This window comes from Scyliorhinus canicula, chromosome 7, assembly GCF_902713615.1.
Source record: "Scyliorhinus canicula chromosome 7, sScyCan1.1, whole genome shotgun sequence".
Classification (NCBI taxonomy): Eukaryota; Metazoa; Chordata; class Chondrichthyes; order Carcharhiniformes; family Scyliorhinidae; genus Scyliorhinus; species Scyliorhinus canicula.
In genome coordinates, this window is record NC_052152.1 from 167,091,747 (window position 1) to 167,235,925 (window position 144,179).

General features: G+C 45.8%; 2 protein-coding genes across 2 annotated transcripts in view; one reads left to right on the forward strand and one right to left on the reverse strand.

Moving 5' to 3' along the window:
- Positions 1 to 4,628: 4,628 nt before the first annotated feature.
- On the reverse strand, positions 4,629 to 115,641 carry LOC119968661 (peptidase inhibitor 15-like). Its single transcript, XM_038801277.1, has 7 exons — positions 115,585 to 115,641; positions 37,836 to 38,105; positions 37,377 to 37,682; positions 26,893 to 27,011; positions 16,433 to 16,565; positions 6,807 to 6,922; positions 4,629 to 5,049 (listed from the first exon to the last, which is right to left on the reverse strand). The coding sequence occupies exons 3-7, from the start codon at positions 37,647 to 37,649 to the stop codon at positions 4,914 to 4,916; spliced, it is 777 nt and encodes a 258-aa protein (XP_038657205.1). The 5' UTR covers positions 37,650 to 37,682; positions 37,836 to 38,105; positions 115,585 to 115,641; the 3' UTR covers positions 4,629 to 4,913.
- A 25,634-nt stretch (positions 115,642 to 141,275) lies between these two features.
- The window catches only part of fitm2 (fat storage inducing transmembrane protein 2), a 9,418-nt gene continuing 6,514 nt past the window's right edge, over positions 141,276 to 144,179 (forward strand). The window contains exon 1 of the mRNA XM_038803215.1: positions 141,276 to 141,467. Within this exon, the coding sequence (XP_038659143.1) occupies positions 141,301 to 141,467 (167 nt within the window). The 5' untranslated portion in view covers positions 141,276 to 141,300. The remainder of the gene's footprint in view (positions 141,468 to 144,179) is intronic.

Here is a 144,179-nt window from a genome sequence, read left to right on the forward strand (position 1 = left end):
TGGATTGCTGTTTCCTGAACAGAACCTGTTGGGTATTTGGGATGGTTATCATACGACCTGAATAAACACAATCTGCAATTTTATTTTCCTGTCAACCCTGTTTATTCCTGCCCATTCCCGTTTGCTTTTAATTGTTTCCATTCATTCCAGTAGGATATAAGGCTGTCACTAGCTATCGCTGGTAACCTAACCTGCTGTCTTGTTATTTTCTCCCCATTTCCTTTCATTGAGGTGTATAATGCTACAAAAAAAAACAAGCTGAGAAGCTGACTACTCTCAGTCCTCTGCCAATTCTGCAGTAACCTTTCTCACTGAAGATCTGCAAGGACATGCCAGATATTATCACTTTTATTCAATGTTTCCTCACAGCGACCTGACCGAGATTGTTTTCATGGCAAAATTGGTTCATCTTAGTGATAAAAAACCCAGAGGTAAAAGGACAGATTTTCTTTTCCTTAATTTCCAACTCTTTCCTCTCCTCCTCTTCCTCCTTCTATCCTTCGTATGTGGCTACATGTCATGTGTTTAAAAGAAAGAAGACTTGCATTTATATAGCACCTTTCATGACCACTGGACCTCTCGCAGTTCTTTACAACCAATGAAGCACTCTGTGAAGTGTAGTCATTGTCACATTGTAAGCATGGGCAGTGAGCCATTCAGTAGGCCATAGTTCTCAACAAATGCTCCCAACTTTTTCACACTCAATTTGTAGTCAGGACCACAAGATAAGAAGCGGAAGTTTTGGCCTGTGGTTTCCAGCCTAATTTTACTGAAGTCACTTTTAGTGACACAATGTTGTTCCAACTGAAATTGGTCATTTGCATAAAAGAGACCGGGGATTGAACCATTGAACCATTATTGGTTCAGCATCACACCTTCGCGTGGATTCACTCGCTGGATTATCAAGGAAGCCCTGACAGATTGCCTTGCGATTGGTTGTGGTTCGCAAATTCTCAATGTCCTTCTGAGATTTTTTTATACATTTGTAATTTTACAGTGAGCCCCGCTACCACCATAAGGAGAATTGCTTGATGGAAATTGCTACGCACACACTGAGAGTAACGTTCTGCATTTGTGTAAACAGCTAAAATTATTTGTTTTCAAAAGGTCCCAAGAATCGGCTGCAAACTGCCCATCAGCTACACTATAACCACTAGGTGGCACACAAAACAAGCATTAAGTAAAATAGAAACAACTGGATACATGTTTGGAAAGAACAACAATATGTTATTAATATGGCTATGAACCCGTCACCACAAAGTAAATGAGCCTTATGATGGAATTAAACAGAACAGTAGATGCCAGTCATTGGTTGGAATATTCCGGGGGGGGGGGGGGGGGGGGAGGCAATAGGTGTGGAGTCAACCTGCTCCATGGCAGCCTGCCCCACAGCCATGGAGAGCTGCTGGTGGGCCTAACATGTCCACTGGTGCTGCCCTCGGTCCTGCTGGCCAATGTGATTGACCACCAATACCAAGAGTACATTAGTGGGCACTGCTGGGAGGCCAAGAGCTAGGAGGAAAAAGGCCAGTTGCATACAGGACCTCTTTTACATGCTTCTCTCCCCCCCCCCCCCCCCATCTCACCAGAAACATGCCCAACAGAGTGACATAAAATGCATCTGTTATCACTCTTCCTCCCATTGCCACTACACTTAGATTATGTCATCAGAAATAGGAGCAGGAGTTGGCCATTCAAGCCATCAAGCCTGTTCAACCATTTGACAAAATCTTATCTTCCAGCCTCCATTGCTGATGACAGGTCCAAAATGGAAATATTGGGCAAAATCTTATCAGAATTTGGCACAGACTGAAAACTGGCATGTGACTCACTCTATTGACCAGCTCTCTCTCCAGATCTTGAGCATCTTTGAAGAAAAAAAATAAGTGAGTATGGTTTACGCTGTCGAGCTGGTGGGGTCTGATTGAGCTGACACCCGGCTTCACAAACATCAGCACGTCATCTCTAAAAGGCGTCCCAATCAAAACTAAAACTGAGTGGCCCCAGGCCCCACCATGGAGGTATCTGGGGCTTCCCCAACCCCAGACAATCATCAGGAGCATCCCCCTCCCCCCCAGCCACAACTGCGGATGTATCACCGGTGTTTCCCCCCTCAGTTCCCGCTCCCCCCATGCCTGAAATTTCCCCCTTCACATCCCACTCCCCCACCACCCCCCCATGCACCAAATATTAATGGAACTCCCCCATGTGGCTCCCACAAGGGCCGGCCCCGGAACTGCCCCCTGCACAGGTTGGCACTGCCAGGTTAGCACTGTCCTTCTCCCCCCCATTGGATATACTTTGCAGCATCGGAGGGATCCCCTCGATTGATTCACATTTTTAAAAAGCTGGTGTAAACCTCACCGTCATGACATCACGTCAGCGAGGTTTCCATATTCAATGAGGATCATGTGGCAGAGAGGCACATTGGTAATTTAAAAATTTATTCAATTCCATTTAAATGAGGTTCCTGTCCCTTTGTGGGCGTGAACCTTGTGACATCACCGTTGAGGTGTGGGGAAAATCGTTTCCCCGATTCGTTCTGGATTTTACGCCCATGCGTCCGTTCTCTCTGTCGTTGGTCATGGGCTGAAAATTAACCTCACCATGGCAACTGGTTTCTTTACAGATGGAGGTAGACCTGTTGTCTTTTTTATATTTTTTGTTTTTATTTTATCTTTCCACTATTAGCAGTTTCTCTTTTCATTGCCAAGGGTTTTTGGCTGGCAAGCGAGGCATTCCTGTATGGTGGCATTTCAGGATATGATAGTGGCAACACATTCCACAGCGCAATGCGTATAAACACAAATACAGACATACAGGCATAAAAATCCTCTTTTGGCATTTGGAAATATCATTTTGCAGGATTTTCCATTGAATGGATGGGCTTCTTGTTGCCGGTGATATGTTTTGGTGACACAATTGACCAGATTTCGGTGACGAGATTGCAATCTGCAAAGATTTCCACAATCAAAAACCACCAAAAGCACAGGCAATTATTGGAGAAAAGGAGAGTCTAACCCATTAGGTTGAAGCAGAATAGAAACTTTCTGAGAACTTCTCAGGCGGACTTTAAACGCAACTGACCATAAGACTCTGAGGCAGGGTGTGTTCATAAAAAACGGAAACCTCATTTGCCAAATATGCATAAACGGCGGGTGAATGATTATTCGGTTTACCTATCAACAATTAATGTATTTCGTCCCAACTGACTTTGTTGAAAAATCATAACATGTACATCACTGGGAAAAATAAATTGTCTGACGGTCCTGATTGGACACTTTTAAAATCAGGTGGTCCACTTTCCATCCTTGGGAAAACCAGTCTTTTGAAAAATGTGGTGCCAGGCCATGAATAATATACATTTGGAGGCCAAACTTTCCCGAGAACAGTCAATTTTGAAATTAAATTATCGTGATTTAAGTGCTCTTTGTTCATTTGTAAAGGAGGGGGTCCAACTGACACATGCCGCAGCCGTGCTAAGGCCCAAACTGCAGGTTTTGATGGGCATTTAATGTTTACTCTTGGTACAGTTACAGTGCTCCTGATATAGCTGCATACAATAGCGATGGGCTGGATTCTCCATCCTCCAGCCCTGTTCCCGGCGGCGCGCTGTTCGGTGGCGACGAGATTCTCTTCTCCCGCTTCTTGCCAATGGGATTTCCCATTGAAGCCACCCCACGCCGCCAGGAATCCCGCAGGCAAGGGGCAATGCCAGCGGAAAGAGAGAATCCCAAGAATTCCGGCCGTGCATATTTTCATTTCCAATTCTGACGTATTTTGTTCAGTAATGTATTTTCGCTGTTGGTTCTTTTAATCAACTGGGGAGCTGAGGATGTTACTGATGTAAAATAATGGATAATAAAAATGCTTAGATAATGTTCAATTTGACCCCACAGAATCTTGTGACATTGCCAGTATTGGGATATGACCAGTAGAGGGTGATCTTGAATTGCATTTCTCTTAGTGATGTTCATTCCAAACTTATGTCTTTATAAATATATTATTTGGTGCTAATTGTTCATGGTGTCTGTAGCCACAGATGAATACAGATTTAATATATTGTAGCTGTATTAAGTGATACCTTTAAAATACTGACATTTTGAAGACTACAATACAATATTCTCAACCACTGGAAGCTCTTCCCTAAGAGATCCTCTCACGTGCGGTAGAATTGAACAAATTACCCATTCATACACAGGAAAGAGTTGAGTGATTACTTCAGCAATGAGGAGGTAAAAATCTCTACTCTTGTTCAAAACACATATTATCATAAATATACATAACAGTCTTCTGTAAATACCTTTGACCATGTCATCGGGCACGAGGGTGAAATCTACCCTATTGCTTTACTTTGGGTCAGAGTCAAATGCAGTAGCCATTGCCACTGCTGCCGGTTGCCTGTGATACCAGAAAATGGAAAACATTCAGATTTATGCAGAGATTTTAAAAAATATTTGGGCGGGATTCTCCGCCCCGCCGCGCCACATTTCTGCCCCAACTGGCCGGCGGGATTCTCCGTTATGCCAGCCGGTCAATGGGGTTTCCCACTGTGGGGCAGCCCCACACCGTCGGGAAACCCCCGGGTGCTGGCATAACGGAGAATCCCGCCAACGGAGAATCCCGGCCATAAAGTTTCATACAATCAGTACTGTCTTTCCGAGGGTCTGGAAATTATTCCTGATTTGTCAGCGGTAGTCATCTCATTCAAAACAAAAAATTTTGAATTACCTTTTTGAGGAAACATCACAGTGCTACTTTGCTGAGACAGCATTGAGAGTTAATTTTTCCTCCAGATTATTCCTGATTATTGTTTATGTCAAACTATTTGGTAACTAATTTCATTTGCAAGCAGGAAACCAGGCATTCATGTTAACTTCTCCCCACTTTCATCAAAATATACAGAACATAATTTACATGAATGGGAACAGCCTATTTGACTTGACCCCTGGAACACATAGATTGTTACTGCAGGAGCCTCCATAGCTTGGTGGGCAAGCTGAGCATGGTTTCCCCGATTTGTATGGAGCTTCTCCAATCCAGTTTCCCCTGGGTAGAAAAATATAATAACACGCGTCATTTTAATATGCTCCAGTTTATACAATACTATAAACAATGCAAAAATCACTGCTCACTCTCATGCATCATTCCTTCTGTCAGGACGACAGCTTAGATTTTGCGATGGTAATGCCGGTGGAACTGTCAGCATTTACCATCATTCCTCCTCTGAAACGGTCAGCATTCTGGGGTCCACAAATGTATAGTTAAACCCTGGAATCCAGGCGTTGCAGTCAGTAATTCTGTGCTTCTCCATTGGGTGCAATGTTGAAGGGCGGGATTCTCCGTCCAGCAGCACTGGAATCACAAAATGCATTCGGGCGGAGAGTCGCGCATCCCGCTGGGTGCCCAACAGAATCCGATGCCCAGGCAGCAGTGTGAATGCATTCCAGGCTGCACACCGGCGTGGGCATGCAAGTTATACAGTAAAAGCCACTGGCATATTATTAACGGTCCTTACCCGGCATTCTCCGGGCCTCCCACGATGCTCCACCTCTGCCAGGCGGAATTTCCAACATTGAGGTTCACCAAAAGTGTCCAACATCGCTATAGTGTGCTGACAGTTGTGTGCCGCTGGATGGGAGGGAGGACATCAATCAGGACCGGGGGGAGTGGTAGGGGGCGGTCAGGAGGTGGGACATGCGGTCGGGATGGCCGTGCATGAACCACTATTGCCGCAGCCTACAAGGCAGCCATGCAGCTGCCGCTGACTGCCCACTATGAACCTAGTGCCACAGGTCATATGGGAGGCTCCCCAGGTTACCCCCCAAGTACCCTCTGGCCCCAGCCGACCCATCAATGGATAGGCGTGCTCCAGCACAACCAGTGCACTCTTCTTGGCTGGAATGGGGGTATGTGGTGAGTGGAGTGCTTATATGCAGCTCCTGCTTGTCAGGCTCTCCAGTGCCGATCCCGACCCTGTTGTATCACATGTTGACATGCATTGGAATTACCCTAGTTCCACGTGGCATCTGTGCTAGCCCATAACGTGCCCTGAATTGCTCCAGGACTGGTGCTGCTTTCGGGGCCATAGAACACTCGTGATTCAGTCCCAGCGTCAGAATGTTGGGCAGTATTATCTGGCCACGCCCACCTGAAAACCAGAAATTCCTGCCCAACATTAATGGCCCTTTACATGGTTTGTGTCCCGCCTGTGGCAACCTTGCGGTGGGCGGGGCGGAAGAATCCAGCCCTCAAACTGAGAATTCCGTCTGAAGCCTCTCCAAGATGCTAGCTGGCTTCATGTAAGTGTGAGCTGTGAGTGTCCATGCTGTATTACTTTAACATGCTCAATTTTGAATAAAGATTTTTGGAGTATCTTTTCTCGATCAGTTGCCGATTGGAAGTAATTCAACAGTTTATTTCCAATAATTGACACTTACCTTTCTTTCCTTAGCATTTCATTTTAAATAGCACAAATGACAGGTCTCAGAAGATTGGTTAATGTAAAACAGTAAAACTCTACATTAATATAATTTAATTCAGTGACCTAGATTAAATTGTACATGTAGTACAGTATGTGGTATTAGTGTCATATAATGGCCTGAAGAAGATAATTTTAATTGATACATCTCTTGCTAGCCAAGACTGTGTTGTCATTAAAATCACATATTTTACATGGCACAAGTATTCATTTTCTTTTAATTTTGTTTTACACAAGGGATGCAGTTTAATTTACCCTGTTGTACTTTTGTTTACATGTGCTGAGAGGTGCCATATTCATAATGAATACTTTAATGAACACCTACTTTATCGAATAGTTGCAGACTAGGAATGTGGTGCGACGCCATACAGACCCCCAGACTTTCATGTTATTGCAGGTGTGGACAGCGCACCCAATTCTGTTTGATGCAGCCCAGACCATCTGAAAAGTAAAGAACAATCGTAATCCACATTAATTTTAAAAACATTGCACTTAACATGAGAACTGAGGCGCATCATTAACAATCAACTGTCATACATTCTGCTGAGAATATGCAAATATAAATGAACAAAATACATATATTTCATTAAGGAAATATATTTTTAAACAGCTGGTGTTGAAATATAAAGACATTGAATGCAATCTTACCAAAAATTTGGATCAAACCCAGGGCCTTGGCGCCATGAGGCAACAAACAACAAAGAACGAAGAAAAGTACAACACAGGAACAGGCCCTTCAGGCATCCAAGCCTGCGCCGACCATGCTGCCCGTCTAAACTAAAATCTTCAACACTTCCGGGGTCCATATCTCTCTATTCCCATCCTATTCATGTATTTGTCAAGATGCCCCTTAAACGTCACTATCGTACCTTCTTCCACCACCTCCTCTGGCAGCGTGTTCCAGGCACCCACTACTCTCTGTATAAAAAAAACTCCCTCACACATCTCTAAACTTTGTCCCTCGCACATTAAACCCACGTACCATAGTGATTGACTCTTCCAGTCCGGAGAAAAAAGCATCTGACTATCCACTGTCCATGCCCCTCATAATTTTGTAGACCTCTATCACGTCACCCCTCAACCTCCTTCATTCCAGTGAGAACTAATCAAGTTTATTCAACCTCTCCTCATAGCTAATGCCCTCCATACCAGGCAACATCCTGGTAAATTTCTTCTGCACCATCTCTAAAGCCTCCACATCCTTCTGGTAGTGTGGCGACCAGAATTGAACGCTATACTCCAAGTGTGGGCGAACTAAGGTTCTATACAGCTGCAACAAGACTTGCCAATTTTTATACTCAATGCCCCAGCCAATGAAGGCAAGCATGCCGTATGCCTTCTTGACTACCTTCTCCACCTGTGTTGCCCCTTTCTTGTGGACCTGTACACCAAGATCTCTCTGACTGTCTGATGCACTATCAATTACGACGAGAGTAGAGTGGAATCGAGGCTTTATTACGCAGAGATGTGTAGCCTCCCGCAGCTGCTGCCGAAATAGCTGCTGCTCGGAGAGCCCACACATTTGTAGCTGGTCGTCCTGCTCGAGGCAATGCCCTGCTGAGCAGGTACTGGAGCAGCTCATCGCTCATAAATGAGGATCCCCGGTCGCTGTGGACGTAGACGGGGAAACCGAACAGAGCGAAGATGGTGTTGAGGGCTTTGATGACGGTGGCGGACGTCATATCGGGGCATGGGGCGACGAAGGGGAACCTGGAGTATTCGTCGATCACGTTAAGAAAGTACGTGTTTCAGTCGGTGGAGGGGAGAGCCCTTTGAAATCCATGCTGAGGTGTTCAAAGGGGCCAGGTGCGCTCGGTCTGGCCAGTAGAAGTGCGGTTTACACTCCGCGCAGACCTGGCAGTCTCTGGTGATAGTCTTGACTTTCTCGACGGAGTAGGCGGATTGCGGGCCTTTATTAAGTTAAAAAATTGACAGAGCGTTGTGCAGGGTCCGTAGTGGGTCCACCTGTGCGCTGGCACATGTACCTCGGGATAGAACATCGGGGGGGCTCGTTCAGCTTCCAGGGGCGATACAAAACCTCGTAATTGTAGGTGGAGAGCTTGATACTCCACCTCAAGATCTTATTATTTTTGATCTTGCCCCGCTGTGTGTTGTTGAACATGAAGGCAACCGACCGTTGGTCAGTGAGGAGAGTGAATCTCCTGCCGGTCAGGTAATGCCTCCAATGCCACACAGCTTCAACGATGGCTTGGGCCTCCTTTTCGACGGAGGAGTGCCGAATATCAGAGGCATGGAGGGTGCGTGAAAAGAATGCCATGGGCCTGCCTGCCTGGTTGAGGGTGGCAGCCAGAACGACGTCTGATACATCGCTCTCGAATTAGAAGGGGAGTGTCTCATCGACCGTGTGCATCGCGGCCTTGGCGATGTTGGTCTTGATACGGTTGAAGGCCTGGTGAGCCTCAGCCATCAGTGGGAAAACGGTGGAGTGAATGAGTGGGCGGCCTTGTTCGCATAGTTAGGGACCCACTGGGCATAGTACGAGAAGAACCTCAGGCATCGTTTGACGGCCTTGGGGCAGTGGGGAAGGGGGAGTTCCAAGTGGGGGCGCATGCAATCGGGGTCGGGCCCCAGAACTCTATTATGAATCACAGAGCCGAGGATGGCTAATCGATTAGTGCTGAACACGCACTTCTCCTTGTTGTAGGTTAGGTTGTGGAGTTTGGTGGTGTGGAGGAATTTGGAAAGGTTAGTGTCGTGGTCCTGCTGGTCATGGCCACAGATGGTGACGTTATTCAGGTGTGGGAAGGTGGCTTGCAGTCCGTACGGGTCAACCATTCAGTCCATCTCCCATTGGAAGACCGCGACCCCGTTAGTGACGCCGAAGGGAACCCTAAGGAAGTGGTAAAGGCGGCCGTCCGCTTCAAATGCGGTGTACGGGCGGTCCGCCTTGCGAATGGGGAGCTGCTGGCAGACAGATTTCAGGTCCACCGTCGCGAAGACCCGGTACTGTGCAATCTGATTGACCATATCAGATATGCATTGGAGGGGGTACGCGCTGAGCTGCGTGTACCGATTGATGGTCTGAATGTAGTCAACGACCATCCTGTTTTTCTCCCCAATTTTCACAACTACCACTTGAGATCTCCAGGGGCTGTTGCTGGCCTCGATAATACCTTCCCATAGCAGCCGCTGGACCTCAGACCTGATGAAGGCCCTGTCCTAGGCGCTGTACCGTCTGCTCCTGGTGGTGACGGGTTTGCAATCCGGGGTGAGGTTCGGAAACAGAGAATGCTGGCTGATCTTAAGGGTCGTGAGACCGCAGACAGTGAGGGGTGGTAGGGGCCCACCAAATTTCAGGGTTAGGCTCTGGAAGTTGCACTGGAAGTCCAGGCCGAGTAGCAAGGCAGCGCAGAGATTGGGGAGGACGTAGAGCCGGAAGCCGCTGAACTCTGCGCCCTGGATGGTGAGGGTGGCGGTACAGTACCCCCGGATCGCCATGGAGTGGGTTCCGGAGGCCAGGGAGATTCTCTGGTTGGTGGGGTGTACCACGAGGGAGCAGTGCCTTACCGTATCGGGGTGGATGAAGCTGTCAGTGCTCCCGGAGTCCAGAAGGCAGGATGTCTCATGCCCATCGACCTTCACTCATGTCGACGCGGTCGCGAGGTTGAGCGGTCGGGACTGGTCGATCGCGATGGAGGCGAGACGCGGCTGGTTGGCGGCGGTTGCAGGCAATGAGCGACCCGATGCCCTACCTGCATCAATCATCTTTGTGACCTCTTCGAAAAACTCTTATCAAGTTAGTGAGACACGACCTCCCCTTCACAAAACCATGCTGCCTCTCACTAATACGTCCATTTGCTTCCAAATGGGAGTAGATCCTGTCTCGAAGAATTCTCTCTAATAATTTCCCTACCACTGACGTAAGGCTCACCGGCCTTTAGTTCCCTGGATTATCCTTGCTACCTTTCTTAAACAAAGGAACAACATTGGCTATTCTCCAGTCCTCCAGGACATCACCTGAAGATAGTGAGGATCCAAAGATTTTTGTCAAGGCCTCAGCAATTTCCTTTCCCGCCTCCTTCAGTATTCTGGGGTAGATCCCATCAGGCCCTGGGGACTTATCTACCTTAATATTTTTCAAGACACCCAACACCTCGTCTTTTTGGATCTCAATATGACCCAGGCTATCTACACACCCTTCTCCAGACTCAACATCCACCAATTGTTTCTCTTTGGTGAATACTGATGCAAAATATTCATTTAGTACCTCGCCCATTTCCTCTGGCTCCACACATAGATTCCCTTGCCTATCCTTCAGTGGGCCAACTCTTTCCCTGGCTACACTGTTGGTTTTTATGTACGTGTAAAAAGCCTTGGGATTTTCCTTAACCCTATTTGCCAATGACTTTTTGTGACCCCTTTTAGCCCTCCTGACTCCTTGTTTAAGTTCCTTCCTACTTTCCTGATATTGCACACAGGCTTCGTCTGTTCCCAAGCCTTCTAGCCCTGACAAATGCCTCATTTTTCTTTTTGACAAGGCCTACAATATCTCTCGTTATCCAAGGATCATGAAATTTGCCATATTTATCCTTCTTCCTCACAGGAACATACCGGTCTTGAATTCCTTTCAACTGACATTTGAAAGCCTCCCACATGTCAGATGTTGATTTACCCTCAAACATCCGCCCCCAATCTATGTTCTTCAGTTCCCACCTAATAGTGTTATAATTAGCCTTCCTCCAATTTAGCACATTCACCCTAGGACCACTCTTATCCTTGTCCACCAGCACTTTGAAACTTACTGAATTGTGGTCACTTTTCCCGAAATGCTCCCCTACTGAAACCTCTACCACCTGGCCGGGCTTATTACCCAATACCAGGTCCACTACAGCCCCTTCCCTCATTGGACTATCTATATATTGTTTTAAGAAGCCCTCCTGGATGCTCCTTACAAACTCTGCCCTGTCCAAGCCCCTAGCACTAAGTGAGTCCCAGTCAATATTGGGAAAGTTAAAGTCTCCCATCACAACAACCCTTTTGCTTTTACTCCTTTCCAAAATCTGTCTACCTATCTGCTCCTCTATCTCCCGCTGGCTGTTGGGAGGCCTGTAGTAAACCCCCAACATTGTGACTGCACCCTTCTTATTCCTGATCTCTACCCATACAGCCTCGCTGCCCTCTAAGGTGTCCTCCTGCAGTACAACTGTGATATGCTCCCTAACCAGTAGTGCAACTCCTCCACCCTGTTTACCTCCCCCTCTATCCCGCCTGAAACATCTAAATCCTGGAACGTTTAGCTGCCAATCCTGTCCTTCCCTCAACCAGGTCTCTGTAATGGCAACAGCATCATAGTTCCAGGTGCTAATTCAAGCTCTAAGTTCATCTGCCTTACATGTCATACTTCTTGCATTAAAACATATGCACTTCAGACCACCAGTCCCGCTGTTTACAGCAACATCTCCCTATCTGCTCTTCCTCAGAGCCATAGTGGCCCTATTTCCTAGTTCTCCCTCAATTTTTTCACCTTCTGACCTGGTACTCACCCCCCTGCCATACTAGTTTAAACCCTCCCGTGTGACACCAGCAAACCTTGCGGCCAGGATATTTGTGCCTCTCCAGTTTAGATGCAATCCGCCCTTCTTATACAGATCACACCTGCCCCGGAAGAGCTCCCAGTGGTCCAGATAACTGAAACCCTCCCTCCTACACCAGCTGTTTAGCCACTTGTTTAGCTGCTCTATCTTCCTATTTCCAGCCTCACTGGCACGTGGCACAAGGAGTAATCTTGAGATTACAACCCTTGAGGTCCTGTCTTTTAACTTTTTGCCTAGCTCCCTGAACTCCTGTTGCAGGACCTCATCTCCCTTTCTGCCTATGTCGTTAGTACCAATATGTACCACGACCTCTGCCTGTTTTCTCTCCCCCTTCAGGATGTCCGCTACCCGTTCTGAGACATCCTGGACCCCGGCACCAGAGAGGCAACATACCATCCTGGAGTCTCTTTTACGTCCAAAGAAGCGCCTATCTGTGCCCCTGACTATAGAGTCCCCTATGACTATTGCTCTTCTGTGCTTTGGCCCTCCCTACTGAACATCAGAGCCAGCCATGGTGCCACTGCTCTGGCAGTTGCTGGTATCCCCTGATAGGCTATTCCCCCCCAACAGTATCCAAAGCGCTATACCTGTTTGAGAGGGGACAAACACAGGGGATTCCTGCACTGACTGCCTGCCCCTTCTAGTGGTCACCCATTTCTCTGCCTGCACCTTGGGTGTGACCACATTTATATAACTGCTATCTATGACGCTTTTCGCCACCTGCTGAACACTGCTCCACCATGCCGCCCTTCTCACGGAATTTTGAGCCTCTTAAACAAAATAATTTTCTCTGCGTGAATTACACAATGCTTTTGGCGGCCTCCCACTGATTCACTCGCCCTCGGGACAATTAATCACTGCAATCACTAGGGAGCTTCATATAAATGCCTCCCCAGCACTGATTCCAGATGCATTGGAGATGACATGATAGCCAGGAAACCTGCTCCAAGATTCTCAGAGAGAGCCCTTGTCAGACGTTCGGATGGTGTCCGGCACAGGCAAGACGTGCTGTACACTCCAGAAAGCGTCCTACCAGCAAGGTGATAACCTCCACCTGGGAGGCTATTGTAGCATTAGTGAGTGCCAGCTCGCTCCAGAAGAGGACGGGGCAGCAATGACGAAAGAAAATGAATGACCTTCTTCACATGGCAAGGATAGGCCTGCCACCTCCAATCTCTCATTGCACCCTCTCATCCACTTCTTCCACCACCAAGCCACCTCGCACATTGCCCACCTGTAACGAGGCCCTCTTTACCCACTCTCCCCAACCCCATGGTGCCTCCCCAGTCTTAACTCAGCTCCTCACGTCCATTATCTGATTCTAACCCCACGTATGCCATTCCTCAACCATCTGAACTGGCAGGAATCCCACTTGTACTTTCCCAATCTGTATCCCCAAAGGACAAACTCGGGCACAACTGGCATGAGAGGGCACAGACACCTGGAGTCATGAGAGAGCTCCACATCCTTATCCCACATGAAGAAAAGCCCCTAAGCTGGCTGAGGAGGGCCTGTGTTGATGGCAAAGTGGGGGCAGTGAGCAAAAGTAAGAACATTAAGGACGCACAGTTATTCTTCAAACTTCACACGAGTGAACATCTCGCATTATTTATCCCCCACGTTGTACAAATGCCATCTCACATCCCTGCAGGGCAATCGGAAGACCAGCGGGGACCATCCGTGCGGTCCCTGGAAACCACAGATTCGAGCAACTCAGAGGGTGATTTCTCAAACATCACCAAAGAAGAGGTGTCACAGCTGCCATCCACCCTCCACCAGCACAGATATGCACACTTCGGTGGGATTAACTAGTAGGCAGTTTCTGGGTTACTGACTGGTGAGCACCTCAGAGCTGAAAATCCACAGCAGGTAGAGGAAGGAATGTCCCAAGGATCTGGCCCTCTGAGTGATGCTGGAGCTTAGGGTGTTGCTGAGCCCCTGGCGATTGAAGTGCCCCTGGATCCGGTTGTCTCACAGCTGATGGAACTGCAGAGGCACAGTCATAAGAATCAGGAAGTGATGGCAGCATCCATTCTCGGACTGCAAGGTCGACTGGAGGAGTTAATTTGCCTGACAGAGCCCTGACCCTCAGCCCTCTTCTCCTCTAGGACCTCCACCATGAGTTTCCCACTTAGTGGGTGCCTCTCCTCTAAGTCTCACACCCTCCCCTCTCAAACTGGTATATCCCCACATCTGTCCCTCTCAACTCCAACAGGATTAGGTGCCTGGAACCTCGCGAGTTTCACTGGCACATTTCTCCCAATATCTCCACCCCCACCGACAATCCTTCGCTGACAGGGCTATTGAATGGATTCATAGGACCTTGTCTGCATCCTCATGGGGCAACTCAAAGATGTCCCCATCATGACTGTTAACGGGATGAGTGATGATAGGCTTCACTGTGAAACCTTGCATTGCAGTTCACATCAGTGTATCCTGTGTGATATTAACGCTTTTATTTGGTTCAATGTTTGGGACTCCAATCAGTGACAACGAGGTTTAGCTCTTCCTATTTCACTGGCACACTTGACTTGTTAATGAAGGGTGAGGTAGCATATCCCGCAAATGATAGCCTGTTATGACAGATGAGGCACGGCTGATGAGAGTGAAGTCTGCAATTAGCATGACAAACTCATACCTGGAAGGGACATTCATTCTCCTATTTCACAGCCAAACATACTAATTCCTACTTCCCAGACAAGTGGAATTGAAACTCCATAGAATTAACCCTTTTGTCCTCACAGAGCTGCCTGAGTAATGGGTTCTATTCACACTGTAGTCATGCTTCTCAAAGTGAGAGGTCTTCATTCCTCATCAGGCAGGATGTAACCCATTCCTGAGCCCTCCACTCTGCCCTTGCAGTCTGGCCTCTCAAGGGACCCCACCCAGTTACCTCACAATGCTGACCCTCTGTATTCACCTAGTCCCACCCATTTTTCAGCTCCTCCTCAGGGCGGGCACTCCCTCAGTGGCGATTTGAATACAAGCCCAGCAAGGAAGACACAAGAAGCAATGCTTTTAAGCCAGCCTTCAGATCCTCTCAAAGCAAGAGGCGCACAAAATTAATGGAAGATAAGGCCTGCGGGATTCAAACCCAGGGCCCCAGAGCATGATTCTGGATTACTAGTACAGTGACGATACTACTACACCACTGTCCCCCCACGTCCTCTCTGGTGCACTCTGAGCAGCAAAGACCCTGGAGATTGATGGCGGTGTGGTAGTACTACGGTACTTGGGAGTGTGAGCTGCTATTGGTGGAGAAGGCTCGCTGCTCATTGGCCCAAGTGTTGCTTTCTCATTGATCAAGACAAAGGTAGCTCCGCCCAATGAGGCGAGGTGTAAGAACCCGTGTTTCCCAGCAGCCATCGTTCTTTCTGTACTCAAGCTGCTGGGGAAACATCTTGTCGATTAAAGCCTTCAATTCGGACTACTCCTTCGTTTCTGTGGTTATTGATCGCGCATCAGGCGGCCTGAGCGCTCAACTCCAATATCCCCCTCAGAGGTGAGGCCACCAGGTTCATGTTCATGTGGAGCTCTTATAAATGGTGCTGGCGTGACATCACTCCTGCACCGGTGAATATTCCAGGGGCAGGCCAAAGTCTGGAGTGAGTGCTCACTAATGACATGTAGCGTATTACAATCAGGTTCCTGGCTCCCACGGCATGATTTCCAGTACTCCACCGGAGCGAGGGCATGAAAATAGCAAAACCTAATCACGCGGGAGAGAATATCGTTTTTCGATTCGCTCTGGCTTCTGAGTCCACGCCGTGTTCCTTACAGATGGAGAATGTGGGCTCAAATTCACCCCCAATGTTTGTAATTATTGCCTTCTCAAAAATCTCATTAATTCTCTTTGAAAAGTTGACCCAACCAGACCAGACACCTCAATGCTTTCAGCACCATTTATATTTCATCGCCAAAGAGCTGGAGTGTTAGATTTCAGATATTAGCATCACACTTCCTAGAAAAATATTAAAGAGCTTTTCAAACATCAAGACTGACCCTGATTAACGTTTCAAACAAAGGCCTCTCATCAGAGCTGGAAACTGAAAGATACATTAGATCCCGAATAGGACTTGAAATCCGGTCTCTCATTAGTTCATGAACAGAAAATCGAGCAAAATTTATTTTTTAAACAGCTGGAAAGAACTGAAAACTAGTAAATATATTGCAAAGACGTACCTGCCAAATAATTCCAGCATTTGCTGCTTATGCTTCGGGTTCCCAATGTATAAGAAACAACTGCAGTTAAAGGATGCAGCACAGGTAAATATTCATGCTAATTTTGAGACTCACTGATGAATGTGCACTCCATGAATTGTTTGTAACAATATATGCTATAATTCACTGGGGAATAATCAGTGTCCTTTATATAAGTAAATTAGTTTTGAAGTACCTGCGTATAATGGGAGCAGACTGGCCCATTGCATTTATCGGGACACCTTGGGTTGCATTCTCTCGGATAAGGAAAGGAATAATAGCGCCTTTCTTCATACCAGGATCTCACGAGATCTAAAATAGACCGATAGCTGAGGAAAAAACAAATGCAATATTTTTGCAAGAATAACTTGCCCAAGATTCAACAATCCCTTTATGAAATAATTCAGCCTGAGGAACTGGAGTAGCCCATTTATCCCCACAAGCTTGTTCTGCTTTTCATTGGGGTTATGTACGAACACAACACCTCTGAAACATAAAGCAATAATTTCTGACATCTATCAAGAACATGTCTAGTGAATAAAGTAAAAACTTGAACATAATTGCTGCATTAATTTGAAAATAATAAAAGTAATCACGCTTCATAAAAAATACACCATTGGTGAAGGAAAATAACAGTGCTTTATTTACTTCAACTACGAAGGATTCTGTTCAAAATCTTTCAAACTCTGTGATGATAACCTGCCCTTATAGTTCTTCTTAATCTTACCGATCAGCCTAGTTACATTTACCTACTTCCGAACTGCACTGATGAAGTTCATCTCAATGATTTCCAATGTTACTTTTGTAATATTTACTTTTGAAAATATGACAGAGAAAAATGTAGCACGCTAAACAACATGTGCTTCATTTTCATTCAGCACTTTACACGAAGGAGGAAAGCACACCTTTCTAGTTATCAATTTATCGCAAGTGACAATATGTACAGGTCACAGTCAGATATCACTTATATTGTATGTGGTTGGTCTATAAATGATCCATTACTTCCAGTTTGAGGGTTTTAAAACTCGGTACAAGGGCACAATTATTGAAGCTTAGACAATTTTCCTTCTAACAGACTGAATATAAGCTGACAAGAAATCAGAGGAGCAAGATGGCACGGGGGTGGAATTCTCCCATTTGGCGGGAACAGGAACATGGCCTATTCCAGCTGTGGAGGTTAGCGGGATACCACCCCATATTTTCTGGCCCCAATATCATTAATCATGCACCCAAGGGTTCTACACCGTATTCCATGCAGGGCAGGAGGATTGGATTTTCATATCTTACATGCACACTCTCACCTCTCTCTCTGGGCGGGAATGCCGCCGCACCGCTCCGACGCAGGGACTGCGATGCTCCGAACCAGGAAAAAGCTCGCCAATGGGGATTGCACCAACGCAGCCCGCAGAATCGGCAGACCTGGCGCGACGAGCTGGTCCCTGGACCTGGTGCGAGTCTCCGGCCCGGATGGGCCGAAGTCCCGGCGACGTGACCACAGCTCACGCCGGCGTAAATCAAACATGGTATTTAATGGCGTCAACCAGTCGTGCTGGCTGACGCTGGCGAAGAAGGAGGGAGGGGTCGGCGTGGGGGGACCGCCACATGTCGAGTTGGCTGAGCTGTGGCTGGGGTGGGGGGGGGGGGTGTTGGTTGGCAGGGACGGAGGACGGCAGGGCCGGGGGTGCCGGGTGGTGTCACGGCTGGTGTCTGGGGAGGTTGGGGGTGGGGTGGGGAGGGTCGGGGCTGGTGTCTGTGGAGGGTGGGGGTGGGGTGGGGAGGGTCGGGGCTGGTGTCTGGGGAGGGTGGGGGTGTGGTGGGGAGGGTCGGGGCTGGTGTCTGCGGAGGGTGGAGGTGGGGCGGGGAGGGTCGGAGTTGGTGTCTGTGTAGGGTGAGGGTGTGGTGGGTGTGTCGGGGCTGGTGTCTGGGGAGGTTGGGGGTGGGGTGGGGAGGGTCGGGGCTGGTGTCTGTGGAGGGTGGAGGTGGGGTGGGGAGGGTCAGGGCTGGTGTCTGCAGAGGGTGGAGGTGGGGGCGGGGAGGGTCGGAGTTGGTGTCTGTGTAGGGTGGGGGTGTGGTGGGGAGGGTCGGGGCTGGTGTCTGGGGGGGGTGGGAGTGTGGTGGGGAGGGTCGGGGCTGGTGTCTGGGGAGGGTGGGGGTGTGGTGGGGAGGGTCGGGGCTGGTGTCTGCGGAGGGTGGGGATTGGGGGCGTTGTTTTGCATGGCCAAGTGCCACCTGTCAACAGTGCAGCCCATGGCACCAGGTTGCGGAAGTGGGTGTGTGCAATGATGATATGTCGTCTACACCAACCTGCAGACCGCTATGTTTCGCAATCATCCATCGATGTTGGCCGTCGTGGAGGGGGCCGCTGTCATGCATGTAGCCCTATGGCAGCTGGAGCAGGGGCGTGCCAGGGAGGCAGCGGTGTCTGCCGCAGAGGAGCATGCCGCAGCGAAGCAGGTGGCAGGCGCCCAGGCCGGGCACAGCTAGCACCACGTGGGATTATGGGTGGACACCCTCTGCTGTGTCCTGGGTGTCCTTAGTGTGTGTGTCCTGGGTGTGTGTGTCCTGGGTGTCGGTGTCATCAGTGTGGATGCCCTGTGTCATCGTATCTTGAGTCGATTGGGATGGGGGGCTATTGGCGTGGCTGCCCTCCCCATTGCTGAAGGAGTCCCTACATTGTGCTGCCCCGGCACTGTATGAGTGTGGCCTACGCCCGGGTTGATCACTGGCCTGTGGTCGCCCTGGCACGGCCTGGGGGCATTGGGGGGGGGGGGGGGGGGGGGGTGAGGAGAGAAAGGCGGTGGACATATACCTGCAGTCCAGCAGTTGGGTGTATGTTTGTATCGGCTCAGGCCATCCTGTCAATGGGGCCTGCATGGGTGGGTGCAGCTACTACGACTGTACCGCCTTTTCGGCTGTCGTTTCGGCGGGAATTCAGGTGTTGGAGTGGGCGGAGCTACAGAGTCGAACAGTGAGTATTTAAACTAGCTGCTTCGCGGATTCGAATCTTTTCGGACGGAATTCAGCTGTTTGAGTGGATGCAGCTAGAGTCGAGCGGGGAGTATTTAAACTAGCTGCTTCGCGGATTCAAGTTTTTTATGGCGGAATTCAGCTGTTGAAGTGGGCGGAGCTACAGAGTCGAGCGGTGAGCATTTAAACTAGCTGCTTCGCGGATATAGGTTAAAAACGGGATGTGGTCCTACGATTAGAATTTAGGGAGTTAGGAGATAAGTTAAAAAGTAGGACCTCAAAGGTAGTAATCTCAAGATTGCTACCAGTGCCACGAGACAGTCAGAGTAGAAATTCAAGAATAGTCAGAATGAATACGTGGCTTGAGGGATGGTGCAGGAGGGAGGGGCTCAGATTTTTGGGACATTGGAACCGGTTCTGGGGGCGATGGGACCATTACAAATCGGATGGTCTACACCTGGGCAGGACTGGAACCAATGTCCTAGGGGGTGCTTTTGCTAACACTGTTGGGGAGGTTTTAAACTAATGTGGCAGAAGGATGGGAACCAGATTAGGAAGATAGAGGTCAGTAAAGAGGCAGCAACTAAAGCCAGTAAGGTACTAGATAATAAACTCATTGTGACTAAGGGGAAGAGTAGACAGGGAAGAAATGATGAATGCAAAGGGACAGGTGGTCTGAGATGCATTTGTTTTAATGCGAGAAGTGTAGCAGGAAAGGCAGATGAATTTAGGGCTTGGATTGGTACCTGGGAATATGATGTTATTGGTATTACTGAGACTTGGTTGAGGGAAGGGCAAGATTGGCAACTAAATATCCCAGGGTATAGATGCTTCAGGAGGGATAGAGAGGGAGGTAAAAGGGGTGGAGGAGTTGCATTACTGGTCAGAGATGATATCACAACTGTGGTTAAGGAGGGCATTATGGAGGAATCGAGCACTGAGGCAATATGTGTAGAGCTAAAAATAGGAAGGGTGCAGTAACATTGTTGGGACTTTACTACAGGCCCCCCAAAAGCGAGCGTGAGGTAGAGGTACAAATATGTAGACAGGTTATAGAAAAATGTAGCAGTAATAGGGTGGTCGTGATGGGAGATTTTAAATTCCGCAACATGAATGGGACTCATGTAGTGTTGGAGGCGTAGATGGAGTAGAATTTGTAAGGAGCATCCAGGAGAGTTTTTTAGAGCAGTATGTAAGTAGTCCAACTCGGGAAGGGGCCATAGACCTGGTATTGGGGAATGATCCCGGCCAGGTGGCTGAAGTTTCAATCGGTGATTACTTTGCGAATAGCAATCACAATTCCGTAAATTTTAGAATACTCATGGACAAAGACGAGAATGGTCCTAAAGGAAGAGTGCTAAATTGGGGAAAGGCCAAGTATGACAAAATTCGCAGGAGATAGGGAATGTGGATTGGGAGCAGCTATTAAGGGTAAATCCACATTAAAATGTGGGAGTCTTTGAAGGAAAGGTTGATTAGAGTGCAGGACAGACATGTCCCTGTACAAATGAGGGATAGAAATGGCAAGATTAGGGAACCATGGATGACGGGTGGAATTGTGAGACAAGCTAAAATGAAAAAGGAAGCATACATAAGATCTAGGTGACTTAAAACTGATGAAGCTTTGGAGGAATATCGGAAAGTAGGACAAATCTCAAACGCGCAATAAAGAGGGCTAAAAGGGGTCATGAAATATCTTTGGCTAACAAGGTTAAGGAAAATCCCAAAGCCTTTTATTCGTATATAAGGAGCAAGAGGGTAACTAGAGAAAGGATTGGCCCACTCAAAGACAAAAGAGGGAATTTATGCATGGAGTCAGAGGAAATGGGTGAGATTCTTCATGAGTACTTTGCATCGGTATTCACCAAGGAGAGGGACATGACGGATGTTGAGGTTAGGGATGGATGTTTAAATACTCTAGGTCAAGTTGGCATAAGGAAGGGGGAAGTTTTGGGTATTCTAAAAGGCATTAAGGTGGACAAGTCCCCAGGTCCGGATGGGATCTATCCCAGGTTACTGAGGGAAGCGAGGGACGAAACAGCTGGGGCTTTAACAGATATCTTTGCAGCATCCTTGAGCATGGGTGAGGTCCCGGAGGACTGGAGAATTACTAATGTTGTCCCTTTGTTTAAGAAGGGTGGCAAGGATAATCCAGGGAATTATAGACCTGTGAGCTTGACGTCAGTGGTAGGCAAACTGTTGGAGAAGATACTGAGGGATAGGATCTATTCACATTTGGAAGAAAATAGACTTATCAGTGATAGGCAGCATGGTTTTGTGTAGGGAAGGTCATGTCTCACAAACCTAATAGAATTCTTTGAGGAAGTGACAAAGTTAATTGATGAGGGAAGGGCTGTAGATGCCATATACATGGATTTCTGTAAGGCGTTTGATAAAGTTTCTCATTGCTAGTTGATGGAAAAAGTGAAGTCGCATGGGGTTCAGGGTGTACTAGCTAAATGGATAAAGAACTGGCTGGGCAACAGGAGACAGAGAGTAGTGGTGGAAGGGAGTGTCTCAAAATGGAGAAGGGTGACTAGTGGTGTTCCACAGGGATCCGTGCTCAGACCACTGTTGTTTGTGATATACATAAATGATCTGGACGAAGGTATAGGTGGTCTGATTAGCAAGTTTGCAGATGATACTAAGATTGGTGAAGTTGCAGATAGCGAGGGGACTGTCAGAGAATACAGCAAAATATAGATAGATTGGAGAGTTGGGCAGAGAAATGGCAGATGGAGTTCAATCCAGGCAAATGAGAGGTGATGCATTTTGGAAGATCCAATTCAAGAGCGGACTATCCGGTCAATGGAAGAGTCCTGGGGAAAATTGATGTCCAGTGAGATCTGGGAGCTCAGGTCCATTGTACCCTGAAGGTGGCAATGCAGGTCAAGAAGGCATACAGCATGCGTGCCTTCATCGGACAGGGTATTGAGTACAAGAGTCGGCAGGTCATGTTACAGTTGTATGGGACTTTGGTTAGGCCACATTTGGAATACTGTGTGCAGTTCTGGTCGTCACATTACCAGAAGGATGTGGATGCTTTGGAGAGGGTGCAGAGGAGGTTCACCAGGATGTTGCCTGGTATGGAGGGTGCTAGCTATGAAGAAAGGTTGAGTAGATTAGAATTGTTTTCGTTGGAAAGACGGAGCTTGAGGGGGGACCTGATTGAGGTCTACAAAATTATGAGAGGTATGGACAGGGTGGATAGCAACAAGCTTTTTCCAATAGTGGGGGTGTCAATTACAAGGGGTCGCGATTTCAAGGTGAGAGGGGGAAAGTTTAAGTGAGATGTGCGTGGAAAGTTTTTTACGCAGAGGGTGGTGGCTGCCTGGAACGCTTTGCCAGCGGAGGTGGTAGAGGTGGGCACGATAGCGTCATTTAAGGTATATCTAGACAAATATATGAACGTGCAGAGAACAGAGGAAAGTAGACCCTTGGAAAATAGGCGACAGGTTTAGACAAAGGATCTGGATCGGCGCAGGCTGGGAGGGCCGAAGGGCCTGTTTCTGTGCTGTAAATTTCTTTGTTCTTTGTTATTTTGTTCTATCATGCAGAGGTGGGGTGGGGGGGGGGGGCGCAGTGCCACATATGTGGGGGGGCTGGGGGATTGGTGTCATGGGCACAGTGGGGGGTACTCACCTGGCTGCCCTGACTAAGTCATTGACCTACTTGTGGCACTGGCTGCCGGTCCTGGGGGTTATCCCCACGACGCTGACGGCTTCTCCCACCTCCCTCCACAGGCGCCGGCTGATGTTGGCAGCGACCCTGTGGCCATGTCCAGGGTACAGGGCCTCCCTCCTCCACTCCACGGCGTCCAGGAGCGCTTCGATGTCCCGGTCCTGGAACCTCGGCGCTGCACGGCGGGCGGCCATCTTCCGGCGTTGCCCTTTTTCTGCTGATGGCATCAATTTGTCTCCACAAATTTAACAGCGACGCCACACGGCTTCAATTACACCGCGTGCGCAGTGACGCAGTTCCGGGTCGTGCTGTCACTCTTCCCGTGACACGTGTGCTGGCCCCTTCCGTTGCGCAGAATTCACGCACTTTTGCTGGGTCGGCACCGGAGTCGTTCGCGCTGATTTTGACGCCGGCGTCGGAACTTGTACACGGTAAGGGAGAATCCCAGCCTCTCCCTCACACACAAACACTTGCCTCTCTCTCTCTCTCACACATTCAACCTCTCTCTCACACACAGAAACACTCACTTCACTCTTTCACGTACATTCAAACTCTCTATTTCTCACACACACCCACCTCTTTCTCTCTCACGCACGCACACACTCAGCTCATTCTCTCTCACGCATTCAACCTTTCTCTCTCACCCACACACTCACCTCTTCCTCACACACACACACGCTAACACACTCATCTCTGTTTCTCACACACACACTTACCTCTCCCTCACACACACACACGCTAACACACTCATCTCTCTGTTTCTCACACACACACTTACCTCTCCCTCACACACACACACGCTAACACACTCATCTCTGTTTCTCACACACACACTTACCTCTCTCTCATACATACACCCACTTCTTTTTCTCTCTCTTACGCATTCAGTCAGTTCATTCTCTCTCACGCATTCAACCTTTCTCACACACACTCACCTCTCTCTCACACACACAAGTCCACACACTCACCTTGCTCTCTCTCACACACACACACACACACTTACTTCTCTCTCTCTCACATGCACACACACTCACCTCTTTCTCTCTCACACACACATACACACACTCACCTCTCTCTCTCTCACACACACTCGTCTCATTAGCTTTCACACATTCCACTTGGAGGAAGCACTGAGGGTGGCAAGGGCGCAGAATATACTCTGGGTGGGGGACTTCAATGTCCATCACCAAGACCACCACAGACCGAGCTGGCCAGGTCCTAAAGGACATAGCTGCTAGACTGGGACTGCAGCAGGTGGTGAGGGAACCAACAATAGGGAAAAACGTATTTGACCTCACCTCACCAATCTGCTTGCTGCAGATGCATCTATCCATGACAGCATCGGTAGAAGTGACCACTGCACAGTCCTTGTGGAGACAATATCCCGTCTTCAGATTGAAGATACCCTCCATCATGTTGTGTGGGGCTACCACCGAACTAAATGGGGTAGGCTTCAAACAGATCTAACTCAAATCTGGGTATTCATGAGGTGCAGTGGATCATCAGCAGAAGCAGAACTGTATTCAACCACAATCTGTAACCCCATGGCCCAGTATATCCCCACTCTACCATTATCAGGGGATCAACCCTGGTTCAATGAAGAGTGCAGGAGAGCATGCAAGGGGCAACATCAGGCATACGAAAAATATGAGGTGGCAACCTGGTGAAGCTACAACTCAGGACAATATGAGTGCTGGCCTAACCAGCGACGCCCACATCCCGTAAATGAATATTAAAAAAGATTCTGCCACCGCACACCACAACCCGCATCCCACTTTTCCTCTGGGGTTCCACAATGGTCATTGATCTCTGGTTGGTGCATTGCTGCTAGCTGGTACCGCACCCACTCGGACATCCTTGTTAGGGACCTAAACCTTGGGAATGTTGCTTAAATGCTCGTCGACTCGCAGTTTCATCAAAGAACTGGAACAGACTGTTCCCCACCAGTACTCTAACTAGTGAGTGAGATACTGTCAGCCCAACAGATTCCTTGCCACTGGCAGAGATGTTCCCTCTCTCTAGCCCTGGAGCAGATTTGCATTGTGGCACTCCTGTCTGCATGCGTATTATGGTGAAGGATAAAGAGGGCACTGGAAGAATGGTACACATGTTTCAGTTCACATCCAGTGTGAATACAGTAGAGTCAGGGTAATGAAATTGATTCAAGCACAGAATTCATGTGTGCTCTCCTATTTACTTTACTCTACATTAGGGTTTCTTTAACTTGGTTCTGTGGAACCTTGGGTATCCATTGGATACATCCAAGTATTCTGTGGTAGGCTATGCTGATGTATGAGATTTGGAAAATGCTAAAAAAGATATTTCTTTTTTAGACGGAAATGACGGAAGAAGCCTATCCTGAAGACGTTGCCTTATGGCCAAAATCTGTTCCACTGGATATGATAGAATATTTCACACTTGATAAACCAGAAAATATAGAATAGAGTTTGAGCTTGGAGGCCAAAAGCAGTTTAGAAGTCTTCAGAAGTCTGATTGTCTGACGGTGAAGCTGTCCAATCAGAAGCTGACCTCTCCCTGCATTGGCTTCTGTGCAGTGAGAATCCAGCCTCTGATTGGACGAGCTGTAAACAGCAAGCTGTCAACTTCAAAGTTCCAGAGCGAGAGCGATGAGGAGAGTGGAATGGATGACACAGTGAGGTACAGCCGACAAAAAAATGACAGGGAGAGCGGGAGGGGAAGTGGCCATCGGGCAGGAGGGGAAGGGGCCTTGGCGGTGGCAAACGTACTTTGTGGGCCCCGTACTCAGCTTCATTTCTGGGCCCCGCCCCAATGATGTCACACCCCTCTCAACCCTGCTCACCCTTGCCCAACAGAACGCAAGCTGCAGAAATACACAAATCAGGGTCCAGAGGGGCAGTTTTTTCACACAGAGGGTGGTGAGTGTCTGGAACGAACCGCCGGACGCAGTAGTAGAGGCAGGTACAATTTTGTCTTTTAAAAAGTATTTAGACAGTTATATGGGAAAGCTGGGTATAGAATCATAGAATTTACAGTGCAAAAGGAGGCCATTCAGCCCATCGAACCTGCACTGGCCCTTGGAAAGAGCACCCAACTCAAGTCCACACCTCCACTCTAACCCTGTAATCTCACCTAACCTTTTTTGGACACTAAGGGCAATTTAGAACAGTCAATCCACCTAACCTGCACATCTTTGGACTGTGGGAGGAAACCGGAGCACTCGGAGGAAACCCACAGAAACACCGGGAGAACATGCAGACTCCGCACAGACCGTGATCCAAGCGGGAATCGAACCTGGGACCCTGGTGCTGTGAAGCAAGAGTGCTAACCACTATGTTACCGTGCTGCCCAGAGGGATATGGGCCAACTGTGGGCAATTGGAGCTAGCTTAGTGGTAAAAACTGGGCGGCATGGACAAGTTGGGCCGAATGGCCTGTTTTCATGCTGTAAACTTCGATGACTCTATGAACATTGGGTGAAGGCAGGGTTCATCTTAACTTTGCTGCTCTCATGGTGAATAGCCTCTTGGCACTCAGTGGCTATGTTCACAGAGAAATAATGGCCATTTGAGGAGGAAACTGAAGGAGACCATTGTAGGAAGAACTTCAGCTAGTTAACTTAAAAAAAGACTGACAGAAACATTTAATTATAAAAGACTGTTAACGTCACAGTACATTATGGAGCAGTCTTCTACAGGGAAGCCTGACAGCTGTGACCAAGACACACATTATATGGGAGATTCTCTGGCCTCCCCGTGGCATTTTTCTCAGCGGCTGTCAACGGTATTTCCCATTGAATCCACCCCATGCTGCATGGTAACAAGTGGCAGGGGTGCGTTATTGGCGGGACCGGAAAATCCCGCCAGCATGAACAGATGGAAGATCTTTGTATCCAATGTCACTGACAACTGAGGAAAGAAAAATCAGACAGAATGTTTCATAGACAGCCAATCAGTTTTCTGTCTGTCCCAAAGCTTCCATAAGCCCATTGGTTTTACATTGAATTAGGGAAGGAGCCTCCTTTACTTACCGGCCTGACTGAATAGACATATTTTGACCAACATATTTTAACACACTGGGTGGTCCATGATCCCATATACAATGAGCTGCCCATGATTCAGCGGATTTTGCTAGTCTGTCATCCCAGAGCTGTGAAAGAAGCAAAGTAAAATTATAAACTTCTTTTGATATATTGAACATGGAAATTATGCTCCCTGATCTCAGAAACCAACAGATTGGTGGAGTACATGTGCACCCGAGGTTCTGTATTGTTTTCAGGATTTATGATTGTAAAACAGCCATTGAAAAATGTGCACCAACATTTCCTTAATCTATCACCGCTTGATGGCTGGAGTCAATTTTACCTGAACCTTCTACATTGTAGAAATTCGAATGCAATAAAACTTGGCAGAAACGTGGAGGGATATATGTAAACAGTTCTATTTCATGTTTCTCTTATTTGAGAGATGTTCTTTGGATTATCTTGAAAATGCATGCATGGTGTAATGATGGATGTTTTGTTGCAATGTTTTGGGGAATTTTTTCCAACTCATTTTACGGGATGTTGGCGTTGATGGCTAGACCAGTGTTTATTGTCTATCCTCCCTTGAGATGATGGTGGTGATCTGCCTTCTTGGACTACAGCAGTCCCTGATGTGTAGGTACACACACAGTCCTGCTAGGGAGGGAGCTCCAGGATTTTGACCCAGCGACAGTGAAGGAACGGCAATATATTTCCAAGTCAGGATGGTGAGTGGGAGCATCTGCAAAGAGTGTTTGTCCATAGGGCAGCACGGTGGCACAGTGGTTAGCATTGCTGCCTACGGCGCTGAGGACCCGGGTTCAAATCCCGGCTCTGGGTCACTGTCCGTGAGGAGTTTGCACATTTTCCCCATGTCTGTGTGGGTTTCACCCCCACAACCCAAAAGATGTGCAGGATAGGTGGATTGGCCACGCTAAATTGCCCCTTAATTGGAAAAAGTAATTGGGTACTTTCAATTTATTTTTAAAAAAGAGTGTTTGTCCATGATTAACTAAACTGGTGGACAATGGAATCTGAGATGAAAGGGGAAAAGGATATTTAAGGTAAGATATTTAGCTGTGTTGAACTGGCTGTATGGGGGGAAATGTCCCGAGACCAAATCTGTGTTGGCAGAAATTATGAAAGTTTTGAATTTGATGCAACCATCCAGTCAAGCCAGAAAATGCTTTGTTTTCAGAAGACAGTCTGTTTCTGAACATTTCTTTTGAGTTTCCACAGCAGAGTGTTTGAGGAGTCATGTGATCTACCTTTATTAAAGTGACAGCAGTACTTTGCCTTGGACAATATTACTGGATTTTTATAGTTTGAAAAATCGATAGAGGAGTTGTTGCCAAGAAGATAGTTTAACTGTGTGTCCTGAAGAAGTGACATTTTTAGGGGGTATTCTGTAAGGTGGTTTTAACTGTGTAACTTTAATCTTATGTACTTAAGTTTTTTTTTTCTTGTTCATAAATTTTTTTTTTTAATCCTTAAAGTGTTCCTGACGTGCAATACTTCTGGCATCAGTAGTTTTCCTCTTCATTTTCAAAAAAGCAGTTGATGATAAGAAGACAGGATTCCCTCTGGGGTCTGGCTTGCTTTGCAATAACATCTGCTATGGTCATTACAATGGCCGTGGAAACATTTCTTGTAACAGGAACTTTGTGTAGTAAATTATTACTGCGAGGCACCACTGCAATAGCAGAATGTCTCAACACAGATCATTGTGGCTTTTATGATGCCTTTGGTTCCCCGTATCTCGAAGCTAATAAACATTGATAACTCATTGAGAAGATCCCACTGAAGTGGTTGATTAAGGTCATACTTATTCACACATGTGCAGTCTACTCTAAGATGTCTACATTGGTAACATTTCAAATCAAACCACATCCCAGTTAGTGCAAACATCTAGGTTTGTCACAAGAGACATGTGTCGTCAATACTCAGAAATCTAAAGTATTCCAGAATAGAGTGAAAATACTATGCTTCTCTTGACTAGTCAACTGAGATTAATCCAGCCATTATTATTGATAAATATTGAATAGGTATAAGACAGCCCTGTCTAACTTTCAAATGTGAGCCTCCAATTTTAAATTTGGGCAGATATATATGGGTGAGCAATGTTGTGTGTGCAAAACTCAGCCTTGCCCACTCTAATTCCCAAGTCTCATTTAAAACACACCAGACTTCCTCACCATTCTGAATGGAAGATCATTTGGGAGGAGAGGGAATCATTTGGATCGGAGACGCCTGATCAACTGATGAATATGGATCACAGTGCGTTCATGATTGAGAAGGAGGAAAGAGTTTGTCGCAGGGGATCCAAGCTTTCCTTACGGAGGTCTAAATGAATACTCTTTCTCCTCTTTGATTCCTCCTCCTGGCTGTCTTCACTTGTTGAGGTAACATTGCAGTTGGGCACTTATGGTGTTGATGCATATTGTCGCTCGGGGCTTTCAGGATCTGATAGCTATCGGCAAACCGTCCAGCCCTCTGATCAGATCTATGACTCAGTGAAATGATAATGGCTAGAATCGGCCTGCCTAATACCACCATCTCTCTGCATAGCAGCATATGTCATCCTCTCAGAATACCACATCAGTGAGCGGTGACACAAGGTTGTCCAAGACAAAGTTCTGGAAATGCAGCCAGCAATGACGCCCTGCCAGGAACAAACTGCCATGAGATCAGGGCTACCTCAGTCCCATTACCCTATTGCAGTGCACAACCAACCAATTACCTCTCATAATACTGACCCTCAGCTTGCAACCATGGAAACCATTGGACTGGGTAAAATAAGTTATCTCACATGACATTGAAGGAGTGTAAGCCCTTCTTGCTGAGAGTCTATTCTACTGGAGAACACAAGGCAATGCGGGTGCCATTGATTGTACCATGGACCATAGGGAAGCCAGCAACTCCATAAAGCTACATGACAATTTATTGCTGCTGCCTTGCGCTGGTGACATTGGGAAGGATTCCCGAGCTCTCATGTAAAGTACATCAGTGAACTGACAAATCAATGAGCATACATGGAGGCATACATGGGGTGGCAGGGCAGCACAGTGGTTAGCACTGTTACTTCACAGCGCCAGGGTCCCAGGTTCGATTCCCGGCTTGGGTCACTGTCTGTACGGAGCCTGCACGTTCTCCCTGTGTCTGCGTGGGTTTCCTCCGAGTGCTCTGGTTTCCTCCCACAAGTCTCGAAAGACGTGCTGTTAGGTGAGTTGGACAATCTGAATTCTCTGTGTACCCGAAGAGGCGCCGGAATGTGGCGACTAGGGGCTTTTCACAGTAACTTCATTGCAATGTTAATGAAAGCCTATTTGTGACAATAAAGATTATTACATTCATATATATATGTAGGTCTAGTTGATTTTGTGGAAATTGCCGATGGCTGCTTAAGATGAGCCACTGCCATAAAGATTGAATGAATCTCTCTGAGGTATCATAAAAACCCCCCACTATAAATGATTTTTAAGATGTAGCATACACCAGAAGTGTTGTCCAAAAATAATGGAAAAATACAGAAGAATTCATTAAAGTTGGACACATCTCATTTGGCCTTGTGTTTTTAAATGGAAATTCCTGTTCTCCTTCACAGAATATCAGATGGCAATGTAATTTTAAATCGCTAAACATCTCAAACAATTAAAAAGTAAATATTGTTTTAACAACGAATGCGGGATAAACACAATTTGCTAAAACATTTATTCAGAGCAGAAAACAGTCGCAATAATCACCAAATTCAGTATTAGCAAATTGATCAGATATTATTTCAATTTTAGTACTGCATGAAAAATAGTTCATACATTAGAAGATATTGATATCAATTCTCATAATAGGTACCATGAAGAGATCAATTTCTGTTTGTTGCTTTATCTTAAAGGATGGTTAATGGGCAGATAATTAACACATAATATTCATGTTCAATCAAAAAGGTGATCATGAATTTTGCTTAATAAAGTTTGTTTCACATTCTGAGGCACCAACTCTTCAGACAACATTTGAATCAAAATAATCGTGGTCAAGTTAAAGAGGTCAAAACTTTTGTCTCAAATTCTTGAATCAAGAGGTAGGAATGAAATTTGTGCAGTAAACATGGGGATATTCAGTGTTTTAATAATTAGAACATAGAACATAGAAAAGTACAGCACAGAACAGGCCCTTCAGCCCACGATGTTGTGACGAACATTTGTTCAGCCCACGATGTTGTGACGAACATTTGTCCAAGATTAAGAACAAATTAATCTACACCCCATCATTCTACCATATTCCATGTACCTATCCAATAGCTTGAAGGTCCCTAATGATTCTGACTCAACTACTTCCACAGGCAGTGCATTCCATGCCCCCACTACTCTCTGGGTAAAGAGCCTACCTCTGACATCCCCCTTATATCTTCCACCATTCAACTTAAATTTATGTCTCCTTGTAATGGTTTGTTCTACCCAGGGAAAAAGTCTCTGACTGTCTACTCTATCTATTCCCCTGATAATCTTATAAACCTCTATCAAGTCGCCCCTCATCCTTCTCCGTTCTAATGAGAAAAGTCCCAGCACCCTCAACCTTTCCTCGTAAGACCTACTCTCCATTCCCGGCAACATCCTGGTTAATCTCCTTTGCACATTTTCCAAAGCTTCCCCATCCTTCCTAAAACGAGGCGACCAGAACTGCACACAGTACTCCAAATGTGGCCTTACCAAGGTTTCGTACAGCTGCATCATCACCTCATGGCTCTTAAATTCAATCCCTCTGCTAATGAACGCTAGCACACCATAGGCCTTCTTCACAGCTTTATCCACTTGAGTGGCAACTTTCAAAGATCTATGAACATAGACCCCAAAATCTCTCTGCTCGTCCACATTGCCAAGAACCCTACCGTTAACCCTGTATTCCGCATTCATATTTGTCCTTCCGAAATGGACAACCTCACACTTTTCAGGGTTAATCTCCATCTGCCACTTCTCAGACCAGCTCTACATCCTATCTATGTCTCTTTGCAGCTGACAACAGCCCTCCGCACTATCCACAACTCCACCAATCATCGTATCGTCTGCAAATTTACTGACCCAGCCTTCAACCCCCTCATCCAAGTCATTAATGAAAATCACAAACAGCAGAGGACCCAGAACTGATCCCTGCGGTATGCCACTGGTAACTGGGCTCCAGGCTGAATATTTGCCATCCACCACTACTCTCTGACTTGTATCGGTTAGCCAGTTCGTTATCCAACTGGTCAAATTTCACACTATCCCATGCCTCCTTACTTTCTGCATAAGCCTACCATAGGGAACCTTATCAAATGCCTTACTAAAATCCATGTACACCACATCCACTGCTTTACCTTCATCCACGTGCTTGGTCACCTCCTCAAAGAATTCAATAAGACATGTGAAGCAAGACCTACCCCTCACAAATCCGTGCTGACTATCCCGAATCAAGCAGTGTCTTTCCAGATGCTCAGAAATCCTATCTCTCAGTACCCTTTCCATTACTTTGCCTACCACCGAAGTAAGACTAACTGAAAATGAAATGAAAATGAAATGAAATGAAAATCGCTTATTGTCACGAGTAGGCTTCAATGAATTACTGTGAAAAGCCCCTAGTCGCCACATTCCGGCGCCTGTCCGGGGAGGCTGGTATGGGCTGGTAACTGGCCTGTAATTCCCAGGGTTATCCCTATTCCCTTTTTTGAACAGGGGCACGACATTCACCACTCTCCAATCCCCTGGTACCACCCCTGTTGACAGTGAGGATGTAAATGATGGCCACCACATCGTAGTCCCAAGTACCGATCCATGCCTTAAGTTTACCCACCTTATTTCTGATGCTTCTTGCATTGAAGTATACACACTTCAACCCATCTCCGTGCCTGCAAGTACTCTCTTTGTCAGTATTACCTTCCCCACTGCCTCACTACACGCTTTGGCGTCCTGTCTATTCCCCTAACCATTGAATCTCCTATCACTATTGGTTTTCTATTCTCCCCCTTCCCTTATGAGCCCCAGAGCCAGACTTAGTGCCAGAGACCTGGCCACTAGGGTCTTCCCCCGGTAGGTCATCCCCACCAACAGCATCCAAAACGGTATACTTGTTTTGAAATGAAATGAAATGAAAATCGCTTATTGTCACAAGTAGGCTTCAAATGAAGTTACTGTGAAAAGCCCCTAGTCGCCACATTCCGGCGCCTATTCGGGGAGGCTGTTCTGAAGGGGAACGGCCACGAGAGACCCCTGAACTGTCTGCCTGTTTGTTTTCTTTCCCCTGACTACTCTTTCCCAGCTACTCTTGTCCTGTACCTTGGGTGTGGCTACCTCCCTGTAACTCTTCTCTATTACCCCCTCTGCCTCCCGGATGATCCGAAGTTCATCCAGCTCGAGCTCCAGTTCCCTAACACGGTCTCTGAGGAGCTGGAGTTAGGTGTACTTCCCGCAGGTATAGTACTTCCCGCAGGTATAGTCAGTGGGGACACCGGTGGTATCCCTCACCACCCACATCCTACAGGAGGAGCATGCAACTGCCCTAGCCGCCACCCCCTCTTACCTTACAGAATATAGCTGCACTGTGGACCAACTGGAACTCCGCCCTCCAACTCTGCTCCGAGTCAGCTGTACTCTGTAAACTCCGGGCTCCCTTCACGCTCTTTGAGGAAATGTAGGAAATGAAATGAAAAGAGCATCTTACTCCCTCCTCACCTAACTCCCTCAGTCACCATACTCACTATAGCACTCAAATGCACCCAAATTTAGCACTCCCTCAATCACCAAACTCTCACTATAGCACTCAAATGCACCCAAATTCAGCACTCCCTCAGTCACCAAACTCTCACTATAGCACTCAAATGCACCCAAATTCAGCACTCAGTGCAAACAAAGTCTGCACTGTAACTAGCTCTGATGTATACTGTGACTCTAGCCTCTGCAAACTGGCCTAATCCAATTAACTAATTAACAAGCTCCAGCTGCAAGTAGAACCTTTGTTTAAAGCTGATTGAAAGTTCACCTTCTTCTCAACCAAACAGCAACTTTTAAGTTAATTAACTAAATAACAGAAAGACTAGACATTAGATAAAAATAAAACATAAACCCTTAATATCCCTCAGTCACCAAACTCTCACTATAGCACTCAAATGCACCCAAATTCAGCACTCAGTGCAAACCCATTCCATATGCAACTTGCAATGGCTTTGAAGGCATTTCCTTGCATCACAAGGAAAACATAATTGGGCCAGAATTTACTCTCAAAATAATAGTGAGGCTAATGGTGCTCATTGTTACTCATGCATAAATCACCTGGTAACATCAGACAAGAGCAAATCTGTGGTTATAAATGAAAGTGTGGAGGGTTCTGTCTGCGATATTCCAATGTGCCATTCGCTTCCCAGAAATGGCACCTTGCTGGTCGACGAACCATTCAAATATATTGAATGACATGAAGTTTCTGTACTTGCACGTTAATTTACAACCACCACAGAAATTATGACTTGTCCATTTCAGTCTAAATTACTTTTTCAACAGTGTGATAAGGCTTAATTTCTGCGAAGCAATCTTTTTGATCCTGAAAATTAACTTTTATAAACGGGAAGCCCTATTCCTTCATTTTTTAATTGTTGGAGATTTAAATCAATTAACTATTTTCAAACATTTCTATTTTCTCTTAATTCAATCTTTCTTCCCCAATATGCTTCTTTCCCTGTCCGATTTGATTTTGGATACACCATTCTACCTTACACTTCCTGCTTCAGACTTTGTTCTGCTCATAGATAATCCTTCGGTCTGATTGGTTAAGGAGTTACAATTGCTTATTCTGTTCACACTGGTGGCACCATGAACAGCTCGGCTGTGCAGGAGAGGAGGAAGAAGAAAGGATGAGCAATAGTGATAGTGGATTTGTTAGCTCGGGAGACAGTCAGAGATTTCTGTGACCATAGAAGTGACTCCAGCATGGTATGTTGCCTCCCTGGTGTGAGGGTCAAGTATGTCAAGAGTGGCTGCAGGACATTCTTCTGTGGCAGGGTGAACAGTCAGAAGTTGTGGTACACACTGTTACCAATGACTTGGGCAGGAAACGGAATGTGGTCCTGAAGTCAAAATTTAGGGAGCTGGGTGGAAGATTAGCAAGTAGAACCACAAATCTATAATCTCCAGATTACTCCCAGTGCCACGTGCAAGTGAGTACAGAAATCGAAGGATAAGGCAGATGAATGCGTGGCTTGAAAGATGCTGCAGGAGGGAGAGCTTTAGAGTCTTAGATTGGCTCTGGGGGAGATGGCACCTGGACAAGCCAGACAGGACGCACCTGAACAGAGTTCCTTGCTGAGTGTTTTGCTGGGGCTATTGAGAGGGCTTTAAACATAGTACATAGAACATACCGTGCAGAAGGAGGCCATTTGGCCCATCGAGTCTGCACCGGCCCACTTAAGTCCTCACTTCCACTCTATCCCCCTAACCCAATAACCTTCCTAACCTTTTTGTCACGGAAGGCAATTTAGCATGGCTAATCCACCTAACCTGCACGTCTGTGGACTGTGGGAGGAAACCGGAGCACCCGGAGGAACCCATACAGACACGGGGAGAACATGCAGACTCTGCACAGACAGTGGCCCATCGATGAATCGAACCTGGGTCCCTGGCGCTGTGATGCAGACACGGGGAGAATGCGCAGACTCCGCACGGACAATGGCCAAGTGGGGAATTGAACCTGGGACCCTGGCGCTGTGAAGCCACAGTGCTAACCACTATCCTACCGCGCCGCCCCTACTTGGCAGGAGTGTGGAGCCAAGAGAGAAATATCAGGGTGCATAAAGCACTGGGAGAGACAGATAGCACTATTATAGAGATTAGTAATTTAATAGGTTAAGCCCAGAATAAGGGAGAATGTAATGACGTCTAAATCAGGGTTATTGTGTATTTGTGTGAAAGCACAGAGCATAGTAAATAAGATTGGGGAGTTAGAGGCACAGGTTATGATGTTGAAATATGATGTTGGGTCAATAACCTGGTTCAAGGTAAAGCCGGACTGGATGTTAAATGTTCCTGGGTACAAGGTATCCAGAAAGGATAGGAAAGGAAGGGAGGGTTGGCAGTATTCATTAAGGAGAGCAATGCACTGCTAGAGAAAGAGTACTTCCCGCCTCCATGTGTAAATCCCCTTTTTGGCTCCTAATCGGCCCTACTCCCCCTTTTACTATTTCCTTGATGTTAGAAGACTTTGAGATTCCCCTTCATGTTGGCTGTCAGTCTTTTCTCATAATCCCTCTTCACTTCTCTGTGATTTCCTTGCTTTCCCTGATATAAATTAATCAGCTAGATTTTGGTGTGCAGGGGACAATTTCAAAGTTTGCGGATGACACAAAACTTGGAAGTATTGTAAATTGTGAAGAGGACAGCGGAGACCTTCAAAACAACATAGACAAGTTGGTGGAGTGGGCAGACAGGTGGCAGATGAAGTTTGATGTGGAGAAATGTGAGGTGATGCATTTTGGTAGGAAGAATATAGGCAGACAATATAAAAGGGGTGCAATTCTGAAGGGGTGCAGGAGCAGAGGAACCTGGATATATATGTGCATAGATCATTGAAGTGGAGATGCTGGCGTTGGACTGGGGTGAGCACAGTAAGAAGTCTTACAACACCAGGTTAAAGTCCAACATGTTTGTTTTGTGAAATCACCTGAGGAAGGAGCAGCGCTCGGAAAGCTAGTGTTCAAAACAAACATGTTAGATCATTGACGGTGGCTGGACCGATGAACAGAACAGTTCACAAAGCAGATAATATTCAGGGCTTTATTAATAGGGACAGGAGAGGGCAATGATTTAAAGTGATTTGCAAAAGAAGCAAATGTGATCTGAAAAATAAACTTGTTCAGGTCTGGAATGCACTGCCTGAAAGTGTGGTGGAGGCAGGTTCAAGCGAGGCATTAGGGATGATTACTTGAGTAGAAACAAGGTGCAAGGGGTACGGGAAAAGCCAGGGAAATGGCACAAAGTCAAAAGTCAGTCCACTGTTTTTGAAGTGGTATCACAAAGGGAGATGTCAAACGAATAGTTCTTTTTTAATATCTAGACTATTCCTGCTCTATAAACATTTAAATTAATCGTATCCCGGGTTTACAGGCTTTGTAAACCGAGTTGACCCTGCGGTGGATTTAAAATTAATTCTGTCTCACATTAGAATGTGAGGAGACCTTCTCCCCACAGGAATCGCATTCCCTTTTTCTGGAAAGAAGGCAGTTTGAACACTGAATCCAGTCCAGTCCAGGGCTGGTGCAATGCACAAAACAGGGGAGTTGCAGGGCCGTGACAATACTGTGAGTGCACATGGCTCTGCTAGCCTGTGTTCCTCTCAGTGGGCACTGGGCAGATCCTGTTCTGTCACCCTTCCAAAATATAGAACACACAAGGCAGCAACCCCATTTAGCTTCATTTCTTTGCATGATCTCCGATTTATTGAAACAAGTTACAGATGGACTGAATCAGATTAATCCCACTCACCATATACTCCATGTTAGCGGCCGGCGGGAAAACCTGCGACCTGACCCTGTTGTGATAATCCAGGATCTCGTTTCGGCCTCTTGGGGAGATCTGCCGCCTGCGTCTGCTGCGGGGAATCCTACCGGAGTAGGGAAACTTGCTGAAGTCAGGTTCGGTCTCCGCAGTTGGGTTCACTGTCACTTCGGTAACATTAGCGAGCACAAACGCACCAGACTTCTGAATGACCCACAATAGCAAGGTTGTCAAGCACAAGCGGAGGTGTAAAAGAGCCATCCGGACACTCAAACCGTGTTTCCCAATTAATATCTACATCAAATATATACAGAAAAAAGAGGAAAGAACAGTGATATTAATAGTAGCAATTCAAAAATGTCACACATTGCTTGTCTTTTTTTTGCAAGATAAAAAAACTCAGGCATCTTAACTAAATCTAACCGACATGTAAACTCTGCCACATACCTGAGTCCTTTAGCCAAGATCAGCAAAGACCCAAACTGCAGCCTGGCGTTTACAAACACTTCAACATGTGGGAAGGAAATGAATCGAGTCAGTTTCAGCACGCTTCTGCTGCGATTTCACAGATGGACCTGTATAAAGTTCCCCGGGGAAACGTCAAACGTGTTTGAAGACCTGTGATAGGCTCTGGAGGTATTTAGAGTTTCCTGTGCAGAGCACATCATCGCCAGCTCATTGCAATTCCTCTGGACAGTTGGGTATTCAGTCTTCACGCTGCAGAACATCCAGGACATTAGAAGTTAATAACAAGCAACCTGCAATAGCATATATACTAAATTAACGCCTCCCTTGTTTAGCCTGCAGTTAATTTCATTGAGACATCAGGGCCTGAATTCGGAAATCTGGCTTACATGTTTAAAGTTTGTCATGATGTCGAAAGATAAGGCAAATTGGATGTAAAGCAATACCACTCAGTCTGGATTTAGTGATTTGATGTCTGCCACATTCCCTGAATTACCTGCTTGACTTTGACATCATCTAATAACCTTCATGCAAAGGAGACAGCGTTCATTCAGCACTGCTGGTCCTGAACATTGTATTGCCTGATGGCAGGGAAATTAAGCAAACTCCTCGCCATTTTCCTGTGTTTGGCGAACCAATATGTTCCAGTGCAGCACCGGGAAAATGGATCATGAACACTGGGGCACACTGATTACATGCGGGTGATGATGGGGCACTTTAGTTTGAATGCAGCCTCAATCAGAGGCATATGGTTGACAGCACCCCAAAAGACTGACCAGAGGAAGATGTTTCTCCCAGTGTCCAGTCAGTCCTGAACCAACCTATTTATTTATATTAATTACAATTGCCCTGAAATTAGCTCAGGATTGCCCGGATGACCTACCGTACCTTTGGTGGCAACTGTGAGTTCCACCATTTTCCTGTTACGGTGAGGGTTTCACAGGGAAACTATCACTTTGTCCAGGCAGTGCATACTGTCATCCACCAGCAGTCAGTGTCTATCGTCAGACAGTGTGATCTTTGCCATGAACTCTTTCATGAGTCAGGAGAGTATATGTGTGTGAACTCACATGGGCATTGCTCACCTGTCCAATGATTTTAATATCACAGGCCCTGATACGTGCCCTCAGGGCCAGGTAAACCAGGCAGCACAGTGGCACAATGGTTAGCTCTGCTGCCCAGGGTCCTGGGTAGGGTAGGTGGATTGTCCACGCTAAATTGCCCCTTAATTGGAAAAAATGAATTGTGTACTCTAAATTTATAAAAACTAAATAAATAAATAATTAAATGCTGGCCATGGGTCACTGTTTGTGTGGAGTGTGCACATTCTCACCATTTTGTGGGTGGACAGTGGGTTGGGAGGGTGAACTGGAATGGGGATGTAGTCAGGGATTGGGGGTTAGCCAGGAGAGCCTCTGAAGGGTGGGGATTATTCATAGGGCTGGGAGGGTAGTCTGGGTAGGGGTTAGGTGGGTGTTAGGGATTAGCCGAGGCATTGGCAAGGTAAACATAGAAACATAGAAAAGCGGAGCAGGAATAGGCCATTTGTCGAGTTTGCTCCACCATTCAATATGATCATAATTGATCATACAACTCAGTAACCTGTTCCCACTTTCCCTCCAAATACTTTGATCCCTTACGTCCCGAGAGATACATCTAACCCCTTTGGCCCGTAATTTCGGAGTATCAGTGGGAAGCCATGGCCTGCCAATACTGAAAGAAAAAAGTGCTCACTTACCTGCGCTCAGAAATCCCAGCGAACATTCCAGCTCCAGTGGCAGCCTCGGGTCCGCAGCGGGACGCTCTGCACAGTCTCCTGGACGGTGCAGTTTAATGTAGCCACGCCCCCCTGTGACGCAGCAGCTATGGGAACGCCCATTGAGTTCGAGCATTTAAATGGCAGGTTTGCATTGGAGGCAACAGGCAATAAGTTTTACAAGTGTTTTAAAGGTACGTTGAAGTTTTTCAACAGTGTTTCTTTGCTTTCTTTTGTACAGGCAATGAAATTAAATGAAAAAATGAAAATTGCTTTTTGTCACATGTATGCTTCAAATGAAGTTACTGTGAAAAGCCCCTAGTCGACTCATTCCGCCGCCTGTTCGGGGAGGCTGGTACGGGAATTGATCGGTGCTGCTGACCTGCCTTGGTCTGCTTTCAAAGCCAGCGATTTAGCCCTGTGCTAAAGAGCCCCTTATAACAATGCTATTGTCATTGGTTCTTTTAAAGTAATTTTTCATTTTTATGATCAAATCTCATTATTATTTAATATTTATATGAACATAGGTTTTGTTATTTGTTTTAAACCTGTGAAACTATTTAAATCTACACTATATTATTATATAACTTTATGTGTGGCATGCTTAAAAGCGTTTGTTTGATTTAATTTAGAATATGGCAACTGAAAATTTAGTTGGGAAGAAAAGAAGCCAGAACTTCTCGAGGTGATATCCACAAACATTGACTTGGGGTTCAGAGTGGAGAGTGTATTTACCCAGAGCAAACATGCCACCATTGAAAACCATTTCCTCACTGTAGATCCCACATCCCACCCACCCGTCCTCAACCTGCAACACCAACGTTGAGGACAATGAAGATTCTTGAAGCAGGACAAAATGTAAATGACATTGTCTCCTTACAGACCTGCCAAAGGGGTCACAAAATACTGTTACAACATGGTTCTGACCTGGTCATAGGATTTTAAAAGCTTCCCCAGGACTTTTTGCTTTTAGCTCTCACTGTCCTTGTAACATCTGATTTATTTTTTTGATTTATTGTAATCATTATTATTTTTTTGCCTTGTCTCCCTCAAATATGTTAATAAGTTTAAATTATCTGATACTTAAATGCTGCTCTTTGATATTTGAATAAAACATTTGTAGAAGTTTGTAAAGTTTAATGGAAAACACTTATTAACAAAAATAATTTTAGATATACCAAACTTTGAAATCAGTTAACATTTACATTAACATTTAACTTTAGCAGCTGCAGTTTGACATTTTGTTTAATAACTACCTTAATTTTTACAATTTTCTTGTGTTAAAATATAATTTCTCACTTAAACACAATGGTTAATAAAATATATTTTTCCACATAAACACAATGGTTCTGTCTATTTGTTGGGAAGTCAGGGGGACGGGATGAGGGAAGAGTGAGATAGAGCAGAGCAAGGGAGGGGAGAGAGGGGAGGAAGGGACTGAGATGAGGAGGGAAGGAGGGTTTTGACATATCAATTGTTAATTTTACAAGATCAATGTCTGAAAGCAGCAGCTGCCTGGCGATCTAGAACGGCCCTTGCATCACCGGGAGCCTGGGCTTGCACACCAGCACTAGGAGGTATGCCTGGATCATGCTCTACATTACCTTCCTCTAGCTCCTCCATTTCTGGTCGTAAGACATCTTCTGGGTGAATTGTCAGTCTATGCTGAATGACAAAGTTGTGCAATGCACAACACACGGCAACAATCTTTGTGATTATCTCTCATGCATACTGTAGTGTGCCCCCTGACCTGTACAGACATCAAAAAGTGATTTTGCACCGATTGTCCTCTCCACTACCTGTCGTGTTACATGCACACGGTTATATCATTCCTGTCCTCCAGAATAGTGCCATAAACCATGTTCTCAATGGGTATCCCTTATCACCCAGTAACCATCATAGAACATAGAACATAGAACAGTACAGCACAGAACAGGCCCTTCGGCCCTCAATGTTGTGCCGAGCCATGATCACCCTACTCAAACCCACGTATCCACCCTATACCCGTAACCCAACAACCTCCCCCTTAACCCTACTTTTATTAGGACACTACGGGCAATTTATCATGGCCAATCCACCTAACCCGCACATCTTTGGACTGTGGGAGGAAACCGGAGCACCCGGAGGAAACCCACGCACACAGGGGGAGGACGTGCAGACTCCACACAGACAGTGACCCAGCCGGGAATCGAACCTGGGACCCTGGAGCTGTGAAGCATTTATGCTAACCACCATGCTACCCTGCTGCCCCTCATCCTTTAATTCCAGGTGTTGTTGTCATGGATCGGTGTAACATTGGGCTTTCAAAGACAAATGAGTCATGGGCACTTCCCCGGTTGTTTGTATTTACAGTGAAGATCCTTATTTGTTCATCATTCTCTATCATTCCATCTAAAGACTGGAACCCTTTCCTGTTGATGAATTAAACAGTGTTATTCCTGGTGCCTTCAATGCAAAACATGTTCCATCAAAAGCCCCCATAACTTTTGCAAAACCAGCAATCCTGGAGAATGTGATGACCTCTCCTTCCCCTTCTCAGGGCATGTGTCAAAAATAATAAGCTCCGAAGCCCTATGATAAATTGCATTCAAATACCTGTTGAATGCAGGTTCTTGCAGTATTCTGTGAAACGTTACTTATGTCACTAATGACATATTGAAATGACTCAAACACAAAAAAATTCAGTGCTGTTGTGTGTTTCATTTCCACAGTTAAGGCAATAAGGTAGTCAAAGTTCAGCTTCAGATCTTCCTTGAACATTTCATAAAGACGTCCCATTGCTTCCTTGCTGAAGCGCAGTTTCCTAGCATACATCTCCTCTGACATCGTTGTGGGATGACCTTTGCCTATACACTCTTAGGGGTGTATAATTAATTGGCTTCATTACCAGATGGAGATTTAGCTTAATTCATCTCTCATGCTATCTACGCCTACGTCGAAGCCTCAAAAGAACTTCAAGGATTTTAAGAAGCCAAGCTGTAAGTGTGATGCCCCAGGGAAGATGGAGCATGACTACAGATTTTAAATCTGCATTGTAGTCTGCAATACCTGTCAGAGAGATAATTTACATTAGTTTACAGGCGGTTTGCATACGTAAACTAAAGCATTAGACTTTGCTAAAGCATGTGAAGTAAGCACTGAGGATTGAAAGGATTAGCATTACATCAGGAAGACTCTTAAAGAACACATCTCAAAATACATTGCAAGCTCCAAATGTACTTTAGCTCTGCATGGGAGGACAGGCGTGCTAAATTAGTGTCCATGTAGGAGTCAAGAGCACCACTATTGAGGCCATGATCATATGAAACAAACTCACTGGGCCGGCCAAGTTGCAAAATAGTCCACTGTGCTATGAAGATTTAGCTTTTGAACAGAATAACTCAGACTTTCTGGCACCCAAGAGAGCTGAGGGGTTTGGTTTGATCGGTTGGCTGGTGGCCAATAGATTGGCCAATGACTGTATTCTGCCCAGCGACAGCCAGTGATTGGGTCCTGCCAGGTAGGACATTTTCAGGAAAAGGAAAGAGCAGTCCTGGACACCGAGAGAACAAGCTCTCAGTTGCTCTCTCTCTCTCTCTCTCTTTATCCCAAAAAGGTTTCCTGCCTGCTGTTTTCTGCGACTGCAAAAATATCTTCCGATCCTGATGAATCTACGGTAAAAACTATTACAGACTGAAAGCAAAGACTTCATCCGACTGGAGGCCTAGACTGACGGAAAATCGAACTGAAGGACATCCATCTGACTTTTATTCTTTCACTTTTCATATTTTTTAACATCCCTCCTTTCCCTCCGTGTTTGTCTGTCTTGTATGTGTAGAGGGTTGGACGAGTGAGAGAGGAGAGGGTTAGGAGCTAGATAATGGGCGAGATCCAATGGCCATGCTGCAGTTGAAGTTGCCCATTTAAGACAGAAATGAGGAGGAATTTCTTCTTTCAGAGGGTAGTGAATCCATGGAATTCTTTACTGGGAGGCTTATAGAGGCTGGGCCGTGAAGTAATTCAAGGCTCAGATAGACAGATTTTTAATCAGTAATGTAAATAAGGTTTTGGGGATAAGGCAGAAAAGTAGAGTTGGGCATTATCACATCAGATCAGTCATGATCAATTGAATGGCGAAGCAGACTTGATGGGTCGAATGGTCTACTTCTGCTCCTACACCTTATGGTCTTCAGCTCGATTTAGTTTGGAGTATCAGATTGTTCCCAGTGCAGGAGGGTTGCTCGTCAGAAGTTTAAACTTCACAGGCAATTCCTCTGGGGTACGGCCCGTTGAGGAATGCAAGTTCTGGGCCACGTATGACTTACTTCAGGCAAATTAGGTCAAATACTCCAGTGCAATTGAACATTACTCTATCCAGAGATGCATAAATATCCTGGGTTTTAATATGAAATATCCAATAACTATCAGAGATTCAAATCTGTGGTTCATTTGTTGACAATACATGGATTAAAAAAGTGGAAGATCAGGAAGTAACAATTATATGATAGCAAATTTGGATAAGAATTAAAACAACCCCTTAAATGTAGCCGAGGTTAAGAAATTTCCCAACAGTATTGAACCTCAAAAATATATTTTTTTCTCTCAATAAGAAATTCAAGACGGATTGAGGATCAAGCCTGTGATCCTCCTGATCTGCATTGCCCCCAGCCACTAGATCATCTTTGAAGCAGGACTGAGCACTTCTCAAAGTTTGATGTCAACTATGATATCGTTAAATCCTGCTTTAGGGTTGCTGTTGTTGCAGTTTATAATATCCATTTCAATTAATTTAAACATCACTCTGATTTTATGCCAAATAATCAAGAAATGTTTCCTATGAAATGGAATTGATGTACTATGTTAGATATGGCAATCTATTGCACAAACCTGCAGGGTACCTTATCAAAAATATATTTTTATAAACGAAAATTTTAAAACAAGAATGTACATGAGTAGCTGAAATAAATGAAGCAACCTTCTTAATACACTGTCGGCAGTGAAATCCATGTAAGTTATACAGTGTACTTTACCCCCTAATCTGCTGAATAAACTGAAACTCAATTTAGAGCATCTAATGCTTGACAAATGTTGTAAGAGTTTAAATGCGTTCCACACTATGTCAGTAAATGTACATCATTTCTATATTCAACTGTAGTAAATATAAATTAGCATCTAAAATATTGCTTTAGACCTAGATAATATTGCAAAATATTTTACATTAACAATAGGTGTAGGCAATAAATCAATCCTTAAGGAGCACTCGTTGGATTTTAACATCAATCAGCTCTTTTCCTGCTTTCTTAATTTATGATGGAAACTGAGTTTAGATTGCCACCTTTGACAGGTAGCCCGTAATCTCAAGGGTGTTATGGATTAGATGACATCACCTTATTGCAATATCCACTGCATGGAGATGTTATGTGGCTCCTAGATTAATTCCAAGAAAGGGTCAGCAGAGTTGTCTGGGTTGGACCAGTGGTGTGATTGTATTCTGAGTTTTGTGCAGCTGGAAGTCCCCCGAAGGGTTGGTGGCCAGCCAATCAAAATCCATTCGAAGAAATGGGTCATTGTTTCAAAGTCGACAGCTGGAGTAGAGAGAAACAGGCGCGCAGCTTTAAAATTAAAAAGAGATTTTTTTTTTAAAATTACACAAATGTGGAAATATTGAACATTAGTTAAAATAAAACAAAATTAACCCGATCGTTAAAACTGAAAGAGAGAGGATACAGAAACAGGAAAGAAAGATATTTGTCTCATCATTAAGCCCTCTGCATTGGGAAGGAAACGGTTTTAAACCATCAAATATGATGCAAAATGCGACCTGAACCTGCTGTATACAGGTCTGTTACAGATTACACAGCAATAGATTAGGTGGTGTCCAAGTTCCTTTCAAATCAAGCACCCAATGTGCAATTGAGAGCCTGATTTCAAATTAACTGCTGCATGTGTTCCTCTGGACTTGGGAAGTTCAGCTATGAAAAGGGATGCCTGAATTCTGTCTCTCTAAGGTAATGCTTTCCTGACCTGGAATAACTTAGACCAGGCCTTTGAGATTGGCCAATTAGAATACAAGTTCCCTGATTAGTGGCTCAATCAGGGAACCCCTTTCTCTGTATATAACAGGGAGTGTCAGATCCTCTGCACTTGCAGTGCAGAAAGCAAGCTGAATGCATATGGTTGTTCTGCTGTTGGTTTTGTAAATAAAATAAATTCTGGTTAAGGGACTCCTGCCTCTGTGGACTTATTACACTATCACTCCTTGTTGGCTGCAGGCAGAGGAGCAATGCTCATCAAGCAAGCCTTTAGACTAAACATTTCCAATCATGGCCCCTCTCCATCCCTCCTGGTTGTGAATTATGTTTTTCTAATCTATGTCCTTGTGTGGCCTTCCATTGGCTGCAAAGTCTGACCTCTCCTCTGCCCCAACGATCAACTATGTCCCCTCAAAACTGCCACAGGCCATGTACCACTACGCCTTCCTGTCGCTGTCTTTACTCCTGACTGCTGGATGGGCTGCCAGATGGGAAATGGATCTAAAAAATGACAGTGAGTTCTTGCATTAGGTGCCACAGGACTTCCATGTTCCCTGCCATGCTGCTTCGATCTGGAGATTAGCTGTTCCATATGAGTTCTTTAGTAGAAGATTGGTGACCTCTTAGAGAAATGGCTAACAATGGACATTACAACAGGACATTGACAGATCCCTGGGCAAATTCAGAATTTAGAACAATGTACATTTTCCTGATCGATATAAATCTTATCAACTCTGTGGTCCAAGAGAGGCAAGAAGTATATAGTCTCTGTCTCTGTGAAGGAATTCACATTCTTCCATCACTGAACTGTTTTTATTTTCCAATAGTTTATAGATAAAAAGATAACAGTGATTCCCAGCATATATTCAAAATGTCAGATCAGTATGCAATAGAGGGACGCTTGTAAGCAAGATTTAGCTTGAAAAGTTCCGTGATTTTATGCCACAATTTGCATTTGTTTAATTGCATTTCCAAACGCACTAGCACAGAGCACTGAACAATTGCTTTGTCTTTGTGCCAGGTGTAATATACTGTACCCAGACTACAACATATGCCAAAGTATACTCTGTGTGTTGGCAAAGAATAGAATCGGAAATGTTTCAGCCAAAATGAAAACCGTAGACACTAAGAAATCAGCTGGACAAATGCACTATGCATTGAAAGACTAGAACAATGAACCATTTTTGTTGAAGTGAGATTCATATCATATCCATTTGTAAATTGGAAAGCTAGAGTTGGATTGCAAAGTGCCTTCTTTTTAATATAACATTCCTGACTCGACCTCTTGAGAGCATTATCCCCCAAAGTATTTTTATGTTGTTCTAATATCTGGGAAGGGTATCTGTTTCTTCCCAAAAAAATCCCATTCCTTATTTGGGTTTCAGTGATTTAAAGGGTTGCAACTTCATTAAAATGTTTTATCAAATGGTTTTCAAACACATTCCATAAAAATAGTCCCCTCCATGTGTGAAATAATTAGTGCCTTAAACAAATTTGTACTGAGATACAAACATTTTATTTTTTGCTGAGGGTATTTTATATTGTTTCAACCCTCTCAATACATAATGTTTGTTCACTATCGATTTGTTTTACACTCTTGAGTTTGTGTGAAATTTACTCAGATAGAAGGAAGATCTCTCATAAGCTATTTCTCTTGCTCTCCCACTCTCTTTTCTATCTGAATGAAGATACAAATGCAAGGGGAATGCAGTAAAAGTATTTCATATCAAAAGCAATAAATTCTCACCAGTTTTAAAATGCAAGTACTGTTCCATGGATGGACCTCTAGTTCATTGAACAAACATTTTGTCTAACGAGGACCTTTAAAACATAATGTAAATAGTTGGCAAAGGTGAGGTCAGCCTTGTATGACCTTCATGGTTCACATGTTAGCACAGAGTTTGAAGGTGGAATTTTGTGGCTGAGTAAGGTCATATACCATATGACATACTGCAAGGAGTTTTTGTTGGGATTAAATGGACATTCAGAGCATTTTGTCATTCGTAAATAAACAGTGGTCCGATACCTTTGTAGAATATACCTTTGAAGTCTGCCCAAAACATGTATATTTTTCTAAGCTAATGGAAAAGAAGCAGTGAACCTTGAGAGTGGAGCGAGAGGGGTGTGAGAGTGAAAGGCAGACGTCTAACCTCAGCTGGAAGAGATTCAGGATGACAAGGACCATGTTCGTAGTCTTGACTGCTTTCTGCAACAGAACAGTTTACTCACACTTGGGAAAGCAACCATGAGCAGCAGTAAACGCGGGCAGCTATAGCATCTTTATTTGTTGACCAGTTCATCAGAAGGGATGAGTGTGCATTGAATTTGAATGAGAGCTCAACTTGTAGAGTTAATACTGTACTATTCTAATAGATGGGAAGTGGCACCTGGCCAGTGACAGGAGTGGAATTCAGAGCGACAGGAGCTGGAACTAAACGAACAGACCCCTGCAGCAAGACATGGGCAAGGAGTTTTAGAAGTGTTTCAAGTCTGGAAAAGAGGGGAGCCCAGGATAGGAGAGGCATAGAAATTCTGGAGCCTGCTCCGCAAGGAATGTTTTTTTAAAGAAACATCAACTTCCCTACTGAGAACACCACAATGGCTTTCCCATTCTGGGAAGAGCAGATGAAAGTACATCAGGCAAATGTCCTGGCTGATTTTAACTTCCTGCCAATTCAGTTTCTACCAGGTATCTTGGATTAAAATAACCTCTAAAGGATTCGTAGTGGAGCATTATACATTCCTGACACTTTGCATCTGAAAATAGCGTGATAGTAAGACTAAAACTGAAAGTTTTGGATCTGGTCCAAAAGATATAGCTGATATGCAAATACAAAGAAGCATGCTTGAGGGAATCCTTACCCTCCTAACAAAATCCATTACCTATGACAAAATATACCAAAACAGTGTCTCAGAGACGCTGGGTGTGACCGAATGGCCTCGCTGCGCTCGACTCGGTGACACGATGAGGCTGTTAAATCTCACGAGATTTACAATGCTCGGGACGCCTCATGAGATCTAATGAGACATAGTGATCTGGAACTCCCCCTCAGTGAAAGGGATAAAGATTTGCCTATTTAAGTGAGCAGTTAGCTTCACTAAAATATGTCTGCGCCGGAGTATCCCAAGGCCCGGGATCGAGCACCCATGCTTGGGAGACGTTGTTGTGGCGTCGTTTAGCACTGCTCTCTACTAACGTGGACCAGGCGTAATGGCATTTGTGGGGGTCTCCCAGGCAATCAGTGGCCCTTGGGTGGGGGCTTTGAGCAAGGTGGTACTCTGGCACCCCCATGTCACCTGGGCACCCTGGCCATGCCATCCTTGCACCCTGGCAGTGCCAGGGTTCCCAGGTGGAACTGCCAGGCTGGAAGTGCCTGGGTGCCAAGTTGTCTGTGCTGGGGATATTGCCCCGGGGGTACCCTACTCTTATGAGGTGTGGTGATGGGAGACTTGTGGACCCCCTAATTGATAAATTGGGGCATTGGGGTGGGGAGCCCAGAGATTTGGGAGATCAGTGTGGCATTTAAAAGAGGCACCCCGCTCTCTTCCTGCACTGACAAGCTGAGCTCGTAAGTGCAGGAAGTGAGGTAAGTGCGGCCTCGGTGGGACGTACCCCACAGGGGCCTCCCAAAAAACAAGAGTCCAGTTTAAACAGCAGAGTCGTTCTCAACGCTGCGGGCTCCGAGAAACACCCCACTATTCGTACCCAAAATGTGGCTCTTTTTTTTCCTGTTAAATCGGGCCCTTTATTTTTCAGTTTTCCTACAGAGAGCAGCACATTGAGCATTGTCAGTTCACAAATTTAATTTGTCATACCCATCCATGAAAATAGCATGGGCACCACACTAGTTCTTTCCAGCATAAAGATCATGCAACACCAACTGTCTGCTCATAAATTGGTCAGATATAAATAAAAATAGCCTCTATACCGTATCTGAGATACACCTTTAATTTTCCAGTCTGGCATAGTCGATTCTAGTTGGGTCTATTGTTGGCTGATCTTGTCTGGGTGTGGCACTCTGTTGCCACCGCACCACCCCCCCAACACCCCACGCTCCCCCGCGCCCCCTACCCCCACCCCCCCCCCCCCATCCCGATCCATCCTCCTGCTGTTGCTACAACAGGTTCTGCTGACACCACACTGGTGAGTGATGTGCTCACCAGTGGATTGGAAGTTTGAAATTCTTTCAGTCATCTTTCCAAAGGCTGAAAACTGTTTCTTGACCAGTGAGAAAACTCTGCTCCCTTATTAGCATTCACCTTTTATATCTGTTAGACCTGATAAGTTTGAACTGCTGATGGAACTATTCATTGTGCATACGAGTGGGATTCAACATGGCTCAAAATAACTATTTGCAGCTGGAAAGAGTATTCAGTACTCAGAGGATTAAATTTGCCATGTGTTGTTTTATTTACCCCCTGAATAGATAGCAAAAATTAATGATCAGTAATGTGAGGTCTATATAGTTACACTGATGACCTCTATGCTTACGGATCCTTGTCGACAAGAGTTGGAAACTTAGTGTGAAAGTAAAGGTCAACAGCATAAGATACCAGTTCCAAACTAATAGCCTTGAACTGCAGAGGAAGAAAGTTAAATATTTTCTTTTCATAGTAGTTGCGATGAGAATAATATGTTGAGGGCAGGGGGGAGGCGGGCAGTGCAATTCTTGTGATTTTTAGTTAGGTGTAGATTGCTATATTTACTGCAAGTAGAAAATTCTAAGGATAATTTTACAAAATGACGTTCTGCACAGAATCGCCTCCATCCAAATGAAAAATCTGGGAGCACCACCAACGCATAAACCCTGCCTTACCTCCCAACTATGATATTCTGTCTCTTCATTTTAATGAATGCAAAATCGTTGGAATCGTTGCTCTGCTTCTGATAGGTGTTCCTGCTGGATGAGGTTGCAAGGAAGTTGTTTCTCAAAACATATTTAGTAAGATAACTAAAAGCAGAAATACTCGAGATCTGGAACCATTTATAGAGGAGAGACATAGTTAAAGGGCACAATCTTCCGGCCTCGTTACACTCGCGCTCAAACGTAACGAGGCCGGTGATTAGCGGGAGAGGCCGAAAACGAGATTTGCGCGGGCGCCAAACATTTACAATGCAACCGGCCAGCTCCCGTAGCTGAAATCAGGATGGCGAGAAACCAATTATCACCCCTTAAACCCCATTTCCATATAATCAACGAGAAAGACCCCATATCCAATAGCCTCCCGTCATTCAGCGGCCTCCCCAGCAAGTGCTCCTGCTGGCGCCGATTAGTACTCCTTTTGAAAAACATGAACCTGGCGGAAGGGCTTCTGTAGGGAGCCGAGGAGATGAGTTGCAATCTTTGCTCTCAGGCAAAGAGCCCGGGGGTACTGGACTTGCCGCCCAAGTGCTCGGCAGGGGGTGGGGAATCCTCCTTAGGGGTGGGGAAATCACTCATGGCACCACCTTAGCTCACTCAGCTAAATCACTGGCTTTTGAAGCAGACCAAGCAGGCCAGCAGCACGGTTAGATTCCCATACCAGCCTCCCCGGACAGGCGCTGGAATGTGGCGACTAGGGGCTTTTCACAGTAACTTCATTGAAGCCTACTCGTGACAATAAGTGATTTTCATTTTCAATTTTCATTCATGTCAACCCCTGGATCCCAACCCCATTCTGGGGGGCAACCCTTGTCCCTGCCCGTCTATCCCAACGATCACCCATAACCCCACCAACTGCTGAGGACTCTGGCTGCGCGGCTGAAGGCTATTGCTTATAGGGAATTGGCAATCTTTGGTACATGCCAAGTAGATTCCCATGGGTGGATAGACCAGGTAGCATGTGGGAGTCATTTCCTGGCATTCGAAACACACCTTGATGACTGGATAGTGTGCCTGAACACTGCGGGAGGCAACACCACACTCTCAACAGCCAACACCTGAACACCCAGCGGATTGGACACAGCTCCGGGGACATGTCCACGGTCGGAGGCTGGGTGAGTGCCAAGGGGTGGGGGAGAGGGGGGGGGGGGGTTGGCAGTTTGGGGGCTGCCTGGAGAGATGGGCAAAAGGTCCAGGGGTCAGCCCGCATTGCGGAAGAAAGTGACAGAGGCATCATAATGGTTGTGCCAAAAGTTGTTTAATGTGCTGTACAATACCCAATTCCCAATAGTGCCACCGCCCCAAACCCCCAGCCCCCAACTCCCCCCACACCCTAATCCAGTGTCCTCAGTGATCGTCAACGTGCCTGGCCCTCCTAGCTCTACCACTATGTCTTGGTGTTTCCCCAGGATTTACCTCAGAGGTGGAGGCACCCAGCTGCTTACCTCGACCCGCAACTCTCGGTGCCCCTGACGGGCGTCCTCTGGGGGATCACTTGTCGATAGAACATGCACAGCTTTGCCACACTGTCCCATATGCTGCCTGCGAAACGCAGCCTCATCAGAGGGGTGGAACTCGGGGGAGCTGGTGGCCACCATCGCCACTCCATGGGACGGGTACGGCCTGGCACCCAGCTCCACCCGATCGGTGCCCAGGGGGCCATGGGGTTCACCTTCGGATGGAGGGGCAGCTAGCTAGAGCCCAAATTGCCCGTGTATCGCCTGGATCTGCCAGCCCCGGCGGTTCCCCATGGTCTGCACCATGGTGTCGATGACCTCAGCGATGCTCCTCAGTGACTGGGACATGCTCTGCAGTGCCTCAGCCATGCCCACTTGCGACTGGGACAAGCTCCGCAGCCCCTCAGCCATTCCCATCTGAGAGCGGGACATGTCCCGCAGAACCTCATCAAGGTTAGCCTGGTGCAGGGTGACATCCCCCAGCGAGTAAGACATTCTGCTGAGACCCTCAGCCATGGCCGTCACCGACTGCATGATGCCTTGGACACCTTCGCTCATGGTGCCGACATCGTGCACCAGGCTCTCAGTGTTGGCCTCAGTGACACTCATTGCTGGCACCATCTCCTGCGCCCGTAGCCTCTGGGACTCCTCCAAGCGGCTATGGATCTGTTGGAGTGACGGTGACATCTCCCTCTGAATGTCCCGGCCACTTCCTACCATTTCCGGGTAACCCATTTCTAAAGGCTCAGCATCAGGCTGGGACCCAGCTGGGGCCTGGGATCCAGCAGCCCTCCGACTGCTGTCTTGCCTGGGGGTTCTTGCCTCCCACCTGATGTGCATCAACAGCTTGTGGTGCTCACCAGATTGTGCTCCTGGAGCCTGACCACTAACATGTCCAACCAAGATGTTTGTATCTGCGCTGGTGGAGGGTGGGGATTGGATTTGTTTATTGTCACGTGTACCGAGGTACAGTGAAAAGTATTTTTCTGCGAGCAGCTCAACAGACCATTAAGTACATGGGAAGAAAAGGGAATAAAAGAAAATACATAATAGGGCAACACAAGATATACAATGTAACTACATAAGCACTGGCATCGGATGAAGCATACAGGGGTGTAGTGTTAATGAGGCCAGTCCATAAGAGGTCATTTAGGAGTCTGATGACAGTGGGGAAGAAGCTGTTTTTGAGCCTGTTCATGTGTGTGCTCAGATTTCTGTATCTCCTGTCCGATGGAAGAAGTTGGAAGAGTGAGTATGCCGGGTGGGAGGGGTCTTTGATTATGCTGCCCGCTTTCCCCAGGATGATAGCTGTGACGCAACCACAGTGGCATCCTTGGAGCTCTCCTCCAAGGTGTTCTCCTCAGAGTCAGGAAAGGGTGCCGCCCAGGCTGGGCCGGCACTGTCGACAGGAGAATGGACATGTGGTCAGTGGGAGGGATGGGTCAGTCAGTAAGGCAACCAGTACTCACATTTAACAGGTCGTCCGGGTGGAGCCCGGTGGTTCCTCACCTCTGCAGTCTCTGCCAGTCTCTGTGTGGATAACCAATCTGTCCTCAGTCACCCCAGTCACCTCCAGGGCCCACTCCTCAAAGGAGGTGAGGAATCCAATGTCTGACACCCCTCTGCCAGTCTAGGCCCTCTCCCAACGATTGTGGGAGAGCTTTTTCTGAGGAGACACAGAGAGAGCATCATTAGCCACACACATTGTTCAGTGGTGGGAGAGGCGGTGTGAAGGCGAGGTTGGGGGGGAAGGGGGAGAGAAGGCTGGGGGTCACTTGGAGGGTTGGTGGATGGATGCTCCCTTGAAGGGAGGGTGGGTGGCATTGGTGTCTACTCACTTGTGCAGCACGGTGTACCTTCTCCCTGCACTGCTGGCCAGTCCTGTTGGTGATACTGTTGGATCTAATGGCTGCTGCCACCTCATCCCAGGCAGCACGAGCTGCCTTGTGGCTCATCCTCCAGGACTCCTGAGGGAACAGGACATCCCTCCTGGCCTCCACCTCATCCAGATGCCTCTCCAGATGAGCATCCCCAAATCTTGGGGCCGGTCTCTTTGGCGGGGGTTGGCTGAGCAAGTACAGTTTAAGTGCTGCTTGATCTTGTTAGGGGGGGGGGCACGGTCCCGGCGAATCGGCTGGCGAGGCATTATTTGCAGCGAGAAGCCCATGAGGACTCCTGAAGTGGACCAATTAACATTGAATTGCATTGTCGGTTTCGCTGGGCCGAGCGCCGGGAAACGTGCGGCAATTTCCGCTCACTGCAACACTTGGAAATGTGGTCAGTGGGAGGGATGACTTCTGCTAATATTGTGAATTGAGAATTTATTCATGCTGTATTTTAACTTGAAGGGCCAAGTTATCATTCAGGGGAACCTTTTCCTGATAAATATTGATTGCTATTTAACCACTAACAAAAGGAATTCAAAAGCAAGGAGGAGATATTTTATTTATACAAGACATTGAACAAAGAACAAAGAACATGTGAGTAGACACCAATGCCACCCACCCTCCCTTCAAGTGAGCATCCATCCACCAACCCTCCAAGTGACCCCCAGCCTTCTCTCCCCCTTCCCCCCCCAACCTCGCCTTCACACCGCCTCTCCCACCACTGAACAATGTGTGTGGCTAATAATGGAGCACAGGAACAGGCCCTTCAGCCATCCAAGTCCAAAGATGTGCCCGGTTAGGTGGATTGGCCATGATAAATTGCGCTTTGTGTCGTCTGCAAACTTACTAATCAGACCAGTTACATTTTTCTCCAAATCATTTATATATACTGTGAACACCAAAGGTCCCAGCACTGATCCCTGCAGAACACCACTAGTCACAGCCCTCCAATCAGAAAAGCACCCTTCCATTGCTACTCTCTGCCTTCTATGTCCTAGCCAGTTCAGGATCCATCTTGCCAGCTCATCCCTGATCCCGTGTGACTTCACCTTTTGTACCAGAAAGTTACAAAATTGCTTAGAGCACAGCTGGTATATTGCCTGCAGTTATGACAAATCCAGGAGAGAAAGAAATATTAGTGAAGAATAAAAATCTTAGGGAAATCTAGTACTGTTATGGGTCAGGGTTTAGAGAACCCCAAAGTGCATGACAGAGTTCACCTGACCCACGACTTTTACTAGGTTGTGGTATGGGGAGCACACGGACCACTCTACAGCTGTGGTGCAGCAGAAATTTAAAATTAATTTTTAAAGCAAAAACAATGTTTATTCTATGAACTCAGTTAACCTTTTTAAAACAAACAGTGAACATCTTAGCACCCATCAATTCAAATGCACCCCCCCCCCCCAAAGAATACAACACTAAGTAATCCTTAAACTTTCCTTTTAACATCCAGAAGACAAAAATCCTTTTTACAGATGCACACCAGGTTTAAATTCTCTACTGAGAGCAGTTATCACTCTGAATTCACCAAATGATCTAGAGATAGTCTTTAGATGGCAGAGAGATCAGAATTACACCTTCCTTTGTTGGCTTGAGCTCCAACACTAAAACAAAACCAAAAAAACACAGACACACCCAATCTTTTTGTCAAAGCGAAACTAAAAAGCAGAGCCAGTACTCAGCTCCACCCATACTCTGACATCACTGCAGCCACTTGAGCAGACAAACATTTCTTAAAGTGACATTATCATGAAACCTCCTCCCAAGAAAAAAATAAACCATCAACTTCAAGATGTTTTCATTTTTCACCTTTTCACATTCCTTTAAGAAATGCGGACAGTAAATATACTTTTCCATTGAGAAAAACAACACACGCAAACAGGCATAATAATATAGTCCATTTTAGTTCTTCTTCCTCCAACTTAGCTCCTTCTTTATTGACAGTCTCTTTAAACAAGAAGGTCTCTGCACGATCCATCCATTTCTCTACACCTCAGCATTTCTCTTTAGTTCAATTTTGTAATTCTCCAACACAGGAGCATTGGCTATCACAGCTTTCAGGCAGTCAAATGCCTGTTGAAACTCTGCTGTCCACTGAAATTTTCGACGTTTCTTCAGCAAGTCCATCAGTGGAGCAACCATGCTGCAAATATTTGGCCCAAATGTTCAATTAAAGCCACTCATGCCAAGAAATCGCATTATTTCCGTTTGTCTCGAGGGTATTGGAAACTCCTCAATAACTGTTGTTTTCACATCCCGTGTGACCAGTCGACACTGTCTGATTGTATGGCCAAGGAAAGTGACTTGGGCTTTTCCAAATTCACTTTTAGCTAGGTTTATCACCAAACCCGCCTCCTGAAGTCGATCGAATAACTCCATCAGATGTCTTAAATGTTCTTTTTATGTCTGGCTGAAAATTACCAGATTGTCGATGTATACCGTACAATTGGGTAATCCTGAAACAACTTTGTTAGTTAACCGTTGAAATGTGGCTGGGGCGTTTTTCATGCCAAATGGCATAACTTTGAATTGGTATATAACATCTGGAGTCACAAAAGCTGAAATCTCCTTTGCCCTGTCGGATAAAGGTACCTGCCAGTAACCTTTGAGTAAATCCAATTTGGAAATACAAGCTGATTGTTCCACTTTCTCAATGCAATCTTTAAAACGTGGGATAGGATAAGTGTCCATTCTTGTAACTGCATTAACCTTTCTATAGTTCACACACAGCCGTTGGCTACTGTCCGGTTTTGGTACCATCATGATGAGTGAGCTCCATTGGCTGCAACCCACTTCAATTATGCCATTTTTGAGCATACTTTCAATCTCTTTGTTAACCTCTGCCAATTTTAAAGGGTTAAGTCTATATGGATGTTGTTTGATTGGAACAGCATTTCCCACATCTACATCATGTATAACCATTTTAGTACTTCCCAATTTATTGCCACAAACTTACCCATGTGATATCAATAACTCTTTCAGGTCTGTCCGTTTTTCCTCTGGAAGGTAACTCAACAATTTATCCCAATTTTTAAGCACATCCTCGTTTTCCAATTTAATTTGAGGTATGGCAAATTCACAGTCATCTGGATTTGGTTCATCATTTTGAGTTAGAATCAATAAAACCTCCTCCTTTTTTTCTCCTTCCCTTTCAAAGTACCTTCCAAGCATATTCACATGCCACACTCGGTGAGTTTTCCTTCTATCTGGCGTTCTTACCACATAATTTCCTTTCAATCTGATAAGAACCACAAAACCTAGCTTTTAAAGGTTCACGTAGCACTGGTAACAACACTAAAACTTTATCTCCACAGGCAAAACTACGAACTTTGGATTTCTTGTCCGCTCCCCATTTCATCAAATGTTGTGCAACTTTTAAATGTTGTCTAGCCAATTTCCCTGCTCTATTTAATCGTTCCCTAAAATTTGACATGTAATCCAATAATGTAAGTTCTGATTTCTAACTCATCAATTTTTCCTTAATCAATTTAAGTGGTCCTTTTATGTCATGACCAAAAATTAGTTCAAAAGGACTGAATTTGGTTGTCTCATTAGGTGCATCCCTAATTGCAAACAGTATGAATGGAATTCCTTTATCCCAATCCTCAGGATAATCTTGAAAATAAGCCCTCAACATTATCTGTAATATCTGATGCCACCTTTCTAATGCTCCCTGCCATTCTGGATGGTACGCAGTTGATTAAAATTGTTTTATTCCTAAGCTATCCATGATTTCTTTGAATAACTTTGAGGTAAAATTTGATCTTTGATCCAATTGTATTTCTGTGGATTGTCCATATCTAGTAAAGAATTTAAGTAACTCCTCCACAATCTTTTTAGCTGTACTGGAATGGCCTCTGCAAACCTAGTAGACACATCCATTATAGTCAAATGATATTGATTCACATTTTTCATTTTAGGAAGCAGTCCGACGCAATCACCCTTGCAAAAGGTTCCTCAAATGCTGGAATGGGTATTAAGGGCTCTGGTTTTATCACTTCTACATGGTTTTATCACATGATTGACAAAATGTAATCTTTATGTAGTCCAGGCGAATAAAAATGTTTTTGTATTTTAGCTTGAGTTTTCCTTACTCCCAAATGACCTCCCACTAGTACCTCATGTGCAACTCAGAACACCTCCTTTCTATACCCTACCGGCAATACTACTTGATGAACTTCTGCCCACTTTTTATCTGCCTGCATATGTAAAGGTCTCAATTTTCTCATCAAGACATTACTTTTACGGTAATAACACTCTGGTATACATTCAGATTCCTCTTTCCTGTATGCTTTCTGATACATCCGGTTTATTTCTACATCTTTCCGTTGTAACTCCGCCAATTTTCCTGAACTAAAAATATCTGCCTCATCCTCCACCTGTTCTTGTTCTTTTTCAACCATCTGATCAAAAATCGTTTCTGATAATTGTACTTCAACTTTTTCTTCACTCTTTGATTTCTCCTCTTGTACTAACCTGTGACTTTGCAACCTTGTTACTTCACAATCCGGAAAAATCCCAGGACACTCGTTCTTCAACACTTCAGTTGTCTGATTTTCCACTGGCTTATCAACCACCACAGGCATCACTCCCACCTGCGATCCAGCTATATCATTACCCAAGATAAACGGTATTCCGGGACAAGATAGTTTCTCTATTACTCCTACTACCACTTCACCACTCTTCACTGGACTTTTCAACCTTACCTTATACAATTGAACACTACTCTTCTCACCCTGAATTCCACATATTATCATCTTTTCTGGCAATATTCCTCCAAAACTACGTAACTCCTCATCTCTTACCATTAAAGATTGACTAGCTCCCGTATCTCTTAAAATTGTGACTTCTTTACCTGCTCCTCCTGGCACACATGAGTAAACTTTATCCACACAAGTAAATTCTTTAAAGAGATCTGGCACCTTCTTATCAATCATCTCTTGATCAGGTTGCACAATCTTTTGCACCTCCTTCGCTTCACTTGGGTTTTCCGTCACCACTTTAACAACCCCCACTGTCTTATCCTGTTTTACCATATCAGCCTTCCCAGTGCTTTTCTTCAAGCACCAACACTGTGACTTTACATGGCCTAGTTTATAACAGTGAATACATTTTAAACTTTTCATGTCTCTTCCACCCTCCTGGATTCCTTTTTTAATCTGAGGTACGCTCTCCTTATTATCTCCCATCAGATCAACTTTGCCTCTTCCACTTGAGTATTTCTCATGTCCACAGTATCTACCCTCACAGCCTGAAACTGATGTCGGAAGCCAAGCTTTGATTTATGAACTAATTCATATTCATCTGCCATTTCTGCTGCTAACCTCGCAGTTTTAACCCTCTGTTCTTCCACATGAGTTCTCACTACATCAGGAATTGAATTTTTAAACTCCTCCAAAAGTATAATGTATGAAAGTTTCATACAGTTTGTCTATTTTCAAAGCCCTTATCCACCTATCAAAATTACTCTGTTTGATCCTTTCAAACTCCATTTATGTTTGACCAAATTCGTTCCTTAAATTTCTAAACCTTTATCTGTAGGCTTCAGACATTAGTGCATATGCACCTAAGGGGCACGATTCTCCGCTCCCCACACCGGGTGGGAGAATCACAGGACGGCCGAACATGGGCGCCAAAGTTTCGTTTGTGGCTTGTGAGGGGCGGAGAAGGGAGTGAGCACCACGGCCGTGCTCGGGAGGGGACTGGCCCGCGATCGGTGCCCACCGAACGTCGGGCCGGCGTCTCCAAGAGACGCACTCTTTCCCCTCCGCCGCCCCACAAGATCAAGCCGCCACGTCTTGCGGGGCAGCGGAGGGGAAGATGGCAACTGCGCATGCGCGAGTTGGAGCCGTCAGCCGTCGTGACGTCAGCCGCGCACGCGCAGGTTGGAGCTGGCCAACCTGCGCATGCGCGGCTGACGTCACTTAGGCGCCGCCATCGCGTCATTCTCGGCGCGCCGCTTTGACGCAAGCGGCAAGGCCCAGCGGCTGAGATTTAGGGAGCGTCGCTCCTAGCCCCCTTGGGGGGGGGGGGGGGAATAGGGTGCAGAGGCCGTTGTGAAACTCAGCCGAATTCACAACGGCCTTCCCGATTCCGCGCGGGAACGGAGAATTCCACCCAAGATTTATTTATTTTTTTAAAATTTAGAGTACCCAATTAAATTTTTCCCATTAAGGGGCAATTTAGTGTGACCAATCCACCTAGACTGCACATCTTTGGGTTGTGGGGGCGAAACCCACACAAACACGGGAAGAATGTGCAAACTCCACACGGACAGTGACCCAGAGCCGGGATCGAACCTGGGACCTCGGCGCCTTGAGGCAGCCGGGCTAACCCACTGTGCCACCGTGCTGCCCTCATATGCACCAAAGATTTATTTTTTCACCTCCTCATATGTCCCAGATACCTCCTCCGATAGTGATGCAAACATAAGAACCTAAGAACATAAGAACTAGGAGCAGGAGTAGGCCATCTGGCCCCTCGAGCCTGCTCCGCCACTCAATGAGCTCATGGCTGATCTTTTGTGGACTCAGCTCCACTTTCCGGCCCGAGCACCATAACCCTTAATCCCTTTATTCTTCAAAAAACTATCTATCTTTACCTTAAAAACATTTAATGATGGAGCCTCAACTGCTTCACTGGGCAAGAAATTCCATAGATTCACAACCCTTTGGGTGAAGAAATTCCTCCTAAACTCAGTCCTAAATCTACTTCCCCTTATTTCGAGGCTATGCCCCCTAGTTCTGCTGTCACCCGCCAGTGGAAACAACCTGCCCGCATCTATCCTATCTATTCCCTTCATAATTTTAAATGTTTCTATAAGATCCCCCCTCATCCTTCTAAATTCCAACGAGTACAGTCCCAGTCTACTCAACCTCTCCTCGTAATCCAACCCCTTCAGTTCTGGGATTAACCTCGTGAATCTCCTCTGCACACCCTCCAGTGCCAGTACGTCCTTTATCAAGTAAGGAGACCAAAACTGAACTCAATACTCCAGGTGTGGCCTCACTAACACCTTATACAATTGCAACATAACTGCCCTAGTCTTAAACTCCATCCCTCTAGCAATGAAGGACAAAATTCCATTTGCCTTCTTAATCACCTGTTGCACCTGTAAACCAACTTTCTGTGATTCATGCACTAGCACACCCAGGTCTCTCTGCACAGCAGCATGCTTTAATATTTTATTGTTTAAATAATCATCCCGTTTGCTGTTATTCCTACCAAAATGGATAACCTCACATTTGTCAACATTGTATTTCATTTACCAGACCCTAGCCCATTCACTTAACCTATCCAAATCCCTCTGCAGACTTCCAGTATCCTCTGCACTTTTCACTTTACCACTCATATTAGTGTCATCTGCAAACTTGGACAGATTGCCCTTGGTCCCCAACTCCAAATAATCTATGTAGATTGTGAACAGTTGTGGGCCCAACACGGATCCCTGAGGGACACCACTAGCTACTGATTGCCAACCAGAGAAACATCCATTAATCCCCACTCTTTGCTTTCTATTAATTAACCAATCCTCTATCCATGCTACTACTTTACCCTTAATGCCATGCATCTTGATCTTATGCAGCAGCCTTTTGTGTGGCACCTTGTCAAAAGCTTTCTGGAAATCCAGATATACCACATCCATTGGCTCCCCGTTATCCACTGCACTGGTAATGTCCTCAAAAAATTCCACTAAATTAGTTAGGCACGACCTGCCCTTTATGAGCCCATGCTGCGTCTGCCCAATGGGACAATTTCTATCCAGATGCCTTGCTATTTCTTCCTTGATGATAGATTCCAGCATCTTCCCTACTACCGACGTTAAGCTCACTGGCCTATAATTTCCTGCTCTCTGCCTACCTCCTTTTTTAAACAGTGATGTCACGTTTGCTAATTTCCAATCCACCAGGACCACCCCAGAGTCTAGTGAATTTTGGTAAATCATCACTAGTGCATCTGCAATTTCCCGAGCCATCTCTTTTAGCACACTGGGATGCATTCCATCAGGGCCAGGAGACTTGTCAACCTTTAGCCCCATTAGCTTGCCCATCACTACCTCCTTAGTGATAACAATCCTCTCAAGGTCATCACCTGTCATAACCTCATTTCTATCAGTCACTGGCTTGTTATTTGTGTCTTCCACTGTGAAGACCGACCCAAAAAACCTGTTCAGTTCCTCAGCCATTTCCTCATCTCCCATTATTAAAACTCCCTTCTCATCCTCTAAAGGAGCAATATTTATCTTAGCGAACTCTTTTTTGCTTTATATATTTGTAAAAACTTTTGCTGTCTGCTTTTATATTCTGAGCAAGTTTACTCTCATACTCTATCTTACTCTTCTTTATAGCTTTTTTAGTAGCTTTCTGTTGCCCCTTAAATATTTCCCAGTCCTCTAGTCTCTCACCAATCTTTGCCACTTTGTATGCTCTTTCGTTCAATTTGATACTCTCCCTTATTTCCTTAGATATCCACGGTCGATTTTCCCTCTTTCTACCGTCCTTCCTTTTTGTGGGTATAAACCTTTGCTGAGCACTGTGAAAAATCGAATGGAAGGTTCTCCACTGTTCCTCAACTGTTCCACCATAAAGTCTTTGCTCCCAGTCTACCTTAGCTAGTTCTTCTCTCATCCCATTGCAATCTCCTTTGTTTAAACATAAAACATTAGTATTTGATTTTACCTTCTCACCCTCCATCAGTATTTTAAATTCCACCATATTGTGATCGCTCCTTCCGAGAGGATCCCTAACTATGAGATCACTTCACTCGTCCTACCTACCAGCTTTGTTTAGTCAGTAATATCCACGTGGCCATTTCATTTGTTTAGCCACCTTCTCAAATGAAATGAAAAAGGCTTCTACCACCTTCTCATGAAACCTTGGAACTGAGTGGACATATTTAAATAGATCCCCACCAAGCCTTCGACTAAGATGCTCTTTCGACTAAGATTACTATCTTCATAACTATCCTCCAACTGTACGTTTCCCTTTACGTCTGCCATTTTCTAAAGTTCAAACTCTCTCTCTTTATTTTTCTCCCTGATCTGTATCTCCCTTTCTCTTTCTTTTTGTTCTGCTCGGACTATTTTTTCTGTTTTTCTTTCTTCTCTCTCTTTTTCTTTTTCCTCTCTATCTCTTCCTTTTTCCTCTCCCTTCTCTTTCATATTCAAACTGCTTCAATTCTTTCCCATGTTCCAGTTATTTAATCTGTAATTGAACTTTTGCCATTTTCAATGAGTCAAACTGTATCTCAGGCAATTTTAAATGCTTAATCACCGCCATAATTACCTCATCCTTTCGCATTTTGTCAGGTAATGTTAACTGCAATGTTTTTGCCAACTCTAAAAGCCTGTTTTTAGTCTCTGTCCGTAAGGTACTGCGTGTGACCGTCACTTCCTCCAAAAACTTCAGAGCCTCTGAAAGAGCCGTCATCCACAACACACTCCCTACTTAAACTAAAATACCACACCTGAAAAGCAACCACAATATGCTCACCCCTCAAGTTAAATTCTTTAAGTCTTTAAGTTCACTAAGCCAATCCAATAGATAGACTTTTATCCTCCTCAAGCTCCCAATTTGTTTACACCTTCTTTGGCTGGCTTCAGCTCCAACTAAACAAAACCAGAAAAACACAGACACATCCAAGCTTTTTCTCAAAGCGAAGCTAAAAAGCAGAGCCAGCGCTCAGCTCCACCCACACTCTGACATCACTGCAGCCACTTGAGCAGACAAACATTTCTTAAAGTGACATTCCCATGACAGTACAAATTTGTTGCATTAGTTGCAAATTGATACCGGAGGGCAGAAAGTCAGATTTGTCACTAGTTTTGAAGGTGGAAGAAATTCTTCCTTTCAAAATCTTTTGGAACATGGAACATTACCCTATTTGGTAACCGCAACAGAGACTCGAATACAATTTTAAAGGGATTGGATACATTTTGAAATAAAAGAATATAAAATTATAGGGGGAAATGGGATTGGAATAGACTTCGGTAACCGAAAAGTTTACTTCGGCACAGGCAAAATACATTGCACACTATCCACTTCTATTATGATTTCTATGATTTAGTGAGAGAACTACATCCAAAGTAAAAATTCCTTCCTTTTATATTCCATTCCCTTTGCAATAAATTACACATTTCATTTGCCTTCCTAATTACTTGCTTTAATTGCAAACTATGTTTTTGTAATTCATGTATCAGGACGCCAAGATCCCTCTGTACCACTGAGTTCTTCAATCTCTCTCCACTCTACGAGCAAAGTCTTTTTTAATTCTTCCTCCCAAAGTTGACAATTTCATATTTTCTCACATTATTCTGCCTGCCAATTTTTTGTCCGTTCATCTAACTTATCTGTAAACCTTTTAAGGCTTTTGGGCGGGATTTTCTAGCCGCACCCACCACCGGGATTGTCCACTCCTGCTGCAAGTCGGGCAGCACGGTAGCATGGTGGTTAGCATAAATGCTTCACAGCTCCAGGGTCCCAGGTTCGATTCCCGGCTGGGTCACTGTCTGTGTGGAGTCTGCACGTCCTCCCCGTGTGTGCGTGGGTTTCCTCCGGGTGCTCCGGTTTCCTCCCACAGTCCAAAGATTTGCGGGTTAGGTGGATTGGCCATGCTAAATTGCTCGTAGTGTAAGGTTAATGGGGGGATTGTTGGGTTACTGGTATAGGGTGGATACGTGGGTTTGAGTAGGGTGATCATTGCACGGCACAACATCGAGGGCCGAAGGGCCTGTTCTGTGCTGTACTGTTCTATGTTCTAAGTCAATGGACTTTCAACGGGGCTGCCGTACACCACCTGGTGGGCCCCCCAAAATCCTGAACTTTATCGCCTCTTGACAACTTACTTTCTTAACTATTTTAGTGGCATCGGCAAAATCAGCTACTAAATCAGATGAAGATATTTGCTACGTGTTGTCATAAAATGTTTAAAAATGCTATTGTTGAGTTTCATTTAACGCTTCAGGATCAAATTCAGAGGACATTTGTCTGGGAGCTGAAGATTAGAGTTCAGACAGGATGTCTGAACCAAATTTTTCAGACAATAGGGTAATTTTATCTTTCCGTGATTTTAGATCGTTTGCATGTTATGCTTTCCCATATTCGTTTACGAAAAACAATCAGGAGGTGACAATACCGAGCAGATCTGATATACTCATTTAATCATGTCACCAAAAATTGACGGCCGGGATTCTCCGAAATCCTGGCTAAGTGTTGACGCCTGCGAAAACACCGGAGTGGTGTACGGTGGCATCAATGGGCCTCCTGGCCGGGTGGTACCAGGTTTGAACCAAGCTAGCGGGACTCAGCGGAACTTGGCGGGAGTTCGGCCCATCGCCCCCGGAGAATCGCTGCGGGGGCCTATTTCAGCAGCCCCCGACCGGCGCTGCGGCGACCGTGCGGGCACGTTTGGCACTGATTCTCCGGCGACCGGAGAATCAGCGGCCCGTATTGGAGTGGCGTGGTGGGATTCTTGCACCCCCCCCCCCGGGCGATTCTCCGACCCAACGTGGGCTCGGAGAATCCCGGCCAACAATTTTCCAGTAATTGTTAACTTGAACATTTCAGTAGTTGTTCAACACATGTTTCTGGTTGAGACAACTTGATTCATTTGAGCACATCACATGTCACTCGGGGAGTTTAGTAAAATACTGTTTCCTGAGATCATAATTAATATGCTCACGATCATTCAGATTTATTATGGACTCAAGAAGGTCTGAGCTGAGAAATAAGTTACCGCAGAGCTAAACAAATCTAATGAAAAATTAATTGGGGCATCTTTTGCTGTAGTTAGACTGGTCCTTGCCTAATTAGCATTTTGAACTTCTTAGCATGGCAAGTTATTGTAAGTGTAAGCTCAACAAAGTAGTATCAGGGGAAAAGATTCATCTGGGACAAGAATGAACAGGGCAAATAACTATCTATCTCCTTAGCCAGGAATTAACATTGCAAGGACTGGGAAGGTATTGCAGTGTAGGTGATCTCCCTGGCACTCAGGACTCACACTTATCATTTAGATACTCCACCTCACCTCACCCACCTGCAATGCTTCCAATATCACATACAACTCTCATTGCATGCACATATTTCCAGCCATCAACTATGGCAGGCACCACATAAACATAATTCACCACAAACACTGCATTCTTTCCTTTCTCTGAAAGTAAAAGGTGGCACACAATTGAAGCAAGCAGAGTAGAATGAGCAAGGGAAAAGGACTCCTGCCATCCCTGTGCTCTACGGAGGACATAGCCCACTGCATCACGGGGCCAGGTACAGCCTGCGGCATCTGGTATGCGATTCAGGAACCCCGTTGTGCCTGGCACATATCCAGGTGCAACAGTTGAATTGCGCGTGAGCCCCAAATCATGCTCCATGCTGGGCGCGAAACCGACTCACTCCACCCAGCAGAGCCCCTGGATCTCACCCTCACTGGAGGAATCTGATCTCTGGAGCCCCCAAAGTGACCCCCAACCACCCCACCAAGCCACAATGCACTATGGTGCCACCCTGCCCAAAGGGCTTGCACCTGGAGGCCTCTTATCCCCTGGGAGGCCTCCACGAATGTTTTCCACCTGATCCCCATTTGTGGAGACCAATACTGAATGGCACTTGCCCAAGGTCTCCGAGGGGAAGGAAATAGATCCCATGCCTCGGGTAACTTAGGAATCTGTACATTAAAGTGAGACTAGCTGTCTCGCTTTAATATGCAGGTTTTCTAAAAAGTGATACTGCCCGCAATAGGCAGGAATTACATCGCGACATCTCGTGACATCATGTTAGATCTCATGAGGTGTTGCAAGCTGGGTAGATCCCGGGAGCGGGGTCGCCTGGCCTCTATCGGCCACCTTGCACCGCGGCGCGCTGTTTTTCGGATGCAGTGTGGCCGTTGGATCACAAGCAACAATCTCACTTTATTAAAGAAGGAAAAAGATCCATTATAATTATTATTTGGCAAAAAATATTTGCACTTGGGTTAGAGAGATGTCTCCACAGATCATTGTTGAAGACCAAACGGGTTTTATAAAAGGTAGATTCTTGTCATCTAATGTTAGACGACTATTAAATGTGATATTGTCCTCAAGACAAGAAAAGAACAGAAAATTATTATGGCATTAGAAGCTGAAAAAGCCTTTGACAGGATAAAATGGAGACATTCATTTACAGTATTGGAACAGTTAGGAATAGGGCCTAAATTTATAGAGTGGGTTTGGTTACAATATAAGGCACCTAAGGCTAGAGTTCACACAAACAATTCAAACTCAAAATGTTTTCAGTTTTTTAGGGGAACGAGACAAGGGTCACTATTTCCCCCTCCCATTTGCATTGGCAATTGAGCCGTTGGCCATTTCTTTGAGATCATCGAGTCGTTGGAAAAGGATAATACCGGGGGTTATAGAACATAAACTATCTCTCTACACTGATTATCTTCTTTTATATGTAACAGATCCCTATATGTAATAGATAATATCATGACACTACTGAAATGATTTTAGTCATTCTCAGAATGTAAAATAAATTGGGAAAAAAGTGAATGTTGCCCTACCACTTAATCAAAGATAGAAGTACAATAAGACGTCTCACAACACCAGGTTAAAGTCCAACAGGTTTGTTTAAAATCACTAGCTTTCGGAGCACTTCTCCTTCCTCAAGTGAATGAAGATGGAGGTTCCAGAAACATATATATATATAGATAAAGTCAAAGATGCAAGACGATACTTTGAATCTAAGGTCCCGGTTGAGGCCATACTCATGCGTGCAGAACTTGGCTCAGCAATTCTGCGTTGTTGCGCAACCTGAAGGCCGCCTTGGAGAATGCTTACCCGAAGATCAGAGGCTGAATACCCTTGACTGCTGAAGTGTTCCCCAACTGGGAGGGAACATTCCTGCCTGGTGATTGTCGCACGATATCTGTTCATCCGTTGTTGCAGCGTCTGCATGGTTTCGCCAATATATCACGCTTCGGGACATCCTTTCCTGCACTGTATGAGGTAGACAGCGTTGGCCGAGTCGCACGAGTATGTACCGCGTACCTGGTACTTGGGAATATCCCTCTCTCTGGATCCGTATAGACTTAATTACCTGCAAATGCTCGCATTCAAAGTATCGTCTTGCATCTTTGACTTTGTCAATATATATGTTTCTGGAACCCACCTCTTCATTCACCTGAGGAAGGAGCTGTGCTCCGACAGCGAGTGATTTGAAACAAACCTGTTGTTGTAAGACTTCTTACTGTGCTCACCCCAGTCCAACGCCGGCATCTCCACATCAAAGATGGGAGTGACCTGAGGGTGTTCCCATTTTGTCTAACAAGTTCCCACTTTGAATACTTAGAGAATCAGATAGCTAGTGATTGGAATCAACTTCAAAAACTGAATTTCACAAGTCTGGTAAATAAGGTTGAAGCGGATTTGCGAAGATGGAACAATCTCCTTCTGTCCTTGGTTAGCAAAATCCAATGGGTTTCTAGTTCAATGCTTGCAGGTATTTTTACCTAAATCCTTTTTTCTGGGAATAGAGGGTCTGATTTCAACATTTATCTTGGCCGGGAAATAAATAATATGGATCCGAGAAACAGTTCTCCAGAAAGATCGACAGTCAGGAGGCTTAGCACTGCCAAATTGTTTTGTCTTATTATTGGGCAGCAAACACTGAAAATGTGCTAAGATGGTATGAAGATCCAAAGGATGTGTGGGTGCGGATGGAGTCAAGCTCCTGTAGAGAATCAGGACTACGGGCATTGGAAACCACTGCCTTACCCTTTTCTCCTGGTAAATATTCTTAGTAAGATCCACATTCAAGATACGGAGATGGTTTTGCCAACACTTTAAATTGGGTGAGATATCAAAGCTGATGTCAACATATATAAACCATGGGCGGGATTCTCTGACCCCCCGCCGGGTCGGAGAATCGCCGGGGGGCAGCGTGAATCCCGCCCCTGCCGGCTGCTGAATTCTCCGGTGCCGGTTTTTTGGCAGGGGCGGGAATTGCGCTGTTAGCAGCCCCCCCCCCCCCCCCCCCCCAGCGATTCTCCGCTCCGCGATGGGCCGAGCGGCCGCCCATTATTGGCCAGTCCCACCGCCGTGGATTAGACCCGGTCGGGACCTGGCCCTGCGGAGTCCTCGGGGGAGCGTGGGGGGTTCCGACCCCCTCACGGTGGCCTGGCCTGCGATCGCGGCCAATCGATCTGTGCCGTGGGGGCACTCTTTCCCTCCGCTCCGGCCACTGTAAAGCTCTGCCATGTCTGGTGCGGAGAAGAAACTGCAGGGATCACACCAGCGGTTCTGCGCATGCACCAGAACATGCTGGCGCTCCTGCGCATGCGCCAACTAGGACTAGCCAGCGGAGACCGTTCGCCGCTGGTTGGCGTGGCACCAAACCCGCCGGCGCCAGCCTAGCCCCTGAAGGTGCGGAGGATTCCGCACTTTCCGGGCGGCCCGATGCCGGAGTGGTTCACGCCACTCCTCGGCGCCGGTATGGCCCGCCCCACCGGATACCGGAGAATCCCAGCCCATATGTTTAAACCAATGAAACTTGACAGTAAATTCCAAATTGGGAGAGGAAAGGGATTATTGTAATGAAGGATTTGTTTGCGAAGAACTGATTTGCGAATTTTGAAGAGTAAGCCATTACTTTCTCAAACAAACAAATTTGAATATTTGTAGGTACGTGAATTCACAAAAAATATTTTTTATCTTTTCTGGTAATGCCACCTTCCTTGTTATTGGAAAGAATTCTATTGTTAATAGGGAAGAAGGAAGGAAATACTTCTGGGATTTATCAGACTTATTGCAGAGGAAGCTACATCCTTACTTCGAATCAAAAACAAATGGGAAGAAGAACTGGGATCTGAGCTGGAAGATGGGATTTGGTGTGAAATTCTGTAAAGGATAAATTCACCAAATGATAGATTAGGATTGATACAATTAAAGGTTGTGCACAAAGCACACTTAACTAAATGCAAAATGAATAAAATGCTTGTGGAACAGTGTAAAGAAGGCCCTGCCAATCACTTTACATATGGTCTGGACATGTCCTGGACTCATGGGCTTTTGGGTCTCCTTCGGCACCATGTCGGCCATTCTACAAATTAAACTGAATCCGTGTCCTCTAACATCATATTTGGGGCATCAGGGGCGGAATTCTCCGACCCCCCCGCAAGGACGGAGAATCGGCCAGGGCCAGCGTAAATCCCGCCCCGCCGTGGTCGGAATTCTCCGCCACCCGGGAAAAGGCCGGGAGCGGGAATCACGCCCCGCCGATCGGCGTGCCCCCCGTGGCGATTCTCCGGCCCAAGATGGGCCGAAGTCCAGGCGCTGACAGGCCAATCCCGCTGACGTGGTTTAAACCACCTCTGGTGCCGGGGGGATTGGCGGCCTGAGCGAACCCCTGGGGTCCTGGGGGGAGGGGGGGGGCACGGGGCGATCGGGCCCCGGGGGGTGCCCCCACGGTGGCCTGGCCCGCGATCGGGGCCCACCGAACGGCGGGCGGGCCAGTGCTATGGGGGCACTTCTTTTCTTCCTCCGCCGCCATGGCCTCCACCATGGCGGAGGCGGAAGAGACCCCCCCTACCGCGCATGCGCCAGTGGTGACGTCAGCAGTCGCTGACGCACCGGCACATGCGCGGACCGGCGAAGGCCTTTCGGCCGGCCCCGACGCCGGCTGGTGGGCGCCAAAGGCCGTTGGCGCGGTTTTGGTGCCAGTCGGTGTAGCGGAAACCACTCCGGCGCGGGCCTAGCCTCTAAAGGTGCGGAGAATTCCGCACCTTTTGGGGAGGCCCAATGCCGGAGTGGTCTGTGCCACTCCGCTACGCCGGGACCCCCCCCCCCCCCCCCCCCCCCCCCCGCCCTGCCGGGTAGAGGAGAATCCCGGCCCAGATCTACCAGAGTTACAGAGAAGGGCAGAAGCTGACTTTCTAGCATTCATCTCACTGATTGCTCGTAGGCAGATATTAGTAGAATGGAAATCATCTTCTCAACCTTTAGCCTCACAATGGCTTGAAGATCTTATAGAATGTTTATACTTTGAAAAAGTTAAATATACAATGCAGGGCTCAATTGAAAAATGTTACTGTAGATGACGTTCTTTATCCTTCGAAAATAGGCGACAGTTTTAGATAGAGGATCTAAATCGGTGCAGGCTTGGAGGGCCGAAGGGCCTGTTCCTGTGCTGTAATTTTTCTTTGTCCTTTGTTCTATGACAGCAGTTCATTTTGCACTTTAAAGAGTTGACCACTGTTATCTGTTAAAGGAGAGTTAGAGTGGGGAAGGAGTGGGAAGGATTTGTTGTTTATTACTGAAAAGTGATTTTATTACTACTATTGTTATTCTTTGTGTTGCTTGTATTTATATTTAGTAGCAAAAAACTAATTTAAAATATCTGAAAGGATTAAAGCAGAGTGAATTTTCATTCATTATTCAGGGTAACTTATTATTTTTGTTGATTTGTATTGTGGGGAGAATTTGTGGAGAGGTTTAAGTAGCATCTATTTTTGTTCAGTCACATGTATTCTGCACAGGAGACTAGCTTATCAATATACCATCAAACTCATTTGCCAAAGTGTTCATCAGTCCTATCTATCAGAGCATTAGTAAAACATCCTTCTGGGTAGTTAGGTATTTCCAGTTCATATACCAAAATTGCATTGATACATCTCTTGTGTCATGGACCTGTATTAGTGCAGGAAGAGTCAACTCTTGAGTGTAAGGGACATGGGATCCAGTTGGACCAATTGATACCATTGAACCCAAGGAGGCAGGTTACTAAATGTGTGCCACTGAGTCTGTTAACAGGAATGTAAGGACAAACATGCTAACAAAATACACTGAATATAGCTGAATAGTTTGATAAAATGCACTCACTTATACTGTCTTGCCATTTGCCATTTTCTCACTGCATAGAAGATAAGGCATCGGATGTCCAAAAATAGTTGTCCAGAAATAAATGTAACAGACATGTGCAGTTTTCTGCACCAAATATACAGATAAAACAAATAGCAATGATGTGACTGTAAGTAGGCTCAGAAGAAAGAAATCATGCCAATTTGCAAAACTAGCTAGGAATGCTGGGCCAGTGAACCCATGACTTATTTGTCTCCCGACTCCAGTGAATGAACTTTTGCTGAAGAGTATAAAGCTCTATAATTTGATTTCAAAATAATGAACATTTACTGGCGTGTGGTGTAATCAATGAGAGCTAGAACAACTTTGTTAAGAGCAAGTCATACTTGCCAAAAGTAATTAATTTTCATTTGAGTGGCTATTTCTATATATAACAGAAAGACAGTAGATGTATGTTTTTCAGAAAGTATTTGGTCAGATGTCTCAAAGGAGACATGCTGCAAATCTCTGGTGTAAGTTAAAGTATAAAATTAAACATAACAAATTTGATAGAAAGGTAGTTGATGAAAAGAAACCAATGTTTAAGATAAATAGGTGTCAGGCTTATAGTGTTTGACTATTTTATCTCCGAAAGGATTTGGAATATGGTTAAGTTTAAATATAGTTTTTAAACCAAGATGGGTTCACCCACAGTTCTCTTAAAAATGCTCCACGGCGAAGAGTAATTTACATGCAAAAAAACTAAGCGTTAAAGTTGTTTCTCCAAAGATTAGAAACAATAATCAAGCTCATCAGCCAGATTCGTTATCTAATGATATTAAGAAAACTGTACTTACATCATTGAGAGTGGAGGATGGGAACATCAACTCCCAAAGGACCTCAGAGGTCTTGCACATGTGTAGACTAGGAATGAGCCAGTTCTGCAATTTGTACGTTCTTTAGGCCCAGTGCTCCTGGGCCCAAAAATGGTGCAGAAACACAGGTCAACTTACTGGGAGTGGAGTGACTTGGAGGACTAGTGTCCCTGGCAGGGGGCAGAGAGAGGGAACAGGCAGAAGTCCCAAAGGGGAGAGGAGATAGGGAGAGTTCCCAAAAGAATGGTCTCAGGGAAGGAACAGGGACAGGAAAAGTTAAAACAGAGGATCAGAGAAACAGACTGCAATCGGGAAATGGGCTGCAGTTGTGCTTGGGATTGGTGCATACTCTGGAAACTGAGAGATTGAAACCCTGAGAGGTTGGCAGTTGTTAATTTAATCAGAGTTGGAGTGACTTCTGGAGATAAGTCTCAGGCACTTTCTTCAAAGGTGAAGACTGGAATCTCTCATGAGAGGGATAGAATATCAGTGAGATTGGACAGCTCACAGTGTTGTTGGCATCTGGGTGGGTTGTTGAGAAATCCATGGAATCTGTCTTGGTCACACCTGTATTTATTGTGCAGTGTGATGTGTTTAACAACAGTTGTCTTTTTAATTCACATGTGCCTCATATTAACCCTGACTGTTAGAGTATAAGTTGGATATTCTAAATTACTTTATCTTTCTGATCTTGCAAAGTTTTTTATTTGCTCAAAACATGTGTGATGTTGTGACGTTATTCACTGAACAAGTGTCTTGAACCTCAAACTTTATCCCTTTTAAACAATATGCTATTGGTCCCTAACTGGATGTTACCAACAGCTTGGCGGTCTAGCCAAGGATCAGAAAAATGAACACCTTACATCCATTGGGTTGGGAAGTCAGTAATCTCAGGTGCCTAGTGGGGTGTATCTGACTTAGGCCGTTGCCTATTGTTGTGAACACATGGCGATAACGTAAGGACAAAAAAAAATCAGTAAACGTTCATTTGCATCACCTGGACAGTAATCTGGCAGAGTGGATCATCCACCCATCATAAAAAACACCCAATTTCAATTGCTTTTCCCCCTCAGTAGCAGTCCAACTTTAAGGTAACCATAAACTTTTAAGAGCTTCTGGTGCTGCATAACACTTTTTGATATCTTACTCTTAGCCCACCATAAAACGTGTGCTGGGAACATCATGGAAGTATGTTAATAACGTGACTTCACATTCATGTAAAAAATTGTTTCAATGCTCTGGATGTATACAAAACCTCCCGCAGTACCTGCATCTTTCACACAATCTACAGCTCCCATTGTCTGATATTTACAAAAACTCATATACAATTGTCTCCCAGGCTCAGTGTTTTCAAATTCAAAACCTAACAAAGACATATGAAGAATCCACTTTTATAAAAAGCATATGCTGCCATTCATTTCAATTGTCTGGCAATGGCTCCTAACATTGTATCATCTGTGTGGATAATAGAAGTATTGATTCTGTGGTAACATGATCAAAACTGACCTGAGATAACATAGAACATAGAACAGTACAGCACAGAACAGGCCCTTCGGCCCTCGATGTTGTGCCGAGCCATGATCACCCTACTCAAACCCACGTATTCACCCTATACCTATAACCCAACAGCCCCCCCCCCCCCTTAACCTTACCTTTTAGGACACTACGGGCAATTTAGCATGGCCAATCCACCTAACCCGCACATCTTTGGACTGTGGGAGGAAACCGGAGCACCCGGAGGAAACCCACGCACACACGGGGAGGACGTGCAGACTCCGCACAGTGACCCAGCCGGGAATCGAACCTGGGACCCTGGAGCTGTGAAGCATTTATGCTAACCACCATGCTACCGTGCTGCCCCAATGCAAGGATAACATATCCTATTATTTCACCGACCGGCAGAAGTAAGTCAATTTGGGACGAACAGCACAGAGGAGACTACCACCCAACAAGGAAAATAGAATCCTGTCCAAACAGTTAGCTCAGGTAATCAGAGAGGGCCCAGGTTGTTCCCATTCGCAAGGGTATGTCTCTCCTGTCGAAATTCAGATGCAGTTTTGCGTGAAAATCCAAAGACTTTAAACCTTCATTTATCTTCAAAGGACCAAGAAAAGGAACCGAACAGGCTTGTGATGTTTTCATCTGAAAGGACTCATTAAGAACACATTAATTTCTTGTTATTCTGTTAATAATCTAGGTTCATGCGTTTTTTCTTCTGTGTCTCTGTCTCTTTGCTTGAGGGAATGAGTATTTTCATTGCATTTACATTTCTGGGGTTGTGTAAATAAATGTTTATTCTTTCGTTCGATTTGAATTCACTACAAATCCTGTTCGTGTCTATCCTTTAAAGTTACAACACCCAAAGGATTTAAAACACTCCCTCTAAAATACATATCTTGTTGCTAACAACTAAGATGTGAGGGAAAATGGGAAAGATTATCCCACCACCTCTCCCCATCTGTAATGGACCCCGTTATCAGTGACTATACTGAACAATTCATTAGCACAACCCAACAGTAAACTTTGAGTTCCCATTGGTGGAACATGTGGGAAGCTATTGTCAAGGTTCATGGAACATTATACATCAATCCAGAAAAGAGGCAAATATAGCGGGATTGATGCATTAAGCCGGTCATAAATAGGTCATATGATAAGTGGTATTAATTCTGTGCAACTCAGCTTTATGTTCTAATGCATTGCATTCACATACTCTAAAAATGACTCACGCTGTGAATGTAGAAATCCACATCGTTTTTTTAAACAACATTTTATTTGGCATCTTTGATAATGTCCTTTTGTCATGTATCCACCCACTGAATTCCCACACAAAAAGGCAAATCTGACAACTAAGTAGAAATCTTCAAGATGGCCCTGACAAAGCATTTTTTTATTCTCTCGGCAAAATCTTATTTTATGCCACTCCTGCTATACAAACCAAGTGATTGTAACCAAGTGCATAGATAATTACAGTCCTCCCAGTAAACACACATTTCCATGGTCTTGGTGAGATCTATGCTGAGGAATTTAACCCTGAATAAGGTGAATTTGGAATAAGGCATTCCATTTGACATGAGTAGTTTATCATAAGGATGTTTGACTATATCACGGTATACTCCTTCAACTCATTTCAGATTTTAGCTTTTTTTGCCCTATTTGTGGATAACAGTTTAGTGACTCAATCATTCCAATGCAAGATTCTTTCACCCACAAGTTTGCAAAACTACACAGACTAAATAAACTATCCACAGAGAACCCGTGAATATTTGCAAATATCTCAGCACGCTTCTGTCCAAATGACCTCATAGCATATTTTAGCCTTTGATTTTGATGATTGTTCTGTTTGGAGCTGGACCTCATAGGAAAAAATGGGGTATCACCACAGTGCAACAATTCAGAATGTCAACAGCAGAATATGGTGGTATTATTCAAAAAGCCTTTCATTCATCAAGCTGAACTAGTCATTAAAGTGAGAAAAGATATTAAACACAATAATATTTTTTCCACTTCAAGCAAAATGTGGATCTGGTTTTACTTCATATTGAAAGCACTTGAACAGAAATGGTACTGATGGTGGCCACTTTATCAAAATTCAAGATTGATTACCTTATGTAAGTGATTCTGCATCGTAGAGTAAATGAGAGGGACTTTGCTATGAGTGGTGTTAAACTTGCACTTTCCCACAGACTTTTTATGGAGTTTTGCACAGCATATTTCTGTCAGTGAAACATCCAGAAGATGTGACATCCTCTAGATGGCATCTGGAACCAGTCTGAACAACTGTGTCACCGTAAGCAATTGGATCGAAAAATTGTTAACGGGAAGATCACTGTCTGAATCAGAAAGTGTAAGGTTGACTATTTTATTCAATGCCAAACCAGGTACAGAAAACAAAATAAGGAGAGGAAGATTGGATTAAGCGAAGGAGATAAAGGGGATAAAGAGAAAGTTTTTTTAAAACTCCAACAATAATTAAAACGCAACAGAATGAGGGGCGGGATTCTCTGATCCTGAGGCTAAGTGTTGACGCCGTCGTAAACGCCGTCGCATTTTAAAGTGGCGCCAACAGGTCCCTGGGAGCAGCGATCCTGCACCTCACAGGTGGCCAGCATGACACTGGAGCGACTCATGCAGCTCCAGCTGCCGATACCGGCTTCAGAACCGGCGCTGCGGATCTGCACATGCGCACCACGGCCGGTGTGAACTCGCGCATGTGAGTTGCCTTCTCCATGCTGGCCCCGACGCAACATGCTGAGAGCTGCAGGGCCCCGGCGTGGAGGAACATAGGCCCCCACCAGGACAAGCCAGCCCGCCAATCGGTAGGCCCCGATCGCGGGCCGGGCCACCATGGAGGCCCCCAACCCCCGGGGTCACCTCCCACCTTCCCCCCACCAGGCTGCCCCCCGAAGGATGAACACCAAGGCCCTGCCGGGTAGGACCACACATGAACAGCGCCAGCGGGACTCGGCCTATCTCGGTGGCCACTCGGCCCATCGTATGCGGAGAATCGCCAGGGGCAGCCCCTGACCGGCACCGCGCTGACCTCCCGCCCCCAATGGCGCCGATTCTCCGGTGACCGGAGAATTGGCGGAGCGGCGTCGGAGCGTCGGAGCGGCGTCGCGTGAATCACGCCCCACCCGGCGATTCTCCGACCAGGCCCGGGGTTGGAGATTTCCGCCCGATCCTCTCATTTTTAACAGTTTATTTTCAGTGCCAGAAAAGTTATTTTCAGCAAATAATAAGAATCTTTATTAGTGTCACAAGTAGGATTACATTAACATTGCAACAAAGTTACTGTGAAAATCCCTTATTCGCCACACTACGGTGCCTGTTCGGGTACATTGAGGGAGAACTCAGAATGTCCAATTCATCTAACAAGCACATCTTTTGGGATTTGTGGGAGGGAACCTGAGCACCTGGAGGAAACCCATGAAGACATGGGGAGAAGGTGTAGACTCCGCATAGACAGTGACCCAATCTGGGAATCGAACAGTGGTCCCTGGCACTGTGAAGCAACAGTGCTAACCACTATGCTACCGTGCCGCCCATTTATTAATTATGACTTACTTTGCATTCACACAGGTACTTACCATTTTTGGCGACCTTCCCTGCATCTATGATGTAAGCACAGGAACTCCACGTTATTCAATACATTTGGAGGGAAACCAGACAGTGAAGTACAGTTTAAGGGGGCATGGTATCTCAGACAGCAACTTCTGCATTTTCAGGCTTACCTAGACATTTGTGCTTACCAGAATTTGTTTTCTAATTTTCACAGAAATAATGGTGAATGCTCTTATTCTCATTATTATTTTTGCACTAAACTCCAGTCTTATTGGCTACTTTCTGTATGTTTTCCATAGAAACAAAATACATTGTAACCGCTCTAATCCAGTAGTCCGAAATCTTGAAATGCCAGTTGCCTGGATTATTTTTCAGCAGAGCCATGTAATTCACCATTATCACTTGTACAAAGTAGTGAATGTGGTGGTCTTTATAGTTATTCTAATATTTCTGCTTCTATTGTCTACAGTGCTTTATCTAAATTACAATATTAATAGACTTTGGTTGTTTCAGTAGGAAGACTGAAGGAAAAAGAGGCAAGGTGATTGAAGGAGGAACAAAAATTGGCTAATTTTCTATGAATTAAAATTGTGTTTCGGCATTCTCACATTATGATCCAGAAAATTCAAGAAACAGAAATGCTTTAGTCCGAAACATCCCCGACTGGAAAGGTTACAGTGCAATTTATTTCCCATTGCATTCTGATCATAATTCATTTTTTTATGTCTGCTGACAAGACAAATTTCCAAAATATTGGGAATAATGGAGAGATTTGCATGTAATCCGTGTGGGTTGATGGATGTTGAAAACAAAATGTGGGGTTGTCCTTCAGTTTAGGGAGCATTTGGTTTGTCTGTAAATGCAGACTTCAGAGTCTTTATGACACCAGATGTGCTAAATGGTAAATTCTAAAGAAAGAAGCTTTGCAGCATCACCAGTCCAGTAACAAGGAATGAAGTGCCAATCTAGACCAAATTTTCTTAAAAAAGATAGAGGTGCATCCAATTTACTAACCACTTCCTCAAAACTTGGAGAGTTTTATTAAAGCTGAGCACAATTATTTATTTTTTAATTGCTGTGGAGTTGGAAGGAGCAGGATTGCTCTCTCTGGTTACAAAATATTTTCTGAGGGCTGCTGCTGGTCAAGGCCATTCTTCCTCCTGCTGTCCCCATCGCGGTCTTAGTTGAGAGTCGCTGTTACCAATGTGGGTGGCCTGGAATCTCATTATTGGACAAGTTACTGTGGAAACACAACAGACACCAGCAGCAGACCCAGAATATTTATATAAGAATCAGCGTACAATTTCTCATGGTCCTCAGGTCTTTGACTTATGATGCAGGGATCATTTCTTGCATCAATTTGACACTTCTAAAATGTACCAGGAATGTTGCTTGTGAGGAAAAAAGATTTAACAAAACATTTTTATACTAGTGAGACTGTTTGAAACTAGTGTCACATCATAGTACAAGTATCAAATAGTCATGATGTTCGGCTTTTTGCACTGTGTAAATATTTGTCATGATGTGGAGATGCCGGCGTTGGACTGGGGTGAGCACAGTAAGAAGTCTTGTTGGACTTTAACCTGGTGTTGTAAGACTTCTTACTCTAAATATTTGTCAGTATTGTAAATGATTACATGGAACATGTTCACACTATGCAAGTAAAAGCTCTTCGGTATCAACATGTTAAAGGATTCATTCAAAGATATGGGACTGGATTCTCCAAAAATGGGGCTATGTCCCCAAGCCAGCATAAAAACACTGGCGTTTCACTCCAGACTTTCCTACAAAAAATAGAAACATATTCACCTACCTGCACAGGCTGGCAGTGATCCGGAGAGCTTCATGCAGCTTTGGCTACAGATAGTGGCCCCCGCACATCTGGTTCTGAGTCCGCACATGCGCACAACAGCGGCCTTCAGCGGCCGTGCTGAACACGATGGCAGACTCAGCCGGCAGACCTGGACCAACAAACAAGGTCCCACCGATCTGCCCCGCGCTGTTCCATATCACCAGCCTGATCACCACCCTGGCCACCCATAAGGCCCCCCTGGTGCTGGTTTACCCCCCGCCCCCTACTAGGGCTGTCGCGGACTGAGTTTGCAGCCGCCGCGCATGAGTCCTGACCGGCCAGACGTGGTTAGAACCACACCGTCAGGAAATCGGCTGGTCGGGACCGGATTATCGCTGGGAGGGCCTCTGGCAATGGCCCCCCAGCCGCGCTACGTAAATGTTTTTGCATACCTGTGAAATCAATGAATTTAGATTAGCCGTTTTAGCAGAGGATGATTGAATGTGACGTCTCATCCCCACTGTCTGTACCTTGCAGTGTTCTGGGTGTGAAGGAAGACAGTGTATCTAACTAGACAGATTTATAATCAGTAAAGGAACCAAGGGTTATGGGGATAAGACGGGAAAGTGGAGTTGAGGGTTATCATTTCAGATCGGTCATGATCTCATCAAATGGTGGAGTAGACCCGATGGCCTGAATGGCCTACTTCTGCTCATTTGTCTTGTGGTCTAATGATCAGGTAGGTAAATGCAATGCTGTTTTTGGATACTTTGAAGTGCATTCATCAAATGAAGTAAATTCAGTCCGTTCTTCAAATTGAAATTATTTTTTCAGGGTGCAAGTATAACAGTTGGAACCATATAAATATACATATTTATATATTGGGTGGCACAGTGGTTCGCACTGCTGCCTCATAGTGCAAGGAACACGGGTTCTATCCAGCATAGGGTTTGTCTGTGCGGAGATCTGCACGTTTTCCCATATCTGGGTGGGTTTCCTCCAGGTGCTCCGGTTTCCTTCTACAGTCCAAAGATGTGCAGGCTAGTTGGATTGGCTACACTAAATTTCCTCTTAATTTGTCTGAGTGTTAGTGTGGCTATGCTTGATGTGCTGTATGTCCCTCAAGCTATCAACCACTGCCAACAGACTAGCGACCTGTTCCAGAAATAATTAGCTACAGATACAGGTAAAAGTCTGATATATGCACTGTTGGGATGCAGAAAGGTTGAAAGAGAGAGAGAGAGAATAATACATGCAAATATATTGTGAACACAGAACAAGTACAGGTATTTGAAAATCTGCAGTTACATTATTGATGTGTTTAGACCTGTATTTCTGTTTGATAGCTAAAGTATAGAATCGCATCTGCATAATCACTGCAACAGCAAGATGGGCCCACTCTGGAGATCCTAACATTTTGTTTGCTCAATTATTTTAATAAAATTAGTTGGTGTTGCACAGAATGAGTGCCATTCCTCTTGTCACAGATGCTAATTTTATCTGCGATGACTCATTCAGCTTTGCTTGTTCTGCTCAATTCCATAGCACAGGCCAACCTGGCCTGATTCAATAGTACATTTACAGTAATTCATGTCACAATGGTATTTCGAGCTGCTGCACCCAAATTAAGTAGGAAAGGTATCTGTATATTATCAACCCGTAACGTTGAATTATAAAAGAATTGTTGCTAGGACACAGACATTAGCCAACCTTTCAGTGCATCATATATTACTCAGCATTACTCCCCATTACATGATGCAGATGATAATTGAGCAAATATGGTCAAGTTACACCAGAGTAACATGCCGGAAATTTCTTGCTTGCACTGTTTAAGAATAGCTTAATACCGGTGGGCAAGGAACTTCTCTTGTGAAATCGTAAAGTCATGGAATCGCACAGAAGGAGATCATTTGGCCCAATGTGCCAGCTCTTTGGAAGAGCTGTCCAGTTATTTACATCACCATGTTCTTTTTCCGATAGCCCAGCAGTATTTTCCATTTCAAGTATTTTTCAATTCCCTTTTGAAAGTTATTATTGCATCTGCTTCCCCCATCCTTTCAGGCAATGCATTCCAGATCATAACAACCTACTGATTAGAAATTGTTTCCACTTATTGCCTCTGGTTCTTTCACCAATTTTTAAAATCTGTGCCCTCTGGTTACTGTGCCCTCTGATCTATCAAAACTATTTATGATGTTAAACATCACTATTAAATCTCCCTTTGTCCTTCCCTACTGTAAGAAGGATCAGCGAATGAAGTATGATCCGGAGAATTTGTCACAATATTTGGGCAGCACGGTAGCACAAGTGGATAGCATTGTTGCTTCACAGCACCAGGGTCCCAGGTTCGATTCCCTGTTGGGTCACTGAGCGGAGTCTGCACGTTCTCCCCGTGTCTGCATGGGTTTCCGCCGGGTTTGGTTTCCTCCCACAGTCCAAAGACGTGCAGGTTAGGTGGATTGGCCATGATAAATTGCCCTTCATGACCAAAAAGGTTAGGAGGGGTTATTGGGTTACGGGGATAGGGTGGAAATGAGGGCTTAAATGGGTCAGTGCAGACTTGATGGACCGAATGGCCTCCTTCTGCACGGTATGTTCTATGTTCAATATTCCCTCTGAGATTTAACCAATGTTTTATAAAGGTTTGGCATAATCTTTAATGCTCTGGACCTCAGTCAAAGCCCAGGATCCTGCATGCCTTATTAACAGCCATTTCAATTTGTCCTGTCACCTTCAAAGACCTGTATACACACAGCTCTGTCTCTTCATGTGCCCCTTTACAATTACACCATTTAATTCATATTGCCACCCCTTATTGCTCTGGCTAAAATTAACCACTTCTTAGGCATTAAATTTATTCTGCCATGTGTCTGTCCATTTCACCACTATCTCCGCCCAAATGAAATCTTGTTACGAACCTCCTCACTGTTTATAACATATCCATGTTTAACGTCATCTGCAAACTTTGAAATTATGCCTCGGTTACCTAAGGCCATTATTATTATGCACCAGAAAGAGCAATGGTCCCAACACTTACTCACAGGGGACACAACTGCATCTTTATTGTCACAAGTAGGCTTACATTACCACTATAATAAAGTTACTGTGAAAAGCCCCTAGTCGCCACCTTCCAGCGCCTGTTCGGGTACACAGAGGGAGAATTCCGAATGTCCCGCAGTTCAAAGATGTGCACTTTAGGTGGATTGGCCGTGATAAATTGCTCCTTAGTGTCCAAAAGGTTAGGTGGTCTTACTGGGTTCCGGGGATAGGGTGGAGGCATGGGCTTAAGTAAGGTCCAGTGCAGACTCGATGTGCCAAATGGCCTTCCTCTGCACTGTAAATTCTATGATTCTATAATTCTAAGTTTATGCTGGCTTGCATTTAATAATCCATATTTTTCTAAGTGCCGTTCATTGCAAATTAATGCCTCTGAAAATGTCCCAGTTCTGACGTGAAGCTGATTAACCTATTGCTGGATTTATCCCTCTTCTACTGTGTAAGCGGGTGTAACATTTGAAATTGTTCATTCCTCTGGCACATCTAAGGGAGACTGAAAGATTGTGTTCTGAGTCTCAGCAATTTCCCTCTGTAATCTAGGATGCATCCCATCCAGACTGGGTGACATTTCTACTTAGTGCCAACCTTTTAATTTATCTACTACCTTCTCATTTATTGTGATATTGGCAGAAACCTCATTAGTGACGACAGATGTAAAGTATTCATTCGTGCCTCAACCATGTCATCTGTCTCCACAAGAAGATTTCCTTTTCTGATCTCTAATTGTCCCATCCTTTTTGGGCTTGCCTTTTACCCTTTATATGTTAAGAAATACATTAGGGTGTCCTTTCAGAGTACCTGCTAATGTTTCCAATACATTTTCTTTGCCCCTCCTATTTTTTAGTTCCTGCATTTACTTTTGGAATTTAGTTTGGTTCTTCATTGAACTTTGACTCCCAAATTTATTACAGCTTCATTCTCGTTTCATTTTAATTTCATCCCGGGAGCTCCAGATTTGCATATCCTCCTTCCCCCTGTGTGATCGTGTGTCTATTCTATTCATGCAATATCTCCCATCTTGAGGCCTCCCATTACTTATTTCCTGTTTTACCTGCCTGACATTGATTTGAATCCATCTGTACCAAACCCCTTAAAATACCTCTCCTCCAGTTAATATTTTCACATTTTTTCTTGTCCCTTTTCCTAACGACGCCAAACCTAACAATATTATGATCACTGTTTCCCATATGCACTCTAACTGAAACATGCTAAACATTCCCAGAACTACCATTAGGTCTGGCAATGCTTCCTACCTCATTTGGTTGGAAACATCATGCTGATTGTGATAGCTCTTTTGTATTCATTTCAGGCCCTCTGTGTCCTTTATATTGTTATTTCCCAGTCTATATTAAAATAACTGAAGTCCCCATTATCACTATTCTCTGGTTTTCACCACTTTCAGCAGTTTTCTTCTTCATCTCTATGCCACTATTTTGTGACCAATAGTATATAAAGGGTAATACCTCTAATATAGTTGGTGAATTTTAACCTAATAGATGCAGCCTTTGCGCATTCAAGTGTACCACAGATCCTTTGATCAATATTTGCATACCCTCTTCCCCTTTTTTCACTTTGCATCTTTCCTAAATATATTGTAGACAAGAATATTAAGTGACAACTCGTCCCCTTGTTTGAGCCAGGTCACCATTAGTAACACTATATCATCCTGTGTGGCTACTTGTGCCTGTAGCTCACCTGTGATGAATGTAGGAATTTCAGATGTATTGTATGATAGTTATTTGGTGTAGTAAGGGTTCAAAGCCTGGGTTAGTGTGTGTGTGACTGCTGCAGCCATGTTTTAAAATAACTCCTAGTTTTAAAGGTTGGGAGCCAGGGGTACAATTAAAGCATTGTATAAAGCTTGGGCTAATGGAGTTTTGATTTGAATAAGGTTATTCCCTGTGGTTAGAACACAGAACATACAGTGCAGAAGGAGGCCATTCAGCCCATCGATTCTGCACCGACCCACTTAAGGCCTCATTTCCACCCTATCCCCACAACCCAATAACCTCGCCTAGCCTTTTTGGTCACTAAGGGCAATTTATCATAGCCAATCCACCTAACCTGCACGTCTTTGGACTGTGGGAGGAAACCGGAGCACCCGGAGGAAACCCACGCAGACACGGGGAGAACATGCAGACTCCACACAGACAGTGACCCAGCGGGGAATTGAACCTGGGACCCTGGCGCTGTGAAGCCACAGTGCTATCCACTTGTGCTACCGTGGTGCTACCGTGGTGCCCCCTTGTGCTACCGTGCTGCCCCGTGCTGAGTTAATTGTATTTCCGCCTTATAAGATGATGTTGTTACTGGCTGAATCATTATGTAAGAAAAGCAGGTCAGTGCAGTTCTGGATGAAGCTGTGACCACAAGTCAGGCAGTTTTCTTTCTACAGTTCAGTCTTTAAAGCTTCTAAGACTTGTCTGAGAACAAGGCGGAGTTGAAACAAACTGAGAGACAGCTTTTGAAAACATACAGCCAGAGTTCCTGTCTGGGTCTGCTAGGAGTCAGAGCTTGGGCTGGATTCTCCACCCCGCCACACCACTTTTCAGCCTCGTCCCGCAGGTGGGATTCTCCGTTATGCCGGCCGGACAATTGGGTTTCCCATTGTGGCGGGGAATCAAACCTGGGACCCTGGAGCTGTGAAGCAACAGTGGTAACCACTGTGCTGCCTTTCTACCTTGTAGAGGTCTCTCCTGACCCAGAACTGCTCCCAGCGTCCCAGAAAACTGAAGCCTTCATTCTTGCACCATTTTTCCAGTCATAGAATCACATAGAATCCCTACAGTGCAGAAAGAGGCTATTTAGCCCATCAAATCTGCACTGACCCTTTGAATGACCACTCTACCTGAGCCCAATCCCCCGTCTTATTTCTGAAACCCCACCCTAAGTGGCATTTTATCATGGCCAATTCCCCCAACCTGCATATCTTGGGACTCTGGGGGAAAACCGATGCACCTGGAGGAAGCCCTCGCAGACACGGGAAGAATGTGCCAACTCCACATAAACAGTTACCCGAGGTCGGAATCGAACCCGGGTCCCTGGGATTGTGAGGCAGCAGTGCTAACCACTCTACTACCGTGTCCCCATGCATTAACCTGCTCCTATATGCAGAAGCACATGGCACAGAGAGAATTCCAGAGATTATTACCTTTACTACCTTTCAGTTTCTTTTATTTTTTCTTTCTCTTTTTTCTTTTTAGTTCTTCCCACGAGGGAACAAATTCCCCAAGCCATTGCTTTTAGCACTCACAGTGCTGAGAAACACATGGCTATTCAACGAGACTCGCTTTGAACAAGGGGCCTAAACGGGCAGCCTAGGTCGAACATAGCCCCATTTTTTACAATGGGAGCCCACAGAAAAGTCCCCGACCTCACCCACAGCCTGAACACAACATGGAAGGGTCCCCTCTGGGCAACCCCGGCACAATCTCACACAAAGAATGCCAGCTTGGCACCTTGGCAGTGCCAACCTGGCATCCTGGCAGTGTCCCTTCCAACAGGCAGTGCCACCTGGGCACCACTAGACTGGCACCATGTGGCACTGCCAGGGTGCCAGTCTGGCACTGCGAGGTGGCACCAGCACTGCCAGGATACCACCCTGCCCAAAGGGCATGCAACTGGGGGCCTCTGATCCCCTTGCAGACCCTCATGAGTGCTGTTCCATATGGTCCTCATTTGTGGGGCCCAGTATCGAACAGCGCTCATCCGAGGTCCCCGGGAGGAAGGGATTGAATCCCAAAGCCTCAGGTCCCTTGGAAATCTGCACATTAGAGATAAGGCTTACTGCCTCACTCTAATATGCAAGTTTGCCAAAAAGTGATCCCGCCCATTGTGGGTGGGATTGACCTTACAACATCTCGCGAGATTGCGTTGAATCTGACGAGGCGTTGCAAGCCGGGAAGATCCGGGAGCGGGGTCTCCCGCCTTTCACTGGCCATGCTGCATCATGGCGAGCTGCTTTTTTGGTGCAGCATGGCTGGAAGATCGTGCCCAAACTATGTGTGTACGACTTCAACCTTCTTCTTGCCCAGTGATTGGTTCCAACATGGACTACGACTTACCCTCAAAAAATGGTCTGCACTCATTCATCTAACTTGCCGAACATCCTTTATCAATTCCCTATTATTCTAAATATGTTAGCTCGGGAAATTCTTGGTAGGAAATCTATTGGACTATCACTGAGGTGGAACATTTTTCCATTTGTTGCTCCTAACTGCCTGATTGCCATGCCAAAAATCAGGTCAACTGTGATGAAAAATCGAAGCTCTTCAGCAATATATTCATGGATGTAATACATTTAGGGACATGGGAAGAATTAGAATGGTTGCTACCAGAAATCATAGAAACCAACAATCAGAGATTCATACAGAACAGAAGAGGCCCTTCAGTCCAGCAAGCCTGCACCGACAAAAAAAAACCTAATCTACATTAATCCCACTTCGCAGCATTTGGCCCAGAAACTTGAATGTTATGACATTTCAATTGCTCATCCAAATACTTTTTAAAGTATCCTCAACAACCCTCCCAGGCAGTGATTTCATATTCAAACCAGCTCCTGGGTGGAAAACCTTTACCTCAAATCCCCTTTCACCTTAAAATAATGCCCCTTGATATTGACCCTTCAAATAAGGGGAGCAGCTGTTTCATATCCACCCTATCCATGCCCATTCATAATCTTATACACCACAATCGTGTCCCCTCTCAGCCTTCGCTGCTCCAAAGAAAACAATCCGACCTTATCCAGCCTCTCATCATAGCTAAAATGCTCCATCCCCGGCAACATCCTGGTGAGCCTCCTCTGCACCTTCTCTGCTGAAATCCTTCCTATAATGCAGTGACCAGAACTGAACACAGTACTCCAGCTGTGGCTAACCAAAATTATGCACAGCTCCAATATAACCTCCCTGCTCTTAAATCTATGTCATGACTGATAAAGACAAGTGTCCCATATGTCTTCTTAACTACCATATTAACCCGTGCTGACGCCTTCTGGAATCTGTGGACAAGCCTCCCACGTTCTCTTTGAGTTTCCTAGTGCCCTTCCATTCATTGAGTACTCTATTGTCACGTTACTCCATCCAAAGTGCATCACCTCATACTTTTCAGGGTTGCATTCCATCTGTCACTAATCTGCCCATCTAACCAATCCATTTATATTCTCCTGTAACCTAAGACCATTTTCGTCACTGTCAACCACCCGGCCAATCTTTGTGTCATCTGCAAACTTACTTTTAACACCCTGTCCGCACACACATTTTCTTCTATATTGTTGATATATATCACAAACCATAAGGGACAGAGTACTGATCCCTGTGGTTCACCACTGGACACCAGCCTCCAGTCACACAGTCTCCAACCACCATCCGCTGACTCCTATCACTAAGCCAATTTTGGATCCAACTTACCACCTTACCCTGAATCCCATGTGCTTTTACCTTCTTTATCAGTCTTCCATGTGGGGCCTTGTCAAAGGCTTTGCTGATATCCATATAAACGACATCAACTGCACTACCCTCATCCAGACACCTGGGGCTAGATTCTCTGCCTCACCGCACCACATTTCTGTTTCAGCACACCGGCGGGATGCTCCGTTACGCCGGCTGGTCAATGGGGTTTCCCATTGTGGGGCGGCCCCACACCGTCGGGAAACCCCCGGGCTGCCGGCAAAATGGAACATCCCGATGGTGGAGAATCCAGCCCCTGGTCATCTTGTCAGAAAATTCAATCAAATTTGTTAGGCATGATCTCCCTCTGGCAAAGCCATGCTGACTGTCCCAGATCACACCTTGCCTCTCCAAGTGGCGATTGATTTTGCCTTTAAGAATTTACTCAAATTGCTTCCCTGTCATTGATGTGAGACTCACTGGTCTGTAATTCCCTGGTTTATCCCTACCACCCTTCTTGAAAAGTTGAACCACATTAGCTGTTCTCTAGTCTGCTGACACCTTCCCTGTGGCCAGAGAGGAATTAAAAGTTTGGATCAGAGACCCTGTAATTTCCTTTCTTGTCTCCCACAGCAGCCTGGGATACAACCAATCTGGACCTGGGAATTTGTCCACTTTTAAGTCTTCCAAAACCTCTAGTACATCCTCACACCCCATGTCAAACTGCTCAAGAACCTCACAGTCCCTCTGTCTGAATTCTGCAAAGTGAAATCAGATGTGAAATGCTTGATTAACACTATAAATGTCTTTCGGTTGGACGTAAAGATTACCCCCTTGGATCCCGAATGGGTCTGAATATTTCCCTTGATTATACTTACATAATATCTTGGAAATTTCCCTAATCTTACCCACCAGTGCTTTTCCATGTCCCCTCTTTGCTCTCCAAATTGCGTTTTTGAATGTCCCCCTGCAATTTCTATACTCCGTGGAGGCCACCTCTGTAGATATGCTCCCTCTGTACCTGTTAAAAACCTTTCTTTTCTTTCCTATCCAGAAAGCATGAACATGTTACAAAAAGAAAGGGCTTACAACCGTCCGTAAACATATCACCATTACCTCACTGCCGCTGGTTCAATTCCTGGAATTCTCTCCCTAACAGCACTGTGGGTGTACCTACTCCCCAGGAACTGCAGCGATTCAAGACGAGAGCAATCCCCCACCTTCTCAAGGGCAAATAAAGATGGGAAATGAATGCTGGCCTAGCCAACGGCCCCCACATCCAGTCAATGAATAAAATAAATCCACAAAAAGATGCCATTGAAACATTAATACATGCATTTATGATGCCATTAAACAAAATGACCACACACAGTCTTACCCAATTACTTTGTGGATAATCTTCTTGTTTTCAAGATCTTATTATGAACTGATATTTTGAAGTTTGAGATGAAAACTAAGACACCATTAAATTTGAACAGATGTTAACCTTGAACCTGGGCAGCACTCCCAGATTACATCAATTCAAAGACTTGGCAAACCACATAAGAGCTAATTCAGTGACAATTTTGAAGGAAGCTCAAAAAAGAAATGGATTTCGTTTTTAGTAACAGCCATGCCCGTGTAAATTCTGTCAGTTGGTTAATAGTTCTCTCACTAAATATGGAATGCATGGGAAAATGTTAGATCCTAAAATAAAGTTATTAATCAAGGGAAAAAATCTTGCAATGTGCACAAATGACAAAGTAGTATGTTCTCATGTCATGTGGAAACAACATTTTAAAAATACACTGTATTTCTAGGAGGTTCAGTTAATTGAGGCAATGCAGTGCCAGAATATGTATAGATGGTGAGTAGGTTGTTCCTTGTGTTTTACAGAGAAAATCATTCCAGATAAATGTCCCCCAATACTTTGTAATGTTGTTGAAGCAAGGGGAGCAACGATAAAGATTAAATTATTTAAAAGAAAATTGAGGGACGGGTTTCTCATCCCGCCGCACCAGGGGCTGGATTCTCCGTGGGATAACGCCGAAATTGCAAAATGCAGTCGGCAGGAGAATCAGCACCAATGCCGAAATCGGGTCTGACGCTGGTTTCGCGGCAAATCGGCATTTTCTGGAACCCCGAAATTGACGAAATCGCAGCCGCGCGGCCCGGAAGTACAGTATGCCTCTCATTATCGATCGCGATGACTGATTCTCCGGGGTCTCAGCGATTGTGCCCCTCAGGAACAGGCCAAGCAGCCGGGAGCCCCTGACAGGACAGGGGTGGTGCCCAGGCACCGAGCATCATTAAGGCAGCCATCTTGCTGCTCACCAACCCCGGCCCCTGGCGTATATGCAGAGAAAACGGCCGTATGCCCACCCCCACGATCACCCTGTTTACTCGAGCGGCGACACCCACCAGGGGACCACCCAGGTCCCAAAGACGGCAGCCCCCAGTGAGGGCAGGGCCATCAAATGGTGTCCTTGGCAGCAGGGACGGGCGTCAGGACCGGGGGCACGGACAGATCCGGGATGCGGGCAGGGGGGCATGCATGGCTGCGGCGCGCGGTGACAACCGGGGCCACCGTGTAGCCCATGGTACTTGGTTGGTCACCATGGTTACATACTTTCCACTCACCCCCTGCAGATAATTATGGCATTCGGTCATCAACCTGCAATGTTGGCTGCCTTGGCGATGGCCGCTGCCCTGCATGCAGCCCTGTGGCAGCGTGAGCGGGGGCGGCTCAGAGAGGAGGCGGAGGCTGCAGCAGAGGAGCGGGCTGCAGAGGGGCAGGTGGCAGCCACTAAGGCTGGAGGGCCGCGGAGGAGGAGGTGCTCAGGAGGTGCCAGATGAGGCCACGCTTATACCGCGACCGCAAGTCCTTTGTGTACCTCCGGACCGGGTATGCAGTAGGAGATTCCGGATGAGCAGGGAGACAGTGAGACGCATCTGCCACATGATGGCACACCTGACAAAGTATGGGAATGGGGGAGACACCCACTCCCAGTGGCTGTTAAAGTGACGGTAGCGTTGAACCTTTACGCGGCGGGGTCGTTCCAGTCGCAGAGTGGGAACCTGCCCGGCATCTCCCAGACATCGGCGCACAGGTGCATCCCTGCCGTCCGGTACATCCAGTACCCAGTGGACGGCACCCACCAGGATGCCCGGGCAGCAGGCTTTGCTGACATCACCGGGATGCCCTGGGTCCAGGAGGTCATCGATGGGGTGCATGTCGCCCTACGGGCAGCAGTGGATAACAGGCCACTGTTTACGAACAGGAAGGGGTATCAATCCATGAACGTTCAGGTGGTCTGTGACCATCAAATGTGGATCCTGCACGTCTGCACCCGATTCCCAGGCAGTGTACATGACTCATTCATAATGGCACAATCAGTGACGCCGACATGTTCGATGGACACCGCACCCCCCCCGCCCCCCTCGGCTGCGGGGCTGGTTGCTGGGCGACCGTTGCGGTCATGGTTGACGACGCCTATATGGAGGCCAAAGACCGACACAGAGAACTGCTACAATGATGCCCATTGTGCGACCAGGGGTGTAGTCGAGGGGTGCTTCGAGGTGCTGAAAATGCGCTTCAAGTGTCTGGACCGCTCTGGATGCCCTCCAGTACGAGGCAAAGCGGGTCGGCCGCATCGTTGTGGTCTGCTGCGTCCTCCACAGTATAGCCCAGCAGAGGGGCGATGTGCTGGAGGAGGATGAGGACAAAAGACAGGCCTCGTCAGGCGAGGAGGATGAGGGGCTGGAGGAACAATAAGTGGGCCATGGGAGCTGGCCAGGCTTGGGAGGCCGCACAACAGTACTGCCAAGGCCAGCGCGCACAGGACACACTCATTGAAACACGTTTCACCAACTAAGGGGAGGGGGATCACTGGCCAGGGGCAAGGGCACTACCATACCACACCCCTCACCATCGACCACCCTCGCCTCCCGCACCACCGAACACCCTCACCTCCCACACCACCGAACATCCCCACCTCCCACACCACCGAACACCCTCACCTCCCACACCACCGAACATCCCCACCTCCCACACCACCAAACACCCTCACCTCCCACACCATCAAACATCCCCACCTCCCACACCACCACACATCCTCACCTCCCCCACCGCCGAACATCCTCACCTCCCACACCACCAAACACCCTGACCTCTCACACCATCAAACACCCTCACCTCCCACACCACCGACCACCTTCACCTCCCAAACCACCGATCACCCTCACCTCCCACACCACCGATCACCCTCACCTCCCACACCACCGATCACCCTCACCTCCCACACCACCGATCACCCTCACCTCCCACACCACCGAACACCCTCACCTCCCACACCATCAAACATCCTTACCTCCCACACCACCGAACACCTCACCTCCCACACCACCGAACATCGTCACCTCCCACACCACCGAACATCCTCACCTCTCACACCATCAAACATCCTTACCTCCCAAACCACCGAACACCTCACCTCCCACACCACCGAACACCCTCACTTCCCACACCACCAAACACCCTGACCTCTCACACCATCAAACATCCTTACCTCCCACACCACCGAACACCTCACCTCCCACACCACCGACCACCCTCACCTCGCACACCACCGACCACCCTCACCTCCCACACCACCGATCACCCTCACCTCCCCCACCGCCGACCATCCTCACCTCCCAAACCACCGATCACCCTCACCTCCCACATCACCGAGCACCCTCACCTCCCAAACCACCGATCACCCTCACCTCCCACACCACCGATCACCCTCACCTCCCACACCACCGAACACCCTCACCTGCACACCACCGACCACCCTCACCTCCCACACCACCGAACACCCTCATCTCGCACACCACCGACCACCCTCACTTCCCACACCACCAAACACCCTCACCCCCCACACCATCAAACATCCTTACCTCCCACACCACCGAACACCTCACCTCCCACACCACCGAACATCGTCACCTCCCACACCATCGAACATCCTCACCTCTCACACCATCAAACATCCTTACCTCCCACACCACCGAACACCCTCACCTCGCACATCACCGAACACCTTGGGCGGAATTCTCCGCTCCCGTGGAAAATCGAGAAGGCCTTCGTGAACTCGGCCAAGTTTCACAACGGCCTCGGAGGCCGCTCCTCTCACCTTATTCACCCCCACCTGGGGGGCGAGGAGCGGCGTTCCGCTATTCTCGGCCGCCGGACCTTGTCGCTGGCGTCAAGGCCCGGCGCGCCGAGAATGACGCGGCCGACGCGCCTAATGACATCACCCGCGCATGCGCACGTTGGCCGGCGCCAACCCGCGCATGCGCGGTTGCCGTCTTCCCCTCCGCTGCCCCGCAAGATGTGGCGGCTTGATCGTGCGGGGCAGAGGAGGGGAAAGAGTGCGTCCCTTTGAGACGCCGGCCCGACAATCGGTGGGCACCGATCGCGGGCCAGTCCCCTCCCGAGCATGGCCGTAGTGCTCACTCCCCTCTCTGCCCCCCACAAGCGTCAATCCAGCGTTTGGCGCCATGTTCACGATGGCAGCGACCAGGTGTGGTTGCTGCCATTGTGAATCGGTCGCAAACGGCAGGCAGCTCGGCCCATCCAGGTCGGAGAATCGCCGGTCGCCGTGAAAACGGCGAGCGGCGATTCTTCTGAGTGGGGGTGGGAGAATCGTGGGGGGCGCCAGGGGGGCGTGTTGTGAGTCGCCCGGCTCTCCCGCGATTCTCCCACCCAGTGTGGGAAGCGGAGAATCGCGCCCCTCACCTCCCACACCACCAAACATCCTCACCTCTCACAGCACCGAACACCCTCACCTCCCACATCACCAACCACCCTCGCCTCCCACACCACCGAACACCCTTACCTCCCACACCACCGACCACCCTCACCTCCCCCACCACCGAACACCCTCACCTCCCCCACCACCGACCACCCTCACCTCCCACACCACCGAACACCTCACCTCCCACACCACCAAACATCCTCACCTCCCACACCACCGACCTCCCTCGCCTCCCACACCACCAAACAGCCTCATCTCCCACACCACCGACCACCCTCGCCTCCTACACCACCGAACACCCTCACCTCCCCCACCACCGACCATCCTCACCTCCCTCACCACCGAACACCCTCACCTCCCACACCACCGAACACCCTCACCTCCCACACTACCGATCACCCTCACCTCCCACATCACCAACCACCCTCGCCTCCCACACCACCGAACACCCTCACCTCTGATGCACGATCAATTGCACAAAGACGAGAGTTGGATGCAACCGAGGCTTTAATACACTAAGATGTGTGGCCTCCGGCAGTAGCTGGCGAAATGGCTGTTGTACAGGGAGCACACATATTTATAGTCCGCCTACTGGGCGGAGCCAGCAGGCAGGGAACTCTCCCCGTACCTGTAGTACAGGACCTTACCACAAATCACCTAATATATTCAGCCCCAGATTTCAAGCCGAAAGCCTGACTAATGAATAGATTTTAAGTTCCAAGCTATTTTTCTTAATGCAGCTGCTCTTCAAACTCTCTCCTAAATTGATATTAGCAAACAGAAATGTCCAAGAAATGCATTGCTATGAACCATTGCACAATAATAAAAATCTATTTTTGTTCTAAAAAATTTACTCGAAGTAGGAGCCTGATTTTGGGGGTAGATTGGAGGCTTCCTGCCCAACAGAACCGGTGTTGCAGTGCCCCCAACACAGATGGTGAATGATTGACATCCTTGCCTACCACCATTTGGTTTGCTGCACACTTGTTCGGTGAATTGGACATTCTCAATTCTCCCTCTGTGTACCTGTATAGGCGCCGTAGTGTGGCGATGAGGGGATTTTCACAGTAACTTCATTGCAGTGTTAATGTAAGCCTATTTGCAACACTAATAAAGATTATTATTATTTTCTCAGGTCAGGCATATCACTGGGCAGCTGGAGTGTCCTTGTGAGTCAGGCCTGAAGGTCCCTGTTAAAATGGCAGAAGGAACAACAGAATCAGGGGTGGGATTCTCCGACCCTCCCGCTGGGTCAGAGAATCGCCGGGCGGCGGCGTGATTCCCGCCCCCGCTGGCTGCCGAATTCTCCGGCGCCAGGGATTTGGTGGGGGCGGAAATCGGACCGCGCTGGGCAGCGGCCTCTATCAGCGCCCCCCCCCGGCGATTCTCTGGCCGCAATGGCCGACGCGGAGATGAGCCACCCCTGCGCATGTGCTGCGCTGGGATGACGCCAGCACACGCTAGCGCTCCTGCGCATGCGGCAATTCGCGGCAGCCATGCGGAGGCCCTTCGGCGCCGGTTAGCATGGCGCCAAGCCCCTTCCGCGCCAGCCAGCGCGACGCAAACCACTCTGGCCCCGGCCTAGTGCCTGAAGGAGGATTCCGCCCCCGGTTGATAAATTTTGCACTCTTTTTTGACCATAGTATTTCAATGTTCAATGAGGAAAAATACTGTCTACCATATATTTTCTCAACAATATAGATTTAAATTGTGCCTAATCCTTGTCCTCCAATCTATGACCAAGCATTAATCATTATCAAGTTGGGTGAGGTGTGAATTGGTTTCAGTTCATAGTTGTCACACCCTGCACATATGCATAAAGGTGGTGCGATAACATTAATGTTGCTTTGTAAATGTCTTCATTGATCAAGGCCAGGTGAGTCTGTTTATAATGTATAATATAACAGCATTGGGGAACAAATCATTGTATTGTGCTTCATTAATCATTAAAAATCAGTAGTTAAAGATTACCTGACAAATATCTGATGAATGGATCTCAACTGCTTGAACCTGGTTACACATAAGCCACCAAGAAAGCCTTTCCGACTCAGCAGACGTCACTAAGGACAATATTGCATAAGCCTGTTCTGCTGATACACTTTCATGCTCTATATTTCATGTCAGTAGTGACACGGTTCTGGCTCACTAAACTTACCCAATTATTTATTTTTTTCCAATTAAGGGACAATTTTAGCGTGGCCAATCCACCTACCCTGCACATCTTTTCGGTTGTGGGGGTGAAACCACGCAAACACGGGGAGAATGTGCAAACTCCACATGGACAGTGACCCAGGGCCGGGATTCGAACCCGGGTCCTCAGCGCCGTAGGCAGCAATGCTAACCATTGTGCCACTGTGCTGCCCTCTCACTAAACTTACCTATGTCCATTAATGGAGGCGTAATTAGTGGAGGCGTTAGTTATGATCTTTCAAAAGTCACTGGAATCAGGGAAAGTCCCAGAGGATTGGAAAATCGCTGTTGTAACCCCCCTGTTCAAGAAGGGAACAAGAAAAAAGATGGAAAATTATAGGCCAATTAGCCTAACCTCGGTTGTTGGCAAAATTCTAGAATCCATCGTTAAGGATGAGATTTCTAAATTCTTGGAAGTGCAGGGTCGGATTAGGACAAGTCAGCATGGATTTAGTAAGGGGAGGTCGTGCCTGACAAACCTGTTAGAGAGATAACAAATAGGTTAGACCAAGGAGAGCCAATGGATGTTATCTATCTTGACTTCCAAAAGGCCTTTGACAAGGTGCCTCACGGGAGATTGCTGAGTAAAATAAGGGCCCATGGTATTCGAGGCAAGGTACTAACATGGATTGACGATTGGCTGTCAGACAGAAGGCAGAGAGTTGGGATAAAAGGTTCTTTTTCGGAATGGCAACCGGTGACAAGTGGTGTCCCGCAGGGTTCAGTGTTGGGGCCACAGCTGTTCTCTTTATATATTAACGATCTAGATGACGGGACTGGGGGCATTCTGGCCAAGTTTGCCGATGATACAAAGATAGGTGGAGGGGCAGGTAGTATTGAGGAAGTGGGGAGGCTGCAGAAAGATTTAGACAGTTTAGGAGAATGGTCCAAGAAGTGGCTGATGAAATTCAACGTGGGCAAGTGCGAGGTCTTGCACTTTGGAAAAAAGAATAGAGGCATGGACTATTTTCTAAACGGTGACAAAATTCATAATGCTAAAGTGCAAAGGGACTTGGGAGTCCTAGTCCAGGATTCTCTAAAGGTAAACTTGCAGGTTGAGTCCGTAATTAAGAAAGCAAATGTAATGATGTCATTTATCTCAAGAGGCTTGGAATATAAAAGCAGGGATGTACTTCTGAGGCTTTATAAAGCACTAGTTAGGCCCCATTTAGAATACTGTGAGCAATTTTGGGCCCCATACCTCAGGAAGGACATACTGGCACTGGAGCGGGTCCAGCGGAGATTCACACGGATGATCCCAGGAATGGTAGGCCTAACATACGATGAATGTCTGAGGATCGTGGGATTATATTCATTGGAGTTTAGGAGGTTGAGGGGAGATCTAATAGAAACGTACAAGATAATGAATGGCTTGGATAGGATGGACGTAGGGAAGTTGTTTCCATTAGCAGGGGAGACTAGGACGCGGGGGCACAGCCTTAGAATAAAAGGGAGTCACTTTAGAACAGAGATGAGGAGAAATTTCTTCAGCCAGAGAGTGGTAGGTCTGTGGAATTCATTGCCACAGAGGGCGGTGGAGGCCGGGACATTGAGTGTCTTTAAGACAGAAATTGATAAATTCTTGATTTCTCGAGGAATTAAGGGCTATGGGGAGAGAGCGGGTAAATGGAGTGGAAATCAACCATGATTGAATGGTGGAGTGGACTCGATGGGCCGAATGGCCTTACTTCCACTCCTATGTCTTATGGTCTTATGGTCTAATGTGCTTCTGACTTTAAAAGATAACATACGTTCTGGTAAAATATGACTCAATCTTTTTCCGTACTATAAGAATTATAGTCAATTATGGTAGTCAATTAATCTCTGTTGAATTATCCATGTGAGGATTAATAAAATGGGGGCTTTTCACAGTAACTTCATTGCAGTGTTAATGTAAGCCTACTTGTGACAATAAAGATTATTTTTTTTTAATATTCATTATTCCAGCATTGTACTTTTCAGTCTACACACAATTACGCTTATTGTTTGGAATTAGTAAACAAATACTTTCTTCATTTTATTGATGTATGCAGATTAGATAAAGATCAGATAAATTGAGTGCAGAGACAAGAAAGATGTGAAAGCCTGAGTGATCTTCCTTGTTTTATCCTTTCACAGGCTGTTGGCATCACTGGCTAGGCCAGAATTTGTTGTCCATCCCTGATTGCCCTTGAGAAGATAAACGCCTGCACTGTAAATGCCTATGTTTTGAAGAAGTACTCATGTTATTTTAAGAGCTACTACTGGACCCCTTATCCAGCATCCCCCAAAATCTTACGACAGTTTGGCAGGGCCCTGATGAGGCAATAACTTGGGGTATTGTGTGCAGCTTTGGTCTCCCTGCCCAAGAAAGGATATTCTTGCCATAGAGGGAGTGCAGTGGAGGTTCACTAGGCTGATACCAGGGTTGCTGGTACTGTCGCATGAGGAGAGATTGGTTTGACTAGGCCTGTATTCACTGGAGTTTAGAACGAGATCTGACTGAAACATATAGGCGCGATTCTCCGCTGCCCAAGACAGGACGGAGAATAGCGGGAGGGCGTCCCCGACATTTTTCCCGCCCTCCCGCTATTCTCCCCCCCTCACGGCCGCCCCACGACACGAATCGCTGCTCGCCATTTTTTACGGCGAACAGCGATTCTCCCCAGGCCGATGGGCCGAGTTCCCAGGCCTTTACGGCCGTTTTTACAGCAGCAAACACACCTGCTTGCTGCCGTCGTAAAAACGGCCGCAACATGCCCGTTCTGGGCATCCAGGGCCCCGATTGGCACGGCAGTACCACGGCCGTGCCAAGGGGGGCATGGGCCCGCGATTGGTGGGCACCGATCGCGGGCAGTGCGTCCGTAACGGACGCACTCTTTCTCCCTCCGCCGCCCCGCAGGATCAGTCCGCGGGGCGGCCGAGGGAGATGACGGCCCCGCGCATGCGCGGGTTGGAGCCGTCCAATCCGCGCGGGTGACGTCATCGTGCGCGTCAGCTGGCGTGACGCTTGGCGCACGGACTTAGCGACGGTCGCTAAGCCCGCGATGCCCTGCTTCACGGGGCCACGCTCCTAGCCCCGCCCGGGGGGGAGAATCGGATCCCGGGAGGGGGCGCAGAGGCTGCCGTGAAACACGGCCAGTTTCACGGCAGCCTTTACGACTCGACGCATTTGCGGAGAATTGCGCCCATAACATTCTCACAGGACTGGACAGGCTGTTTATATATGTGGGGTTGGTTTCAAATCCAACTGAGATTCAACTTAGAGAGGGCTAGGGTCTGAAAAATAAATAAACCAAAAGGCATTGCTTAGCAGGAGGTCACTTCCCAGAGAGAGAGTAAAATTTCTTTTGTTCTTGGTTTCAATTGAAATTCACGATAGTTGGAGAGAGGGAGAGAGGGAGAGAGGGAGTAGGCACCTTCCTTAGCTCTGCTTGAAGCAGGAAAGGTTATACAATGGAGTAATGTGCAAGAAAGCAACCTGTAGATTAACTAAAGGACAATTAGTTCTAGAAATCTGGAAATAGAACAGAACGTTGTTCATGGGCATCCCAGATAAAGCTGAAAAGAAATCAGTTGGTGAGAAGGTAGATTTCTAAAGTAATGCTAAAGGTTTCCAATTTAATCCGAAAGTTTAGGATGTCTTACTACAGTCTGTGAAACAAATTGGAAAGTAATTGGGAAGACAGTATTGGCTTGATATCAGAGTGTATGGAACAGTGGAAGTTGTTTCACAGCTCCAGGGTCCCAGGTTCGATTCCAGCTTGGGTCACTGTCTGTGTGGAGTCTGCACATCCTCCCCGTGTGTGCGTGGGTTTCCTCCGGATGCTCCGGTTTCCTCCCACAGTCCAAAGATGTGCAGGTTAGGTGGATTGGCCATGATAAATTGCCCTTAGTGTCAAAAATTGCCCTTAGTGTTAGGTGGGGTTACTGGGTTATGGGGATAAGGTGGAGGTGTTGACCTTGGGTAGGGTGCTCTTTCCAAGAGCCGGTGCAGACTCGATGGGCCGAATGGCCTCCTTCTGCACTGCAAATTCTATGATATCTATGAAGACAAAGAATCCTGAAGGGTTAGTGCAAAACCCTGGATTGGATTCGCTGGTGAAAATGGAGTGCAATTTCTGTTTGCAAGTCGTTTGAAAAAGGTGGGCTAGATTATTCAATGCAAACCACTAATGGAAAGCAGGATTATGAGAGAAGATTTTAAAGGTGATTTTGAGGATGTCTGCACAGACATTCACTTGGGATTTGTTACAACACCATGGGCGAGTGCATGGGCAATTCCAGCCCCTCAGACCCCAGAGTCCCAATACAAGTGAATTATCCACTAATTCATATAAAGGTTTCTGAGATATTTGGCCCTTGACTGCATCAATGACTTACAGGCACCAGATTTGTACGTGAAACCTAACAACTGTTTATTTATAACAAAAATAGAGGTAAGACATGCAATATTTATAATAGAATAACCGGTAGCTAATCACCTGCTCTCTCCTTTTATTGTCCCACTCTCTATCCAAACCCACACACACAGAAAGGGAAAAGGGTAAGATGATAGAGATTAAAATGGAAAAAGAGAGATGAGTGTCCTTGTTGAAACCACTAGTCAGATTTTTAACAAGAATTTTCTGGCAGGTGCTTTCAGTCAGAACTCCAGGCTGCAGGATTTCCTCTAGGGAGTCACTTTCACCTTTACTAACCTGGGCCTTCACTCAAGAGAGCAGCCTCAGGCTTGTTTAATTATTATATGTCTCCAACTCCACCAGAATGTCCAACAATTTATCTGAGATAAGGACAGAGTTCCCCACATGAGAATTTAAAAGGGCTTTCAAGCAACTGACCCTGCCAGCAGCTGTTGACTGGACTGAACGTCCTGCAGTTCAATCTGATTGTAAAAAGAGAAAGGTCTTAAATTTGAAACTTTAGATAAAGTCAATCAAATAAGAGAGAGAGGGGGACCAAGGCTGTGGTCCACCAGCGTCATGATCAAACCAAAACTAAAAACAGATCACGTTTCCCTGCGCTTGGCAGAACATTCCGGAATGTTCAGCACCAATCGGCATAGGACAATCAGCTAAGAATCTGACAATGTAAAAAGTTCATTGATCAACAGCCAAATCCATCAAGATGAGCTAGCACTGATATCAAATCAAGCAACAAATGCTGCTGTAGATTCCTTTATTTTTTAAATTAAAGGTGAAGTTTGTCTTAAAGGCATTGCCAATTTTTGCCCATTGTTAAAAATTTAAATAGCAGAATAACAGAACTTAAAAGGAAAAAACATGGGACAGACAGGGATTAACAGGAGGGTCCTTATAGGTTTCAAAAAGGAGCATGTATTTGACCACAGTCACCTTGTGTGTGTCAAAGGGACATTGTGTGTTAATGAGACCATTGTAGATAAAGAGGTACTTTTTAATTCCTGCACATCTTAAAATCGGTTTGTAATTGTTAAGGTAAGGGGGGAGTACAGGAGTGTTGTATTATAATCCAAATTTTCATGCTAATAAATGTCTTTTTGTTGTCGTTAAAACTAATTAGTGGTCATGTGACTATTCCTCCATGGTTAAATAAAAAAGTAGAAGTTATGGTCTTTTGAGCCAGGGTTCCATTCTGGGATCTTCCCATCCAGTTATAACAGCAACTGGAGCGTATCAGCTTTCTGATATTAAATGTTTTCATCAGGTAGCTGGAAGACCCGAATTTCCCCATTTCTGGCAGCCAGGCATCCACTATTCAGCTGATCTTCAGTGCCTCCTGCAATATCAGTTGAGATATAGCAGGAGGACCAGCTCTCATTCTCTGCCTGCCCATTGTATTCTGTGCTCTCTTCTTCTCCAGGAGAGAAATTAGAGACCGGCTTGGGCTTGTGTTGAATGGATGGATTGAAAGCATTGATTGAGCGTGGCTACGAGGAAAAGGCATGACTTTGCATAGGATGAGGATGAGTGCCCGAGATGGAGAGACAGATGGAATATGATGCAATGCGTAGACAGGGAGGGATGGGTAGATTTGCAACATAGGTTGGTGAGAGGAGTTGTTGTGCTGGAGTAGACTCGAGAAGGCAGAGTGAGGGATTTGACATGATGTCTATCAGGCGGTAGGTGAATGCACCATTACTCTTCCTTTTCTTACTCTACTTAAGTCAATGAAACACTTTCTATATTGTATCCAGAAGCTTGACATCATGCTCCTCCAGCTGATCTCATCTGCGACTTCCAAATATGCCTTCTTGTCTGTTGTCAGCATTTCCCTCTTATCATTAGGGAACTTGGGACCTCGCATTCTCCAGCTACAGGGAGGTGTCGCTGACTATCCTGGCTCCATTTATTCTCGTTGACTCCAAACTCCTTCAAATTATGTGCTTGGATAGTTTGTTTAAAGAGTGAAGTTGAAATCTTGCCAATGGGTTTAGTCATCATGCCACTGACCCCAATTGTTCAGGAAATCTGGAAAAGATGTGGTAATGATGGGATAAAAATGACAGTGATGGACAAACTGACTGACTTTGTGAGATCCCATTCACTTCTGGACTCCCTGGGCCAGGTTCTCTGTTTCTGAATCTAAGTGTTGATGCCAACGAAGAATCCGTGGACTTTCAAGTCAGAAAAATTGGCACCACACCTGCACCGATTCTGTTACCGGTGAGGGGCTAGCACCTGTGCCACGTGGAACACCTTCGAAACATACATAAAATGGTACGGGAATCTCCGGGTCCATGGTGGACACATGCAGGGCTGACAAGCTGCAGCGCACTTAAACAATACATCCCCCACACACAATGATTGGGGCCAAAAAATGGGACAGGTTGTGCTGGAGCGCGCATACAGATGATGGGTCGGCTAGGGCCAGAGGGCACCCCTCCGGGGGGGGGGGGGGGGAGGGGGGGGTCACCTATATGACCCAGGGCACCAGGTATAAAATGTGTTATCAGCGGCCATCCCAACCCCACAGCCACCCTCCTAGCCACCCGCAGTACTCCCCCAAGCCTTGGTAGAAGCCCATGACCAGCGGCACGGCTGTTGGTGAAGTATGGCGGTGCTAGACACTGTCCGTATGCCCTCTCTCTCTCTCAGCAGCCACCACGCCAGGTTCACAATTTGTGAGAGCACACGTGGACTGCGCCGTCGTGAATTCTGCCCATCGGAGGCGGAGAGTCAAGGGTGGGCCAACTAATGATATTCAAACGGTGTTTCAACTACACGCGGCATGCATCGCATTGACACAGTTTTCGAGGATGCGAAGCATCCCGATGTGGCGTCAAACCAACGGCTCCTGCTGCGATTTCGGCATCGGAAGCTATTCTCCGCCCAACCACACGGACAGATTTTGGTGTCGGCTAACAGAGAATCCCGCCACCTGTTCCCAGAACATCATAACTATAGGATCCAGTCCTCCATCTCTCCATCTGCTGGTTCGTCCAATTCATCACTCAATCTGTCACTCTGCAGCTCCTCTCTGCTTACTGTATGTTTAAAATATGATTTTTATTATTCTTACTAAGACTCTTGCCACAAAAAGATAAAAGCAAATTACAGCAGATGCTGGAATCTGAAACAAAAACAAAAAATGCCGCACAATCTCAGCAGGTCTGATAGCATTTGTGGAGAGAGAACAGAGCTAATGTTTTGAGTCTGGAGGTGTTCAAATTCAAGAGGAACCTAGACAGTGCTAATAGAAAGAAATGATTCCCATTAGCAGGAGCCCCGAGATCCAAAGGACACCAATATATGGCGGATGGCAAAAAGACAACAACATGAGGAAAGAGCTCTTTGTGCAGCAAATAGTTAGGATATGGAATGCATTGCCTCAGAGTGTGATGGAGGGAGATTGAATCATGGTTTTCAGAAGAAAATTGGATAAGAACCTGAAGAAAAATAAAATGATGGGGAAAGTTCTGGGTAGTGTGATGAGCCGATTTGTTCTTGCACAGGGCTGGCATAGACAGGAGGGATCGAATGGTCTCTTTCTGCACTGAAGCTGTTCTATGATTCTATTCTATGCTTCAAATATAATCTTTTCTAACCTCAAACATGGAAGATTGCTGCCCTACTGTGGCATTAGCATGCCAGCCAATTTTGCTATGGGTGCAAGACTTTGAGGACAGAGTGAGTAGTCAGCAGTGTGAGCGGACAGGGGCCTGTAAGTAGCATGAAAAGGGTGCGTTTAAAACAAATACTGCATCAATCTTGGTCTGAGTCACGCCGATCCCAAGGGGAACACCCCGACTCCACAGAGTCGGCACCAAGTCATTCCCGCTACTCCCCGGGCCCAGGCAACAAGCCTGAAATTATGGAGCATTTTAAAATTTTACTGTCTCGCTAACCTCCTCGACAGCCATGGTGCCCAGGCCCACTTGTAAGTACTTGCACCAATTTGCGCCTGCATGACTTCTGTCTAAGAGGGCAGAACATTGCGGAAGGGTGGAGCATACTGTGTCCAACCCACTTATGATGTTGAAATCCATGCAAATGATGGCTTTGCATGGATCTCCTGGCACGGGGCACAAACTTAGATTTAGCTGCCAGTGAGGGACCTTATCTGTGTGTGCAGCACAGTAGCATAAGTGGCTAGCACTGTGGCTTCACAGCTCCAGGGTCCCAGGTTCGATTCCCCGCTGGATCACTGTCTGTGCAGAGTCTGCACATTCTCCCTGTGTCTGTGTGGGTTTCCTCCGGGTGCTCCGGTTTCCTCCCACAGTCCAAAGACGTGCAGGTTAGGTGGATTGGCCATGATAAATTGCCCTTAGTGACCAAAAAAGGTTAGGAGGGGTTATTGGGTTACGGGGATAGGGTGGAAGTGAGGTCTTAAGTGGGTCGGTGCAGACTCGATGGGCCGATGGGTTCTGTCAATTCTCCCAAAAGTGAACAAAGTCCCATAGCGAGCACGTTTACCCAGCTGTTTCCCACCACTTACAGAGCCCGAAAACACATGGCTATTCAATAAGACACATGTTACATAAGGGGCCAGAATGGGGAACGTGCAGCTGAGGCCGCATATAATCCTGTTTTCTACAGTGTGGAGCTCCGCTCGCTAGAATTCCCCAGTGTAGCAAGAGATCAGAATGCCATTTTTAAATGGTGCCCTGGTCTCCAACCCCCCTGAAGCAATCCCCCAACCTCTCCACAGCCTAAAAACACCATGGGACCCCAGACCACCCCAGATCCTCATAAGTGTTATTCCATCTGGTCCTTGTTTGTGCAGACAAGTGCTGAATAACAGTCATCTGAGACCTTTGAGGTAAAGGGCATGAATCCCAAAGCCTCAAGTACCTCAGGAATCTGCACATTAGAGTGAGACTAGCTATCTCGCTCTGATATGCAGATTTGCCAAAAAGTGATGCAACATCTCGCGAGATCGTGTTGGATCTCACAAGACTTTGCAAGTTGGGTAGATCCCGGGAGTGTGGTCTCCTGGATTTTATTGGCCATGCTGCGCCACAGTGTGCTGCTTTTCTGGTGCAATTTGGCCATTGGATCACCCGCTATGTGACTGACCAATATTTTCAAATTAGTGTGTACTATAAGTGTACTAAAGGGAATTAATTTGTGATTCTCCAAAATCATTTGTATTGAACTCATAGTCAACTGCAAATGGAAATATCCATCCCAATGCTCAGGGTTTGATGTAACAGGACAACATTGAACCCTTGAGTCATCCAGTCTTCTGCAGCTTTCTCTCTGGTTTAATATTCCTGTACATCATTGAGTCAGCACAGATCCATTGATATAACTCAATGAAGGAAAGGCAGTTCTACCAGTGTTGTAATCAACCAAAACCAGCAAGAATATATAAATTAATCATTGAACTTAATGGTAATTTTGAGAACATGTTGTGCACAAAATAGTGACAGTACTTGTCTGCATAAAAATAGTCACTGCACTTCAAAACAATTCTTCATGAAATGCTGAGATTTCTGAAAGAAGCAAACCTTTATTTCAAAGATATTACAATCATAACACAGTTTTTTTCATGAACACAGAATAAACCAGTGTACGGATTTAAATATGAACCCGGTGGAACAGGCACACAGAGCAGAAAGGTGCTCGGTTTGATTGTGCAGTGGTAGTTAATCTCAGTCACACAGGATAATACAGAAATTGTTTCAGTTCTGTTGGACTAGGAGAGGTAAAGTTAGCTGGGGCCATTCCTGATTGGTACCCAATGACTGCAACTGGAAAATACAAACTTAACAATAATAATAATCTTTATTGTCACATGTAGGCTGACATTACGATAGCACGGTAGCATTGTGGATAGCGCAATCGCTTCACAGCTCCAGGGTCCCAGGTTCGATTCCGGCTTGGGTCACTGTCTGTGCGGAGTCTGCACATCCTCCCCGTGTGTGCGTGGGTTTCTTCCGGGTGCTCCGGTTTCCTCCCACAGTCCAAAGATGTGCAGGTTAGGTGGATTGGCCATGATAAATTGCCCTTAGTGTCCAAAATTGCCCTTAGTGTTGGGTGGGGTTACTGGGTTACGGGGATAGGGTGGAGTTGTTGACCTTGGGTAGGGTGCTCTTTCCAAGAGCCGGTGCAGACACGATGGGCTGAATGGCCTCCTTCTGCACTGTAAATTCTATGATTCTGTGATTAATGTCCAAAGATGTGCAGGTTAGGTTGATTGGCCATGATAAATTGTCCTTCGTGTCCAAAATTGCACTTAGTGTTGGGTGGGGTTACTGGGTTATGGGGATAGGGTGGAGGTGTTGACCTTGGGTAGGGTGCTCTTTCCAAGAGCTGGTGCAGACTCGATGGGCAGAATAGCCTCTTTCTGCACTGTAAAAATTCTATGATTAACACTGCAATTAAGTTACTGTGTAAAGCCCTAATCGCCACATTCTGGCACTTGTTCGGGTACATAGAGGGAGAATTCAGAATGCCCAAATTACCTAACAGCACATCTTTCAGTACTTGTGGGAGGAAACCGGAGCACCCGGAAGAAACCCACACAGACACGGGGAGAACATGCAGACTCCACACAGACAATGACCCAAGCCGGGAATCAAACCTGGGACCCCGGAGCTGTGTTGAGTGAGAATGGTCAAGCAACTGAGATATATGCGAGTGCATGGGTCTCATAGGGCAGTATTCAGTTAAGCCTTCACCTTCAGGTGATGAGAACACTAAATTAATAATGATTGTGCCTGTTTATGAATTAGAAAATATATAGGGGCCAAAATTATCTTTTGCCACTGCAAAATGGGGACAAGGAACAATCCCTGAGCAGAACAGACAGGCACAAGATCCATCTAAACCTTCATTTTGAAATTATTGATAGTGAATATTTCTCTAACTCAAAGATATCTGAAAGTTGGAAATATATTAACTATAGAATGTCTTTGCCAAAAACAAAGCCAAAAGAATGCTTGTCAGACTGTTATTTTAGTATAAACAGGCCTTGATTCTATGGCTTTAATTCTTGAAGTCTAGACACTCTGGCCAGGCAGACAGAAACCCTTTGCAATGCTGCAGTCTCTACTGTGACACTGTTAGCAAGAAATTAAACTAACAGTTTTGCTTCAGAGAAAATAAAATAAACATTACCAAAAGCCTATTTGAAGTTTTAACCACAATGGTACGAGGCCAAGTGGGCTTTGTCTCAAAGATATGTGTATTTAGCAAGAAGCTCCTTCTGGCAGCCAGCTTTTGCCCTTTATGAACTCCACCCTTATTCCAAATTGAAGCACATTGGGCTGGACACATCTGCACAGATTTTATAGTTAATAGAACGGAATCCTTATATTGCTCCCAGCTGGATGTATAGCAATTAAGGTTTTTTTGCCAAAAGAAACAGACATTAACTTGTCAAATTTAATTTCCAGAGAAACACATACATTTTCCAGGTAACAAGAATGTGGACATCACCTTTCAGAAAATAAATACTTTCATGATATTCATGATTTCATGAATTTATGTTATACCTGTGCAAGTTATTGTCAGCATTCTTTTGAACTTTATTGCTGCAGTATTACTTGGAGTTACACAATAAGCAACATACAAGCAAAGCATTTCATTCCATCCTGTTAGTGGTAATTTAGAACTCCCATAGTGTGCTGCTACAGGGGAGAATGAAAGAAAAATTTCAAGCTAAGGTGCATGGGAATGACAGTACTATTCAGTCTAGTTTTTTTAGCATTGAATATTTCTTGGTCTTCTACTGGCGCAGCCAGTTTGTGCATGGCAAAACCGCAAAGACAGGAGATAAACAACCAGATAATGGTTTGGATTTTGTGTAAGTGGTAATAGTGAGGCTAATTGCACCCACCGTTGTTCTGAAGTAAAACTGACAGCAATTCTGCAATCTGTCCATACAAATTAAATGCTGAAATCCAGAAGCGGCTGTCAGAGATACCTCTTTCCACCACAGGGACTGCTGTAATAGAACCTGCCAATTAGCTTCGCATTGAAATCAATGCAAAGATGTGAACTTGTAGTCCTTGCCCACTTGTTGGCCAGTAAAGGCACCAGAAACATTTGGGACTGGTGCAGTCAGATGATATTGACTTTTTAACAGTCAAACAACCTTTCCAGATCCTCAAATTGTAATTTAATTAATATTAAAAGAAATGTGGAGCTTCATTCCTTCAGGAATGAATAAGTGCTGCAGATTTTATTTGATAAAAACTAAAATTTAAATCTATTTTACATTTCCTGGTTTAAACTCTATTTGTGAGGAATCCTCACGCTGGTTGAAAGTGCCGCTGTTTCTTGCTCGGCTCATACATGTCACACATGTCTTGAGGAGGATGCTGAGCTGGATTGGATGCCGGCTTGGTGAAAATCTCCACCAAGGGGCAGCACGGTAGCATTGTGGATAGCACAATCTCTTCACAGCTCCAGGGTCCCAGGTTTGAATCCGGATTGGGTCACTGTCTGTGCGGAGTCTGCACATCCTCCCCGTGTGTGCGTGGGTTTCCTCCGGGTGCTCCGGTTTCCACCCACAGTCCAAAGATGTGCGGGTTAGGTGGATTGGCCATGATAAATTGCCCTCAGTGTCCAAAATTGCCCTTAGTGTTGGGTGGGGTTACTGAGTTATGGGGATAGGGTGGAGGTGTTGACCTTGGGTAGGGGGTAGGGTGCTCTTTCCAAGAGCCGGCGCAGACTCGATGGGCCGAATGGTCTCCTTCTGCACTGTAAATTCTATGTAAAAAAAAAACCCATGAAAACCTTGTGGGCCACTGTGGATAAGATGAAAAGCAACCACCATTCCTTTTCTGCTGGCAAACCTCGGAGAAACATCTCATACAAAGGATAACACCTGTCACAATTCAGTGCTACGCTCAAGTGTCAGCCTAGATTGTGTGCTCTGGAGTGGGGTTTGAATCCTCAATCTTCTAACGCAGAGTGCCTACATGGAGCCAAGGCTGACAACTAAACTGAAGCCCTGGGCTTTGAGCGAAGTCTGAATCATTTTACGTTACTATTATTCAATTGCTCTCTCAGGTGAAACATTGAGATCCTGCTTCCATTTGTGGCAGTTCCTAATGAATGTTCCAGTAAATTAACAGTGGCGGATTAAGTGCCAAAATGAGTCAAACGGTGCTTTAATAAGATTTCAATGTTTAGCTGGTATCACTTCTATCCACCTTACTCTGTAGAATAAAATGAACACTTTTATCTCTGTGCTGGAATGAAGCACCAGTTAAATTTGCAATGAGTCTGATGACGACTGAAGCTTCAGTGAGCACTGTTCAGTGAACATCTTTGTGTGGGATGTTAAACTGAGACCTTGCCTAGCCTTAAGGTGGATAGAAAGCTGATGACAACTGTAGACTGGTATAATTTACATTTTTGAACATATTGTAGTTCCTGCAATGCAACAGAACAGTGAAGACGTAAAACCAGATGGTGGCCCAGATTCAGGAATGGTGCCCTAGGATTGGAATTTGAAAATTGCCAATCTATTAGGAAGGAAGGGACGGAGGGAGGAAGGGAGGAAGGAAGGAACAGTTTAACTTCAATTTCGGGAAAGCTGATGGAATCAGATGCAGATTTACTGAGCATTTAAAAAGGTGTCTAGTGTGTTGGGTAGGCTGGGTCTATGTGGACTGCGTTTGCAGGCCCGGGCACCGAGCAGGGAAGCTCTGTCAGGTCCTGCGATCTCAAATCGCAGCATCACTTTCAATGACCTATTGGATACTCCAGGTTGGCATGAGCCACTGGCAGCAATGGCATTGCCATTGTAGTCGAGGAGCTGGCAGGCCGGTGGAAGAATGCTTGGTCTGACGTGGATGGTGTTGAGGTCGGATTTTGAAATGAGGTTCGCTGAAGCGCCGGTGTACAGCTTGAAACGGATGCCTAGATGGATCAAAAAGGACTGAAAAGTTTCATCCTTACCCTGAAGCTTCTGCTGGATAACGTACCGTTCAAAGCTCTCATTCACCTCAATGTCGCAGTGGCTGTCGAACTTCAGCAGGACTGTTTTAAATTTCGTCTTGTCTTCGCCTTCAGCGAATGTAAGGGAATTGTAGATGTGGATAGCGTGGTCACCGGCTGTAGAAAGGAATAGGGCAATCTTTCTGGCATCCAATGCGGCCTCGAGGTCGGTGGCTTCAAGACAGAGTTGGAACTTCTGTTTGAAAATCTTCAAGTTTGCACCGAGGTTGCCGGCGATGCGGAGCTGCGGAGGAGGGCGGATGCTGTCCATGCTACCGGATGGCTGATTGCTGGTCAACGCTGATTACCTCAAGGTGAGTCCGTCAATTCTCAGCAGCCAGACCTGGTACCATGATGTGTTGGGTAGGCTGGGTCTATGTGGACTGGGTTTGATGCAGTGTAGAGAGAGACAGGCTTCCAACACTTGATGAGATGCAACACGATTTTATTTAACATCTAACTATATTAAATGCATAACTGTGGGTTAACATTATGCTGACTTGACTGGAGACCTGAGGCTAGCCTGACCAGGCTAACTGACTACCACATGGTGTTTGCACTGGCTGCTGCTCACGAGCTCTGACTGTCTCACAGGCTGGATCCCGAGAGAGCGAGAAAGCTGGTGCCCTCTGCCTTTATAGTGGTTGTGTCCTGTCTGGTGATTGGCTGCTGTGTTTCCTCACTGGTCATCCTGTGTGTCAATCACTGCCTGTCTGCACTCCTTCATATACATTGATGTATATTATGACAGTGTCAACTGATCAAACAAGTCAGTATGGATTTGTGAAAGGGAGGTCATATCAGACCAAGCTAGTTGAATTTTTAAAAAAATCACTATAGCAAGTTGGATAGGGAAATGGCCACCAAATTAGATTGAAGGTAAGTTATGTCATGATCTCTGCATGTGTTAGTACATGATTAGTTAATGTGCAGTCAGTGCAGACAGATGGTCATTAGGTGGCAACACTAACAGGACCTATATAAGGAGTTTCCCGCTCTTTTTGTAGGTCAGTGTGTGTGTAATGCAGCTAGAGTAAAGACGCAACAGATCAGAGTGCAGTATATTATCATATTGTTAGTTTTATCTAATCTCAGTTAATTATATTGCTAGTCAAAGTATTAAAGTGAAAGAACTCACAAGCATATTATTACATTACTCAATAAATAATTTGTCATCAACTGGAAGACTTGTCCATGTAACCTCACTTAACCTTTTGGATACTAAGGGGCAATTTATCATGGCCAATCCACCTAACCTGCACATCTTTGGACTGTGGGAGGAAACCGGAACACCCGGGGGAAACCCACGCACACACGGGGAGAATGTGCAAACTTCATACAGACAGTTACCCAAGGTCGGAATCAAACCTGGGTCACTGAGGCAGCAGTACTAACCACTGTGCCACTGTGGCATAGATGATAATATCTACAAGCTCTTCACACTTGGTTTTGCAACTGAGACTGGAGGAAAAGGAAAATGGTTGGAGGAGGGAGTCACAGGCTATCTTTATTTTCCAAGGTGATCTTGGAGGAGGAGGAAGGTTTGGCTGAGAACAATATGTAACCGTGTTTAGAATAATCAACTCAGATCTGGTATTGTGATGAGGTCTGTTATGTGCCAGATATTCTCTCGTCTGTTCAGATTATTCCTAATTGTGGAGGGCATTTGCAAGATTTCGGTGCAAAGCATGCATTGAAAAAGAATACAAAAGGCCACAATTATTTCTTCAGTGATGTTGTTCTTCTTGGCAAAAGCTAATACCTTGAGACTCAGCAATTCATAATCAACCATGCTGCAGAAAACAGCAATAGAATTCATCATCAGTACTGTGCCTTTAACATGCAGCAAATATTCTGGAAACTATAGATAGACTAATGGGAAATTGATGCTAAGCCAGGAAAAAAAGAGATCAGGAAGTGTGGCCAAAAATGTGGTTGAGGTTATTGATTTGGAGGATGATTTTGAAGGAGAGAAAAGTGTTGAGAAAAGGGGTTTAGGAAAGAAATTACAGCAATTCGGAGTCAAATGGTTAAAGGTCCCGCTGCCAGTGTGGGGCAAGAAAATGAATGCTGCGCAAGAGGGCCAGCATCAAAATAATGGAAAGTTCTGGAGTGAATGTAGGACAAAAGGAGGTCACAGAGATGGGTGGAGAAAAATATATTCAAAGACAAGGATATCAACGCAGCGAAATATCAGTTAATGCCATTCTAAATATATTTTGTTGATATCGAAAAATATACCTTTGACAATCGAGGCCATTCAACTTGGTTCCAATCCTGACCCTTTTTAAAAAGAATCCACCAACCTCTCTGACCAGGAAAGGCAGATTTGTGTTTACTGAAGCAATAGGGATTAGAGTGTATTCTTCAGCTATACAATTAATTTTATCTCATAATTCTGTTTCAATCTGTCTTCTAGCAGAACATTGAGAGCCAGTTTGGCAATAAGTTGAAACAAAACCAACGCATTCACCCTCTGACTGTGCGCTAGATTCATCAGACCTCGATGTTTTCCTGTCACAAGGAAAAGGTATGATAACAAAGATGTAAATTCAGTAAATTAAAAATATCAGGTGAGAGATAGTGCATAAATTCTGCAGACCAATTTTATGTAGTTTAGACAGTTCCAGTGCTGTACTGTTCTAATTCTAATTCTAATTCTAAAACCTCCTTTGGAACCTTATGACAGTATTAATCATTGCAGTTAGTTGATGTAATATTTTGCAGTGCCATCTGTTGGTCGACAGGATAGACTACATAAAAAGACAATTACACAATCAGATCATCTTCCATAAGTTAGTGTACCCTTTATGTAATAATAGTCGCCTAATTTGAGTCTTCTGGCAATTTTAATTGAAATAATGCAATAAAAAAGACTCCCACTGAAATTGCATTCAAAATCCATTGACTATTGCAGACCTCTTAATTCAATTTCCCAACCCGAATAGGTCTTAACTGGAAGAAACTGATGCTTAAAGCAAATTCAATAGGTTTCAGAAAGCTTGCTTCGTTAACTTTCTGGGACTATCTAACCCTGTCTTATATGAAAAGGCAAATTAATTCACCATTGGATTTAGAAATTATCTCTATGTCTGTTTTGTGGAACAAATTCAATAACCATCAAACAAACAAATCCAGTTCGAGAGAGATAACGGGCTGGATTCTCCTTTTCTGCGACTAAGTTTTGACGCCACCAGAGAATCGGTGGACTTTTGCAACAGTACAATTGGTGACGCACCTGCACCGATTCCGCTACCGGTGGGCGGCTAGCACCGGTGCCGCGTGGAACACCATCGATTCCCATGGAAAATGGTGCGGGATTCACCGGGTCCATGATCGATGATGTTGCCGTCCAACAGGTTATCCAACAGCGACGAGTTTCCAGTGTCCCTTTAAAAGTCCCTCTTCCCATCAGGTGTTCATAGATGAGGAGCATGGGGCTAACTGCAACAAAAGTTTTTGCTGAAAACTGAAAACAGGGGTGCAGTCTATAACAACTAGACCCATCAATATGCTGCTTCATCAATGAGGTTCCCACATGTGCCCACATGTCTCTAGACCTGGACAACATTCAGGCTAAATCGACAGGTGATAAATAACATTTACACCACGCATGTCAGAAAATGATAATATCCAGGAAAATGAAGTCCGACCACCTCCCCTTGACATTCAATGCAATTACCATAATTGAATTCCCCACCGCCCCCTCCCCACCCCTATCAACACTGACCACAAAGTTAGCTGGACTAGCCACCTAAATACTGTGACTACAAGAGCTGGCCAGAGGCTGGATATGCCACAGTGCGCATCTCACCTCCCGGCTTTCCGAAGCCTGCCCGCTATCTACGAGGCATTCATCAGGAGTGTAATCGAATATTCTCTAATTGCCTGGATGAGTGCAGCTCTAACAACATTCAAGAAGCTCAGCAACATCCAGTAAAAGTAGCCCACATGATTGGTGTGCCATTCACAACATTGAACATTCATTCTCTCTGCCACTCGGCCATTGGCACACAGTGGGAGCTGTGTGTAGCATCCGTAAGATGTACTGTAGCAACTCACCAAGGCTTCTTCGACAGCTTCTCCAAACCTTGTTACTTCTACCACCTAGAAAGGCAGCAGGCATGGGTATGAGATTTGAATCCATTGCCACTGTTGCTAAATAAGTTCTAATGTCAGGATTGCTGACTGATATTCACATTGTTGATGCTGTGCAAGAGGATACTGCTTTTAGTGAGATTGAGGAGATTAAAGTGAATCGATCCAGAAGTTGAGAAATCAGCAGGGCTCTTCATTGCCAAATGTCTGTCTTGTATAATTGCTGGGCAAGTGATCACTCACCATGTCAAATATCTTAATAAACATTTTCTCTGCAGTAAATAATCATTTTTAGATGATTTTGTTGTCAGTTGTAAGCATACTGCAATAACAGAATATTTTGAAATGTCTGAATTTTACATTGCACAACTTGGACTGTGGTCAAGTTTCAATCACAAACATTCAATCATTGCTTTGATGTTTTATGAGTTTTTTTAGTGTTTCAGCAGTGTTTTATTGTACTACTTCATCAAAATCACTTAATTCCAACTGCTGGGTAATTCTTTTTTTTTAGCGATCAGCAATTTTGTATTCGTAGCATTATCAATTACAGTGGTCGTAACTCTCTCAGACTCTCCTGAAGCCTCAGGGCTCTATTATTTATAAATATTATTTTAAAAAAGTGAAGTACAATTTATTGGTGAGTTTTCTTTCCGGGGTGCTATCCGCTGATGATGAAATGCATTAATAATTCCTGTGTGTAAAGTAGTGAGGGGAAACTCCCTCGATAAATATTATTTGGTGTTTGTAAATGATTTCATAATCCAGAAGAAAAAATTGCTCCTGCTCCAAGTAAATCGCAGTTTCTAAAAATGGATTGTGTTGATGGTGAGACATTGTCTGTGAATTGCTAAGCAACAGACATGCAGTTAATGGTAGGCAGAAAGCCAAAGAACCTCAGCAGCTGAATATCTGGGACAAAAGAAGATAGCACTCAAAACACTCAGCAGGTCAATCAGTATTGGTGGAGAGAACTGACAAATTAATGTGCCATGTGTAGACCTTTCATCGGAACGGATGGATATTACAGATAAACAGCAATTGAAAAAAGAACAAAACGAAGGGAAGGCGAAAATAACGCATACTCTTGAGGAATAAATAGATTTACTGTAAAATGCCCAAGTGGAACAAGGCTGGTTTACTGGCTTATTTTAACTGAGGCAATAGAAGCTATAATGAAATAAATCAAACGCATTTACAAGACTCAGAAAGTATGTGAATAGCTGCAATGTTGGGAACAAGACAAGTGGAATAGAAGCACAAGAAAGTAAAGATGTAAATTAAAGCCCAGCAACCCAGCAGCTTAAGAGAACAAAAAAGCATGTCAATACTTAAGGTACAGGCTACCTGTTGATAAACGCTCTGCAGTTGGGTCCACAATCCAAGCAGCAAAGTGTGCCTCCTCTCACTCACCACCTCCCATCGAAGAGAAAGTGGGAGCTTTAGTGCGGCTCTGTAACTACTACCTGATGTGTTCACTTCATCAACACCGATTGACTTGCTGAATGTTCCCAGCAGCTTTACCTTTGATGCAGCGAGTGGTGTAAAAATAGCACCCTCCTCAGAATCTGTTAATCCTGTTAATTTGAGCAGTGAGTCTGATACTGATAGTGAGATGCCAATCTGATTGGTTTGGAGCAGCACTGCACGATTTAATATGTTCTAAATTCTACGTGATTGTGTGTCCTTATACATAAACATTGCACTGTATCCATTTTTGCATTCCCGTATTTACAAGAGCATATTATGGATATTTCCTTTTCCATTTTGGTTCCTGTAGAGATCTGCTGAAAGGCTGGGATACGGCAGATGGGATGGGAGGAGACTAATGAGGATTGGTTGAATGGCCCATTTCACTGCTGCATATTCTACATAATTTAGCCCCAATCCCTCCATGAATGAGCCAGATGTGAATCTTAAATGATATTTTTATACAACATACAAACAACATAAGATCCATTCATCAATTAGCCTATCATATACAATTGTGAAAACATATGCGTCACAAATTTATACATTCTCTACTCCACCCAAATCCATGTGATCTTCTGGGAAGGGCAAAAACAAGGGCCAGCTGTTTAGGGTGGCAGAGTTTCCTGTCCCCCATACTTGTTGGAAAGGAATAGAATCATAGAATACTTTACAGTGTATCCCCGTAACCCAGTAACCCCACCTAACCTTTTGGACACTAAGGGACAATTTAGCATGGCCAATCCACCTAGCCTGCACATCTTTGGACTGTGGAAGGAAACCAGAGCACCCAAAGGAAACCCACACAGACATGAGGAGACCGTGCAGACTCCGCACAGACAGTGACCCAAGACGGAATCAACCTGGGATCCCTGCACTGTGAATCAACAGTGATAACCACTGTGCTACCGTGCCACCCTGCACATGCTAGAAGAAAGTTTTTAGATTTTCTTTCCCCAATATTGGCCTGGATTTTCATCTTGGCCTGAATTTTATGCTCCCCCATGAGCAAGTTTTCAGGTGAGGCACGGGCATCAAATAGCACAGATGGGCTTTCCACCCACCCTGACGTCTCAGCAATTTTACGTTGGAGCAGGTGAGGCGTCAGATGGGCTGCCACTCCTGTCTCAATTCATGCCATTAAGGGCCTTTCCCCAGCCACCCTCAATTTTTGTCTAGTCATTGTTTCATGGCATGGCTCATCTAACTTTAGATGAATATACATTATTATTGGCAAACTTTGTTTCCACCTTTATTGCTTTTTCTGAAAGGCAGATGTATGTTGACCATTTTTCATATCCACATGCATAAAAAAGTAGTCTGCCAAATTAAACATCAGTTGCAAACATGAATCCAGTGTCCCAACATATTAAGATCCATCTGAACCTATTTAACATTGTCTATTGTCTTAACACCTGCACAGGTCTTAGATTAACCTGCACAGGAAGTTTGTGGTCCCAGCATTCATGTCTCGATCATCAATAGCAACAGTAGTAAATAACCTTCCGGGTAGTGATCCCTGCGGAACACCACTAGTCCAAACAGCTCAAAATCAATCTGTAACTGCTTTTTGCCTATGTTCTTCTAGCCAGCTCTGAGCCCAATGTAAGGTTCCTTCCTGCTTGTTCCTGTTTATTTCCATACTTCCTCTTTCTTTTATTTTTGCCATTACATTTTTGATCCATGGATGTTTAATGGACCTGTGACTTTAAGGGAAAGCAGCCTGTAAGCAGTCTGTTCCTTCAATGCAAACAGAAGGATCCAGAAGGCCATGCTGATTTAAATTGGTGATTTTAGGCAGACTGCACCAATTACAGAGATTAGCTTACATCAGTGCTGACTCAGTTTGATTGACTTGGCCGGTGGCCCATGAATTGGCCCAAAAGGCTGTGATCCGCCCGGTGTCAGATTGTGATTGGATCTTATTCCACTGGAATGTTTCAGAGTTTCAAATGTTGAGTTTTGGTTTCAGTTTGACTCCTGGCAGACCTGAGGAAAGACTGCTGCCTTCTCTCTTCTCAGCTTTCTCCAGAAAAGCTGTCTTTCTGATCTGGCAGGGAGCCTGAATGAATCTATGCATAGGAGAACCATTACAGGCTGTGCAAGCAGGGGAGAACCAAACAAATCTCTTTTCAGAAAAGGCTAATGTAAACCGACCAATTCTTTCTCCAGAAAAGACAGAGGCCTGGAAATAAACCATGAACTAAACAAAGAGTTTGATGTGAAGCAATGGGGCCCCTCCAGGGAAAAACTGTGAGTAATACATTTCTAAACCACAGAGAATATTATTACAGGCTACAAACGAAGAACTTTTATCAACCGGCATGCTGTGAGGAAACTGCGCTAAGGAACCACCATTTGAAGCAAAGACTCTTAACTTTTGACCTTCAACCTTATTATTTTTCTGCTTTTCCCCCCTTTGTGTTTGTCTGTCTTGTTTGTGTGGGTAGAGGGTGGGATAGTTAAAATGAATGGTAGGTTAGCTTGTTGTTTTCTAGCTGTATTTACTGGATATTTCATAATTATTCTTGTTATAAAGAAACAGTATTTGTGTTTCATCTTTCAAACTTGGTAACTGTAATTATTGGGCAGCGAAGAGCCAAAGACTTTGGGTATTTTTCTGAGACTTATTGGTTAATTCACTTGTGTTGTGACTTTCGGACCAGTGGGGTGAGAATTCACCACGCATCTGCCTAGGGTGTCGTAACATCACCTTGATCTACTACCAATAATACCAGAAGATCTGATCTTGTAGAGAAGCTTATTGTGTCGTACCTTATTGGAAGAATTTTAGAATTCTAGGTAGACAATCTTTAATGGATTTTCCTCATCCATCACCTTCATGACTTCCTCAGAAACTATAAACATATACTTGTAAGTCACAACCTTTTTTAGGAAGCCATGTTGGATGCTCCATTGTGTCTCTCTCTATCCAAACAGTCATATATTTCTAATTATTTCATCCCTCAAGCATCTTTCCTCTTACTGATGTCAAACCAATGGTTAGATACCCAATGTGCCTTGTTTACAGTTTAAAAGCTCCCCCAGATTCCTTTCAGTTTCCAAGAACCTTCTCCGAAAGCAGAGCATTATTAATATGTCCCATCTCTCTGAGGACCCCCAGATGGATATCATCTGGTCCAGCTGCTTTTTTTTAAGTTCCTAATTCTATCCACTTCATTGTAATTATACTGGCAGTTCAACAGCAATGAAGATCTATTACTGAACCAGAAAGTATAATGCAGAAAAAATGGATGATTCCAGTCATCTTAAATGTGGCATCCTATAAGATTTACATAATGGGTCAAAATTGAAATGTTCCTGAAGTTTGAGCGAACAAAAGTGTGATATTTGTTCAGAGAATCTGCATGAATAGCATGAGGGAAATATTCAACTTCTCTGCTGGTGTGGTAAATCAGAGGGCCAATTGCCTGCTCATTCTGGGCCTGTACCTGTACATGTACATTTTGCCATCAAAATTTAGCCTGTGTTAAATTTTTCCTTCAGCAGAATCTATTTTTCTAAAACTTCATTCTAAATCATAGTTTTCATTTTTCAATTATGTACCCTGTTCCTCATCACATAAAATAAAAATTAGTTACACATTTGTTGTACTTAGACATTAGTCATTGGAGTTCGGGGGCCTTGCGGCACAGTGGTAGCATCCCTTATGCTGGATCAGAATCTTCAGGTTCAAGTCCAATGTCAAGACGTGTTCACCACATTGGTTCAACTGGCTGATAATCAGTTTGGGAATCCTTCCACTACTTCCCCCACTCTTCCCCAAAGCGTAAAAAACATTGTGGGTGCAGATACACTAACAAAAAGACATTGAAATCATGACTCATAGTTTCAGAAAGCAGGTTCCTGTACCGAAGATAGAGTAATGTTTGCTACTGCAGAAACAAATACTGCCAGGACGACAAACAAAAAAGTTGGAAATGAAAAACGGGCTTTTCAACACTGCTGAGAAGAAACACAAGTTACCATTTCAGCATGCAGCGGTCATTAACCGTGTAATTATCGTTTAGTAACAATTCTGCAGTCAAGTTTCCCTGAATTATCCTGCATTAGACATGAACTTGAACAAAATGATGAAGCATTGATGCAGTCCAAAAGATTAGCATAAACATGATGGTATCCCTGGAATCACATCACCTGTAAATTCATAAATCTGACATCTTTCTCATCAAAATTAGCTTATGGATTTGTGACAGATGTACAGATGTGTACAGGTCATCAACCATCTTTTTTACAAGACATTAAACTGCATGAGACACTGTCTGCTTTCCATGAGGGGTGTAATGATCCAATAACATCACGCTGAACATGATGTGGAGATAATTCACCTGAGGAAGGAGCAGTGCCCCAAAAGCTAGTGTTTGAAACAAACCTGTTGGACTTTAACCTGGTGTTGTAAGACTTCTTACACGTGATCACGTTGACCAGCAGGTAAGGGAGTTATCTCTGATAAACACGTCCAATATTAATCCCACAATCAACACCACAAAAACAGAGAATCTGATCTTTGTTGAATTGCTATTTGAGGGAACTTGCAGTGTGAAAATTGGCCAGCACGTTTTACTTATGATAACAGTGACTACATTTGAAAAGTACTTCACTGGCTGTAAAGTGCTTTGGAATGTCCTATATTCATTAAAGGCGTTATATAAATGTGTAACTTTTTAAAAATAATGACAGTAAAACATATACATTTTCGCTCTCAGTTGCCTACCACATACTTGGAAAACTGACATATACACAGTGGGTGGTGGGTACAGAGTGGCAATCAAAGCCAGATCCTCCAGATAAAAGGTGGAGAAACTCTAAGAGGACATTTTTGGAATCCCAAGTCTTCCAATCCCTTAGTGATGTTATTCAGTGTCTTGATTGGCTGTCATCATTTCTGTTTTGACAGCTTTCTTTTTCCCCTTTGGCCGAGACATTATTTAAAAAAAAAACACTTTTGCTGCCCTTCTCTCCACAATGTGATCAAAACATATTTTCACTTCTCTGAACCTTACTCGAAGAGTCATGACTATAATAGCTGAATCAGACTGTTTGCAAACTTTGAGTCATACACGACCCCGAGATCCATTCTGCCTACATCTCCCGGTCACCATGGTAGGCACCACGGTAGCATGGTGGTTAGCATCAATGCTTCACAGCTCCAGGGTCCCAGGTTCGATTCCCGGCTGGGTCACTGTCTGTGCGGAGTCTGCACGTCCTCCCCGTGTGTGCGTGGGTTTCCTCCGGGTGCTCCGGTTTCCTCCCACAGTCCAAAGATGTGCGGGTTAGGTGGATTGGCCATGCCTAATTGCCCTTAGTGTCCTAAAAAAAAAATAATGTTAATGGGGGTTGTTGGGTTACTGGTATAGGGTGGATACGTGGGCTTGAGTAGGGTGATCATTGCTCGGCACAACATTGAGGGCCGAAGGGCCTGTTCTGTGCTGTACTGTTCTAAAAAAAAAAATCACTGGGTGCCTAGTTCCAATTCAGTAACAGCATCCAAGACCATCCCTGCCTCAGCTCATGTGCAACCACCACAGCAGCAACTTGTATTTACATGGCACATTTAACATAATGAAAATCCCAAAGTGCTACACAAGAGTATTATTAAACCAAGTATCACACTAGGTCAGTAAGAAGTAATTAGGTGAGTTGTGAGGTAGGTTTTAAGGAGTGCTTTAAAGACGAAAAATGAGGTGGAGTGGTGGAGAGGTGTAAAGAGGTATTCCAGAGTGTGGGACCAAAGGGAGGATGAGGCCGGATATTTTCCAACTTTGGGTTGAGGGGGCAGGACAGAATATTTTTTACCAATGGGGTAAGGGGCGAGGGCAGGGATTTTCCACCAATGAGACAAGAGGATAGGCCATGTATTTTCCATCAATGGTGTTAAGAGGCGGAGTTGTTGCAGTAAGTGGGCTGGACAGGGTATTTTCTACCAATGGGGGTTAGAGGACGGGGTCAGGTATTTTTTACCTTTGGACTGATGAGGCGGAACAGGATATTTACTACCAATGGGGTGAGGAGGCAGAGCTGGATATTTTCTACCAAGGTGTGAGGGGGTGGAGCCAGGTTAGGACAGGGTATTTTCTATCTTTCTGGTGAGGAAGTGGATCCGGGTATTTTCCACAATGGTTTCATGGGCAGGTGCAGGTATTTTCCACAATGTGATGAGAGGGCAGAGCCAACTATTTATTTAATTACATGTGGTATGTGTCACACAATAAAGGAATTAACGGCACCAATTGAGGTTAATGCATATGATCTTAACCATTGCAGAGAAATGGTTCCAAGATCAACACTGGGAACTCGATCTTTAGGGGTATGTGACTTTTCATAGGAAGGAAAGGATGGTGGGGCAGCTTTTTTGCTACAAGATGAAATAAGTAGCATCGCACAAAATGATCTTGGATCGGGAGATGTAAAATCCATGTGGGTGGAGGTACGAAATAACATGTGGAAGAAGATACTGGTGGGGGTAGTCTATAGGCCCTAATGTTGCTATACTGTGGAATAGAAAATAAATTAGGAGGTAATGAGGGCATGTAAAAAAGGCAGTCTTTTAATCATGGGTGATGTTAATCTTCATATGGATCGAGAAAATCAAATTGACAAGATGTGGCCATGAGGAAGAATTCATAGAGTTTCCTAGAAAAATATATTGTGGATCCAACCAATAATCAAGCTATCTTAGAGTCATAGAGTCATACGACACATTAAAGGCCCTTCGGCCCATCGACTCTGTGCCGGTCAAAAACAACCACCTATTCTAATTCCATATACCAATACTTATCCCATAGCCTTGTATGCCTTGGGATTGCAAGTGTACACCTAAATATTTCTGAAATTATATGAGGGTCTCTGCCACCACCACCCTTTCAGGCATCGAATTCCACACTCCCAAAGGTTTTTCCTCACATCACCTCTAAACCACCTGCCCCTTACCTTAAATCTATGCCCCGGTCATTGATCCCTCCAGCAAAAGGAAAAATGTCTTCCTGTCTATTCTATCTATGCCTCTCATAATTTTATACATCTAAATCATGTCCCCCCTCAGTCTCCTCTGCTCCAAGGAAAACAATCCAAGTCTATCCAATCTCTCTTCATAACTAAAACTCCCCAGCCCAGGCAACATCCTGGCAAATCTCCTCTATTCCCTTTCCAGTCTGTCACATTCCTCCTGTAATGTTGATTCCAGAACTGCACACAATACTCTAGCTGTGGCTTAACCAATGTTTTATACAGTTTCAGCATAATCTCTGTGGCCATCTAAAATGGCCGCCTACAAAGGGTAATGGGAATTGTGGTCAAGCTGGGACACAGACAATGCACAGCCCCTGTGTATTGTGCAAAGGAAAAACCAGACCAAATTGAAACCTGCACCTATTAAAGGTCAATCACCGATTTCCCCAGGACAATAGACTCAAATCAAGCCGCAGTAGCAGACTCCCCGGCTGCCAACTTCCCTTATTTGGAAAGGCATACGTACTTGGAACAATAACGACTAAGACCCGCCCAGCCATCAAGGTACCCGCCCCTAATTGGCCGGTATCGATCAGAGTGATTGAGACTCTATCAATCCATTGGACCTGAGTTAACCTCGCCAAAATGGACACGAAAGAGAAGAAGGATAAGAAGCCCTGCGCACTGGGGATCAGTCTCTTTTGGGATCGGCCTGTGCCCACACCAACTGCAGCATAAACGAATAGCCAAGTTCATGACCCGCGATCACTACCTGCGAGAGACAAGCCGCAGCTGAGGCGAACCTGACGATTTCCAGCTGACACAAGTGGGGACTCAGATGAAGGTCTTATCTACCCGCACAGAGCCGGTCATCCAGAAGTTAAGTAAAGGTCATCTTAGTTGATAGGTGTAGTTTAATATGTAGCCACGTGTATCATTGCACAGAGAGATAAGTCTTGTGTTCAATAATAAACTGTCCTTTGAACTAACATACTGGTTGTGTGGTCATTTGGTCAATACAAGAAACATACTCGCTGCTTGTGGTTTGATAATTGAAGTAGCAACACCCCCCCCCCCTTAAACTCAATGCCTCAGCTAATAAAGGCAAGTATACCATATGCCTTCTTAACCACTGTATCCACCCACTCTGCTACTTTAAGGGGCCAATGTACATGCAGACCAAGTTCCCTCTGATCCTCGGTGCTTCCCAGGTGCTCTGCCATTCATCATGTAGTCCCTTGCTTTGTTTGTCCTACCCAAGTTCATCATCTCACACTTATGCAGATTGAATTCCATTTGCCACTGATCAGCCCATCTGACTATCCCATCTATAGCTAACAGACAGAGAGAGTGGGAAATATTTATACTGTGGAGTGAGAATGAAAGATGAGTCATAGCCACAGAAACCCAGGGAAACTGGGTGCTAATGGTCATAGATACCAAGGGGAAAGAGTGTTAATGGCAGTCCCCAGAGAGGACAAAAGATGTGAAAGGTCAAACAGCAGGGAAACTAACATCAGAGGATGAACTGTAGGTGTGGGGGGAGGGGAAGGGGGAAGCAAGGAGGAGAAAGGTGCAGGAAAGGTGGATAAGATTGCGGGGGGAATTATAGTATATAAATGGCACTGACCACCTGGTACAAGTCCCACCATCCCCATAAACAGTCCCAATGTCCCAGAAATCTAAAGAATTCCCTCCTGCACCATCTCTCCAGCCATATATTCAACTGGACTAACTATTTCTGTACTCTTGGATCTGATAATATGTAATGAGGCACGTTTAATGAACAATCTCACAGTTAAACATCCCCTAGGATGACTATAAGAGTGACTATAAGATGATAGAATTTAGCATTCTGTTTGAGAGAAACTTGGGTTCAAAATAACTGTGCTAAACTTACAGAAAGGTAATTACAAAGGAATGAGGGGAGAGTTGGATGGAGTAGACTGGTAAAGGAGTTTAGCAGAAAAGACCGTTAGTTAGCAATGGCAGTCGTTTATGAAAATAGTTCATGACTCACAACAAAGATATACCCCAGTGAGGAAGAAAGATTCTAGAAAGGGGATAAATCAACCATGGTTAACTAAGGAAGTTAAGGACAGTATTAAATGAAAGAAAAAAACAAACAATGTAGCAAAGATTAGTGGTAAGCCACATGATTGGGAAAGTTTTTAAAAAACAACAAAAGATGACCAAAAAGATAATAACTAGGAAGAAAATAAACCATGAGGGTATACTAGCAAGTAATATTAAACCAGACAGTAAGACCTTATTTAAATATATAAGAAGGAAGAGAGGTTGAAGTTAACATAGGCCTCTTCGAGAATCAGACTGGGGAGAAAATAAGGAATCAGGAAATGGCAAAGGAGTTAAATGAATACTTTGTATCAGTCTTCATGGTGAAAGACACTAAGGGGCAAAAGGGGGAGGAACCAAGTACAATAACTATCAGTAGAAAAAAAGGCTAATAAGTCCCCTGGACCTGGTGGGTCACATCATCTGATATCACAGAGATAGTGAATGCATTGGTAGTAATCTCCAAGAATTCTTGAAAACTACCAATGTAGCACCCTTCTTTAAAAAAGGGAGGGAGACAAAACACAGGTAACTGTAGGCAAGTTAGCTTAACATCTCTCATTGGGAAAATGTTATACACCATTTTGCAGTTTGTAATAACAAAGCATTTAAAATAAATAATATAATCCACCAGAGTCAGTATGGCTTCATGAAGGGGAAATCATGCCTGAACAATTTATTAGAATTCTTTGAGGTGTTAATGAGCAGGGTCGATAAAGGGGAGCCAGTATATCATTAGACTGGAATTTCCAAAAAGCAGTCTGTTTACCAGACCTATTCCTGGATGGCAGGACTGAAGTATCAGGAGAGATTGAGTCAGTTAGGATTATATTCACTGGAGTTCAGAAGAATCAGACAGATGTGCAGGTTAGGTGGACTGGCAATGTTAAATCGCACTTAATGTCCAAGGAGGTGCAGGTTGGGTGGGGTTACGGTGACAGGGTGAGGAAGTGGGCCTGGGTGAGGTGCTCTTTCAGACAATCAGTGCAAACTCAATGGGTTAAATAGTTTCCTTCGGCATTGTAGTAATTCTATGGAATCTCATATAAACCTATAAAATTCTAACACAACTAGGATGTTCCACAAGACTGGGGGAGATCAGAACCAGGGGTTACAGCCTAAGGATATGGGGTAAATCATTTAGGACTGAGGTGAGGAGAAATTTCATCCCCCAAAAGTGGTGAGCCTGTGGAATTTGCTAACACAGAAAGCAGTTGAGGCCAAAATATTCACTGTTTTCAGGAAGGATTTAGATATAGCTCTTGGGGCTAAAGGGCTCAAAGGATATAGGGCAAAAGTGGGAACAGGTTACTGAGTTGCTTAATCAGCAATGAACGTAATAAATGGTGGTGTAGTTTCAAAGTGCTGAATGACCTACCCTTTCTACCATTTTCTATGTTTCTAGTTATCACACAAAAAGCCATTTAATAAGGTAAGAGCATGGTGTTCTTCAAAGTCAGGGGCGCGACCCGCGGGTGGGTCAGGGCGGGTGTCAGGAGGGTCGTGGAGCCGTTGTCCGCTGTGCTCCCGATCGTGCAAATCCCCGCGCAGCAGCCGGCTTTTCGTAACACCGGCTGCAAGCGGCCACGAACATGTTAAAAAAGAAAATTCGGCCGCATTGCGCATGCGTGCCCAATAATCGATGTGCATGCGCAATGCGGCCAAATTTTTTAAAACGGTTACAGCATTTGTTTTACAAGTTCTGTCGTGGTTTTTATTCATTTATTTTATTCATTAAATTTTTTATTTTTTCATTTGTTTTATTCATTTTTGTTTACAAGTTTGGCGGTGGGGGGGGGGGGGGTTATTCATTTCTTTCATTTATTTTACTAATTTTATTTTTTATTTTTTGTTACAGGAAAAAAATTCAGAACTTTGGACAAATAGAAACTCCATACTTTCCGACACCAGAATGCTTCACCTTCATCCAACAGGTTCCATTGGAGGAATGTGTACAAGGGCCAAAGGCAACCAAAACCATTTTTGTCAGCAACAAACAAGGTAAGAGAAAATGGTGGGTCGCGAAGGTCGGCCGGGATGGGTCCCGATGGTTGGCCGGTTAGTAAAAATAGGTCCCTGGAAAAAAGGTTTGAAGAACACTGGTGTTGGGGGTTGTATATTAACATGCACAGAAGATTGGCTAATTAATAGAAGATAGAGTTGGATTAAGAAGGGAAATTTCACGATGACAACCTGCAACTCATAGAGTGCCACAGGGATCAGTGCTGTTCCACAATTCTTTCCACTATGTGTCAATGACGTGGATGAAGGAACTGAATGTACTATTGCCAAGTTTGAAGATGACACAAAATCGGTTGGGAGGTAAATGGTGAGGATGATGCAAAGAGTCTGCAGGTGGATAAAGACAGGTTCCATAGAACCCCTACAGTGCAGAAGGAGGCCATTTGGCCCATCGGGTCTGCACCAACCGTCTGAAAAAACACCCTACCTAGCTACCCCTCCCCCCCCATCCTATCCCTTTAAGCCCACCTAACTCGCACATTTATGAACACAAAGGGGCATTTGTTTTAGCTGGCCAATCAACCCAAAAGCCAGGTAATTCAAAAGGAATTGACATACTTCACTAATTAAAAGAAAGGGCTCGATTCTACGACGCTTTTCAAAAATAAATTTACGGGATGTAGGCATTGGTGGTTGGGCCAGCATTTATTGCCCAACCGTAGTTGCCCTTCAGAAGTGGTGGTGAGTTACCTCTTGTGGGCAGCATGGTAGCATAGTGGTTAGCACAATTGCTTCGCAGCTCCAGGGTCCCAGGTTCGATTCCGGGCTTGGGTCACTGCCTGTGTGGAGTCTGCACGTTCTCCCCGTGTGTGCGTGGGTTTCCTCCGGGTGCTCCGGTTTTCTCCCACAGTCCAAAGATGTGCAGGTTAGGTGGACTGGCAATGATAAATTGCCCTTAGTGTCCAAATTTGCACTTAATGTTGGGTGGGGTTACTGGGTTATGGGGATAGGGTGTTGGTGTGCTGTTGAGTAGGGTACTATTCCAAGAGCCGGTGCAGACTCAATGGGCCGAATGGCCTCTTTCTGCACTGTGAATTCTATAATTCTATGAACCGCTGTTATCATTGAAATGTAGGTACACCCACAGTACTGTGAGGGAGGAAGTTCCAGGATTTTGTCCAAGTGACAGTGAAGGAATGATATGATATATTTCCAAGCCAGAGTGGTGAGTGACGTTGAGGTGAATCTCCAGGTGGCCGGGTTCCGAGGTATCTGCTGTTCTTGTCCTTCTAGATGGTAGTGATTGTGGTTTGGGAAGGTGCTGCCTAAGGAGCCTTGGCGAGTTCCTGCAGTGCATCTTGTAGATGGTACACATGGCTGCCACTGTTCCTCGGTGATGGAGGGATTGAATGTTTGTGGAAGGGATAGCAGTCAAGCGGGCTCCTTTGTCCTGGATGGTGTTGAGCTTCTTGAGTGTTTTTGCAGCTGCACTCATCCAGGCAAGTGGAGAGCATTCCATTACACTCCTGACTTGTGCCTTGTAGATGGTGGACAGGCTTTGGGAGGACCAGGAGGTGAGTTACTTGCCATAGGATACTTCCTTTTGACCTGTCCTGGTAGCCACAGTATTAATATGGCTAGTCATGTGTGAACCAAGGCTGTAATGAGGTCAGGAGTTGAGTGACCCTGTCTGAACCCAAACTGAATGTCCGTGAGCAGGTTATTTCTGAGTAAGTGGCGCTTGATAGCACTGTTTATATATTTTTATTTTTTTTAAATAAATTTAGAGTACCCAATTATTTTTGTTTTTTTCCAATTAGGGGGCAATTTAGCGTGGCCAATCCACCTAACCTGCACATTTTTGGATTGTAGGGGAGAAACCCACGCAGACAAGGGGAGAATGTGAAAACTCCACACGGACAGTGACCCAGGTCTGGGATTCGAATCCGGGTCCTCAGCAGTCCCACTGTTGATAGCACTGTTGATGACTCCTTCCATCACTTTGCTGATGATGGAGAGTAGACTGATAGGGTGGTAATTGGCTGGGTTGCATTTGTCCTGTTTCTTATGTAGAGGACACACCTGGGCAATTTTCCACATTGCCGGGTAGATGCTAGTGTCGCAGCTATACTGGAACAGCTTGGCTAGGGGTGCGGCAAGTTCTGGAGCACAAGTCTTCAGTACGATTGCAGAATATTGTCAGGGCCCACAGCCTTTGCAGTATCCAGTGCCTTCAGCCATTTTTGATATCACGTGGAATGAATCGTATTGGCTGAAGACTGATATCTGTGATAAGAACATAAGAACATAAGAACTAGGAGCAGGAGTAGGCCATCTGGCCCCTCGAGCCTGCTCCGCCATTCAATGAGAATATTGGCTGATCTTTTGTGGACACAGCTCCACTTTACGGCCCGAACACCTTTAATCCCTTTATTCTTCAAAAAACTATCTATCTTTATCTTAAAAACATGTAATGAAGGAGCCTCAACTGCTTCACTGGGCAAGGAATTCCACAGATTCACAACCCTTTGGGTGAAGAAGTTCCTCCTAAACTCAGTCCTAAATCTACTTCCCCTTATTTTGAGGCTATGTCCCCTAGTTCTGCTTTCACCCGCCAGTGGAAACAACCTGCCCGCATCTATCCTATCTATTCCCTTCATAATTTTAAATGTTTCTATAAGATCCCCCCTCATCCTTCTAAATTCCAACGAGTACAGTCCCAGTCTACTCAACCTCTCCTCATAATCCAACCCCTTCAGCTCTGGGATTAACCTAGTGAATCTCCTCTGCACACCCTCCAGTGCCAGTACGTCCTTTCTCAAGTAAGGAGACCAAAACTGAACACAATACTCCAGGTGTGGCCTCACTAACACCTTATACACCTTATAATACTGGGGACTTTGGGAGGAGACCGTGATGGATCACCCACTCAGCACTTCTGGCTGAAGATTGTAGCAAATGCCTCAGTCTTGTCTTTTGCACATATGTGCTGGGCTCCTCTATCATTGAGCATGGGGATATTTGTGGAGCCTCCTCCTCCAGTGAGTTGTTTAATCATCCACCAACATTCACGGCTGGATGTGGCAGGACTGCAGAGCTTAAATTTGATGCGTTGGTTGTGGATTCACTTAGCTCTATCTATTACTTGCTGCTTATGCTGTTTGGCACACAAGTAGTCATGTGTTGTAGCTTCACCAGGTTGACACCTAATTTTTCGGTTTGCCTGATGTTGTTCCTGGCATGCTCTTCTGCACTTTTCATTGAACCAGGGTTGATCCCCTGGCTGGGTGTAAATAGTAGAGTGGAGGATATGCTGGGCCATGAGTTTGCAGTGGTTGAATACAATTCTGCTGCTGATGGCCCACGACGCCTCATGGATGCCCAGTCTTGAGTTGCTAGACCTGTTCATTTAGGATGGTGGTAGTGCCACACAACATGATGGAGGGCATCCTCAATGTGAAGATGGGACTTTGTCTCCACAAGGACTGTGCGGTGGTCACTGCTACCAATACTGTCATGGACAGATGCATCTGCAGCAGGCAGATTAGTGAGGTTGAGGTCAAGTATGTTTTTCCCTTTGTTGGTTCCTTCACTACTTGTTACAGTCCCAGTCTAGTAGTTATGTACTTTAGGACCCTGCCAGCTCGGTCTGTGGTGGTACTACCGAGCCACACAGAGCCTATTGTGCATCTTGCCACCCTCAGTATTTCCTCTAAGTAGGGTTCAACATGGAGGAGTATTGATTCATCAGCTGATGGTGGATTACGTGGTAATCAGCAGGAGGTTTCCTCGCCCATGTTTAATCTGAAGCCATGAGACTTCATGTGGTGCAGAGTCGATGTTGAGGACTCCCAGGGCAACTCCCTCCCAATGGTATACCACTGCGCTGCCACCTCTGATCGGTCTGTCCTGCTTTTGAGACAGGACATACCCACAAATGGTAATAGTGGTGTCTGGGACATTGTCTGTTAGGTATGATTCTGAGAGTATGACTATGCCAGGCTGTTACTTAACTAGTCAGTGAGACAGCTCTCCCAACTTTGGCACAAGCTGCCAGATGTGAGTAAGGAGGGTCGGTAGGACTGGGTTTCCCGTTGTCGATCCAATGTCCGGTTTGATGCCTGGTGGTCCTAAAGGACATTAGTGAACTAGAAGGGTTTTTCGCCAATTGACAATGGTTTCATGGTCATCATTAGAATTTTAATTCAGATATTTTATTGAGTTTAAATTCCATTACCTGCATGGTGGGATTTGAACCCGGGTCCACAGATCACTATCCTGGGTCTCTGGATCATTAGTCCAGCGACAATGTCACGATGCCACCGCCTCCCTGTTTATTTAGTGATGTCCTGATTACTGGCTCCGGGGAAGAGGAATAATGAACCAATTTGGAAGAAATGCTAAAACAATCCTCGAATGCTGGCATGCACCAGGCCCATGAGGTGATCTATTTGAGCAACAGAGTTGATGCACCTGGTGGAGGAGAGGATGAAAGCCATAAGAGAAGCACACGCGCCAAAAAACACGACAGAGTTGAAGTCCTTCTTGGGGATGATTAACTATTACGGTTAATTCCTTCTGAATCTGGCCACCCTGTTAGCCCCATTGCATGCTTAGTTGAAAAAACACCAAAAATTGTTTTGGAAAGCATCCCAGGGGGAGGAGGCCTTCAATCAAATGAAGCAGCGACTCCAGTCCGCTAGTTTACTGATCCATTTTGATCTTCAAAAAGAACTTGTCCTTGCCTACGACACATCTCCATATCAGATTGGAGCCATTCTTTCTCATAAATTGCCCAGTGGAACAGACAGGCCCATTGCTTGAGTATCCTGAACCGTCTCTGAGGTAGAGAAAGGGTACTCTCAAATTGACCATTGTCAGTCGTGTTCAGCATTAAGAAATTCCACCAATATGCCTATGGACGGCATTTCACATTGGCGACAGATCACAAATCCTAGTTAGTATTGCCTCTGCCCGAATACAAAGCTGGGTTTTGCTACTGTCAGCCTATGAATATACCTGAGAGCATCAGCCGGGGTCCAGACATGTCATGATGATGCCTTGGAAGGTCACCCATTACGCTTAAGCTCCATGACCCCAATGGTGTCTGAGGAAGTCGTGATGACCTTAAACTTCCTGGAGACATTACCAGTGACCGAAAGACAAATCAAGTCATGAAGTGGACACAAAACACCCTATCCTGTCAAAAATCAAGCACATGATTTTGAATGGTGGTTTCCCTGGTCCTGCTTCGGAAACATTAAAGCTTTATTTGACCAGGAGACACAGATTAAGGTGTGAGGACAGTGCGCTCCTGTGGTGTTCATGTGTCGCCGTTCTGGGTCCCTGTAGACAGTTGTTATGAGAGGAGTTGCATAATGCCCACCCGAGCATATCTAAAATGCTGATGTTACACAGAGCTATGTGTGGTGACCTGGCATGAATGCTGACATCACTAGCATTGTCGAGCATTACGACCAGTGTCAAGCACAGCAGAAACTGCCCACTGCCCGGCCTCTGCACCCCTGGGAATGGCTCGGTAGGCCTTGGGTGAAGGCACACATCGACTTTGTGGGGCCTTTCATGGGGACCATGTTCCTTTTGTTGGTAAATGCCCACTCAAAATGGATGGATGTGAACCTGATGAAGTCCACTACATCTTTTTGAGGCCATCAAGCGACTATGACAGTGTTTTTGTGTCTAAGGTATGCCCGAGGTCCTCGTTTCGGACAGTGTACTGCGTTTACCAGTATGGAATTCCATACTGGTTTATGTTTTTCAATGGGATCAGGCACATAAAATCGGCACCATACCACCCATAGTTAAATGGGTTGGCGGAATGCAGACCTTCAAAGTCGGAATGAGGAAACCTTTACTGGCTTCTTTGCGTACCACGATTTCATGTAGAACATAGAACATAGAACATTACAGCGCAGTACGGGCCCTTCGGCCCTCGATGTTGCGCCGACCTGTGAAACCATCTGAAGCCTATCTGACCTACACTATTCCATTTTCATCCATATGTCTATCCAGTGACCACTTAAATGCCCTTAAAGTTGGCGAGTCTACTACTGTTGCAGGCAGGGCGTTCCACACCCCTACTACTCTCTGAGTAAAGAAACTGCCTCTGACATCTGTCCTATTTCTACTACCCCTCAATTTAAAGCTATGTCCCCTCGTGTTGGTCATCACCATCCGAGGAAAGAGACTCTCACTGTCCACCCTATCTAACCCTCTGACTATCTTATATGTCTCTATTAAGTCACCTCTCAGCCTTCTCCTCTCTAACGAAAACAACCTCAAGTCCCTGAGCCTTTCCTCGTAAGACCGTCCCTCCATACCAGGCAACATCCTAGTAAATCTCCTCTGAACACTTTCCAAAGCTTCCACATCCTTCCTATAATGTGGTGACCAGAACTGCACGCAGTACTCCAGGAGTGGCCGCACCAGAGTTATGTACAGCTGCAGCATGACCTTGTGGCTCCGAAACTCAATTCCCCTACTGATAAAGGCTAGCACACCATATGCCTTCTTAACAGCCCTATTAACCTGGGTGGCAACTTTCAGGGATTTATGTACCTGGATGCCGAGATCTCTCTGTTCATCTACACTACCAAGAATCTTGCCATTAGCCCAGTACTCTGCATTCCTGTTACTCCTTCCAAAGTGAACCACCTCACACTTTTCCGCATTAAACTCCATCTGCCACCTCTCAGCCCAGCTCTGCAGCTTATCTATGTCCATCTGTATCCTATAACATCCTTCAGCACTATCTACAACTCCACCGACCTTCGTGTCATCTGCAAATTTACTAACCCATCCTTCTACACCCTCTTCCAGGTCATTTATAAAAATGACAAACAGCAGTGGCCCCAAAACAGATCCTTGCGGTACACCACTAGTCACTGAACTCCAGGATGAACATTTGCCATCAACCACCACCCTCTGTCTTCTTTCAGCTAGCCAATTACTGATCCAAACCACTAAATCACCTTCAATCCCATACTTCCTTATTTTCTGCAATAGCCTACCGTGTGGAACCTTATCAAACGCCTTACTGAAATCCATATACACCACATCAACCGCTTTACCCTCATCCACCTGTTTGGTCACCTTCTCAAAAAACTCAATAAGGTTTGTGAGGCATGACCTATCCTTCACAAAACCGTGTTGACTATCGCTAATCAACTTGTTCTTTTCAAGATGATTATAAACCCTATCTCATAACCTTTTCCAACATTTTACCCACAACCGAAGAAAGGCTCACAGGTCTATAATTACCAGGGTTGTCTCTACTCCCCTTCTTGAACAAGGGGACAACATTTGCTATCCTCCAGTCTTCCGGCACTATTCCTGTTGACAAAGACGACATAAAGATCAAGGACAAAGGCTCTGCAATCTCCTCCCTGGCTTCCCAGAGAATCCTAGGATAAATCCCATCTGGCCCAGGGGACTTATCTATTTTTACACTTTCCAAAATTGCTAACACCTCCTCCTTGTGAACCTCAATTCCATCTAGCCTAGTCGACTGAACCTGAGTATTCTCCTCGACAACATTGTCTTTCTCCAGTGTAAACACTGACGAAAAATATCCATTTAACGCTTCCCCTATCTCCTCTGATTCCACACACAACTTTCCACTACTATCCTTGATTGGCCCTAATCTTACTCTAGTCATTCTTTTGTTCCTGATATACCTATAGAAAGCCTTAGGGTTTTCCTTGATCCTATCCACCAATGACTTTTCGTGTCCTCTCTTCGCTCTTCTTAACTCTCCCTTTAGGTCCTTCCTGGCTAACTTGTAACTCTCAAGTGCCCTAACTGAGCCTTCATGTCTCATCCTAACATAAGCCTTCTTCTTCCTCTTGACAAGTGCTTCAACTTCCTTAGTAAACCACGGTTCCCTTGCTCGACAACTTCCTCCCTGCCTGACAGGTACATACTTATCAAGGACACGCAGTAGCTGTTCCTTGAAAAAGCTCCACATTTCGATTGTACCCATCCCTGCAGTTTCCTTCCCCATCCTATACATCCTAAATCTTGCCGAATAGCATCATAATTGCCTTTCCCCCAGCTATAATTCTTGCCTTGCGGTATATACCTATCCCTGCCCATTGCTAAAGTAAACATAACCGAATTGTGATCACTATCACCAAAGTGCTCACCTACATCTAAATCTAACACCTGGGCGGGTTCATTACCCAGTACCAAATCCAATGTGGCCTCGCCCCTTGTTGGCCTGTCTACATACTGTGTCAGAAAACCCTCCTGCACACACTGCACAAAAACTGACCCATCTATAGTACTCGAACTATAGTATTTCCAGTCAATATTTGGAAAGTTAAAGTCCCCCATAACAACTACCCTGTTACTCTCGCTCCTGTCGAGAATCATCTTTGCAATCCTTTCCTCTACATCTCTGGAACTATTCGGAGGTCTATAGACAACTCCCAACAGGGTGACCTCTCCTCTCTTGTTCCTAACCTCGGCCCATACTACCTCAGTAGACGAGTCCTCAAACATCCTTTCTACCGCCGTAATACGTTCCTTGATTAACAATACCACACCCCCCCCCTCTTTTACCATCTTCTCTGTTCTGACAGAAACATCTAAATCCTGGAACCTGCAACAACCATTCCTGTCCCTGCTCTACCCATGTTGTTGTATAGAATTACCCCACATTCCACAACAGGAGTTGATTCGGCAGAGCTGCTGATGCGTTGTTGTTTGCAGAACTGACTGAGCCTGGTTTTCCCGAATTTGGCAGTGAGGATGGAATCCCATCAAGACCTCCAAAAAAAGGAACCATGACTCATAAAGGGCAGGGAGAACATTTGAAATAAATGACCCAGTTTGTATTAGAAAGTTTGCAAATGGACCTAACTGGGTCTCGGGGTTTGTTGTAGTCAAGACAGGCCCAGTATCATAAGAGGTATGGACCCAGGATTAGATCCTGCGGAAGCATTTAGATCATTTAAGAAGGGGAGAGCCTTGACTAGAGGCAGTAGCGTCTTCTACATCTAAACTACCCATGGTTAGTACTGATCAGGAGCTTGAAGCGGCTGAACAGGCCGTCATGAGTCCAGAACTTGAGGTGACTGGGCAAGGAGGAGCAGAGGCTAAGGAACTACCAGTAACCATGGAAGAAATTGGAGAGACTGTCCCAAGCAGGGCAACACTCCGAGGAAGACCAGCAACCAGCGCTCCCAACGCGAACGGAGTCACCCCTGCCCAAATAGACTTAGCTAGAGAGACCAAGATCTCCAACACCTGGGGAGAATTATTAGTGGACCTGAGGGGGAAAGAATTTTGGGGTGACCAAGGTCTCGCCAAACCTCGGAGGCCACGTGATGTTATGTGATGTCCAGCCTATCGGGACGAAGCTTTCATGATTCCAGCAGGTTGGGGACCTTTCAAACCTGCAGAACAGATCCAGTCTGAAAGAAGAGTTGGAGTTGCTGGCTGATATTGTAATGTTCCTTTATACTTTCTGTAAATAGTTAGTTCTTGCCTCTAAATAATTGGTCTTCCTCCAATCAGAACCTTTATTTCCAGTCCGTATTTGTCTTTTTCCTATAACTACCTTAAATCTTACTGAGTTCTGGTCACTATCACCAAAATACTCCCCCACTGACACTTCCAACACCTGCCTGGCTTTGATGCCTAAAACTAGGTCAAGTAACACTACTCTTGTTGGGCTTTCTACGTGCTGACTCAAGAAGGTCTCCTGGAGGCACTTTAAGAATTCCTTCCCAACTAAGCTTTTCACATTCTGACCATCCCAATTAATATTGGGGAAGTATAAATCACCTACTATTATTAGCCTATTGCTTTTACACATCTCTGAGATTTGCCTATAAAATCTTGGCAGGTGGCATATATAGTAGAAAAATGTGAAGTTATGCACGTTGGTAGGAAAAATAAAGGAGCTGAATATTATTTAAATGGAGAAAGAGTGCAGAAAGCTGCGGCACAGAGGGATTTGGGGGTCCTCATGCAAAATCATAAAAAGCTAGCATGCAAATTCAGGAGGTAATAGGGAAGGCAAATGGAATATCGGCCTTTATTTCAATGGGAATTCCATATAAAAATAGGGAAGTCTTGCTGAAATCATTCAAGGCAGCAGTTAGACTGCACCTGGAATAGAATTTTAGAATTTGCAGTGTAGAATTCGGCCCATCGTGTCTGCACCAGCGCTTGCAAAGAGTACCCCACTTAAGCCCACACTATACCCCATCCCCTTTACCCAGAAACCCCACCTACCCTTTTTTTTGGACACTAAGGACAATTTAGCATGGCCAGTCCACCTAACCTGCACATCTTTGGACTGTGGGAGGAAACCGGTGCACCCGGAGGAAACCCACGCAGACAAGGGGAGAATGTGCAGACTCCGCACAGACAGTGACCCAAGCTGGGAATCGAACCTGGGATCCTGGAGCTGTGAAGCAACTGTGCTAACCACTGTGCTGCCATGCTGCCCCAGTTTTGCTCCAGTTTCTCTCTTAGTCTCAGTCCAGCATTTCTCTCCCACTCTCACTCCAGTTACTCTCTTCCTTTCTCTCATTCCAGTTCATATATCTCTCCAGTTTCTCTCTCACTCACTCCAATTTTTCTCCCTCTCGCTCCAGTTTCTCTTTCTCTCTCGTAATACAGTGTTTCTCTCTCTCAGTTCAGTTTTGTTCTTTCTCTCCCAATCCAGTTTCTCTCATTCTCTCTCTGTCCAGTTTTTCTCTCACTCACTCAGTTTCTCTCTCACTCCAGTTTCTCTACCTCAGTCAGTTTTTCTCTCTCCAGTTTACCTCTCCCTCCAGTTTATCTCCCTCTCTCTTGTTTCTCTCTCCCTCTCACCCCAGTTTATCGCTCTCCAGTTTATTTCCCTCTAGTTACTGTGACCATTTAAAGAAAGATATACTGGCATTGGAGGCAAAGGTTCACTCGGTTGATCCTGGGTATGAATGGATTTTCTTATGAGTAGAGGTTAAGTAGGTTGGGCCTGTACTCATTGGAGTTTAGAAGAGCGAGAGGCGACAATATTGAGACATAAACCATTCTCAGGGGCCTTTACAGGATAGATGCTGAAGTGATGTTTCCTCTTGTGGGCATAATCTCAGATGCCCATTTAAGACAGAGGAATTTTTTCTTTCGGTGAATATGTGGAATTCTTTACCGCAGAACGCTGTAGAGACTGGGATCATTAAATATGTTCAATGTTGAGATAGGCAGATTTTTAATCAGTAAGGAATCAATGATTATGGGGTAAGGCGGGAAAATGGAGTTGAAGACTATATCAAATGAGCCATGACCTCATTGAATGACTATGATGACTGACTTGATGGGCTGAATGGCTTACTTCTGCTCCAAAGTCTTATGGTCTTATTTTCCACAATGTGGTGAAGGGTACCAGCCTCCTCGAACAGGCGCCGGAATGTGGCAACTAGGGGATTTTCACAGTAACTTCATTGAAGCCTACTTGTGACAATAAGCGATTATTATTATTAAGGGTAGGAGTCAGATATTTTCCAAAATGGGTTTGCCGGGGGTGGGGGGGGGGGGGGGGGGGGGGGGGGGCGTGTGGGGGGCGGGGGGGGGGGGGCTGAGTATTTTCAAATAATTGGCGAAGGGTGGGGTGGTGGAGTGGGTATTTTCCACTAATGGAGTGAGTGGAGGGCTAGGTGGGTACTTTCGATCAATGGGACGAGAGGGCAGGTTAACTGGAAGGGTCCGGATATTTTCCACCAATCGGCTGAGGGGTGATATGAGGTATTTTCACCAAAGGGGTGAGGGGGCAGGGCTGGGTATTTTCACCAATGGGGTGAGTGGGCGGGGCAAGGTATTTTCCCCAGTGGGATGAGTGGGCAGGGCTGGGTAATTTCCACAGTGGGATGAGTGGGCAGGGCTGGGCATATTCCCCAATGGGGTGAGGGGCAGGGCTGGGTAATTTCCACAGTGGGATGAGTGGGCAGGGCTGGGCATATTCCCCAATGGGGTGAGTGGGCAGGGCTGGGTATTTTCCCCAGTGGGATGAGTGGGCAGGGCTGGGTATATTCCCCAATGGGGTGAGGGGCAGGGCTGGGTATTTCCCACAGTGGGATGAGTGGGCAGGGCTGGGTATTTTCCCCAATGGGGTGAGGGGGTGGGGCTGGGTAATTTCCCCAGTGGGATGAGTGGGCAGGGCTGGGTATATTCCCCAATGGGGTGAGTGGGCAGGGCTGGGTATTTTCCCCAGTGGGATGAGTGGGCAGGGCTGGGTATATTCCCCAATGGGGTGAGGGGGAGGGCTGGGTATTTTCCCCAATGGGGTGAGGGGGTGGGGCTGGGTATTTTCCCCAGTGGGATGAGTGGGCAGGGCTGGGTATTTTCCCCAATGGGGTGAGGGGGTGGGGCTGGGTAATTTCCCCAGTGGGATGAGTGGGCAGGGCTGGGCATATTCCCCAATGGGGTGAGTGGGCAGGGCTGGGTATTTTCCCACAGTGGGATGAGTGGGCAGGGCTGGGTATTTTCCCCAATGGGGTGAGGGGGTGGGGCTGGGTATTTTCCCCAGTGGGATGAGTGGGCAGGACTGGGTATTTTCCCCAATGGGGTGAGGGGGTGGGGCAAGGTATTTTCCCCAGTGGGATGAGTGGGCAGGGCTGGGTATTTTCCCCAATGGGGTGAGGGGGTGGGGCAAGGTATTTTCCCCAGTGGGATGAGTGGGCAGGGCTGGGTATTTTCCCCAATGGGGTGAGGGGGTGGGGCTGGGTAATTTCCCCAGTGGGATGAGTGGGCAGGGCTGGGCATATTCCCCAATGGGGTGAGGGGCAGGGCTGGGTATTTCCCACAGTGGGATGAGTGGGCAGGGCTGGGTATTTTCCCCAGTGGGATGAGTGGGCAGGGCTGGGTATATTCCCCAATGGGGTGAGGAGGTGGGGCTGGGTATTTACCCAATGGGGTGAGGGGGAGGGCTGGGTATTTACCCAATGTGGTGAGGGGGCAGGGCTGGGTATTTACCCCAATGGGGTGAGGGGGAGGGCTGGGTATTTACCCAATGTGGTGAGGGGGCAGGGCTGGGTATTTACCCCAATGGGGTGAGGGGGGAAGACTGTGTATTTACCCAATGGGGTGAGGGGGCGGGGCTGTTATTTACCCAATAGGGTGATGGGGGAAGGCTGTGTATTTACCCAATGGGGTGAGGGGGTGGGGCTGGGTATTTACCCAATGGGGTGAGGGGGCAGGGCTGGGCATTTTTTCCAGTGGGATGAGTGGGCAGGGCTGGGTATTTACCCAATTGGGTGAGTGGGCAGGGCTGGGTATTTTCCACAGAGGGATGAGTGGGCAGGGCTGGGTATATTCCCCAGTGGGATGAGTGGGCAGGGCTGGGTATATTCCCCAGTGGGATGAGTGGGCAGGGCTGGGTATATTCCCCAATGGGGTGAGGGGGTGAGGCTGGGTATTTACCCAATGGGGTGAGGGGGTGAGGCTGGGTATTTACCCAATGGGGTGAGGGGGCAGGGCTGGGTATGTTCCCCAGTGGGATGAGTGGGCAGGGCTGGGTATATTCCCCAATGGGGTGAGGGGGTGAGGCTGGGTATTTACCCAATGGGGTGAGGGGGTGAGGCTGGGTATTTACCCAATGGGGTGAGGGGGCAGGGCTGGGCATTTTTTCCAGTGGGATGAGTGGGCAGGGCTGGGTATTTACCCAATGGGGTGAGTGGGCAGGGCTGGGTATTTTCCACAGAGGGATGAGTGGGCAGGGCTGGGTATTTACCCAATGGGGTGAGTGGGCAGGGCTGGGTATTTTCCACAGTGGAATGAGTGGGCAGGGCTGGGTATTTACCCAATGGGGTGAGTGGGCAGGGCTGGGTATTTTCCACAGTGGAATGAGTGGGCAGGGCTGGGTATTTACCCAATGGGGTGAGGGGGCAGGGCTGGGCATTTTTTCCAGTGGGATGAGTGGGCAGGGCTGGGTATTTACCCAATGGGGTGAGTGGGCAGGGCTGGGTATTTTCCACAGTGGAATGAGTGGGCAGGGCTGGGAATTTTCACCAATGGAGTAAGGGGGCTGGGTATTTTCCCCAGTGGGATGAGTGGGCAGGGCTGGGTATGTTCCCCAATAGGGTGAGGTGCAGGGTTGGGCATTACACACGGGGCTAAATCGCTGACTTTTAAAGCAGACCAAGGCTGGCCAGCAGCACGGTCCGATTCCCGTACCAGCCTCCCCGAACAGGCGCCGGAATGTGGCGACTAGGGGCTTTTCACAGTAACATAATTGAAGCCTACTTGTGTCAATAAGTGATTTTCATATTTTCATATCATTTCTGACCAATGGGATGAGGGGGTGGGGTTGGGTAGTTTGACCAATGGGGTGAGGGGGCGGAGTCGGGGATTCTGACCAATGGGATGAGGAGGCAGGGTTGGATATTTTCCCCAATGGGGTGAGGGGGTGGGACTGGGTATTCTGCCCAATGGGGTGAGGGGGTGGGACTGGGTATTCTGACCAATGGGGTGAGGGGGCAGGGCGTGGTATTCTGACCAATGGGGTGAGGGGGCAGGGCGTGGTATTCTGACCAGTGGGGTCAGGGGGCGGGGCGAGCTTCTGTCAGGGTGAAGATGTCTGTCGATGCCCTTGTCCAGCAGCTGAGTGCTCTTCACCGGGCTTGTATCCGCCCGTACCTGGCGCCGCTGCTCACACTCATCACGCTGGGCGGCTCGCTGCTCAAAGCCAGCCAGCTCGTGACCGAGTCCTACTTCTCCAACCGGCGCAATGCCCTGAATGTGTGAGTATTGAAGGGCTCTAGGCCTCGCGGCCTGGGCGGAGGGTGCTACCGACCGCCCATTAAAGCTCTCGGAGCGCCGCTTGTGTCCCCACCCCGGCCGCCAGCTCCTCGTCGATCCCAGCTTAAGGTGTATATGCAGCCTAGATAGGGAAAGGGCTCAAACTTTCCCCAGAAGAGGGGAGTTCAGACTAAAGAGCCTCTTTGCTTAACGCTGAAGTACAAGGCAATAATGTGCACCCAGGTTCGAGGCACATTGATCTTGAGGTCTTGTGGAACAAAGTACAATGAGCACGAAAATTGCTCTTGAAATTTATCTTCACTCTGAGTCCATTGTACATAATGCTCCTAAGTAATTTCAAATAAACTGATGGGGAATACAGCACTATCTACACTGCTGTTGTAAACCTTGTGTTACAGACCGGGATGAGAGAACTGAACACCATGGAACTGAATTCCCTTCCCTTACTCTCTGCAACCGGTGTGTTTCTTTGGGAAGGTATAGGAGTGTGTTTCTCAACCTCTTGAATTTGGAGGCAATTTTGCATAATCAGCAGCAGGCTTTTAAAAAAGATTTTTAAAAGATGAATACTTATTCTTGCATTTACCCTGAATGTGTAACGCTACATCAATTACTCAGGGCACACATGTGGTCAAGAAAATTTAGGTGAAGCAGTGCACTTTTACATCAGAGATAGGAGTAGAATTAGGCCATTCAGCCCATCGAGTCTGTTCTGCCACTCAATCATAGCTGATATGTTCCACATCCCCATTCTCTTGCCTTCTCCACATAACCCCTGATACCCTTATTAATCGAGAACCTATCTATCTCTGTCTTAAAGACACTCAGTGATTTGGCCTCCACAGCCTTCTCTGGCAATGAGTTCCACAGATTCACCACCCTCTCGCTGAAGAAGTTTCACCTCATCTCAGTTTTAAAGGATCGACCCTTCAGTCTGAGGCTGTGCCCTCGGGGCTCTAGTTTTTCTTACTAGTGGAAACATACACTCCACGTCCACCCTATCTAGGCCTCTCAGTATGCTGTAATTTTCAATAAGATCCTCCCTCATCCTTCTAAATTTTTGGGTGGCATGGCCACACAGTGGTTAGCACCATTGTTTCACAGTGCCAGGGTCCCAGGCTCTATTCCTGGCTTGGGTCACTGTCTGTGCGGAGTCTGCATGTTCTCCCTGTGTCTGAGTGGGTTTCCTCTGGGTCCTCCAGTTTCCTCCTGCAAGGAAGGTAATTTGGACATTCTGAATACTCTGTGTACCTGAACAAGCGCTGGAATGTGGCGATTAGGGACTTTTCACGGTAACTTCATTGTAGTGTTAATGTAAGCCTACATGTGACAATAAAAATTATTATTATTATTAGATTTAAATGAGTACAGATGCAGAATCCTCAACCGTTCTAATATGACCAACTCTTCATTCCAGGGATCATTCTTCTGAACCTTTCCAAGGCCAGCACATCCTTCCTTGGATATGGGACACAAAACTGCTCACAACTTGTAATCAAAAAAATAGTTTTTCACTTTCCAAAATGGTGCTGCTGACATGTCTCCTTTCTTCTTCAATCGTGGTTTCCTACCCACTTTGGTCAACAGGGCTCACAACTGTGTCCGACCCATCTTCTGCATCTCTGCTCTCATGCCTTCTCCTCTTTCCCAGAACCAGTATAGGGTCTCCCTTGTCCTCACTTTTCACCTCATCAGCCTCCACATTCAAAGAATCATCCTCCACAAGTTCTGCCAACTCCAGCATGATGCCATCACCAAACATGTCTTCCTCTCACCCCACTGTCAGCATTTCGCAGGGATCATTTCCTTGGTCCACTCCATCACCCACAACACCTTCACCTCCTTTCTGCTCACCATCTAAGGGCCTAAACACTCTTCAAGTGAGGCAGTGCTTCACGTGCACTTCCTTCAATCTGGTCCATTGCATTTTCTGCTCCTAATGCGGTCTACTCTATATTGGAGAGACTAAATGCAGACTGGGTGATCTCTTTGCAGCACACCTTTGGTCAATTTGCAAGCAGGACCCAGACCTTCCTGTTGCTTGTCGATTCAACTTACCGTTTTACTCTCATGTCCACATGCCAGTCATTGGCCTGCTGTGATGTTCCAGTGAAGTCCAGCGCAAACTGGAGGAACAATACCACATCATCTTATTTGGCATGTTCCATCCTTTGGTATTTAACATTTCGTTCAACAACTTCAGACTGTGAACTCTCACCCACCATCACCCTATTTTTATTTTTAATAATAATCTTTTATTGTCACAAGTATGAAGTTACTATGAAAAGCCACATTCTGGCGCCTGTGCGGGTAAGCTCGTACGGGAATTGAATCCGTGCTGCTGGCCTTGTTCTGCATCACAAACCAGCTGTCTAGCCCACTGAGCTAAACCAGCCCTGTCAATGAAAGAGATTAAAATAAATACATTGACGACGAGTCATCCAGACTCAAAACGTTAGCTCCTTTCTTGTTCCACAAATGCTGTCAGACCTGCTGAGATTGTCCGGTATTTTCTGTTTTGTTTTGGATTCCAGTAATTTGCTTTTATAGTAGTTTATCGTTCTCATGATTGGTTTGTTGAAGGTGTTTTTGCTCCGAAAGAGTAGAAGTGATTTCAATAACTGGAAAAGTATATCTGGGCTATTGCAGGATTATTACAGGATACCTTCAGAGAGATGGATATTCAACTGGTC

Coding starts and splice junctions, on each gene's coding strand:
- LOC119968661 (XM_038801277.1), bottom strand. CDS start 37,649: ATGGCTCTTTTACACCTCCGCTTGTGCTTGACAACCTTGCTATTGTGG. Junction 27,012..37,376: donor CCGCTAACATGGAGTATATG/GTGAGTGGGATT, acceptor CTTCTTTCACAG/CTCTGGGATGACAGACTAGC. Junction 6,923..16,432: donor TCTGCTCCCATTATACGCAG/GTACTTCAAAAC, acceptor TTTACTTTTCAG/ATGGTCTGGGCTGCATCAAA.